The following is a 144179-nucleotide window of genomic DNA, read 5'->3' on the forward strand; positions in this document are numbered from 1 at the left end:
GAGAGTGATTGACCTTTGTGCCCTCACAGTCTGGACAAGAGAAGCCTGCACGTTGCACATTGCCTGGCCTAGGCTGATCTTTAGAAGGATGTTGTTGGACCTGGCCTTCTTTGCAGGGTCGCCCTCAAACTTTTTGTCTTCATCCCTCCTATTTCTGCTGAATTTGTTTGTGTTGGTCTTAGGACTCTCTTCACTTTACAACTGCTAACAAGTGCAAAAGTGCTTGTGCTCACTCCTTAAAACGTGGTAAAATTGGCTTTTGCCTGATCGGCATATTTAGTTTATTCAAAAGGTCCTAGTAAAGACCTGCATCATTATTGTGGCACCAACTTAAGTAGGCCCTTAAAACATAGGCCAGGTCTGCTATTGCAGCCCATATGCAGTTTTAAAATGTCAATTCAACTTGGAAATATAACCCCCCTTGCTAAGCCCAAAACTCCCTTTTCATTACATATAAGTCACCCATAAGGTAGGCCCCAAATAGCCCATAGGGCAGGGTGCATTGTAGTTAAAATGTTGGATATACAATTTTAAGTTTTACATGTCCTTTTAGTGAAAATCTCACAAATTCTTTTTTCACTACTATGAGGCCCATCTATCCCATAGGATAATATTGGCTTACCTTATAACATTTAATAAATGATACCTTATGATTGGGAGCGGCTATGAAAGTGAAGTGTGGTGTCTGAGGGAATTGTAATTTTAAATGCTACTTAGTGGTAAATGCATATTTTAGGTCACAATCCTGAAAATGCCACTTTTAGAAAGTTGGCAGTTTTTTGCCCTAACCTTTAGTGCCTGCAGCCTGTCTGTGGGTCATAAAACTAGGTGAAGTTGGCAGGTGGCTTTTGTGTATTTGTATTCCTTTCAGACAGCATCAAAATAGAGAGTCTGAGAGCTGGCAATATGGGCCACTTTTAACTTGATAGTGGGGCACAGCTGTCACCTACCACACCTGAGCTTCAAAGGCACTGGCTTGACTCACACACAAAGGACTTCACACTAGCCTATTGTTCCTCCAGACAGACTGGCACCAGGGCAGAGATTCAGGAAATTTCAGACACCTCTGTAGGGTGAATCTCCAGAAACCAGATATAAATATTAGACCTTCAGACCCAACTCTTCAGATCACTGTTGGACCTGTGGACTCTACCAGGAAGAAGGACTTCCCAGCTGTGAATTCTGCCCTGCTGCTACAGTTCTGCTGTGCTTACCAAGAACTGATTTGCTGCTCAAGGTCTGCTGTTGCTGTACCTTTACTCTTCAGCTGCTGTGAGCTGCCTATGAGCACCCAGGATTCTCAAGAATCTCTAAATGTTAGTCGGCTTATCTCATGTGCAAAGCAAGCCGTAGGGGCATAACAGGCCTCTTCGATGTCAACACAACCCCATGCATTTTAATGAAGTGCACCATAGCTCACCACCAACACCAGCCCAGTGCAACACATCTCTTCTTAGGCACTGACACATCGCAGCGTAAGTCCTCACAAGTTCCTGTCGGTCTTCCTCAGTGACAACCCAAGGCCTTGCATCACAAGCTCCCATTGATGCTTTCATCGACTCCTCCACAGCACAATGCAGCTCGACCCCAGACTTTGCCTTACAGCTCCTCAAGGCTCGACACAGAGACTCTGTATCTTAATGCCCAGACCACGAGATACTTTGGCAGGAAACTGCACTCAGTACTGTATCTGACCCGTGTTCCATCGCAGGTGGCCTGAACGTGCAACATGGACCTTGTCTACCACAGCCAGATAACTGCAGTTTGTCCCTTTTTCTTCTTAGCACCTGATTTCTCCAAAATCTTTAAAATTACATATTTTCAGTTCTACTGAGTTTATTTTTGTTGTTGTGGTGTCAAATAATATATTAAAATTTACTATATTATTCTAAATTGGTGTGGGATTTTTCTTGTGTTGTGTTTTTACTTTAATACTGTTTGTGTGCTGCATAAATACTTTCCACATTGCCTCTCAGTTAAGCCTGCATGCTTTTGTGCCAAACTACTAGAGGCTTAAGCACTGGTTAATTCAGTCACTTTAGTGGTTCACCCGATTATGTCTGTTGCTTGAAGAATGTTCAACCCCCCTTAACCAACAACCCAATTTTTCATAGATGCAAAGCACACTGTGTTTGTACAGAGCACACTTCAGCAATCACATGCAGTCTCAAGGTGTACCTGGCATGTCAAGCCATCTCACAAATAATTTCTGGAAAGTCATAAGCCAGTGATTTGTGGGTTTACACTTACAAGTTGTGTAGGTTTTTGACTTCCAACTTTTTCATAAAAATGTCTGAGCCTACATATGGAAATCTAAGCTAGTGGCAACATGCCTCGTATGCTCCACTCCTTGAATCATACATGCTCAGCAGGGGAGAGCAACACTTTTTGTCTCGTGATCTTTCTGTAATTCTCGCATATGCTAAGATCGCCACCTATAGTTTGCAAAGTTTCTTGCATGTGGATTTTCACATTAAAAACAAGACTGTTTTTAAAAAAGTTTTTGGGGAAAAACAAAACATTGTGAGCAATTCTCTGGTGCATCCAGTTCCAGCACTATCTACAGCACTCCCAAGGAAATATTGACAGTGTGGTGCAGTAAAACTAGCCCAGGTTTAAAGTAAGAAAACAGGAAGCCCTACTAGGTACGAGGTTGTGACTTGATAACTTTGGTCAGGTAACAAGAACTTTGCACGCCCATGATCATGTGTTCAAACCACAGGGCATACACTCCACAGGTGTGCATGTTGCATAAATGTGCTGTGGCACACTGAGTGACTGTCTGATTGAAACGTTTTGAAAAGTACACGATTACCCAGAGAGTGTCCTGGCTCTAAATGGACAAAGATAACTCAAACAAGAGATCGATGGAAAGTTCCCTGGAGAACAGATGAGTTTTCAACTTTTTACAAAACACGGACAAGATACTCTTCATGTGGAGGTTGGAAGGTGGAGTCGATCCCTAATGTTGAGCCAGGATTTTTCCTATCCTAGATCTCGTAAATGGACAAGGGATTATCAGTAATTTAGACCAGAGCCATAAGAGGATGGTGACAGGTTTAAACACAATTCTCAGGTGCACCGTAAGTTAAGCTAAATGAGAAAAGACCATGCAAAGGCAAAAGGAGAGACACTGAAGTGAAAAGGGGCCACTATGTTCAGACGAAACCCGCAAATAAAGAGAATTACCATAATCTAGGCCTGATAGAGCAAGTACCTAGACCAGGGAGTCTGGGACATCAGAGAAGTCTGATATATTAGAAACAACATGATGCAACTTTTTGAATTTGAACAGAGAAATATATGACAGAGTCAAAGAAAACACCCACATTGTGAATAGAGTCACAGTGGGTGCTAGTGGGAGCCAGTTTGAAAGGCCGCCAAGCTGAAGACAATATAGAGGAGGGGCTGTCCACCATGAGTACCTTGGTTTTGTATTTCAATTAAGTTCCAGCCACTTGGAAACTCAGCCACAGATGCAGCTTCACTTGGTCCAGCAGGCACAGAGGGAAAAGTTCCCAGAGACGGAGGGGTCAATGAACCTTGATTATTGCTGTATTTCAAAGCTCAAACAGCAGCCCGATGGCCCATTGCCTTCCTTGCACTAGGATCCATGACACATTGGCTACACCACTGGCTTTAGAAGTAGCAAAGGTGTGACAGTAGCAGTGTCTGCTAACACCATCTTCCCTTTGGATTGCTGACCTTAGGTGCAGAAAGCACTGGTGCAAACTCGTGCAGGGTTAAGTTTCATTAGTTTCCTCTCTGTTTCAGCTTATATTTTAGTACTGTCCTTCATGTCACAAATGTCATCAGGATGTGACAAGTTTAAGTTTATGAAAGTAAAGGAGAAAAACAAATGTAGGCAGCTGCACTTACAAACAATTTAAAAGTGTAATTGCTTGTATTTCAAAGTATTAATGAAATATTATTAATGTTGAATTTAAACATTTACATATTACATGTGTTTTACTAAAACATATTAACTAAATGTATTTAACATTTTTCCTTGTGTTAGCGAAACTTAGGCCTGCACAGATTGTATTCTGTTGAATTATTTTTTCATAACGTGAGTTTTTTTTCCAGATTTCGTTACCATGAGAAGCAAAGCCCTTTTGTAATAGACCCATTGTTTAAACGTTGAAGGATTCATTCTTTGTCCATGAGAATGAAAGACATTGCAGGAACATGGCATGAGATTGTATACATTTGTTTCAAACCTGTTTGTTTGGTTGTACACGGAAAGGAGATGTTCCCATGACACACCTGGGAAGATATGTACTTGTTTCAATTTGCTGTTTTACAATTATCCCTCATTGGTTGATGCTAACTCAGCGAAACATGAACCTTTGGTGAATCAAATTGATTTGTGTAATTTGAAATATCAATGGGCAATTGAATGCTGGTCAGCCTTGAGGAGACTTGAGCATCTTGCAGAGGGCTGCTGATGCTTACAGACGCCTTGATGATTTTGAAGTCTTGCTGATGTAGATTCCTTGAATACTGAATCCTTTGGAGAGGTATTTCCCTCTCTCACATTTGCCCTTACCCTTGAAGTACCCTTTTTAGACCTAGTGATCCTTTTATTTGCCTCTTCAGAAGACTTGTGCCTGTGCTTCTGACATGCTGATGCTTTCACTTTTTTACCCATCTTTTGCCAAACTTAGTTAGTGACGGGCAGTCCGAGAATATCTTTTTCAAATTATTTCTATTATTTTTGTACTTTTAGTATTTTTCCTGCATATGTTCCTCCCCAGACATGTATTTCCCTGATTTGGCTATTTGTAGGCTTAACCTGTGCCCAGCCAAAGATTATTGGCTCTGCAAAATCTGAATTGACTAATGATTCTAAATTCTGAGCAGCAAATAATATCTATGTCTCAGATATTCTTATTGATGTTATGTATTGTTCTTCTTGAATGCTTAGTTCTATTAATGTTGGTTCACCTGAATATATTTCTATGCCTTGGGCAGCGCTTGGTGAATATATACCTTTATAACTTGGTCTTGCGCACTCTCTTCATGATTTGACTTTGTGGTTGTAATTATTCTTTTAACTTTATTCCAAATTAGAGTTTTCCTTCCGTGGCCACATTGTTTATGGTGTCTAAATTGTTTTGGGTTTTACAGAAATTTTGTTGATGGCTCACCACATTACTTACTGGGTCCAAAGCTTGGTCAACCTCGTTGAGCATTTGATTCCTGTGAAGGATGAAAAATGCATCCACAGATCTGGTAGCAGACTGATGGTTTATTCCCAAAAGAGGGAGAACAATATTTTTGTTTAGTGTGAGGGAGTTAAGATTGATCCCATGTTATTGCCCAGTCCAAAAATTGCCCATCCAATAATTCGTCCAATGGTCTGTTCCAGATTTTGATGAAGTTCCAGCACTGTGTGGTGTGTGATAAATAAGGTTTTACGCTTGCAATGCTTTTGGTTTGATTGCTGTGAAGTCTGATGTTGCAAAGTGTTTTGCGGAGTCGTCGTTCTTGAAGGGATTGTGGCACCTTGTGCTAAAAAATGTCTGCAGTTGCTGTTGTTGATGGGCCCTGGATAACACAGTGTAGAAGACACTTGCTTAATTTATTGTCTGCAGTGTGGTACTTGTCATGAGATGTTGTTGACCATGCCAATAGTTTTTCCTTGAGTGAGTGTTAGTTGTTGGTTGGTATTCAGTGAATCCTGTGTGCACATGCAGGATCTATATCAACCAGAGTGAGGCTTCTTGGTCAAGTTTCACCGGTAGTGTAACTATGAAAGCTACAGTTGGAAGTGTAACCCATACAGCTTTCAAAGTGTTTGAATTCCTACCCATACTGTGCAGACAGGTTGTTGGTTTTTGCTCACAATATTTTGCATTAGGTGTGAGTGAGAGATAATTGCGAAGCAATTGCAGCTGCTGAGAGTAGCTAATGTGATGTCATTTTGTGCCACGTTGGTATAGGTCAGTTAGTATGAAGCCACAATGGTGTTGGTAGAGAGTATCACATTACTATTGGTTAAAAAAGCTTGCAAAAAGGACTGACGAATTGAATTTACTTCCAGATTTGATTGATAATTATTGTGGTTAATTGAATTTGAGTAAAAATTACATTTTTCAAGGCATTAAGAAGTGTGTTAGGAGGAGAAGTGTTTATTTCAGTTAGAGAGGGTGCAGAAGCATACCTGAAGGAACCCCAGCTAATCACTTGGCATCATTAAAAGGAGTTTCTGCACATATATTGTATTGTATTGTATTGTAATCGTATTTATATAGCGCTTACTACCCCTGACGAGGCGTCGAAGCGCTTTTCGATGAGTAGCACGCTACTCTGGAACCCAACAAGAATTAGTGATGGATTAGTATCGGGAAATAATGAGTACAGTTTTAGTATTTTTATGAGTTCATTTGAGCCGCGGATATGAGAGTTTGTTAGTTAGATTGACTGGAGTAATGGAGGGGTGGAGGAGGAAAGAAATCCAGAAGTGTTAATTGGTAGTATATCCTTCATTTACTCAACCCAAAGGCTTGGGATGAGTAAAGGGGGGTGGAGGAGGGAAGAGTATGTGGAAGGGTTAGGGAGAGCATAGTAGCAGGGCGAGATAAATGCGGGAGAATTTAGTAGGGTTGTGTGGGAGGTCACAGTAGTAGAGTGAGGTTTGGTGAGTTAGATGTGGAAGCAGAGGGAAGAGATTAGGCAGAGTTATTTAGGAGATTAAAGTAGTAGAACCATGGTGTAAAAAGACTGAGAAAGAGGGTGCATTAGCTTTTCCTTGTTATTGAAGATTTCATTTGAGAGTATTAGACAATTTGAGGAGAATAACGTGGGAGTCTACGCTGCCTCCAAGACCTGCACATTTTGAAGCCCAATGTATTTGGGAACTTATTGCAAGACAGAAAACAACGATGAAATTCAAGAATAGAATGCAGAAAGCTATCAAGACATTAGTGGAAGCTAGATGGGATGCGGAACAAAAAATGAAGAGAACAAACATACTAGATGAAGTGATAACGTTATCAGCTATTACAGAGGAAAGTGATGGGGGTACAAAACCTAAGACCCAATAGAAACAGACAGCAAAGGCAGAGCAAACAACGGAAGATAAGGGTACAAAGACAGTCACATATGAGAGTGATTTGGAAGATGAGTTCAAAAGTAAGCTTCGATGAATCGTCCCCCACCGTATCATTCAGTTGAGGCAGAAACTAGTGGTGAAACCGTACAGAGAGGAACTCCTGAATGTGCCAACTTCTCCAGCTGTACAAATCCCAAATCAGACAGTTCCAGGTACACCTTTTTAGTCAGTGACACAAGTGCCTGTGGTTTATCCACCCGTTCAAACTGTTAATACAGCACTGTCCATTTCAAGTCCAGTTGTAAATCAAGCAGTACCAAGCCCAGTTATGAATTAGGTAATGCCAAGTCCCAATGTAAATCAAATGGTACAGCCACCTAATGTGACTATGCCAGAGCAGAATATGAGTCAGAACCAGCATACGCCTATGTTTACGTCAGTACAGACATTGTCAAATGTTACCCCTACTGAAACAGGACAGACTTTCAGTCAAAGTACTAGAATGACAATCTCACAGAATCAGACCAATTTGATGGGTCCCAATGCACTAACATTTCCCGTGACTATAGGTCACCTTGTATGCTTTAGGTAATTCTGGAAGTAATGCCCACTCAATGAATGTTTCAGCAGGTCCGGAGGCGTCAGCTGAATCTGCTGGGATATCACTTATGGGTATTGAGCGATCAGTTCATTCAAACAACTCACAGATGGACAGATCAGCTTCTGTTGGTCCAGCTATGACCCTTACATGAACTGCAGAACCTAACCAAATGTTACATCAGGTAGGACTAGTTCTTGATTCAAGATTTCCACAGGGAACCCCACTTCCTTACATGCTACACCAGATCAGGTTTCGAGTGTACTTTGCAGAACCCAGCAAGATGTGTCCCAGAGAAATAATATCAGTTTACAAGGTCTTTCAGCACAGCAGCTGATGGTTTGATTAAACAATCTGAGCCCGCATGGTGCAACAGGTGCAACAAATGGCAACGTTAAATTAGAAGAGGCACCAGAGAGAGGCAGGACAGTGAATGTGCTTAGATTCAAATTAGGATTAAACAAATTAATTTTGGGAAAATCGGATGCAGAAAAATTGGAAACGCACACAGAAGATGAATTGAGATTCATGTGTAAGAATGTTACTCAATGTGCAGGACAGGCTTATGAAAAGTTAGCAGAATTGGCTGAGACATATGAAGTGGACTTTGAAAAACCAAAACCCCTTAACAGAAGTTATGGATTGGAGTTCAGGACCCAAGATATTATTAACATGAGATCACACGGAAGGAGACTGCACATTAAGGAATTAATTACATACATTCAGACATGGGGAGCATCAGATAAATGGGAAGGCAGATGGGCAAAAAAAAAGAGATCAGAAGAAAGCAAAACAGAATTTGTCTCTGGCAGGAGCAAATTAATCTGAGGACAATGTAAAGATGATGCCTATGAGAGAAATAACAGTTGGAGGTTATGTGCATGTACCCAGGAGTAGGAGTGGTATGCTGTCATTGTAATGATTATCCAAGATTGAGAGAGAAGCCAGTGGAATGGTACAAGCAGACTGAGAAGTTTGTCAAACTTTCAAAATGCCTGTGGGAATATTTGAATGCTTTGTTTGACATTGTGGTTCCAGCTGACTTGTGGATTGAGTGCAAAAGAGGTTTTGATTGGCCTAGCGTGGACCTCCAAGAGACACAGAAACAGGTACACTGTCTGAATAGGTGATGAAAAACTATTATAAGTTAATTAAATTCCTGAAGGACCAAGTGTCCCTGAAAGATACTGAATGGCAGAAAATTGACAGGATATCACAGGAAACCAAAGTGTCAATTCATGTTAATATGAGAGATTGCTACAAGCTTTCAAACTGCATAGCGTTACAGAGAACATACAGCCGAAGGTTATGGGTCATTTTGTGTTTAGGATTGTGCAAGAATTGAAGCCAGACATTAGTGAAATGATTCAGCAGCACTTGTTTGTTGGCAGATCAAATCTATTTATGAGATCCTGTGGTAGGCAAGGTACCGCAACAATGTAATCGAACTGAAGCAGAAAAAGTTCAACTAAAAGTTCATGGTGATGCAATCGAAGGTTACCCTGAACAGACGTCAGAGCCCACTGATGATGATAAATATGAGTGGAATGTAAGGGGTGCAACAGCAGGTTAGCAATGAGGTTCAGTCTAGCAGTAGAGGGCGTGGTTTTTGGGTAGATAAGAGTGGAAATTTGGCTGACATTCAGACATTGAAGAAGACAAATCCTTGTCATGCTTGAAGAAATTTTGGTCATTGGCGGAGAGAATGTCCTCATAATAATGTGAATAATTTGGTACAGAATGCTGGAGTTGCTCAGATTCAAGGTAATAATCAGGTTCACATTCAGAGAGTTCAAAGACCCCAAATCTCAAAAGTATAAGTATACTCAGGACAACAGATGCAGGTATCACAAAAGCTCGGATGACCCAGCAGCAGGTGAATGTTCCTCAGCAAAACATCAAATGGCAACTGCAAATGTGAATCAGATAGCACCACAACATCCCTTAATTGATTTGAGTGATGAGGAATTCTTAGAAACATTTCACAGTCATAGTTTTGTTGATGAGGATTGCATGTTAGCTGCATCCTTAGAGGTAGATCAGCGTGGTCCCTATGTAATGCCAACATTATGGGACATGATGTGTCATTCTTGGTTGACACTGGAGCTACACGATCCACTGCCAGAACCACAGAAGTGCCAAACTTGCCCCTGTCAGGAAGGAGAATTCTGGTTGTAGGAGTTGCAAATAAGCAGTTGACAAATCGTGTTACAGAACATGTTCCAGTAAAAATAGGTTAATCTAAAGATAAGCACCAATTTGTGGTTTGCAATTCAAGTCCTGTAAATCTGTTAGGATGTGACCTGTTGCGTTAGCTAAACTGTTCCATTAGCTGCACACCAAAACAAACAAATGAGGAAGATGTCCCTTGTAAAATTGTAGAATGGTACCCACATCGCTGTATCCAGTGATGGCATGCAATGATTTGCCTGAAGAATTGCAGGAGGCAGTTTTTTCTGAGGTTTGGGAATTTTCAGGAAAGGATATAGAACTCATAAAAGAAGTAGATCCATTCAAAATAACAGTGAAGCCAAATGCAGTGTATCCAAGGATACCACCTTACAATGTGACACTCACAACAATTGCAGGCATAATAGCCTTGATTGAGAGTCTGATTGAGCAAGGTGTTCTGAATGAAATGTAACTCCCCTATTTTACGATTGCGGAAGCCCAATGGAAAATACTGCATATTTGAGGATTTGAGAAAAGTGAACAAGATTGTCGTTTCATATTATCCTGTGGTACTGAATCCAGCAGTGATTTTGTTTCAGATCCCGTGTGACGCGGAGTGATTCACAGTTAGTGACTTGTGTCAGGCCTTCTTTTCCATTCCCCTTCATGAAGAAAGCCAGTTCATTTTTCCCTTTAAATGCAGCAGTCGTATTTTAACATGGTATCATACTCCACAGGGGTAAATAGAATCGCCATAAATTTTTAATCAGATTCTGAAGAAGAATTTGAAAACCCTTAAAATGCCCTATCATTCAGTCTTAGCGCAGTATATTGACAACCTTTGTTTCTGTCAAATACTCAAGAAGCTTGCAGAAGAGATGCCATAGCTCTCTTGAATCATTTAGGAGAAAATGGAAATAACGTTTCCCCAGCAAAGTTGCAGTACTGCATAAAAGAAGTCAAATATAGAGGTCACCAGTTAGAGAAAGGAGCAGGAAGGTATATCAAGAGAGAATTTCAGCAATTATGCAGATGAATCCCCCAGTTACTCAGAGGGAAGTCAGAATGTTTCTGGGAATAGTTGTCTCTGCTGCCAATGGATTCTGAATTTATCCTTTTTGTCCAAACTCTTACAGAAGCAGAAACACAAGGATGAGTCTGATCCGGTACCATTTGATGACGAATGCATGTGTGCCTTCACTGAGCTGAGAGGAAGCTTGTGCTGAGCCCCAGCTCTGGAATGCCCAATTACAACAAATGTTTTTCTTTGTTTTAACGTGAGATGGATGGATGTGCTCTCACTGTTTTGACACAGTTACATGGAAATGCAAACATGTATGTGGCATATTTTTCAGCCACACTTGACACAGTTACATGGAAATGCAAACAAGCCTGTGACTTATTTTTCAGCCACACTTGATCCTGTAACAGCAGCGTTCTCTGGTTGTCTAAGAGCAGTTGCAGCCTTAAGCACCAGCATCGAACAGTGCAACTGCATTGTTATAGGCCATTCACTAAATGTTTTTATTACTCATTCAGTGGGAATTTTGTTAACCCGCACCAAGACTCAGTACATGACCAATGCATGTTTGACCCTTTATCAGCAAGTTATGTTGGGTTCTCCAAATGTCAATATATGTTATGTATTAAATGTAGCTACTCATTTGCCAAATCCAGTTGAAAATGCAAGTGACCCTGAAGACGAGGTGGAGTATGACTGTCTTGATGTGAGTGAGCTGTGCATCAAACCAAGACCCGATGTCCAAGATGTCCCCTTGAACGTACAAGACTATGGGGGTCATTCCGCCGCCCGCCGGGCGGAGACCGCCAGAAGACCGCACCGCGGTCAAATGACCGCAGCGGTCATTCTGACTTTCCCACTGGGCGAGCGGGCGACCGCCAAAAGGCCGCCCGCCCACCCAGCGGGAAAGCCCCAGCAACGATGAAGCCGGCTCCGAATGGAGCCGGCGGAGTTGCTGGTGTGCGACGGGTGCAGTGGCACCCGTCGCGATTTTCAGTGTCTGCTAGGCAGACACTGAAAATCATTATGGGACCCTGTTAGGGGGCCCCACGACACCCGTTCCCGCCATCCTGTTCCTGGCGGTTTTTACCGCCAGGACCAGGATGGCGGGAAGGGGGTCGGAATCCCCATGGCGGTGCTGCGAGCAGCGCCGCCATGGAGGATTCTTTGGGGCAGGGGTAAACCGGCGGGAAACCGCCGGTTGCCCTTTTCTGACCGCAGCTTTACCGCCGCGGTCAGAATTGCCCATGAAGCACCGCCAGCCTGTTGGCGGTGCTTCCGCGGCACTCTGCCCTGGCGGTTTTCAACCGCCAGGGTCAGAATGACCCCCTATGTCATGTTTGTTGATGGCTTCTGTTTAAGAGAGCAGGCTATGCAGTTTGCACACTCTCAGGTGTGATGGAAGCCTCTTGGCTTCGAGGAGTCTTTTCTGCCCATGTAGCCGAATTGATTGCTCTTACTAGAGCATGTTGTGTTACTGAACAGCTGAAAGTGACCATTTTCACTGATAGCCAATACAGGTTTGGTGTTCTTCACAACTTCGGACAGTTGTGACCCCAGAGAGGCTTCTTAACCTTTTCTTATAACCTATCTGGAATGGTGACAAAGGTTATTAATTGTTGAAAACATTAGTTACCTGTACAAATTGCAGTTGTAAAATGTGCAGCTCATCAAAAGTCAAATGATTTATCCTTGGGCAATACCTGTGAAGACGAAGTAGTGAGGTATTGTGCCCTGCATTGCGCTTTCTTTAATGAGGAATGGAGCAATGGAAATGATGATGAGACGAGTCAAAATTAATTTTTGACAGCCAATGATACTTGGGAGGAAGTTAAAGGATTGCAGGGAGAAGTGACAGAGGAAGAGAAGCAAAGGTGGGTCAGAGCAGGATGTGTCCAGAGGAATGAGGATGATGTTTAGGTGTTGAGTGATGGTAAAGTAGTGTTGCCAAATAGATTATTGTTCCTGATGGCAAGGTATTAACATGGACAGGCGTATATTGGCAGAGATGTGATGATCGGAACATTCAAACAAACATGGCACAGACCCAGGTTTAGATTGGTTGCAGAAGCAATGTGTCACAGATGTGTAACATGTCAACAGATGAATATAGGGAAACACTCTGAGTCACATAGGCAGATCAGGAGGACCATTCAACAGAATGCAGCTTGATTTTATTAAATTGCCAGTGTGCAATGGGCTGAGGTATATTTTGGTGGTGGTGTGTGTCTTTTCCCATTGAATTGGGCAGAGGCTTACCCAACTCAAAGGAATGATAGCCTCAGAGTTTCAAAACTTTTAATGAGTGATTTGATATCTCAAGTTGGTTTTCTGACTTTTCTGGAATCAGACTGAGGAGCTAATTCGAGCAGTGAGATTCTTAAATTATTGTGTGCAGCATTACAGGTTGAGCAAAGATTGCATTGCAGTTACAGACCAGACGCTTTAGGACTGGTAGGGCAGACAAATGGAACACTGAAGTTTCAACTGGCAAACGTACGTGCATCTACAACACTGAAATGGGCAGATGCATTGCCTCTTGTCCTGATGAGTAAGCACACTTATCTGACAGAAAGACAGGCTTGTCACCACATGAGATCATCATGGGTTGCACTATGAGATTGCCAGCAGTGTCTGCAAATGCTCATGTGAACATTACAAATGACTTGGTGCTGAAATTATCGCCAATGACTAGCTGATGTGGTTCATTCTTTGTCTCACCGGGTTGGAGAAGCAATTATACAACTGCAACAAGAACTTTGCCATGACCCGAGTCCTTGCACATGGGTGTTGGTGAAAAGCATGTAAGAAAGACATGCTTGGAACCGCGTTGAAGTGGGCTGTACCAGGTTGTTCTAGTGACAACAACAGCTGAGAAGTGCGCTAGTCTCCCGAACTAGATCCATGCAAGCCACACACGCAAAGTTCCAAGTCCTCTTGATGAAACAGTTCCTGTTCCTGAAAGGTCGGTTACAGTGAGAGGGCCCAGATTAGCTAAGCTGTGCGGACTGAACAAGTGGCTATTGCAGAGCATGAACAGTCTGGTGAAATTCTGAGTGAGTCAACAGCAGTTGAAGGTTTCAGAAGGGTTGAGACAGAATCAGGTGACTCCTGCTAGCTCAGATCACTTTGAAACCCCATTCCTGCCAGAGAAAAGAGATGTACCCGGAGATCAGTGGTCTGAGAAAAGCCCAGAGCCTGTGATAAAAGTGCTCCCCACCATTGCTGAAGGAACTGAAAAATCAGATCAAAGTGACAGTGAAACGGAGGGTCCGATTACAAGGAGATCAAAGAAGAAAAGAGTGCCAAGTCGACGATATTCTGCTCCTGAATGGACTTATTTCACTGATGAATTGTAGAAAGAGTTTGTTGCCTTTTGTGTTAACAATTCAACTCCAGCTGAACATTTTGGAAATTGAAATTGCGCTGGAACTGAACTTTCAAATCTCGCTCCCCTTGATGAACAAAATACATTATTTGCTGGAGGTGATTGTTAGTGATTATCAGATGGTTTATTATTAGAGACATTTGAACTTTTAGTAGGAACTTTTCAATTTTGAAAATAAGAGAGACTCTTGATCAATTTTTGGGTTTTTGTTTTTGAAGAAACTGTTTTTGATTTAGCTTTGCTCAAAAAAAGAAAAGCTTGAAAGAGTTAAGTAACTGAACGCCGTCTTTGCATTTTTGATCTTATTTTATTTTGGATAAAGGAAAATAATGTGGTCTGAATCTAGACAAGCCAAGAAATCTGCTCGAAGTAAGAGGACTAAACGTAAATATGTGTGTGTAGGTTTTACAGTAGTATGTGCTATTGTGATTATTTTGATGATTGTTGGATTGAGTTTGCCTGTTAAGAATGAGATTGAGAATACTTCAGTCACAAGTGCCTCGAAATTAGAAGATTCATTCATAGGTCAGAGTCCCCTGTAGGAAGATGAGAGACTTTTATATGCTGACAGTTCTGAGGGAGATTTTACATTAAATGTATATTACAGATTGTTAGAATAATACATTAAAACCATGTAGGTTCTTGATTGCTATGTATGCACACAAATCCCTTCATCAGTGGAGGAAGGAATCACTTCTCGCAACTTGCCACTAATACATGGAATTTCATGTAGTCTGTTACTAACTCTATTGTATTGTTTGAGCAGGAGTGTTACCAATACTTCTATTCTAATTATGATTTAGTATTTTCTATTGTGCCTATCATGAAGCACTTGAGTAGCATGGCTAAAGTGAAAAACATTAACACAGTGGGAGGATTCTTTGAACCTACCCGACATTTGAAACAGTATATGCACACAAGAATAATTTGACCTACATAGCCCATTAGAAAAACAGCTCAGTGGACAGAATGAGGAAAGAAGAAGGGCAAATTGGAAAAGGGAGCTGTAGCATTAGATTGAGATAGAGAACCCGCACATGCCGCAGTAAAGAATGGTCAAGGATTCTTAGCCTTAGATTAGCAACATATAGGGAAATTATGTGAACATAGACCCAACTCAAAGACAGACACACATTTTGTAGGTACTAGTGAATGTAGACGTGTGTTTGTGTTTAAAAAACACATGGACCTTCATGTTAAATGGACAGAGTCCCACCATACCAGGTGTTTATTCTATATGTGGGAACTGCAGGAGCTATGTTGTTAATGATGATGATTTCATATTTAGGAAGAAGGCCTATTACAAGCTGCTGAAAGGCTGGTATGGAACATGTTACCAGGAGTAGTTTTTTCTGAAAATGTATCATGTCGACAACATCAATGATCCAGTCTGGGATGAGAAATCAAACTCCAGAGCTAAAAGAAGAGCGAGTCCCTCAGAGATAGTGGGAGATATTTGTGGTGCCATAATTCCATCAATGGGAGTAATCTTGAACAATTTCAAGATTAAGTAGTGATCAACAATAGTAGACAAACTATCTAGTGACACATCAGGTTCTCAGCGTTGCACCTGCACTGTTTCGCAAGGCAGTAGTCGAACCTTATTGGTTTCATGTGGCTCTGCTGGGTAACGTGACATTAAGCCAACCTCAGCATTGTCTGTGTGTGCGTTTATATGCACACAACACCAGCAGCCATTTTGAATTTGGAGTTTGCTCATTTCAAGGAAAAGGAATAATTGCCTGAACACATGCACATTCTGGGAAACAGTCACATTGTGAGAACGTGAGGAAGTCAACAGACATTTTGAATTGGGCACTATAACCATACACTGCTCTGATAAACATCAGGGCATCATCAATAGGTAATGACTGGATTACAATGACTCAGCATGTCTCTATTTGACCTGTGATACACACACAGTAATGTACTTATGAGAGAAAGTGGCCATTTCAGAGGTTACTGCTGTTCTGATACACTGCAATACACATTTCAGATTTGCATGTCAACAATCAGTTTGTGGTATGCACACAATTTATCATTGTTCTTTGTGTCAAGGCCTACAATTTGATGTGTACGCAGTTCAGCCACACTTAAGGAGTTGCTCTAATGCACTGTGACATGCACAGTAAAATTTTGTGTGTCAGCAACCTTTCTGTGAAACGCCTTTATTGGTGGACACTGGTGTGACTGTGTCAGAGCACATGAAACATGAGTTATGAAACATGCAGAGTGTCAATGCATCCCCTCCATTTCTCCAGACACCCAAGGATCAACCCATACCATGGAAAATTTTGTATAGGGCATTTAACAAGTGCATTGGTGACACTGGTGGGACTAGATATTGCCATGAGAGGGGAAATATTCTTGTTAGAGCACAACTAGGGTTACGAAGGACAATCCATTTATGAACAACTACCACCATATGAGTTAGTGGAGGATGAGGAAGATGAAGGTGAGTATCAATTAGCTGTAAGGAAGTTAAAAAAACAGGTTGATGTCCAAACTCTTTAATTGTTAATAGGCACAGTCTCTTCACTAGGGAACAATATCAGAATTAATCAATTGTTTGTTACGTTGCAGCTGTGTGTATTCTTGTGGCTGATTGTGAATTTGAGAATTTAACTTCTCAATTGGTTTGTAATCAGATTGTAGTGAGGTTTTGGGGCAAGACGTTTCAAGAAAAGTTGTTTACTATTAAGAAAAAACTGACATTAACAAAGACAACAGAGATTGTGAAAAGCATAGGATGTTCACAAAAGTTCTGCAAGAAATTGATACACAGGGAGCAGAGTGGAGTTGCCTTGGTGAAAGACAACTGGAATTACAAACAAGCGGGACTGAATAATGATAAGAAGAAAGAGCTGCAAAGTGGATTTGAATTTTTGTTTCAGATGTGGGGCCCGCCAACTATACGCCTAATGGTTGTAAAGTTAAACACTTCGCTAAAGTGTGTCAAACAACCAAAGATAAAGTGAATTTGGTATCAGATAGAGTGATCAGCCAAGGGTCTAAGGATGAACAAAGCAATGAATGAGATGTTGTGTTAGCAGTTCAGAGCTGTGAATCTAATTGTGTTAACCTTTCTGAAGATATTGTAGTTGATTAGAAGCTATTAAATCATTTCATTGATTCAGGAGCAAGAATGACAATGATAACACACAATTTATTTCATGAAAAATAGGGGGATAAACAATTGTCTCTACCTGATACAAACTCAGTGTCATATGATGAGAAAAAATTGCACTGGTAGGTTATTTTGAGAGCCATATGAGTTTCAAAGGAACGGTGATTTTTGGCACAGTGTATGTAGCAAGAAAAGGTTTGAATATTTTAGGTTGGTACCATCAAGCGTTGTTCAGCATGACATGGAGGCCAGGAAAAAAAGATCAGGTGTTGTAGTTACAGACGAGGGGCAGATACCAGCATTTCACATGCATGGTAATGTCTGGACAGAATCCTAGAAGTGTGTTTTTTCAATGACAAGTTCGGTAAGTGTAAGGGATTTAAAAATAAGATCGAATCCAAAGTGAAACAAGTCCAGTTAAACACAAACTAAGAAATTTGCAATTTAGCAAGTGGGATGATTTCCTACAAAAAATGTGTGATCATGGTATCACTGAACCAGTGGACTTCTCCTTAAGACTGTCTCCATTGGTGATAGCGGGGAGAAAAATTGTCAACTCAGAGTTTGTGTTGATTTCAGGAGTCTGAAGAAGGTGATATGTGGGGATTCTCATCCTCTCCCCTGAATTGATGACATTTAGACAATGTTTTCAGGTGCCATATTATTCAAAAAGATCTACCTGACATTTTGCGTATCATCAAGTCAAATTGGATGCTTCTTCAGAACACCTTACAGCTTTTGTTTCTCCTGGAGGTACTTTCCAAGTCAAGAGGATGCCTTTTGGATGGCATCAGCCGTTTGCCAGCATATTTTGGAAAGTATTCTTCAGGGCATCAATGGAGTTGTTACGTTCCAGGATGACATTTTAGTATCTGGAGAGAATTTTGAGGAGCACAAAAAACTGATGAATATTGTCCTGAAAAGATTGGAGAATGTATTGATTGTTGCCAATATGAACAAATGTGAATTTGGGAAGAGTATTACTAGGTACCTAGTTCATGTACTTTCAGAAAAAGGGGCAGGAACCCGGCCAGGTTTAGTTGAGGCCATCACAAAATCTCCTGTGCCGGAAAACAAGGAACAAGTTGCTTTTTTTTAGGTCTATGTGAGTTCTACGCAAAGTTTGTTAAAAACATTTCTGCAAAAATGGTCAATTTAAGAGGTCTTCTCAAGGAAAAAAAATTTGTGCAGGATGACAGATGTCAAGATGAATTTTCGTCTCCTAAAAATGACATTGTACCTGCTGAAGTATTAGCATCATGTGATACCACGAATGTATCATTGCTGTGGATGCAAGCTATGATGGGTTAGGAGTTCTCAATCTGTGGAAGGCGGGGATTGGACTGTGGGTTTAACCTCCAGAGCATTGATAGACAATGAAAATATATTCTCTGTCTTAGAGAAGGAAGTTTCAGCATGTTGCTGGGCAGTTGAATGATTTCAGTGTTTTATCTGGGGAAGGAAATTCTCGTTAAAGACAGATCACAAGCCAATAGTGAATATTTTGAGTGAAACAGTTGCCAAGAACCATATGCCCAGGATAGCTAGATTAAGTTCCCAGATCTTAGAATATAATTTCCATATTGAATACATCCCTTGGGGTAAAAATACAAGAGCTGATTATTTGTCATGTGACAAAGAGGATGAAAAATGTTTAATTGTGACTACTGATGTGTGTCAAGAGAGTGAATTTACTGAGGATGAATGGGTTACCAGTATGTCAGAGGATAAACACTTGAATATGGCCAAGCAGTATGCTAAGGAGGAGTGGTACAAGAAAAGGTTATTTCCTGTGAGGGTGCAGTCGCATTTCAAGACAGCAGATGAATTATAATTGGAGAGAAATGTGATGTTGATGCGGGGTGACAAGTTCATACCTCCTAATGGGTTAGGAGAGAGAATAATGTTGTGTGGCCATGAAGGACATTTGTGACAGACTATCACAAAGAGGAATATAAGGGCCAGTTATTGGTGGCTGAGGATGGATACGAAGATAGACACTAAGGTCAAATCATGCGTAATTTGTGACACCGGTGGTAAAGGGATGAGAACTGAATACATTCCCTTGCAAACTGGTGAGTTACCTGAGGTGTCACATAGGTGTAGATTTGCCATTGTAGTAGTAGACTACCACAGGGAGTGGTGGGAAGTTGAGTTCATCAAATTTCTAAAAAAAAAACAAATTTCTAAGGGAGAGTTGTCCAAGAGAGATTGTGTCAGATGACGGTGTCTGATTTGTTTAGAAAGAAATAAGGGGGTTTTAGAAAAGGATTCCATCAAGAATAGAAGACCTGCTGTGCATCATCCCCAGGCAAACTGAGTTGTAAAAAAATGAATTGTACTCTGGTGGAATGTGTTCAGCGGGCAGTGCAGAGCAAAGTTGATTTGTTAGAAGCAGTGGAAAGTATGTTATAGTCTCACCGTTCCTTTCCAAATGGTGTGTGGGCATGAGTCCATTTGAGGTCATGAGCAGACGAACGCCATCATGCAAGTTATGTCCTCAGTGGTTGGGAAAATTCCGTCCTAAATCTGATCATGCCCTTGCAGTGGACAACATCAGTCAACTTAAGGTGGGCATATCTCAAGTCAAATGAAAAGTGACTATGATATAGGGTCAAGAATATAACGAGTGAGATAATAGAAGGGGATTTGGTGTGCAACAAAGAGCATGTTTGTGTTATGAAAAGAAGGTCAAAATGTAGGTCTCCAGTGAGGGTGGGTGCTCTTTAGGAATGCGGTCTGCATGAATGGGCATGAATGGTGGACTAAGGGCAGAGTGGTGAGACTTAGTGAAGGAAGTCACAAGTGTCATGCTGCGTCTCTTGACCAAAGTGTTCACACGTCTCAAGAAAGTGATGAATATAACAGAACTGTGATGGAGCCTAGAAGTAAAAGTGTTATTAAGAGACCCAGAAGATTTCGTGATGGGTAGACACAACATACATATATTATTTAGTGGCAATCGCCAGTAGGTAGTTATAGTTAGGACCGTGTTTCCATAGAAAAAATGTTTTTTGACTTGCCTATATATTTGGCACAGTTTGATGAATCTTCACAAGATTTTCCAAAAAAGTGGCCCAGTGATTCTTGTTGCACACAGGAAGTTTTGGGATGATACATCAAGCAGGGGCCGAGAAAAAGGGGGCTTAAAAAAGTTGTGTTTTCCATGTTAATTCCCATAGGATCTGTCAACACTTCTACAGCCCAAAGCACTGGGTGGAATTACACACAATTTGGCAGAAAGCTAGCTGTCAGGAGGCATATTGCACTTTTTATTATTTGGTGTAAATCTGTTAAGTAGTTTAGGAGATATTTAAGGGCAAATAAATTTGTATATCTCTGGCCGCAATTAATCGTGAAATTCATTAATGTTTTCGAATACACATGCAAAAAGCAGCGTTGCAATTGACTGACCACAAACTGACTAGAAAGTTGTGACTGCCATTTTATTTCACTGAACCTGGTCCCCTGGGGTGAAAACTGAAATTGAAAGTGGCATAAGGGGTCAGGGTTGAGGTACCCTGACCCCTGGTGTGTGATATAGATGTGTTTTAGGGGTAAATTATAGCTTTAATATAATTTTGCATCACAGGTGCAATATTCACGAATTATTTGCAAAATATATGCAATTATGGAACAATTTTAAAGAAAAAACTCAGACTCATTAATACACTAATTCATTCACTCAGAGGTTCACACACCCACTCAAACACTCATGCACATACTCAGACTGACTCATAGACACACACCCACTTTCAGACCCACTCAGACACTCACGCACCCAGTCACACATCCACTGACAGAGACAGGCCCTGTGGCCCATCTGGGCAGTGCACAGTCAAAGGCCTGGCGCAGGGTTCTGTGGTTATAAGTGCTTGGCTGCAAGGCCTTTCTGCAAGGCCAGGCCTTGTGACCAAGCCCCGCCGCACACCGCCAAAGGCGGTGCGCGGCGGGGGTTGGAATAATGTATAATATTTCAAATGACTTTACATTAAAAACCATAGAAAATGTAAAGTAACTGAGTGGCTATCCAATTACGGTGAATAGAAAATTGCCCACACCTGTAGTGTGCTGAATTATTTCAAGGCCAAAACTCTATACAACGGTGACACCATGACTAAATGATGTTATTGGTAATGTCAACAATGATGTATTTTCAGATGTCATAACTTATATGCTTGCCTCCGGGCTTAAACTATTTCCATGCTATGGACTCAGACATGCATACTCAGTAACTCTATGCTGTGGTGGTGTTACTGATTTATTCATTTATTCAACAATATAATTTGAGATGTCAGCATGTCAGCAGTGATGCCATCAATGGTGTGATTAATGTCATGAGTGATGTAACATGTAAGGTCATAAGCAGTGCACTAGATGGCCACGCTATGTCCTGTGGGAGTCTTGCGACACCTCATAGGAGGATTTACTGGGTTCCGCAGGAGTACCTCTGGGACCCTCTCACGCAAGGACCAGAGGGTCTGGGTATCCTACCCCATCCCCTCATGCCTTATTTTTATTCAGACAACAAGACTAGAGGACCAGGTCCCGACTCCTAAAATGGTGGCCTCAAAATGTCTGTTGATGTTGGGGCCAGCCACTCAGATTGTTCGGTACCGCAGAACTGGTTCACAATCTCAGAAAATTATAATGCTTTCTTTTTTTAATTTGTGGTTCTGTGGGTTTACCACTGTCATCCCACTGGACCAACAGTCCAGATACCACTACAGTTTGAAACAGAATTTCTTTAAAAAATGGTAGAGTTATAGCTACTTGCGATGAGCATAACCGTTGAATTTCCGTGGTTTCTGACATTTTGACCTAACTATAACATCACTTTAGCTATTGTATTTTTCACAAAAGTCCTATGGGTTTTTAATGTAAAGCAAGATGTCCAGTGCTGTGTGTGGCGTGCGGTTGGATACCCAATTCCCATTGGTGCTCAAACCCTCCTCCCCGCGGGTACACATGGCTGACTATGGGCCTGATTACAACTTTGGAGGACGGTGTTAAACCGTCCCAAATGTGACGGATGTACCACCTACCGTATTACGAGTCCATTATATCCTATGGAACTCGTAATACGGTGGGCAGGATATTCGTCACATTTGGGACAGATTAACACCGTCCTCCAAAGTTGTAATCAGGCCCTATGTGATTTAACAATATTAAAGGCATCATTTTAAGTATGGCGGACCTACTGATTTTGCCACAGATCAACATATATAAAGCAAACCTACTGGCTTTGTCAAAAAGTCACCAATAACAACAATCAAATGTATATTTTATAGATTTGCATATTGTAATGTTGAATAAACTTGATTGTCATGAATAATTTTAATAAAGCCTTCTTAAAACAAGCCGCAACATGTCTATGAGTCTTTTTTTAACCATAAATTGCAACTGCAGAACGCACCACAAGGGCTCGCTGCACTCCAGCTGAAGAGCATACAGCTCTAGCGCAGAGTGCTTTAAAAATATGGTACGCTCTCCTGGGGTCATGAATTAAATGTCCGAGGATACTTACTAGGTTTTTCTTTAATGTTGCTCGGGGGCTGTTGCACTCATAATAAATGAGCGGATCCTGCTACTGAGTAATATTGATCTATCTATCTGTCTAACTGTCTATCTATCTATCTATTTATCTATCTTACCCAGTGGCGCTCTTCACTGAGTAGTTATAGTTAGTTACGCGTTTCTTTAGAAAAAGCATTTTTTGTTTTGCTTATACCTTTAACACTGTTTAACAAATCTTAGTAAATCTTTGCTAAAAAGGGGACCTCATCCATCTCAGTTCCTGCCTGGAAAGTTTAGGGTGATCCATCAAACTGAGGATGAGTAAAAGGGGAGTCCCAAAATGCAGTTTCCCCATTCATTTTTTCAAAGGAAAATTACCCACAGCCACAGACAAAATGGCGGAACGGAATCACACCACATTTGGCAGAAAGCAAAGTCATGGTCCAGAAAGCATACTTTTTCAGAGTTGGCTAGCTTTGGAAAAATTAACCCCTTCCCCGCCACGGACGTAATGGTTACGTCCATGGCAGCGCCCGTGTGGCAACCATGGCAGCGCCCGTGTGGCGCCATGGACGTAACCAAATTTATTTTAGGCCATTTCTGCCCCCCCCGGGGGCAGATCGGCCTATTGGTATTAGGCCGATCTGCCCCCAGGGGGGGGGCAGAAACCTCTATGCGCCAGGGCAAATCTTTTTTTTTTTTTTTTTTTAGAGATGGGGAGCGACCCTTTAGGCAAGGGTCGCTCCCCTGGGGTGCAAATTGTATTTAAACCATTTCTCCCCCCCTTGGGGGCAGAAACCACTAGGCACCAGGGATCTTTTTTTTGTGCCGTCACGCAAGGAGAGCGACCTTGTAGGCAAGGGTCGCTCCCCGGGGGGGGGGGCAAATTTATTTTAGGCCATTTCTGCCCCCCTTTTGTAGGCCATTTCGGCCTATTGGTATTAGGCCGATCTGTCCCCAGGGGGGGCATAAACCTCTAGGCGCCAGGGCAAATTGTTTTTTTGTGTTTTTTTTTTGGGTTTGTTTGTTTTTTTAGAGATGGGGAGCGACCCATTAGGCAAGGGTCGCTCCCCTGAGGGGCAAATTGTATTTAGACCATTTCTGCCCCCCTTGGGGGCAGATTGGCCGATTGTAGGTCAATCTGCCCCCAAGGGGGCAGAAACAACTAGGCACCGGGGATTTTTTTTTTGCCGCCAATGTCACGCAAGGGGAGCTACCCCATAGGCAAGGGTCGCTGGCGGGGGGGTTGGGGACAAATTTATTTTAGGCCATTTCTGCCCCCCCCGGGGCCAGCTGAGCTAGAGGCCAAAATCCACAGGTAGGCACTGTTTTCTATGAAAAAATGTGATGTGTCCACGTTGTGTTTTGGGCCATTGCCTGTCGCGTGCACTAGGCCTACCCACACAAGAGAGGTATCATTTTTATCGGGAGACTTGGGGGAATGCTAGATGGAAGGAAATTTGTGGCTCCTCTCAGATTCCAGAACTTTCTGTCACCGAAATGTGAGGAAAACATGTTTTTTTAGCCAAATTTTGAGGTTTGCAAAGGATTCTGGGTAACAGAACCAGGTCAGAGCCCCACAATTCACCCCATCTTGGATTCCCCTGGGTTTCTAGTTTTCAAAAAAGCACTGGTTTACTAGGTTTCCCCAGGTGCCGGCTGAGCTAGAGGCCAAAATCCACAGGTAGGCACTGTTTTCTATGAAAAAATGTGATGTGTCCATGTTGGGTTTTGGGCCATTTCCTGTCGCGGGCGTAAGGCCTACCCACACAAGTGAGGTATCATTTTTATCGGGAGACTAGGGGGAACGCTGGGTGGGAGGTAATTTGTGGCTCCTCTCAGATTCCAGAACTTTCTGTCACCAAAATGTGAGGAAAATGTGTTATTTTAGCCAACATTTGAGGTTTGCAAAGGATTCTGGGTAACAGAACCTGGTCAGAGCCCCACAAGTCACCCCATCTTGGATTCCCCTAGGTCTCTAGTTTTCAGAAATGCACAGGTTTGGTAGGTTTCCCTAGGTGCCAGCTGAGCTAGAGGCCAAAATCTACAGGTAGGCACTTTGCAAAAAACAGCTCTGTTTTCTTTCAAAAAAAGGGATGTGTCCATTATTGCGTTTTGGGGCATTTCCTGTCGCGGGCGCTAGGCCTACCCACACAAGTGAGGTATCATTTTTATCGGGAGACTTGGGGGAACGCTGGGTGGATGGAAATTTGTGCCTCCTCTCAGATTCCAGAACTTTCTGTCACAGAAATGTGAGGAAAATGTGTTTTTTTAGCCACATTTTGAGGTTTGCAAAGGATTCTGGGTAACAGAACCTGGTCAGAGCCCCACAAGTCACCCCATCTTGGATTCCCCTAGGTCTCTAGTTTTAAAAAATGCACAGGTTTGGTAGGTTTCCCTAGGTGCCGGCTGAGCTAGAGGCCAAAATCTACAGGTAGGCACTTTGCAAAAAACAGCTCTGTTTTCTGTAATGTGTCCACGTTGTGTTTTGGGGCATATCCTGTCGCGGGCGCTAGGTCTACCCACACAAGTGAGGTATCATTTTTATCGGGAGACTTGGGGGAACATAGAATAGCAAAACAAGTGTTATTGCCCCTTGTCTTTCTCTACATTTTTCCCTTCCAAATATAAGACAGTGTGTAAAAAAAGACGTCTATTTGAGAAATGCCCTGTAATTCCAATGCTAGTAGGGGCACCCCGGAATTCAGAGATGTGCAAAGAACCACTGCTTCTCAACACCTTATCTTGTGCCCATTTTGGAAATACAAAGGTTTTCTTGATAGCTATTTTTTACTCTTTATATTTCAGCAAATGAATTGCTGTATACCCGGTATAGAATGAAAACCCACTGCAGGGTGCAGGGCATTTATTGGCTCTGGGTACCTAGAGTTCTTGATGAACCTACAAGCCCTATATATCCTCGCAACCAGAAGAGTCCAGCAGACGTAACGGTATATTGCTTTCGAAAATCTGACATTGCAGGAAAAAGTTACAGAGTAAAACGTAGAGAAAAATTGATGTTTTTTTCACCTCAATTTCAATATTTTTCTTTTTCAGTTGTTATTTTCTGTAGGAAACCCTTGTAGGATCTACACAAATTACCCCTTGCTGAATTCAGAATTTTGTCTACCTTTCACAAATGTTGCGGTTTCTGGGATCCAGCGTTGGTTTCATGCCCATTTCTGTCACTGACTGGAAGGAGGCTGAAAGCACAAACAATCGTAAAAATGGGGTATGTCCTAGTAAAATGCCAAAATTGTGTTGAAAAATTGGGTTTTCTGATTCAAGTCTGCCTGTTCCTGAAAGCTGGGAAGCTGGTGATTTTAGCACTGCAAACCCTTTGTTGATGCCCTTTTCAGGGAAAAAACCACAAGCCTTCTTCTGCAGCCCCTTTTTCCAATTTTTTGTTAAAAAAACGAAATTTTCACTGTATTTTGGCTAATTTCTTGGCCTCCTTCTGGGGAACCCACAAAGTCTGGGTACCTCTAGAATCCCTAGGATGTTGGAAAAAAAGGACGCAAATTTGGCGTGGGTAGCTTATGTGGACAAAAAGTTATGAGGGCCTAAGCGCGAACTGCCCCCAATAGCCAAAAAAAGGCTCGGCACAGGAGGGGGAAAAGGCCTGGCAGCGAAGGGGTTAAGGTTCAAAAACCTTGTATATTTCACACCCTATAACCAACAGATCTCAAGATGAGATCTGACTGGCTGCCACCAAATCAACAAAGATGTGGCTGCAGTTATCCTAGAACTTGGGAACTCAATCACCTGTCTTGTAACAAAGTAAAACAAACAACCTAAAATAACTATTACTCGCACCATCGCTATGCTTCGCTTATGACTTCACATATTTCTTCACACATAACATGTTCTATGACAACATTGATAACATCACTGGAACATTTGAAAAGACATAATTAATAACAAAACTGCATGGCGGGGCAACAAGTTATAGTTACTTTAGGTTACGAGTTATAGTTATGTGAGATAACTCTAACTGGTGAATTTCAGTTTTTTGTTGGTTGCAAACATTGGTGGTCATTACAACCCTAGCGGATGGTGTTAAAGAGGCGGTAAGATCGCCAAAAGGCCGGCGGTAAAAAGATTGGAATTACGACCGTGGCGGAAACCGCCAACAAAGACAGCCACTTTAACACTCCGACCTCCACGGCGGTACAAACAAATAGCTTGGCGGTCACCGCCAACAGACAGGAGAAGGACAAAGTACCGCCCACAGTATCACAACCTACCAATCTGCCACCTTTTCCGGGCGGATTCACCGCGGACAAAAACACGGCGGAAACAGGACTTCGAAGGGAAAACGCTCACCTCTACACACCCCACAAGGAATCCAGACGCCATGGAACCAGAGCTGCAGATCCTGCCACCCCTTATCTTCTTGCTCCTCTACCAGGAGCATGAACGCTGGCGGCGAAGACAACGGTGAGTACTGCACCTACGACACAGGGGAGGGGGAGGGAAAAAACAGGGACACACACACGCAACACCCCCACCCCCACCCTCACCCATGACAACACACACACTAATACAGCATAATACATTATAGTTACACCCCCCAACCCCCCTGGAAGAATGCAAAGACAAAAGAAAATGAGTGTAACCATTGTAATATATTAAAATCAAGTACGCAAAAATATATATATACACTATAAACAAAATATACACCAAGCTTAGTAGTCCAGGTAGTGCTCCAATGAAGTCCGTGGAACACTGGGCCCACACGGTATGGGCAAGGCCCACACAAGATCCCCGACCATGACGGAGAGAACACTGCAGGGGCATCAGATAGCAAGAAAACAGGCACCTCAGGGGGAGGGAAAGGGGGGGCACCTCAGCCGGTTGAGTGCACGACGCCAAATCCACGAGAGGGCCACATGCCCACTGTTCCATCCTGGGGAGTGCAAAGCCACAGTCTCACAAGTCTCTACAGTGGGTGGGTTGCCCACTGTTCCATCCTGGGGAGTGCAAAGCCACAGTCTCTCAAGTCTCTACAGTGGGTGGGTTGCCCACTGTTCCATCCTGGGGAGTGCAAAGCCACAGTCTCACAAGTCTCTGCAGTGGGTGGGTTGCCCAGTGTTCCATCCTGGGGAGTGCAAAGCCACAGTCTCACAAGTCTCTGCAGTGGGTGGGTTGCCCACTGTTCCATCCTGGGGAGTGCAAAAGCCACAGTCTCTCAAGTGGATGACAGTCTCCACTGGTTCTGGAGGGGGCATGGTGCCCAGAGTGCTTCATCCTGCTAAGGACTGAGATAGTGGATGCATCTCTCCACTGGTTCTGGAGGGGGCATGGTGCCCAGAGTGCTTCATCCTGCTCGTGATGGACTCAGTAGCATCAGTGCCCTTGGCGCTCATGGGCCAGCGGTACTTGTGGCGGCGGTGCCCTGTTCAGCGGTGCTTGTGGCGGCGGTGCCCTGTTCTTCGGTGCTTGTGGCGGCGGTGCCCTGTTCAGCGATGCTTGTGGCGGCAGTGCTCTGTTCAGCGGTGCTTGTGGCGGCGGTGTCCTTTGCAGTGACTCAGTTGCTGGCGGTCCTGTCTGGCCCAGCGGGGCTGGTGCTGGCGGTCCTCTCTGGCCCAGCGGGGCTGGTGCTGGCGGTCCTCTCTGGCCCAGCGGGGCTGGTGCTGGCAGTCCTGTCTGGCCCAGCAGGGCTGGTTCTGGCGGTCCTCTCTGGCCCAGCGGGGCTGGTGCTGGCGGTCCTGTCTGGCCCAGCGGGGCTGGTGCTGGCGGTCCACTCTGGCCCAGCGGGGCTGGTGCTGGCGGTGGACTCTTGGGCAGCAGGGCAAGTGCTGGCGGTGGCCTCTTAGGCAGCAGGGCAGGTGCTGGCGGTGGCCTCTTGGGCAGCAGGACAGGTGCTGGCGGTGGGCTCTTGGGCAGCAGGGCAGGTGCTGGCCTCCTGGTCAGCAGGGCAGGTGCTGGCGGTGGGCTCTTGGGCAGCAGGGTAGGTGCTGGCGGTGGGCTCCTGGGCAGCGGGGATGATGGCGGTCTTCTCCGCCGTGCTGCTCTTCCCAGACCTGCTGACTTTCTTGTGGCCCTTTCCCACCTTGGAAGGTGTCGCAGCTGACTCCACACTCCCACCTGTACCTCTGGGAGCGGCTTTGGTGGCTGGAGTCTTCCCCCTTTCCCGCCGGGCACTGGCCAACTTTAGATGCTTCACAGGTGGGGGACTGTCCGTGCTGTGGCTCCGTGCCACACTGGCTGCCCTGGTGGCAGGTGCATTCCAGATTCCAGTGACTACAGGCACCACTGGTCCCGGAGATGTGGCTGAGGTGCTAGGTTGGGACCTGGAGATTCGGGCCCTAGGAGGCGGATAGGGTGGGGGAGGTGTAGGAAAGAGGTCAAGGTTGGACAGGAAAAGTTTTTGGGAAACACTGGGACGGGTAGCTGGAGGGGGTTTGGGAGTGGAGGAAGAGGTTGTGGTTGTAGGAGGTGCTTGTTTGGTGACTTTGGATGAAGGTGCATGCGCTGGAGGCTGTCGTGAGGTGGATGTCTGTTGGGTGGGTGTGTGCCTGCGTTTGTGTATCTTGGGAGGTGGTGTCACAGACACACTGGGAGAGGACACAGGGGAAGTGTGAATGGCAGTGGGGGTGGTGACTGCACGCGAGCGGGGTGTGGTGGCGTGTGTGCTGGTGATGGCAGTAGTGGCTGTAGATGTAGTGCATGCAGGTGTGAGTGGAGATGAGACTGGGAGGGAGGAGGGAGACGAGGAGGAGGGGGACACAGTGGAGGCAGTGGATGTTGGTGTGTCTGCATGTGTCTGATGCTTGCGTGAGTGTCTGTGGGATGTGTGGTGCTTATGTTTGCCTGAGCTTCCCTTGTGTGTTGACGTGTGTGCATGATGGTCTGAAGGTGTGCTTGGGATAGGCTGAGGTACAGGGGATTGGGTCTGGGTGGAGGAAGTTGGAGGAGGGAGGCTAGAAACAGGGACAATGGCTGCCATCAGTGCTGAGGCCAGAGTCTGAAAAGCTCGCTGAAGGGCTGCCTGACCAGAATGAATGCCCTCCAAGAATGCATTTGTTTGTTGCAACTGCCTTTCAACACCCTGGATGGCATTCAAAATGGTAGACTGCCCAACAGTGAGGGACCTGAGGAGGTCAATGGCCTCCTCACTGAGGGCAGCAGGGGTGACTGGGGCAGGGCCTGAGGTGCATGGGACGAAGGTGATGCCCACCCTCCTGGGTGAGCGGGCACGGGGCAAAGGCTGAGGGGCTGCTGGGAGGGCGGTGCTGGTAGGGGGGGTGGCGGCTGTACCTGTAGATGCGGGGGGCACAGATGTTGCCACCACCACAAGGGAGCTCCCATCAGAGGACGAGTCCGTGTCACTGGTGTCAGCTCCTGTCCCCGCCGTGGAGCTCCCCTCGCCCTCCGTCCCACTGGTGTACTCCGACTCCGTAGTCTTGCCCTCCAGGGCCATGTGGGATGCATCTCCCTCGTGCTCTGTTGCCACTGCTCCTCCGCCTGATGATGCTAATGCACACAAGAACAGGGAGACCACAAAAAGAGGGGGGACTACAGAAGAAAGACATGTTGAGTGCATGCATTACCGCTACCATTGGCGGACACAACAGACACAGAAGCCCCCTGCACTACGCCGCGCACTTGGCCTCCACTGTTCAATCCCTGGGACATGGCCTACAAGGCTATGCACGACATCTGCACACATCGATTTCACAGGAGCCTGACTAGGTGTACTTGGCACTGTACACAGGTGGGGTGGGGTGCCACATGCTCTGCCAGCACAAGGGGACCTTGCCTCCTATACTCGCCCTGGCCTAGGGAAACCCACAGCCCACCTCCCCCACCCAGACACCTCCACTGCGCGCAAAATCAGCAGAATGAGAGTGTACTCACCCCCTTGTGGCTGCTGTGATGCCCCCAAGCGCCCATCCAACTCCGGGTACACCACCGCCAGGATCCTGAATATCAGGGGGGTCATGGTGCGACGGGCACCCCTCCCACGTTGGGAGGCCATCCCCAGCTGGGCGTCCGCCGTCTTCTTGCTCCAGTGGCGAATGTCCTCCCATCTTTTACGGCAGTGGGTGCTCCGTCTGTGGTAGACCCCCAGGGTCCGGACGTCCTTGGCGATGGCACGCCAAATATCTTTTTTCTGGTGGGCGCTGACCTACATGAATTGTACAGGGGGAAAAGAAAAGTTATTACCAAATGCACCGTCACAGTCATTGTCCCCCATCCCTACCCTTGCCATGATGCACATGCACTCACCGTCATTTCATGCACGCCTCAATCTCCCCCCCATCTTTCATCCACCCCACTCCACATAGGCATAGCCCATACAGCATGCTCCCAGTGTATGTCTGGAGGACCGTAGAGTAGCGTGTACTGGGGGAGGACCCCATCCACGAGTTTCTCCAACTCCTCCGATGTGAAGGCAGGGGCCCTTTCCCCAGTCGCACGAGCCATAGTCTCTTCCAGACCGAGGTCACAGCAGCACTTGCGGTGTAGGTCCTCTCCTGTCGAAGATCAGGTATTGAGTGATTGAACAGATTGAAAATGGCGGTCACGTCCGCGGCGGTGCGTACCGTCACCACCGGCGTACATCGTCATTGGCTCCTGGGACCCAGAGGGTCCAATGCCAACCAATGCAGCATTGCGCCGCGGTCTTCGCCCGCCTACCGCGACGGTGTACAACGCCAGCGCAGTTACCTCACATCCCATTGTCCCACTTTACAGGTCAGGCAGCCGCCATTTCAGGGGCCTACATGGCTTAATTTTTAACTGCGTCACACATACCTAGGCCTAGCCTCAACACACATGCAGGCCAAATGTTGAATTATGATTCGTGTTCTGTGTAAGCTGTGGTTACGTACCTCTGAGTTGTTTGACTCTGTGCTCGTTGTTGTCCTTCATAGGCACCATCCGCTGGGACATGTGAGGAGATGGCGGCATCCCCCGGTGTACAGACCGCTGGTGGAACTTTCGACAATGGAGGAAAGACATGTGATCATCACCTACAGGCTTGACCGTGCCACAATCCAGGAACTGTGTGCACAGTTGAAACCTGATGTCAGCTATCCGCCATCCCACAGGAATCCCCCCTCAAGTGCAGGTGCTGTCAGTACTCCATTTCCTTGCACATGGGTCATTTCAAACAACAGTGGCCATAGCATCAGGGATGTCCCAGCCTATGTTTTCCAACGTGTTGTCCAGAGTGTTGTCTGCCCTGCTGAAACACATGCGGAGCTACATCGTTTTCTCTCAGATGGAGGATTTGCCTACAGTGAAAGGAGACTTCTATGCCCTGGGACATATTCCCAACATCATAGGTGCCATTGATGGGACACATGTGGCTTTGGTCCCCCCCGCAGGAGTGAACAGGTGTACAGAAACCGGAAGAGTTATCATTCCATGAATGTGCAGATGGTGTGGTTGGCAGACCAGTACATCTCCCATGTGAATGCCAAGTTCCCTGGCTCAGTGCATGACGCTTACATCCTGCGGAATAGCAGCATCCCTTATGTGATGGGTCAACTCCAGAGGCACCGTGTGTGGCTATTAGGTGAGCACCTGGAAGGAAGTCAGTGGGAATGGTTGTCTGGGTCTGGGGATATCACTCCAGGTTAGTGTGTGTCTAAGAGTTGTCCCTCGCCATTTGCAGGTGACTCTGGTTACCCCAACCTGTCATGGCTACTGACCCCAGTGAGGAATCCCAGGACAAGGGCAGAGGAACGCTACAATGAGGCCCATGGGCGAACACGGCAGATAATAGAGCGGACCTTCGGCCTCCTGAAGGACAGGTTCAGGTGCCTCCATATGACAGGTGGATCCCTATTCTACTCACCAAAGAAGATGTGCCAGATCATCGTAGCCTGCTCTATGCTTCACAATTTAGCTTTGCTACGACAGGTGCCTTTTCTGCAGGAGGATGGTCCAGATGGCGGTGTTGTTGCAGCTGTGGAGCCTGTGAACAGTGAAGATGAGGAAGCAGAAGAATAGGACATGGACAACAGGAACTCGGTGATCCTGCAATATTTCCAGTGAGACACAAGTAACAATACAAACCTGCCTACTACATGTACTTTAACACTACTACCTCTCTACTGTCTGTCGTTTTCACCCAGTGTATGGTCACTGAGTTGTCACTTTCCCTTACGATTTCACAGATGTGGGTCCCACTGTGTGACATCTGCTTTGATTCCTCATGGACTAGAGCTGTGTGACATAGGTATGTTGACATTACCATTGAAAGAGCATTTTGCCACAGTAATTGCTAATACACTATTCCAAAATCACAGACTGACTCCAGATTGTTTTGTGCTTCAAGGGTGTTTATTTAAGTGCTCAATATTGGAGGGGGTTGGAAAATGGTGAGGGGTGATGGTGGAGGAATGTCCATGGCAGAGTCCAGTCTATTAGTCTCACAGGTGCATTGCCCAAATGGGCACAGGAAGTGGAGCTGGGGCAGTTTAAGGATGGACAGGGTTACAAAGTGGGACAGAAGGATGACATTCAGGGTGGTCTCATTTCTTGGCGGGGGTCTTGGCATCGTTCTCTGTCTTTGTCCTGGATCTCAGGGACCGTTTGCGGGGTGGTTCTCCCTCTGCAGGGGGTGGGGTGCTGGTGTGGTGGTCCTGTGGCGGTGCCTCCTGTCCACTAGCGCTGGCGGAGGTGGTGGGCAGTTCATCGTCCGTGCTAGTGTCAGGGGCCCCTTGTTGTGCCACAGTGTCCCTCCTGGTGTTGAGTACTTCCTTCAGCACCCCTACGATGGTGTCCAGGGTGGAATTGATGGCTCTGAGTTCCTCCCTGAAGCCCAAATACTGTTCCTCCTGAAGGCGCTGGGTCTCGTGAAACTTGGCCAGTACCGTTGCCATCGTCTCCTGGGAGTGGTGGTAGGCTCCCATGATGGAGGAGAGGGCCTCGTGGAGTGGGGGTTCCCTGGGCCTGTCCTCCCCCTGTCGCACAGCAGCCCTCCCAGTTCCCCTGAGTTCCTGGGCCTCCGTCCCCTGGACCGTGTGCCCACTACCACTGCCCCCAGGTCCCTGTTGTTGTTGGGGTGGTGGGTTAGCCTGGGTTCCCTGTAGTGGTGGACACACTGCTGCGTGACGTGTCCTGGGGACAGAGGTATGGGCCCGCTGGGTGGGTGCTGTGCTGGTGTTTCCAGAGGGGGGAAGCTCTGTGGTGGCCTGTGACTGTGTCAGGGGAACGGACTGTCAAGAGGTCCCCGATGGGCCGGGCTGGTCATCTAGATCCAGTTGGACAGAGCTGCTGTCATCACTGTGGGCCTCTTCTGTTGGTGGTGTGGACATGTGTGGACCCTCCTGTCCGGTGACGTTGGGTAGGGGTCCTGCAGGTGTATAAAAGGATGTTTATTACATCTGTGTGTGCCATGGTGTGGAATGGGTGGGTGTCCGTGTACCCCAGTGCTTGCATTTCTGTGTAGGACCTTGTGTGAAGATGGTTTAGGGGGGTGTATGGGTATGTGCAGTGGGCATGCTTTGGTGATGGGTGTCCATGCTTTGTTGTTGCATGCAGGGCTTGGTGTTGGGATGTGTGGGTTGTGATAGTGGAACATTTGTGAGGAGTAGGAGTGATGGGGGTGAGGGTGAGGGTGGGGGTATGTGATGGCATGCAGGTAGGATGGGGGATGTAATAGTAAAGCTTTGACTTACCAGAGTCCATTCCTCCATCTACTCCTGCGAGGCCCTCAGGATACAGAATCGCCAAGACCTGCTCCTCCCATGTTGTTAGTTGTGGGGGAGGAGGTGGGGGTCCGCCGCCAGTCCGCTGAACCACAAGGTGGTGTCTTGAGACCACGGAACACACCTTCCCCCTGTAGGTCGTTCCCCCTCTTCCTGATGTCATCCCAATTTCTTGGGTGCTGTCCCACTGCGTTGACCCTGTCCACGATTCTGCGCCATAGCTCCATCTTCCTAGCTATGGAGGTGTGCTGCACCTGTGATCTGAATAGCTGTGGCTCTACCCGGACGATTTCCTCCACCATGACCCTGACCTCCTCCTCAGAGAACCTGGGGTGTCTTTGCCGTGCCATGGGGTGGTGTGGGTGATGTGTGGGGTGGTGTGTGTAGTGATAGGTGCGGTGATATTTAGTGGTATGTTGTGTGAGGTGCGTGGAAGTTCTGTGGGTGATGGTATTGTGTGCCTGTGGATGCTTGGTAGTTGTTTGTGGTGTCTCTGTCTAGCCTTCATTCGGTATTTTTGGTCATAGGGGTTTGTGGGTGATGTGGGTGTGTGTTTTATATTGTATTGGGTGTGTGGGAGTGGTGCGTGTATGTGTATCAGGTGTGTGTGTTTCGAATTGTCCAATGTGGTAGTGTTTTGTACAAGTGTGTGTATTTTGAGCGCGGCAGTGTGTACCGCCAATGGAATACCGCGGTTGAAAGACCGCCGCGTGGATTCGTGTGTCGTGATAGTGTGGGCGTATTTCTGTTGGCGTGACGGTGGAGGTTTTGTTTTCGCCAGTTTATCACTGACCTTTGGTGTGGCGGACTTGTGTGGGTGTCTCAATTTTGGCGGTTTACGTGCTGTGGATCATAATAGCTGTGGCGGAGTTCCGCGGCGGTGTGTTGGCGGTCTTCTGCACGGCAATAAGCGGCTTTTACCGCCAATGTTGTAATGAGGGCCATTATGTTTTAACTGACATTTTCACCTAACTATAATATCCCTTTAACGTTACTTTTTTCACAAAATATACATATCTATATATATAAAGCCAAAGGTTTTAGTTATACTTTTAGTTATACCTATGTTGCCCTAAGGTAACTATAACTCACACCCTCGACATGCACTGCTAATTACTCCACAAATTATGGTACTCATGACATCTTTGACAACATCATTGAAAAAGTCATTGTAACATCTGCAGTAAAATTATTGATCACATACCTGTGCATGGCAGGGGTGGGAGTTATTATTACTTTAGGGCACGACTTATAGTTACTTGAGGTAACTCTGACTATAAGTGGTGAATTTCTATGCTTTTGTATGTTTAAAATGTGAGCTTAACTACAACATCCCTGTAACCTTTGTTTTTTTCAGTGAATTTCTATGTTTTTTTTACTTTATTTCCTAACTATAACATTCCTGTAACTTTTGTTTTTTTCACTGATATATATTTAAATATTTATATTATATTTATATTTTTATATTTAAAGAAACATGTAAAATATAAACTTATAAACTCATTAACATTAATACTTCATTAATATGAGCAATACATTTTACTTTAAATGCTTTGCCAGCACATTTTAAAAATGTGACAGAAGTGACATTATTTCATTTCTGCTCTTATCTTTAAACTCATAAAGTACACATTAAACATTAGAAAACTAAGACCCAGATTAAGAGCCCCTAATGCCTCCTTGCTCCACTTTAGGGTAATTTTTGTTTACCCTAATGTGGGCCAACAAAGCTAAAATCACTGCGCCATAATTACAAAGTGGCGCTATGCATGCATTGCGCCACTTTGTAACTGCTTGCGCTATTATGCCTGCACCGAGCATAATGTATGCAAAGGGGGAGTTCTGCCATTAGGGGGGCTGAAAAAATGGCGCAAAGAAATCTAAAAGATTTCTTTGCATCATTTGTTTCAGCACTCTTAACGCCTCCTCTGAGCAAGCATTAGAAAGGGGGCACACCATTGTTTACAATTGGTCCCTATGTACTGGTCAGGGTTATCGCCAAAATGTTAGATCTAAACCTGAACAATACATCAATACCGTAAAACATGTTGACGCTATTGGCCCCTACCCTGCACACATGATGGCAGTATGGGGGTGCTAAGGGGCAAAAGGAAAGTGGCGCTGCTAAATCTGCCCCTTAATTTGTTTCAAGACACATAGGGCAACATTATGACATTGGCAGTATAAACTGCCTCCTGCCGCGGTGCCAGCCGCTGAAAGACCGTCACCGCCACTAACATCTGTCAGCCAGATTATGACCACAGCCAGACTTTCACCACAAGAAGGGCAGAAATCTTGCTGTGGCCATACTGGCGGATGGTGGTAAGGTGGCGCTGCTACCACCAACACCGCCACGCCGGTAGACCGCCCCCAGCCGTATGTTGAAATATGACACGGCCTGGTGAGGTTCTGCTGGCGGGCGCCGCTGGTAGTAGCAGCGCCCATCCTGTTCCCTGACAGAAGACCAGCTGGATGAAGGTAAGTTGGGCTTCTGACAGGGGAGTGGGGTGGGTGTGTGTGTGTGTGGCGGAGAGGGTTATGTGCATGAATGTGTGAGTGTGCGCGTGAAGGCGTCTGTGTGTGTAGTGTTGTTTGCGTGGGTGTATGCATGTGTGTGAATGTGTGTAAGAATGGAAATGTGAATGTGTGTCTGCATGTCAGTGTGAATGTGTGTACGGATGTGTGCAAGTGTTACTGGATGTATGCGAGTATCAATGCGTGTATGTCAGTGTGAGTGAGTGGGTGTCTGCGGGTGTGTGCGTGTATGGGGGTGGGGGATTGAAAGGGGGGAGCGTGGATGAAGGGGTAGTGGAGGCCGTCAGGGGAGAGTTTGAGGGGATGGGTGAACCTCCTACCAGTGACAGGGAAGGAATTCCCTGTCACTGGTAGGGCCTACCACCATGTTTTTTGTGGCAGTGCTAACACCACGAAAACCATGCCGGTAGGCTGGCTCAAAATGCCACCGGTGGCATTATAGCGGCCGCCAGGCTGGAGATTGATATCTCTGGCCCGGCTGCTGCTACCCCCATGGCGGTATTAATGGTAAATTGGCGGGTTGGCTGCAGCCAACCCTCCAATGTCATAATGTGGCGGTATGTTAGCCTGTTAGCCATAATTAGTTTGGAGTGTAAATTATACTTTAACATCAATTTTATTTCCCTAACATGTTATTTAATAAGAAAGGCATAATTGTGACCACCAGAAAATGAAAACCTTAACACATTTAATATGTGTGTCGGTGCAGCTTCCAAGGTTAATTCGTCACCTTCTGCTGACATCTGGGTCACTAAAAGCATCACTATGTTTTAGGCTCCAACAGTGGTAAGATGAGGACCCTGAGACCTAAAAAAACATAGGAATACACGGTTCTATTGAGATCCATTTATAGGACCAATATTGGTTACAGTACAAACTCTAGCACCTTGCGGTTGGCTAGTTTGGCAACGGTGGCTTCAAACTCTTTTTCAGGGGAACCACCCTTGAGAACCACCTGTGAACCGAGAGGCCATAAAGTCTGAGCCAAAGGACATGTGGGATGGGAATTATATATGCACAATTTCATGTGCCATTCATCGTCATCCTGCACTCAAACGTCCATGCAGCAGTAGCATTTGGCATAATCTAATTTTGACATTTAAAGATAATTGTTGAACTCGAAAGTCACATTCAATAGCGTTGGATAAGAGGCTGTTAAAAATAGCAGACGATTAGGCTAAAATCCCTTTCTGTGTTATCATTTTGTCAAATTACAGTCAGAGCTATCCGATTGGCAGCACATGCAGCCATTTATAGAGAAAAGGGCAAAGGCATTACAACAGAGTAAATGTCCTTATCTCTTCCAGCTGAGATACTGCATTAAAAGATGGAGAGAAACAAACATATGTTTGAAAAAATAGACAAAAGATGTATTGCTTTTTTTCTTGCTTCTGTCATACAGATGAGTTCTACAGATAACCACTGAAATTCACCAGTTATACTCATCTTAAGTAACCATAATTCGTCTACAGTTTTTAGGAAGTTTGTATCGAGTTGATGCAAATCTAGAATATGTGTTGGAAATGTAGTTATTAATTTGGAAGTGGGGGGACCTCTAGGAGCTGAACAGACACAATCTGATAAGACCAACATACAGCTTTTAGAGCATTTCTGGTCTGTTGCTGGTAGCTATGTCATTAGCAGCAGGGACTCCCCAAATGTATGATAACATCAAGCTGTACCAAGGTGGGGTGGAGTGTGGCCAACAGGAAACATAATTGGAGGTGATCTGTGCTAGCTCCAACCCACCCGGTCTCCACAAAAACCCTGTACTTATCCAATTCTTTTACATCAAACTGACAAACTTAATGCCCTGGACAGACTTCAAAAGTGCATCACAAATAGCCCAGGGTACGCGGCCATGTGAAGACAGCCTTAGAAAGGCTTGTTGTAACCGTAAGATGGTAGCACCCGTGGGAGAGAGCAGGTGAAGCGTCTATACTTGGCGAAGCTCTGTGATCCATGCACTGCTGACAGGCAGAGAAAGAAAGGGTAAGAAAGACCCAAGGCTGCTTCACACCAACTAGCATGAGGAAGAGCTATGATACATCAGAGGAGTTGAGGCGGATCTGACGAGGGCTCAGCCGGGCCAGCTCCCAAGATGGCTGATACTTCGACGGCTGTGAGGGGCGCAGCTAAAGACTAGTTGCCAGTGCACCTGGGGCACCCTAGACTCCTGTAACTGAGAAGAAGTGTGGAGGCCAGGTGTCAAAGAGGGCACCCCTGGAGAAGTCCAGCTGCCTTGGGCGGGACAGGAGGTCACTCATTTTGGCTGCGCCTCGTGAGTTACTGGATCTGCGGCAGGTCTTTCTTTCCCAGACTGCTTCCCTCTCTTGGAAAAAAAACCTCTTCCCCATCTTCAAGAGGTGTGGGGTGGTGGGTTTGAAGTAGGGAGATATATGGATTTCCATTACCTTCCCCCAGTGGGCCAGGAGTAAAAACTGGGGTGAGAGAAGGCAATCATCAGAATGAAGCTAGAATTCAATGACCGCTGGCCTCAGGGTTGCCATAGAGCAGGCCTGTAAAATCTGGATGGAGAGACACGCACCCACAGCCCACAAAATGGCAGCTAGTAAACCCAAATACTCATGTGACCCAACTCAATGACAAATGGTAAGCAAGCTGGGCTATATATAAGAGCATCGTGGTGGGGAGCTCTACTCCCTGTGTGGGGGAAGCCTGCCCCCTTCCCTTCAGTACAGCACCACTAAAGCCAAAAACAATTAGTCACTAAATCAGGAAGCCAGGCCCTTTGAGGATGAGGACAAGACAGCCACGTGAGGGGGGAGGCCCTGAGGAGATACTGGGGCTACAATGCCATAACAAGAGTGACTGCTCCCTGAAAATACACAAAAGGGACACAGCTTTGAATAGAGTGGCTGTCACCCTGAGTGGAGTAGGATAACAGCAACTTTGAAACTGGCAACCCCTGAAAGGAGAAAACAAGCTGTAGAAAATCACTATACCTGCTCTAAAAACTAAGCATTTTGAAACCAGTTCACAACGTTAGAGAGCACCAAGCATCAACACAGGGAAGAATGGATAAATACTACACATGTTTGTCATCTCCCTCAGAAGCGACCACAGTGGTGGTGGAAGGGGCAAAAGATGGGGGGCTTGGCCCTCAGCCTCCCGCAACAAAAGAAAATATTTTGGTCAATAGAATTCTCTACAGAGACCCTTAAGCATGAAATTGGGGTGGTGGGCGCTGAGATTATGTTGCTCAGATAAGATCTCACTAACTTGATCGAAAGAGTATCTGGCACAAGCTTGAAGACACCTTCAAAGAGCTCAACGACACAGTGACAACCCTGTTAGCATTCTCAGAAGAATTGGCACTGCGAGCAGAAAATGCAGAAGCCTGATCACAAAAGACTAGTCTCGGAATCATCAGTTTTCTGCTGCCAACCACCTAGTCATTACCGATGGCCTGGGATAAAGCAACAGGATGTCTGGAATGAAAAGGCAAAGTCAGAGGGCAAAACATTGTATGAGGGGAATGTACTGAAAGACATTCATAACCTGAGAGTGGTCAAGGCTGGGTATAACATTTTAATCTCTAAATTAGGTGAATTGTTGGAGTGTGACCATGTAAAACCATTTGAAATCTACCTATACAGCTTGATCCAAGGTAAAATGTACAAATGCTACGGAGTAAAATGTAATAAATAATAAATAATTTAAGACCAAAGCAATAAAAATCCAATCAGTAGAACCAGAGATGTGTAATTGTAAAGATTTAAATAAAAATAATGCTAAAAAGCACAAAGCGTCAACTGTTGCTATCTGGTCACGCTGGAAAATGACAAAGTCACAAGTTGAGGCCGGTCACTATGGTGATTGTGCCAAGTACAAGAACCTAGTTAGGCATGCTGAACAAGAGTACCTTAAATCCTGGTTGCAGAGCAATGTGGGCTCCAGGTAGAGGATGTGTTGAGGATGAGTCATGCAGTGGCAATGCCTAGGTGCAAAGCTGCAATGCAAGTTCCTGAGTCTTCTCGAGGATGCTGTCAACAAAAGACCTGTGATGCGAAGTCCTGCATCAAGATGCATCACACCTCTGCTTCGGAGGAAGCTGCGGGGCTTGCAATGTTGGGTCCCACGTCTCCATTGAAGATACCTTCAATGATGGGCTTCCAATGTGAAGGCCTGCTTCAAGGATGCATCGTGCAGCGGCGGTTCCTGGAAAGCTGCAGGCGGCAATGAAAAGTCCTGCGCCAGGGATGCGTTACGCAGCTGTCCCAATGTGGAGTTTAAGGAGATGATGCATTGTGCAGCTGTTTTGATGCAGAGTTTCAGGGAAGCAATGTGTCATTTGGTGTTGTTTCTATGGGGACCACTGTTGGACTGGGAGAGAACCTTCAGCCCCACTTCTAAGGGACCCCTACTAGGGTGGCAGCACTTGGAAGGGCAGAACTCACTGTCGGAGTCCAGGTGTATGGTTAAAGAAGGAGGAAGCATGTTATGTTCCTGAGGCTTCTTATCAGAAGGCCAGCCAACAAGCCCTTCGAGTCACTCTTGTGGTCCTGGGTTTAAGATGCATCTCCAGTCCTTATCACTCAGGAAGAAGGGCAGCAGGACAGCAGGGCGGCAGAGCAGAGCAGCAGAGTGGCAGTCCCTCTTGCACCCCAGCAGCACAACATCCCTTCTTCTGAGTCTTCCACAGGTCCAGATGTGCACTAAAGAGTCGGAGGTCTGAGGTCCAATATTTATACCTTCCCTGGGGTGCTTGGAATTTCCTGCTTCCCTGCTTGTTTGACTGGAGTCACAAAGGTCAGTGTCAAACCCTTTAGATATGAGAGTACTCAGGCAGAGCCTTTGTGATATGCAAGTGTAGTAGGTGACAGCTTCTCCCCCTCGTTGAGTCAGAGTGATCAATCCTCCCAACAACTAGCTTCCCTTTGTCTCATTGTGTGGGAGCAATACACAAAGACCAACTGCCAGCTATCCCTAGTCATGTGACCCAGGGAGAGGCTGCAGGCACCAAAGAATATTGCAACTTTCTAAAAGTGGCATTTTCAGAATTGAGACTAAAAATCTAACTTTACCATTAAAGAGGGATTTAAATTACAAATCTTTAGACACCAAACTTGACTGTCTACCTGCTCCCAATTGAAAGTTATTACTTATTAAATGTAATAAGGTAACCCAATGTTAATCTATGGAAGAGGTAGGCCTTGAGGTAGTGAAATAAATGTAGGAATTTTTGTCACTAGCAGAACATGTAGAACTTAAAAGTACATGTCCGACTTTTTAAATACACAGCACCCTGCCTTCTTGGCTTGTTAGAGCCTACCCTAAAGGTGACATATCTATTAAAGAGGAAGGCTTAGGTCTGGCATGAAATTGCTCACATAGGCTGAAACGACATGTTTAAATGTGCTATGTAAGTGGGTGGCACAATAGGTGCTGCAGGCCCACTAGTAGCATTTAATTTAAAGGCCCTGAGGACATGTGGTACCACCCTACTAGGGACTTACAAGTAGATTAAATATGCCAGTTGGGTGTCAGCCAATCCTACCATGTTTAGAGGAGAGAGCACAAGCCCTTTAACACTGTATAGCAGTGGTATAGTGCTCAGAGTCCTAAGGCCAACAAAAACGAGATCAGCAAAAATAGGGGGGGTGAATGCAAAACGTTTGGGGAAAGATCACCCTAAGGCTGACAAATATAACACCTGATATTTAAACAGTATTACATATGAATAACACATCTATGTACAATGCTTTCAAGATGATCAGTGTACTCAAACTCCACTCAACATAATACTTTTTATATAACTTTGTATCACTTAGGTATGTACCATTCTGACTGGCTGCGTGGATCATGAACCTAGTGCTTACCTGCCTGCAAACATTCTCTTAGAAATGCTTATGTACCAATCTTTTCATACATGCCCAAACCTTGCCACCACTGATATGTACCGCATTAGTCATCTAACGTTCAGTACTTAGAGGGTTTGAGATCTTACAACCCTTTTGTCAATATACCAGGTTTTTAATCCTCAGGCAACGTCCAACAGACAGATTTCAAACTTTTCTCTTTACCCCAAGGTTAGCATAAGCACTCTGGACTCTCACCATATCCACAACGTTTGCCATCCTAAATGTATCGATTACATTTTGATCCATCCATTCCCTATTTAACTTGAAATCAGGAACACACCCTCTCAAAATGTACTAATCAACTTAAAACCAGGAACGCACTCTCTCTTAAAGTTTGAATGGTGATAGTCCAGGTGAAACATCAAGCGTTGTCATATAGGCTTATAACGTGCCATCCACAAACAGTTTCCAATCAGGTTTGTTAACAAATGCCAACTGCAATTGATCTTCCAGCCACGATTGACCCTGTCAAGCAAACCATTGCTCCTGTGATGGTATATTGAAGTGTTAGTGTGTTTCATGTCATGGACGTTTAAGAATGTTTTTATTTCAGGAGAAACTGGCTGGGTACCATTGTCTGTAACTATTTCACCTGGAAACCCCTCTTTCTGAAAACATTTTGCATTAACTGAATAAGACATTTGGGTCCTGATTTATACTTTTTGGTGCAAAACTGCACCAACTCAGTTTTGCACCAAAACGTTTAGCACCGATTTGCACCATTTCTGTGCACCAGCCGGGCACTATATTTATGGAATGGTGCAAGCCGATACAAAGGGTATGCTGGTGGGAAAAAAAATGATTTTAGTTGGGTTTTGCTGGCAGTATGGAAGAAGGGGTTTGTGCACCAAAAAATGACGTTAGGCAGGTTACAGTAAAAAAAATGACTCTAACCTGCCTAGAGTCATTTTCTGACACAAAACCATCCATATCACATGACCCCTGTTTTAGAAAAGAAGAATCCCAGGATGCTTGTTTCCGGTCCAGGGAGAACCTGGCCTGGCAGTTCGGGCTGGACTGTTCCCATGAGGAACAGGGTCAAGACTGATTTGCATATGGCTGGGTTCAAACTGGGGTGGCATGGTGAGCAAAATAATGGATGGATTAAACCCAGATCTGTGACTGGGGGTGAATGTTTGATTGGTTCTGCATTCCGTCCATCCAGTTACGCTATCCCACAGCGTTTGTGTTTTGCTTAGAAAAGATTGGAGTCATGCCCACCACCCCAATGGCCAGCACAGGGGACCAGGGTCCCCTGGGCATGGTCATTGCACCCAGTGCCATGTAGGGGGCCCCATTTCAGGGCCCCCAATGGCACTTTAAAAAATACAATAAAATACTTACCTTTACTTACCTGGAATGGGGTCCCCCATCCTCCGCTGTCCCTCTGGTGTGGGTGGGGGTGTCCCTGGGGCCTGGGAAGGACAGCTGTGGGCTTTTTCCATGGTGTTCCACCATGGAAGTAGGCCCACAGGTCCCCTAACGCCTGCCCTGACCCATGCATTAAAAAATGGTGCAAAGCAAGCTTTGCACCATTTTTTTACCCCTCCTCCCTCCCGTGCACCATTTTTGCACTGGAGTATAAAAATGGCGTTAAGGCCATGGAGTCATTTTTTCCACTTCCAAAAAATTACTTTAACTCGATAAATTTGGTGCTAGACAGGTCTAGCACCAAAGTATAAATATGGAGTTCGGTTTGCACCGAATTAGGGTAAAAAAATGACGCTAATTCGGTGCAAACAGAGTATAAATATACCCCTTGGTATCAATGTTGTTCACAAAACTAAGCTCCAGTTTTGAAATACAGGGCCTCATTTACAAGCGGTCTTTGCCACTGGTGCGTCACTTTTTTTGATGCACTGGCAGAGTAGGCTGCATGGCCGTATCTACAATGCCACGCAAAGCCACTTTTCGTGGCTTTACGTGGCCTTATAGGTATGGCCCCCTTTCATGCATTACTTTCATGCATTATTTTCATGAGTGTTGCTGTGGGTGTTCCCAAGCAACACCCATGGATTCTGACGCATTCTCAGATTTACAAGGTTAAGTAAACCTGTGAACGTGTCAATTTCCTATGCCACCCAGGGTGGCACAACAGGAAGAAATAACATTATTTCTCCCCGTTTCTATCTCTTTCTATATGTGCTGCATTCTGCAGCACACACAGGAGAAAAATGCCTCTTGTTATTGTTTTAACATTAATAGGGCCAGTGGTAACCAAAGCAACCTCTGCCCAATGAATAGTAGGAGCAACTATGGGAACAACTAGAGATGGACTAGTAATTTGAGTTTTATCACTAACAATACAGGGACTACAATTTCTAACAAATTATTCAATTGCTTTATCAACACCAGGCCACCAAAAATCCTCAGGTTCTTTTTGCTTAATGACATAGCAAACCTAATGCTACCCAGGACACAACTATTTTTAATAATTCATCACTCTCTTAGCCATCTCTCCATTCATTGTCAGTCAAAGCACCATGTAAAACATCTTCCACTGGTTTATCAAACATACTTTTTCATTATCTTCACACTCCATCCATGATCACATTCCAGAGGCAATTGAGAAGGAAAATCAGTGACTATTTTGTGGCCAGGCACATATACAACACTGTAATTGTATTCATGCAGACGGTTTTGCCATTTGGCAACTCTGGAAGTGCCCTTCCCTCCACACTTGGGGCCTCATTTACAAGGCCTTTACTCCACAGTTGTGTCATTTTTTTTTTTACACAGTGGTGGCGCTAGCAGTGCTCTACACTGCTCCAGATTTACAAACTGATTCATTCGACCAAATGCGTCAGTTTGCAAACCCTTGTGTCACATTATACCTGTGCCAGGTATAATGTACGCAGGGTAGGAGTTCCCATGGGAAAAGCCATGCAGAACTGATGCAGTGAAATTTACAACATTTCACTGCGTCATTCTGAGACTTCACTGTGTCAGAATTTAACTGCCTGCTCAGAGCAGGCGTAAAAATTGATGCAGGGCTTTTCTCTATGTGGGCCTCCTCGCATTGCTGGGATAGCATCATTTTTTTTTAATGCTAGTCCAGCAATGGATGAGCTTAGCGCCAACAGATGTGTCAGAATTTCTAACGCAGCTGTGAAAACATGCGCAATAGAGCTCTGCATTGTAAATAAAGCACATCAATGGCGTTGTTAGGGGATCGTAGGGCAGCATAAGAAATCTGATGCATCAGGCTGATGCATAAGATTATTATAAATGAGGCCCTTGGTACTGTAAAGATCAGCTAAGGGGTTGTGATCAGCACAAAGGATGGATGGTACTCCCCACACATACATTCATAAATGTTGGGCCCTCCACCACAAAGCTAAAGCTTCCTTCACAATAGTAGAATAAGTGTATTCTGCACCACAAAGAGGTCTGGAAGCAAAGGAGATAACCTCTTCACATACAGTATTTCTTCTTTGCATTAACACTGCTCTCAAACCAAAATTACTTGCATCAGCAATGATTATACTAAAATCTCTGGCACTGAATAGTTTCAATGGTTTGGCATCCACAACATTCTTTTTATTTTATAACCCCTTGGGTGCCCAGAATGCAACAATAACGTCCTCAGCAGCTTCGCTCGGGTGTCGGGGACGTAACCGTTATGTCCTGCACCTGGCCCTTGGGGTAAGAGCTACCACTCCCCCGGAGGGCCTCCTACCCCTCTCCCCTGGGCAGGGATGTAAGGGGAATCGCTTCCCCTTCCACCCCTCCCCCCCCAGTGACGTCTGATGACGTCAGCACAAGATTGCGTGCTGACCTCATCATAGGTCGCCCCCAAAGCGCTGGTAGCTCAGCTTCCAGCACGATTGGAAGAGAAATGCTTGCATTTCTCTTCTGATCAGGGGGTGGGGGACGGCAGTGAGGCATCAAAGGACAGGAAAGGCCTTTCCTGTCCTTTGATGCCTTTCTGAGCATTTCTGTAGCCTGACCGTAAAACAATCGGGCTGCAGAAATGTCCACTAGACACCAGGAATGTTTGTTTACATAAAGTAAACAATGACGGGGGGCAGAAACAACTAGGCACCAGGGATTTTTTTATTTTTTACAGATGAGAGTGACCCCTTACGCAAAGGTCACTCCCCTGGGGGGCAAATTTATTTTAGGCCATTTCTGCCCCCCTTGGGGGCAGATCAGCCTATTTCTATTAAGCTGATCTGCCCCAAGGGGGGCCAGAAACCACTTATGCACCAGGGATTGGTGTGTGTGTGTGTGTTTGTGTTTTGATTGGGGGGGTAGCCACTTGGGCAAGGGTTGCTCCCCATGGGGGCACATTACTGTTGGCCATCTCTGCCCCCCCTTAGGGGCAGATCAGCTTATTTTTGTCACACCACCATCTGCCAAGCTGAGGAAGGGGCACAAAACACCAGGCAAGGCACTTCAGCCGTCCGAGGCTGCAGGTGAGGGCCTGGTGGCTACCAGCACAACCACCAGCACCGCCACCTGCACCCCGGCCAGCACCGCCAGCAGCCCCGCCGCTAGCACCGCCGCAAACACCGCCACCTGCACCGCCGCAAGCACCACTACTGTCAGCAGCAGCAGCCCCAGTGGGCAGCCGCCCGAGACTGAAGGAGAAGGGCTGGAGCCTCCCTCCAGCACTGGCAGCACCGGCACCTGCACCACAGCCAGCACCGCCACCTGCACCGCTGCTAGCACCACCGCAGGCACCGCCACCTGCACCTCTGACAGTAGCACCACTACCAGCAGCAGCAGCCCCAGTGGGCAGCCGTCTGAGGCTGCAGGAGAAGGGCTGGAGCCTCCCTCCACCACTGGCAGCACCCCCACCAGCACCGGCACTACCACCAGTTTGCAGCCGTAGCCGCCAGCGGATGGAGTCTAGCCCTGCCCCCATGGACTTTCATGCAACCTGGTCCCTGCAAATCTTGTGCCTCAGACACCCAGGTGAGGGACTGTGAACTGCCACACACCAAGTGTTGCATCACTGGGCACAAAGCCCCCTCCAGAACCAGTGGAGATATGCATCCACTCACCCCATCCTTGGCAGGATGAAGCACACTGGGCACAAGGCCCCCTCCAGAACCAGTGGAAGAAGGCATGCACTCGCCCTATCCTTCGCAGGATGAAGCACACTGGGCACAAGGCCCCCTCCAGAACCAGTGGAAGAAGGCGTCCACTCACCCTATCCTTGGCAGGATGAAGCACACTGGGCACACAGACCCCTCCAAAACCAGTGGAAGAAGGCATCCACTCACCCTATCCTTGGACGGATGAAGCACATTGGGCACACAGTCCCCTCCAGAACCAGTGGAAGAAGGCATCCACTCACCCTATCCTTGGCAGGATGAAGCACACTGGGCACAAGGCCCCCTCCAGAACCAGTGGAAGAAGGCATCCACTCACCAAATCCTTGCAAGGATGAAGCACACTGGGCACACAGACCCCTCCAAAACCAGTGGAAGAAGGCATCCACTCACCCTATCCTTGGACGGATGAAGCACATTGGGCACACAGTCCCCTCCAGAACCAGTGGAAGAAGGCATCCACTCACCCTATCCTTGGCAGGATGAAGCACACTGGGCACAGGGCCCCCTCCAGAACCAGTGGAGAAGCCATCCACTTGACAGACTCTGGCTTTGCAGTCCCCAGGACCAAGCAGTGGCCAAACCACCCACTAGAGAGACTGTGGCTTTGCAATCCCCAGGACCAAGCAGTGGGCAACCCACCCACTAGAGAGACTGTGGCTTTGCAATCCCCAGGACCAAGCAGTGGGTAACCCACCCACTAGAGAGACTATGGCTTTGCACTCCCCAGGACCAAGCAGTGGGCAAACCACCCACTAGAGAGACTGTGGCCTTGCACTCCCCAGGATTAGCAGTGGGCAGACCATCCACTAGAGAGACTGTGGCTTTGCACTCCCCAACCAAGCAATGGGCAACCCACCCAATAGAGAGACTGTGGCGTTGCACTCCCCAGGACCAAACAGTGGGCAACCCACCTACTTGAGAGACTGTGGCTTTGCACTCCCCAGGACATCGCTGTGGGCATGGAGCCCCCTCCAGGAGCAGTGGCATTATTCCATTTTCTTGATGAGGTGCCCCCCTCCTTCCCCATCCCCCTGAGGTGCCTCTGTGTGTTTTCAACCTGATGCCCCTGCAGTGTTCTCTCCGTATTGAGGCAGGAGTCAAGTGTGGGCTTGGCCCATGTGTTTTGGTTCAGTGGCACAAGGACATTTTGAGTGGACAATGTACCGCCTTATATACATATTGTATATTTTTGTAAATACTGTTTTTCAAATTATTACGTATATCTGACTATTTCTAAAATATCACAGATTTGACTCAATTCCTTTTGTCCTTGCGTTCTTCTGGGGGGTTATGGGGTGTAAATGTAATGTTGATGCATGTGTTTGTATGTATGGTGTTGTGGGTGGGGGTGGGGGTGTTGTGTGTTGCCTGTGTGTGTCACTCTCTTCCCCCCCTCCCCTGTGTACTAGGTGCAGTACTCACCGTGGTCGCCGCCACCGCATTCGTACTCCTGGTAGATGAGGAGGTAGACCAGCATGGGCAGGACCTGCAGCTTGGGCTCCATGGCGTCCTGGTTCTTCGTTGAGTGTCGAAAGGTGAGTGGTTTCCCTTCAGAGTACTGTTTCCGCTGTGCTTTTGATGGCGTTGGTACCGCCCCGGAAAAGCTGGCGGATAGGCCGGTTGTGATGGGGTGGGTGGTACATTGTCTTCCGCCTGTCTGTTGGAGGTTACCGCCACGGTGTTTGTTGCTACTGCCATGGCGGTCGGAGTGTTAAAGTGGCTGGTTGTGTTGGCGGTTTCCGCCATGGTGGTGATTCCATTTTTTTACCGCCGGCCTGTTGCCGGTATTACTGCCGCTTTAACACCAACCCCCAGGGTTGTAATGAGGACCTTAGTGACCACTGACACCTTGTATTGCCTCCAACGGCTGTTTCCCACATTCTACCTCCTCTGAACTCACAGTGTCTTGCGGGGACCATGATGAACTGCACGAAGCCAGACCCCACAGCACTACCCTGTAAACTTGGCAAAGCACATTTTCCACCAAATTGATGATCTGCTCACTCCAGGACAGTCAGTTTAACCATCATGTTTCCGCCACAGAAGCCCCCGACCAAAGGCCCAATGGACTTTGTGTTATCAACATCAGACATTCACCCTCCTTGGGGCAGATGTTCTGATGTATTTTTTGCTCCTGTTCTGGGATGCTAGGAATATTTTGGTGGTCTGGAAAAGTAAAAAAGAAACATCACCTCCACACCCAAGGAGGAACCTCCCAGGGCATCATACTTGTTAGTTTTTTGCTTTTCAAATACAGACTCCCATTTTGAGGCACATGTACAATGTCTTCAGGGGCTCCACAGTGGTGCTGGCTCCTCTGTAAGAACAGAGGTATATGCCAGGCAGGTGAGGATCTCTAATAAACATAGTGAGTAATAATCCACCATGGAGGTGGATCTTAGGACCTTTGTCCCTTTGGAGGACTGCTGGCCGTCATAACTAGAAAATGAATCCCCTTATTGCCAAAAAAGACTTTCACAGATTGTACGGACACTGCTGATCTCAAGACTAGAATATGGGATCGCCATCCTCACCAGCCACCCTGTCATCTTTACAGCCCCTTTGGATGCTAGCCGTCATAATTCTGCAAGATTGACTGCTTAAACAAGAATGTGTAAACATAGCATGACAACACATATGAACTTTTCTTGCATGGCTGCAGCACATCTATTTGTATTACGTTTACAAAATTGAAAATTAACACCCCTTACTACCTAAAAAACAAACTAAAACTATCAGACAAAGACACCTCTGCAGTGCCAAAAGCCTCCATATACCAACAATTTGCTGTAAGAGTATCTTCTCTTAAACCCAATCTTGTTTCATGTTTTGCCACTAAACTTTGAATTGACATCCTGGTAGGGATCATATAGGACCCATCATCCACATCATTTAAAAACAGTATGAAAAAGACTTATTAGAAAACACCTCCTACATGGACTCCTTTCTCTATTCTCTTCTATACTTACACGGTCCACCACTTTCCTCTAACCCCCTTAATCAGTCTTATTGTCCCCCTATCTTGGCCTGCCTCTATCATACTATCTGTTTCTGTTCTTATGCTTGTAACCTATGCCTTAACAAAATTTCTTGTACATGCAATTTTCTCCTTCCTTGAGACTGTTGTATTTTATGCACCTTAACTACCAGATGATACTAGTACTTATATCATGCCTGTAACTTGTTCTTTGGCAACATATCTTATACAACTAACTTTTCCTTACACTGTCTTTCTGACCAATCAGCGTCCTGATACGATACAAATCCACATAACATAACCAATTTGTTTACACACCTTATGATGCCCTATGGCTGTAACATATGCCTTGTGTAATGTATTATATGCATATTGTAGCCTCTTTTCTATCATTGTGTACTGTGTACCTGATTGTCATGCTCTTATTCTCTTTAGTAAAACCCACTACCATCCTTTTTGGATTATATCCAGCCTTTAGAAAAATATAAATAAATAAAATGGTGTGCTTATTTGTACCTGTTGTGCTGTATTCACACAATAATGTAGATGTCAGGTTACTAACTGCAGTCATTATATTGGCATAGGGTACAACAGCAGTAATAAAGTTAGTCCATGATTCTGAGTAGTGAGGAGTATTGAGAGGGATATTTATTAGATGCAGTAAATACCTCCCAATCTGATTTTTTTTTAGAAAACAGTGAGACATCACAAGCAGAATCGGTGTTTCCCGCATCAAAATCAGTTTTCAATATTTTCGACCATTTACTCACAGTAAATTTTACCAGCCCCTTGCTAGTGATATGTGCACAAAATTTAAAGAGTTTGTTCATTATATCATGTAGTAAAATAAATATGTGGTAACTACCTAAAACTTGGAATTCTTGATCTCTGAGCAAGTGCCCATTCTCGCTGAGACATGAATTCTCACCATGGGAGGGTCCTGGGGGAAGGTAGTCGCAGACAGTCTTCCCCAGGGAAGTTTTGTGGGACAGAGGGAGGGGGACAGGATTGGCCAGGCCTGGGGTAAGGGGGTCACATGGGAAGGGAGGTATTTTTAAAGATCCTGAAGAGGTAATGATGTCCTCTCCCGGCTCACAGCAGTACAGGGAAAGGAGCGCTTAGCCATCCACCCGCCCTGCAGCTAGCGGAGTGGGGTGTGGGTGTGATACCAGACTAGGACGGGTTGCAGGTGAGTGCGACCAGTACATGGCAGTGTGGAGAGTCAGATGAGGGCGGATCCGCCACTTGGGAGGAAGAATAAGGATTTCAGGTGAAGGAAGAGCTGGTGGGAGGTTGACTGGAACAGATGAATTAATTGGTGGATGGAGGATGTTTCGGAAAGGAAGCAATAATGATAACGGTGATGGGAGGAAGTGACTGGGTTGAAAGGCGGAAAGAATATGTAAGGCATTATGGTGAGAGATTGGTGACAGGGGCAAAGGAGAAAACACAGTTGATATGTTGAGGATTTCAATATGTTGTGTTGTTACATGTTGTTATGTTTATGGCAACCCTGTCCTAATAAATTGCCTTTTTCACTAATACTGGAGTCAGTATGATTGTCCCACGATGCTCACTTTTGCTATCCTTTCCGAATCACAAACAGGAGCGAACATGAACAGTTATAATGATGGTGGCCCAGAGCCCTTGCAGATCACCGTCCTGTGACTGCAGCCAATCACGGACCACAATTTGTGACCAGCCTAATGAATAATAATTAGGCAGGTTGTTCTGAGACCCCCCACGATTCAGTATTTTGCAAACAGACCTATTAGGTAGGTTCCCAAAATAGTATTACATTTGCAAAAGGTTAAAATTAAAGAAATAAGAGCACATCAGGCCCTCAGTTTTATACAACTACCAGAATCTTTTTGGTGTGACGAAGTGAACATGGGAACTCTAACTAGCTTTTTAAGTTGCTGCTTTAAATAAGATGCAACCTTCAGCCCAGCACCCAGGTTTAAAGGGTTTGCAACCATAAAAATTACTTTTTAAAATACTGAAAAGCCTTGCTATGAGTCAGGGGATTATTTCCAAATCGTAAAAGCGATTTTGCAACCCTTCCTTAATTGTAAAAAGGTGGGTGTGTGCATGTGGTAGCCTCATCCTATTTGTAAGCCGCACAGGTATACATCAACAGCTTATGACCGCTATTGGAGTTAGCAACTCCTAAGTTGAGGTACTAACTGATTAAGAAAGGGGAAACTATTCCATGGCGACAGCTTTCTCTTTTGGGAATTGGGTCTTGGCGTGTTGGGAATCGCAGAAGCAATCTCAGAGGGAACTCTTCCTAATATCTTCGAAATTGGAAACCACTTCCTAAAATGGCGTCTGTGTCTTTATTTGACCAGTGCTACTTAAAAAAATGGAAATATCTGCATTTGGAAATGCAAAGGCGGGAATGGAAGTGAGCTGTCCCTTACTAATCGCAGGTGTACTGCCAAATTAATTTTAATTAAGCTGGTTGCTTTGCAATCTTCGCTAATAGACAATTAGTGATGTGATCAAGGGCCAGATGTTTGAACCATTTTACAAGTCGCAAAAATGGGCCATCGGGTTGTTTGAGACCGGTTAAATCCATTTTGCAAAGTACAAAAAGGGAAAATGCAACTCTGCAACTTGTTACCGAATCCCATTTTGCTTTGCGATTCGGTATTAAGAAAGGACTTGTTTAGTGAGTCTCTTCCTAATAGCACTAGCATTTATGAATATTTTGTGACTGGAATGTGGTTGCAAAACATTCATATTTCACGGACTCTGTAGAGGAGGCAGTAACCCATTCGCAAACGGGAAGGGATCCCAAAGGGACTCCTTCCACTTTGTGAAAGAGGGTGAAAATATTTTTTAAGTGACGGCAGTACCTACTCCTAAAAAATGAAAAGAAAACTTTTTTTGTTTTCTGTTTGCAATGCATCCTGTTTTGCTTTAAGGAAAATGGGATGCTTTACACAAAAAAACTGCTTTATTTAACAAGCAGTCACAGTGATGTGATCTGCCTCGCGAATCACAAACGGTGTTAAACACACTGTAGTACATGACAGTTTGCGATTTCTTAATTGTGAATCGCAACGATTCGCAATTTGTAAATTGCAAACTGTTTTTTTTATACATCTGGCCCCTACTTGTATAAGGGTCACATCGCAAATTGCATACCCACTGGCAAACCACTCGTTGTGCAAATTGCACATCCTAGTTTGCAAATGGGTATTATTAGCACATCAGGCCTTAAGTCCCAATCATATATCCTTTCTCGCTTATTTCCCATACGATACGGTAACCAGGTAACCCGTGTGAGTGTATTCTGAACGTTGTCTAAATAAAGCCTTTTATTGAGAGGGCTTCTCTCCTAAACTAACCCTAAGTGGACCGCCTCCTCTTCTTCTACGGCAGACCCTATCAGAGACTTCAAGGAGTCCAAGGCACTCTTCAAACATTACTGACCCCATGTCCTTAAGGGATTCCTCAATCTCTCCATGAATTGTCCTCTGCAAGTGCATAGAAAAATGGTGGCCTTAGTGCTATAAAGCAGTCACAAAGCAACAACATGTTGGTAGCACATAAGATACAAAAATATAACATAATAAAATATAATATAATACAATATAATATAATATGTAATATAACATAATAAAACATATAATATATAATATCATATAATATATAATGTAATGTAATATAATAAAACATATAAACTAGCATACTTATTACAATATAATATAATATAATGTAATAATTCATATAATATAATATAATATAATATGATATAATGTAATATAATATAATGCAATATAATATATTAATTCATATAATATGATATGATATAATATAATATGATATAGAATAGAATAGAATATAGTTGAAACCATTCTTTCATTAACTTCGATTCTCTTGTGGTAACAACCATAACTTTGCCTCGCTCTACACAGAAGACTGCAGAATTGTAATACATTATCGTTAACCCGTGGCTGCGATTGCCCTGTGAGACGTTCGGTGCATATTTCCTGCATCATCTTTGATATTCAACTAAGCTAGATTGCGTTGGGAGCTCAGCACGACCCACACACGAGAGCGCGAGTTCCCGGCTGTGGGCGCATTACGCTGTGGTGTGAGGGCCTTGGCACATCACCCCTTCGAGAGAATGCCACCTGCACCTCCCAGATGTGTCATGAAGGGGTCTGCCTACTTCATGCCAAGATCCCGCATGATGCTCCACGCCACGGGCAACTGGCAGATGATAACTTTCTGTAACTGACTGAACAGGAATGTGCCCCACATAAAATATTATTATAAAATAAACACTGCCAAGAGGATCTCGCCACATTATTTCACGTGCTGCTGTTTTACAGCGAGAACTGCAGTGCATGCTAAATGGACACATGACATTTACATTATAAGTGATAATATCTGTCGGGGACTTAAATAAAATGACATTGTACGAGTGTTAAAGCGCAGCTGCACTTCGTCGACCCTCGAGAGCTGCAAACCTCTTCAGAATGCAGACCCATCCGTGAATATGCATATTATCTCCAATTATATGCATAATATGTTAATGGAAGCCATTTGCATCACTTTCAACTATCCTGGAAACATGGCCAATGTCCGACCCTCGGGGACTGCAGTTGTGAAGCGCTGAACAGAGGTGATGAACCAGTAAATGCGTTTATGATTACAACAGCGAACCCTGCTCGCTCAGCTGGTAACCACAGCAGGTCTAGCAGAGTTACAAGCAATATTAGATGGCACCAGCAGGGGGCGACAGAGGCTGTCTGCAGATGACGTCACTCAGTCATGGCTAGTCCCATCATGAAGAAGGCGCTTCACCTGTCTGTAGATGAAGGCGAAACGCCTTCTCCATCACTCACTCATGCCTTGTCCTATCAAGATGTCAAATCTTTATTTTATTCCTGTTTGCAACAGGAGTGGAGTTATGAATTTTTTTCCTCCGATTTTTTTTAAAAATAAAATTCTCACCATCATAAGAAAATACACATTCATAAATGTACGCGGCAAAGCAATTGCACTGGCGTAACCGCTATTTACTTACGATTATGTTTCAGCCCAGCAAAAGTACATGTACACATCCTCACTTTTTGTAAAATCTGCGTTACGATCTGTTTTGGGGTGAAGAAGCCCCCTTGCCTCGCAGCTCATAAGTTCGGAATTTATCGGGTGCAGTAACTAGCACCAGTGGCAAGTTCTTTTCCCAGTAATGAGGAATAAGATGCAGATTTTGGTGCTTACCACCCCCCACCCCAAATATTAATTTCTTAGTAATTACTCGGCCTTTTTGACCTGCTGAATTTGAAAGAGTGGAGGCGGTGCAGACTTAATCATACCCAGTGATTACCAGGGCATGAATGTCTGCACGGATGAGGGCTTCCTGCTTTTTCCACCTGGAGTTCTTCCTGGTGGGCTGGAACCTTTAGAGTGCCATTTTCAGGTCAGAGGGCGGTGGCTGGTACCTTTGCTGCACTCTCCAGCTCCCCCAGGTAACTAAAGCTGGCATGGATGGAGGAGTTCAAGGCAGTGGAGTAACAAAGGCTCCCGCACCACCGGCAGTGCGGAGCCCCCTCAGCACAGTTCTCCGGCCTGAGAGCTCTTCGTGAGTCCTGAGGGGGTCCCCTCCATGTACTGTGCAGGTGCAGGGGGAGCCCCTCATGTTTCGTTACGCCACTGGCTCAGAAGGGAGTTCGGGGTGTGAGAGGTGGGAAAAAAGAGACAGAGAGCGAGAATGAATATTGGGGCGAGGCTGGTTTGAAATTTTTGCCAGGGGTGGTTTTGGTTCTGGTTAGGCGTAATTTAGGTTGCACCACCATGCGTTATAAAAGGAACATTATAATGTGATCAATAATACATATATCAATCAATCAGTGATTTGTAAAGCGCGGCTACTCACCCGTTGGGTCTCAAGGCGCTGTTTGTGGGCGTGCTGCTCAATCGAAGAGCCCGGTCTTGAGGTCCTTTCCCACCTGCTTCAGTGATGCAGTCTGCCTGAGCTTGAGAGGTGGCGTGTTCCATGTCCGCGAGGTAGGAAAAGGATCTTCCTCCTGCTGTGCTTTTCTGGATCTTGGGAACAGCTGCGAGGTCGAGCTGGAAAGAACAGAGATGTCTGTTGGGTACATAGAAGGTGAGGCAGTGGTTGAGGTACGCCGGTCCTACTTTGTGTAGTGCCTTGTAGGTGTGGATCAGGAGTTTGTATGTGATGCGTTTGTTGACTGGTAGCCAGTGTAGGTTTCTGAGGTGGGAGGAGATGTTGCTATATTGTGTGTTTTGGAGATTTGGCTATATCGTGTGTTTTAACTTTACTAATGTAAAGTGGAGCATCCAAATTGTATTACTGAAGGTGCATTCACAGTAGAAGACTAGAAGTACATATATATGTGCGTTCTGTTTGACTTTGACATGCTGAGTTATAGCACACATATTTATATTCATGTATTCAGATTATGGTATTATGATGTAATTGTATATATTCACGTGTCATTTATAATACTTGCTTTAATTTATAATTGCAAGATGCACTTATAATCATTTATTTCAAATGTGAATTGAATGTTTCATTAAATTAGCATAACCAGAGAACTGAACATTTGGCTTCTCGTGTTTAACCTTCAGCGTGGAGTTTTGCTCTTGTTGTAATATTCTTTCTTTGCAGGGGCATCCATGTGAGTCTACAGTTAATGAAAGGCATATTGTGTGCTGAAGACAGTCAGGCACAGGAGGATATGGCAAGGACAGTTAGTGCTAACAAACTGAGAAAAAAGACTCCTGTTTGTGTACCAGACACCAAGAAACATTCAAGGTCGTGCTATTTTATTTGTGGAATGAGAACTTAAGGGGAGTCGCCAATTTCAACTGTGCAAGCAAGGTGGAAAACTAATGCTGCAGATGAAGTAGCTTTCCAAAGGTTCTGTAGATTTAATTAGTGTTCACCTAGTTAGCTGAGAGCAGATTCTTTTGAGGCTTAGAGGGGTACAGACCTCTCTACTGTTTATTCCTTTGTCTGGCATTATGCTATACATCACCTCTCTATCAAAACTTTTACTGAGGTTTCTGTTTTGCTGACACTTTCGTATATTTCCTGCGTATATTTCCTGCGACTTAGGGCCTGATTTAGAACTTGACGGACGGGTTACTTTGTCACAACGGTGACGGATATCCTGTCTGCTGAAATCTAAATCCCATTATATCTAATGGGATCTAGATTTTGGCGGATGGGGTATCCATCACTCAGGTGATGGAGTAACCCGTCTGCTGAGTTCTAAACCAGGCCCTTAATTAGGATTTCCCTTTAATTTAATTTAGGATACTTAGATTAATCTAGATTCTCCAATGATTAGGCAAGAGGACCGTGACTTTATACAGGTTATCAGATTCTGGGGGTCATTACGAGTCTTTTGGTGTCATGACTGCCATGTTGGCGGTGGCGGTCGTACTTCCAACAGGCTGGCGGAGAAGACCGCCAAATTATGACCACGGCGGCATTCACAACAGAAAACAGCCAATCCACCGCTGGGCCACCTGCAGCCCGGAGGAGACCATGTTCCTACCGGACAGATTACGAGGCTGCACACCGCCAAGGTTTCCGCCGGGGTCGCACCACCATGGAAACCCTGGCGGAAAATAACTCTATAAAAGGAGACATTCACCTTCAGTAAGCCATATCTGTCTGGAGCCGCCATGGAGTCTGAACTACATGTCTTCCCACTGCTGCTGCTCGCCCAACGACTTCGGAACCAGCAGCGACTACGACATCGGCAACCGTGAGTACACACACTTACTTGTCACTGTTGCACAATTCCAATATATCTGCTCACACACAACATACACATCCTGAGCGGGTGGTGATGGACACACGCACATGTACCCTCACACTGACACGCACACACACACAGCTACATACACACACGCACATACATAACACACGCACTACAGCCAACACACACATGTCAAAAACACATGCCGCCCCCATATACATAGCATCAGCACAGTTAAACACAACAACACACAGCATTACCAAATAACACAACTACACCACAGTCGCAACACCTCAAAAGCACTGTTAGGCATCTACAATACACATTTCCACCCTACAAATCATACATACAACACAACGTAACAAAACCAGAGAACAAACATATAAAATCACACATCCATACAACAAGGCAAACCCCGCAAACATACTTCACAACTGATCTGACATACCAATCACCACACACACTCACGCACACAGTTCAACCACACAAGGGCACACAACACTCCAAATAACACATGTCAACACAATCACAACACACAATACCAACACAAATCCATGTCCCCAACTCATACATGCCAATCACGCAATACAAAACCATCACTGCGGGACAAATGCAATGTACACACCCACACATGCTGGCCAGACACAAGTGGTAGCACAACCACCACACACAGAAAACTAACTCACACACAAACAAAAGTAACCAAGAACAAAACAGCCCTATGAAAAGAACGACAGGACAAAGATGTACCCTTCGAACCAACAACTAGTTGACCCAGATATATGTTAATAAATACAGAAATATATATAAAGAACTATGTGCAAACGTTAAGGAAATAGGCCAGTCCAAACACATATGTGCATCATGCACATATGGCACTTCCAAGTGCCCCACCTTGACTCCTGACTGCCATATAACCTCCACAGGTAGGGGCATCAAGGATGCAGGCAGGCATCTCAGGGATTAAAGGAGGGTGGAAGGGGTTTGGGCTTTGGCTTGGGAGGGGGATCTTTGGGCTTGGGCTTGGGAAGGGGGCTTAGGTCGAGGCTTAGGGGAGGGCTAGGAACTCTTGGGAAGGTTTGACTTGGTGGGGGAAGGGGCATAGCTACTTTCAGGAGGGCCATACGAGGACAGTCACGGCAAAAGGGTTTGGGAGTGGAGGGAAAGGGAGTGGTTGTAAGAGGTGTTTTAGTGGATGTCTTGGGTGAATGTGTTTGTGAGGTATGCTTGTATGTGCTGGGTGTCTTTTGGGTGGGTGAGTGTGGGCGTTTATGTGTCTTGGGAGGCGGGGTGGAGGTGCTGGGAGATGCCGTGGTGGATGGGTGACTGTTGTGGTGGTGACTAGGCATGGTGGATATGCTGCATGTAGGCATCTGTGGTTGTGGTGGCTTTGGATGTGGTGACTGGGGTGGATGTCTGAAGGTCTACTATTGTGCTGACTGTTGGGAGGATAGGAGTTGTGGCTGTATCGGTGAATGTTGGTGTGGTGTCTGCAGGTGTGTCCAGTGTTGTGTCTGTGAAGCTGGGGTGGCGGGGGAGTCAGTGCAGGTAGTGAGTGTTGGTGTGTATGCAGGTGGGTGTTGTTTGAGTGCATGCCGGTGTTGGGACTTGTGGTGTTTGTGTTTGTCAGCAGTACCCTTGGATGTTGAGGTGGATGCATGCTTGTCTACCTGTGTGCTTTGGCTAGGTTGGGGAAGAGAGGTTTGGGATTGGGAAGACAAAGGGTGACTGGCTGCCATCAGTGTGGAGGCCAGAGCCTGAAAGGATCTCTGTAGGTCAGCCAGTGCACCGTGAATGTCCTCCAGGAACACATTGCTCTGTTGAACTTGAGTGCCAGTCCCTGGATGGCATTCACAATTGTCGACAGACCCACAGAGATTGACCTCAGGAGGTCAATAGTCTCCTCACTGAGGGCAGCAGGGTGAGCAGGCATGGACAACTGGGTAGGGACCTACAGAGAGGGAGGTGGTAGTAAGGAGGGTGGCAGACAAAGATGGTGCTGGGGTGGTCCCAGAAGGGTCTGCCACCGCCAGGGAGTGTCCACTGGAGGAGGATTTCAAGGATGATGATCCTGTCTCCCCATGGCACTCCCCTCACCCTCTGGGCCACTGGGTCCGTAGCTATCGTTGGTATCAGCACACCGGGGCCCGTGGCCAGCAGCATCCCCACTAGCCTGTGCCCCATCTCCTTTGCCTGCTGATGCTGATGCACACAAATAGAGAGAGAGGAAGAAACAGATAGAGAGGAAGAGAGAGGGTCCTCACATTCTTCACATACACACGTCACAACATGGGCAACTGTAAGTATACATCTCCTGTCTAGGCACTCCCTTATAGAAAACATCATGTCACAACATGTTACTTCTATCCACCCCTTTATGTCATCTCTCTCACCGACATCATTATCCAAATAAGGTAGCACAACTGGAGCATTCCAACAAATCACCTGTAAATCTATGTCAGCATGTTCATCATGCCCTGGCTTAAGCTGAAATTCTGTCCTAATCCTGATTATAACTTTCCATACTCTTATCACCTTTAGGAAAAGCACTTAACTGATCACTCCATCTCATGCATGTTCTAATACAATACCTGACCTGTCCATGTCCTCAAGTAACGTCCCATGCAAGTAAAGACATCTATAATCACAGACCACACAGCACCTGTCATTCCAATCACATGCCTGGCTAAACCCTCGTACACCAATACCATAATGGATACAATCTCTGATGAAGCCACAACAAGTGGCACTCTAATACAGATGACATCTGATGTTTAGGATCCATGTCTGGAGAACAGCCATGTCACTAATTGTACCACATCACATCATACATGCACGTACAGCTACAGTGGCCTACATAGCACACATGAGACCTCCACAGACAATCAGAGAGAGCAGTGTAAGAACAACTAAACAAACGCTAGCCAAGAAAACATTATAGGGCACATTACATTCCACATGACATGCAGATACAGCTCCACGACATGACAACATGAGTGAACCAACATCACTCACACCATTGCTGACATGTGATTATCTGTACCTAAGTCCAGACAACACACATATCCCACTGTAAGACATGTACAAATGATGTACATATGGACCTACACGACTGCCATTGCACTGCCATCCTACAACAACACCTGTATCAGAAATAGTAGTACAGCTAAACCATTACATCTTGAATTATGAGCTGAGCCTATAACAATCCCCGTCGAGACTGCCCACATCAACTAGGCTAAGGGTAGCAGTGATTGTCCCACTCTATAAGATGTGCCCCCAAGTAACCATTGAGACATGATGTAGGCAGCTAATACACTATGTTATTGGTAGGCAACTGGCACATATAAAATGAACATTGCATTTAGTCAAAAGGTAGGTCAGCCAAGCCACCTACCTCCTCTACAACAAAGCCATTGAGATCAAAGTGATTTACCCACATGTCAATGGCATGAAATTGCATGGTAAAGGCAAACAGACATAATCAGACACCCAAAGTTGAAGCTGCTTCCGTTACAACCTTCACATACCCCATAGTATGAATCAGAAGGGACAATGGGGATACATCTACAAACCCATATGTACAGTCCTATACTGGCCATATCTGTTGACTGATTGAGATGCCAGCCTCACATGGAGTCAATACCTGTACCAGGACAAGAGTTAACTAGCCCCTGAACCAAATATGTCAGGCACACAGTAGCAAATACAGATAATCTACACAGGTGGGAGGGGTCTGACACCTTTGACCTACACATTCACATATGCTGATGTATGGCTCTGGAAATACTGTATGGGTAGGACGATACAGCAGCTTACATCCATATATATGGCCAAGTGGCACTGTCATTTGTGCATCTCCACATGCAATCATGGATATACCTTGACAAAGCATGTCAACGTACACATGGCCAACCCTAAAGCCAGATCTTCATCTAATAGTCAGGCATCATTAATACTAAGTATTCCCACTAGTCTACATACATGTAGCACCTACTACATTGTCACAGCTGCTAAAGTGTGACAGCAAACACCATACTCCCAGAGCCAAGTACAAGGATATAGCCATTACTTACCCCCTTATGGCTGCTGTGCTGCCCTCAAATGCCCATCCATCTCAGGGTAGACCCCTGCCAAAATGAGGGCCATTAGGGGAGTCAGGGTCCCACAGGCACCCCTCTCTTGTTGGGAGGACATCCCCAGCTGGGCCACAGCGGTCTTCCAGGCCCAGCGTCCCAGGTCCTCCCACCGCTTTCGCAATGGGTGCTCCGCCGGCTATGGATCCCCAGGGTCCGCACTTGCTTGGCGATGGCACATCAAATCCCCTTCTTCTGATGGGCATTGACCTGCATGGATGACACAGACAAAAGGAGAAAGTCATGTACACATGCACCATACCAATAGGAGTGGTCAGTACACATCAATGAAAGCAAGTAGGCATGCATACCCATCCTCTCTGCTCACACGCCTTCACATTATGCAATCTGCATGCATCTACACCCTCACAAGTTCACTTGCCCATTGCAACGTCACACACAACACCATTCACACATGTCTAGAGCACTGGACTCACCTGCTCCTCTGGTGCCCCATATAGCTGTTAAAACAGGGGTAGGACCTACTCTACTAGCTTCTCCAGCTCTTCCGGGGTGAAGGCAGGGGCCCTATCACCGGCAGGACGTGGCATGATGGCTCCCAGAGGCAGTACACAACAGCTCACATCGTGGACATCTTGCTGGCAACAGTGTCAGGAGTCAAGTGAGAAATACAGCAGAAAATGACAGTCATGGCCACCATGTAGAGAACCGTTACCGCTGGCAGTCATAGCCATTGGCCCCAGTCTGCCAAAGACAGCAATGTTAACTAATGGCAAGTTGCACGGCAGTTGCGATCGCCTACCCCCATGACGACTTCGGCCAGTGCACTTAGGTCACTTCCAACTATCCACTACAGTAGTTCAGGTGACTGCCATTTTGGGTACATCTAATCGAAGGATGTATTTATCTGTGTCTGTCAATTACTCCCCCAAAAATCTGTGTAACTGTATGTTGTGCCATCATGGTTGTGCAACATATTGTGGAATGTTTTACACAATGACGTGTTTAGGGAGTATATATGGAGAGAACTATGTAAAGCTACTCTGAGGTACATAGGCCATGGGTAGATATTGGTAGAATCCAAAACATATGTGTAGTTAGTGCAGGACAGCTAAGTCTTACACACATGTACAATAACATTTGTTTCATATGCACATTCCAATTTACATACTAGCCAATGTGCAGCAATATGGGTGAATTAGGTGTATATCTATGGCTTTACTGTATATGTAAGAAGTGTTCCGCAACCTCTACAGATGTTAGGTATCAGGTAATATTCAATGTGTTATTGATGTGTGCATACTGCATAACTCATTATATATTCTCTTCTCTAAACATAGTTATCCTGCCATGAGGAGAGTGAAACAATCACCAGTGTAACATCCACTAGTAGACCTGGAAACCATGGAGGAAAGGCATGTCATCCAGATATATCGTCTGAATCGTCATACCACCATGGATCTTTGTACATAGATTGAGCCAGATCTGATGCCAGACGTTCGCAATCCCTATGGCATACCTCCCATCGTTCAAGTCTTGCCCGTGCTACACTTCCTAGCCACAGGGTCCTTTCAGTATACTGTCGCCTTAACAGCTGGGATGTCTCAGCCCATGTTCAGTCTAGTGTTGAAGGATGTACTGTGTGCATTGTTGAAACACCTGGACAGCTACATCAGGTTTCCCCAATGAGCGGATTTGGCCTATGTGAAGGCATACTTTTAAGAGATGGGACACATTCCTCATGTGGTAGGAGCCATTGATGGCACCCACGTAGCCCTGGTCCCTCCCAGTGTCAATGAACACGTTTTTAGGAACACGAAGAACTATCACTCGTTCAACGTACAGGTGGTGTGTCTGGCAGACCAGTACATCTCACAAGTCACAGCCAAGTTTCCTGAATCTGTGCATGATTCTACCATAATACAGAACAGCACTGTCCCACATCTGATGGCATGACTACAAACTGAAAGGGCCTGGCTGGTTGGTAAGTTTGCCTTGTAGTGTGCTTGTGTGTTATGTCAACTGTCATCACAATATAGCAAGTCACAGGACCTATTTATGAGTTGTTCTACCATTGTGTTCACAGGTTACTCAGGCTATCCAAATCTTCCTTGGCTGTTTACACCAGTGAGGTACCCAGCAACATCTGGGGAACTCCTTTACAATGAGGCCCACGGGAGGTCAAGGTGTGTAATAGAACAAACATTTGGGCTCCTGAAGGCAAGATTCTGGTCCCTGGACCCATCTGGTGGAGCCCTCCTCTACTCACCCCACAAGGTATGCCAAATCATCGTTGCCTGCTGCATGCTCCACGATCTAGCACTGAGACGTCAGATACCATTGATAGCAGATGAGGGTGAAGCAGCTGGACCAGTGGCTGGAAATGCTGATATGGCAAGTGATGAAGAGCCAGAGGAAGATGAAGCAGGTGACTCTAGGTCAGATCTCATCAATCAGTACTTCCACTGACATACAGGTATGTGAAGTGGACCTTCAGAAGTGTTGAATGTGCACATTTTGAAGTAGATGGCTACCATGACACCTCCTGACTTGATTCCTCAGTGAGGAGTAATGAACTCCAATGCCTATGTGTGAGCTGTGGAAGAAGACTGATAGACTGAAATATGTACAGTAAAAAATGGTCTGCTCTATCATGTATTGTTACATCTGATCCTAATACACACTTCTGCAATGGTCTACTCAGTACTGAGGTATGTTTCTTGCAATCTCCTATCCTCTTTTCCTTCCACTCATTGAAATAGCTATTTCATGTTTAGCTCTGCAACCTATGGCTTGAGGTATTCATTGTCATTAGCCATTGGTAAATGCTGAAAGACATGAGAGGGGTACATGACAGATAGCTGATAAAATGGATATAGTTGTAGTGGGATGGAAACTTGTTTGTACTACCTTCATACAAGGAGGGTTGTGACTGCTTAGTCCTTTCCTATCACCAGTGGGGTTAGGGGAATGTGAAATGGTGTATTATGTGTCAGTTAAAGTTTGTGGCCCATGTGTGATGATTGGATCATGCCCTCTAGCTACACAGTGGGTAGCGTACTTTGTGATGACATTGGGCCAAGTTGCAGGTAAATGTATAGTGACAAAGGTGAGTAAGAATCCTACAGGTATTGGCCCTATGTTAGCGTATGGTTAAAGTACTGGGTTCCTCAGTGATGTTCTATGTGTGCTCCATGGGATATCTGATCATGTATCTATGATATGGGTATGTGAAGTGGCTGTTACCTGGTGATTTATAGGCCCAATCTGGGTGCCCCTGCTTTGTTGGTAGTTTACCATGGGCATGACTTCTCTTACCTGTATTTGTGTATTGTATGCCACCATGCCTTCCATCCAGATAGTACTCTCTGTCATGCTCTATTTTCAGATTGGAATACTGACTATACTATGGTGTGAGCCTGGATTTCAACCTCTCTGACATCTGTCCTGTGACATATCTCTTGTCATGTGTCTCCTGCTGAGGGAGCCTCCGTCTGTAACCATTACATTAGCTCATGGATGCAGGGGAGCATGACCAGACCACAGTTGGCAAACATGGCACTTGTTGCTGTATCATAAAAGACAGACATACAGTTGCTGTGTTCAATTGTGATTTATTGTGCATATCATAATACTAAAGGTAAAAATCAAAGTGCTTAAATGGAAAACTAGGGTGATGAGTTATGTCATGGTAGATGGATTCATCAGAGTAGCAGCTACACCAGTTGGTTACACAGGTCCAGTGTTCGTGACCCATGGGAAAATAAAGTCATATCTCAGAACAATCTACAGGGGTCTCAGTGGCACACAAGGGTGACATATCAGTAGAGATTCACTTCTTGGCAGTGAAATTGGTCTTGCATCTACTCCAGGCGGATGTCTGGGTGGACGTCCATGTTTGCGGGGGGTTCTTCAGCTGCAGAGGAAGGGGTGTCTGAGGCATGTGGTTCCCCTGGCAGGGCCTCCATTCTACCAGCTGGCCAAGATATAGATGGGACACGTTATGTTGCTAGTTGAAGGGGCCTAATGGTGTGTTGAGGGATCAATGAGGGTGGTATTGATGTCCCTCAGCACCCCTGCAATGGCAGCCATGGTGGCATTATGTGCCTGCCAATGCTGCATGACTTCCCGGTGGTATTCCCTCTGCAGCCTTAGATTCTCCCCTAACATGATGATTATTTGGCCCATCCTGTCATGGGAACCTTGGTATGCTCCCAGGACTTGGGAGATGGTTTCCTGGTCAGTGGTGTCCATTTAAGGCCCCATCTTCTGGCTCACAGCATCCCTCCCATGCACCCTACCCCCATGTGCCTGTGCCCCTGGCACGGTGTGCCCACACCCAGTGGTAGCAGGGCCTTCATTGTCAGGGAGGTCAAGGTTCAACTCAGCTCCCTGTACTGTGGGGCACACAATTGATTTAACAGTCCTTGGGACACAGGTTGGGGGGGGTGAATGGTTGCTTGTGATGTGGATGCATCAGGGATGGGGGGTGTTGATATAGGCAGGGTGAGGCAGGGAGTCGTTGACAGACCAGGTGTCCCAGATGGACCAGGCTGTTCGTCATTGTCCAGACACCCATGCATGTTGTCCTCACTGGGGCCTTCATCCTGAGGGGGACTGGCAGTCTCACGTATCCTCTCCATGATGGCAATGGCAGGGTTACCTGTGGATGGAGTATAACACAGAGTTCAGTTTGGAGTGTGTTTGGTTACCTCTTTGTGAGACGCAGACAATGGCTTTACATGATTCCCAGTAATGACATTGACAGATGCTGCACAGCATATCTTTGTTGTACATACTACCCTGTGACTTGATTACCATACTCCATGGTGGGAGCTGTCATACAAGTTTGGTACAGATTCCACTGCAGATGGATAATGATTTTGTCTGATATTTGACATGACTGTTCACCCCTGTTATCTAGTGAATAGTCAGGCCTGCTAGATGTCACTCATTAAAGCTGGACAAGGCACAATGGTGTCCTAGTGGGAACACAGTATGTGAGTATGCAAGGGTAATAGTCCTGTATTTAGAAGTAATGCATGTGCATCAACTCAGCCATCTTACTTTCCACCAAGGTCATTCTATTTCTGGCTTGGGATATTTGATCTGTGGCCATTAGGAATGGTCACTCAGCTGTAGTTTTATGTTGTTTTGTTTGATATTGTGAGTGTGCCATTGCATTGGTGTCATTGTCATGTACTGGTCCTCACTAGGGCAATCTAGATGGTGTAGCTAACACTTCAGTTGTACATGCATGATATGTGATGTGTTGTGCACATTCCAGGTTTTCTAAATAATGGGTTAGTGCAATCTGGGAGTAGTAGTGATATTAGCCAGCAATTGATGTGCATTGCCAAGGGCTGTGAGGGCATTTTGACTGAGTGGAGTGGTGGCATGCAGGAGAGGGGCATTAGGTGATTGGGTGGGAGGTGTAGTGAAACAATTAGTTAATTAGGGAGTATTTGGGTGGTGAGGAAGCATGCAGGACAATACAGATGTGTGACATGACTGCTGTGGGTACTTACCAGACTCCAGTCCCCCAGGTATTCCACTCAGGCCCTCAGGATGCAGTATGTCCATGACCTTCTCCTCCTATGATGTGAACTGTGGGGGAGGAGGTGGGGGCCCACCGCCAGTCTTCTGATCCGCTATCTGGTGGTGTGATGCCATTGAACACACCATCCCCTGTAGGTCATTCCACCTCTTCCTGATGTCCTCCCTTGTGTGTGGATGGCTGCCTACAGAGTTGACCCTGTCGAGTATCCTTTGCCACAACTCAATTTTCCTAGCAATCGATGTTTGTTGGACCTGTGCTCCAAACAGTTGTGGCTCTACCCTGAAAATTTCATCCACCATGACCCACAACTCGTCATCAGTGAAACGTGGGTGTTTTTGTGGGGACATAGTAGTGGTTGTGTAGACAGTGGGTGGGGGTGTTTTGAGTGCAAGGTTATACTGCTGGGAAATTAGTGAGGTGTGGGTCCTGCGTTGTGAGAGTGAGATGATTTTCACGAATTGTGTGTCCTAGTGATGTGTGTATTGTGTTAGTTGTGCTGATGTGGGGTGTGATGTGTATGTGGGCCTATAGCGTAAAGGTGCTATATCTATTATTTTCTCCTACTCTCTTGTTATCTGAATGGCGTTTTGTTGCAAAGGATTGTGGGCTGTCTAGGGGTGTGTTATATAGTGCAGTGTGTAGGTATGTCAGGTGTGTGTATGTGTGTCAGGTGTGGGGTATTCAAACTATCCAATGTGGTGTGGTGTTCTGACTGATGTGAGTTTTGACCGCGGCAGTTCACACTGCCAATAGTTTTCTGCCATAGAAGAACAGCTGTGGTGATTTGTGGCTCATAATCTGGTGGGTGGATTTGTGTAGGGCTGGCGGTGCTGGGACCGCCTCTTTCCCGGCCTCCCGTGTCCTGGGGGTCTCGGATTTGTGGTTGATTTTTGGCGGTCTTCACAGTATGACTCTTAATACGGCAGTCGGATTACCGCCAAGATGGCGGTCTTTTGGCGGCCGCCACCATGGCGGGTTTGCCAGAAGACTGCCAAAGTCGTAATGAGGCCCTCTGTTTCTTATCCTTTGTATTGCTTTAACGGAAATTCCTGTATGCCTTATGCTTTTTACGATTTATCTTCATTTGACGCTTTTCTTCACCTTCGGTGATTCTGTACTTATGTAGCATGTTTTTGAGATTCATTTACATCAGTTTGGCCCTTAATTTGTAATAAACGTTTGAACTTTATTGTCTGTCTCCTCGATTCAAGGTGTGACCAAATAGGTTACACTGTCAATTTAATTTAAGGGATGATTTTAACTCCCCTTTACTTCTCAAGAATCCTAAAATGGTCCATCAGAAGAAGAAAAATAAGAACATGGTTCCTGGGCATCATCAGATCTAGTCTGGCCCTGCACAAATCATAATTCAGAGCCCTGTGCAGAACACAAGTCTGGAGCACTAACAATACGACAACGATATGTTTTCACAACATAATTAGATAAATTGTCGGAATGTCCTATAAGGCAATCAGATAGTGTGAAGTGGCTGGCGTGACAGGTCAGCGTGTGGACCATATTTGTGGCTGTTTGTGGGCCTGTGTTATGGGCAATTGGGCCAGTTTTTTCAATTGATTTTCCTGGTATTAAACTAAACACTGTCTGCGTCAGCGCCAAATCCATGCAGTCCTCCATTTCTTGGAAAGCACTTATACCAGGGGCATAACATTAGTCCCATAGCCCCGACAGTGCGGGGGGGGGGGGCTCTAGGAGGCCCCATCAGCACAGTACACTGTCTGGGTCGAGGAGGTATAAAGTGGTGGGCCCGAGAAGGGAGGGTCCCTTCCGTGTACTTTGCAGGGGGGTCCCCTCAAGTTTCATTACGCCACTGACTAAAGTGTGTCATTGCAAATTCAAAACTGCCCCTATTAGCAAACATAGGCCAATTCTTTTTTAATAATCTAATTCACTAAGGAGGGGAATTTTATTTTGATGCCAAGGCTTATTTTCTGTCCCAGCCCAACCCTGATTAGGTAGTTTTCTATGAGTGTACAAGGTGCACTTTGAATATGTGATATCAATAAGTATTTTAATGTCTCCTTTGTGTTTTGTTCGGTTTAGTTTCTTTTTAGTCTTCATTAGTCTTTGTATGTCTATTTTTCCCCTTTTCTGCAAACTGTATTTTTTCTCAAGTAACTTATTTCTTTAGTAAAATTAATTATCTTATTGTAATGTGTGTATTGCATATGTTTCTTTTAAAGAAACTCACTAAACGATTTGTTTCTTATTACACATCTCAGAAAACAAGCATTTGCAATCCAACGCGTCCCGCGTTTGCTTGAGTTCGAGCTATTAGTGTTGTAAATTCCTAGATGGACTTTTCTTGCAACATAAATTGAAAATGAAAAAGAAAACAGCTGACATAAGCAAGCCAATGCAAAGTGCCACGGCTGCCACTATCATGAACGCGAATGACAGACACAAAAAGAAAAAGAAGTTAGCTCAGTCAAACATATTGGCAAATGCGCAATTATCTATGTAACAGGGTCGATGGCCAAGGTGGAAACAAAACTAGCTCAAAGAGGGTCAAACGTAAAGCATTTACCAATGACAACAAAGGATTTTTGAAAGGCAAGGCAATGAACGAGTGATAGTGATGGGCGTGCGGTGGGCGTGGTTAAAAGCCCACAGATAGATTACAACACGTCAGACCGTTTGCGTGCTCGACCTAAAAAATAGTTTGCAGCCACCAGAGAACCTCTAAGGCAAACTTCGGTAGATTTGAGGGTCAGCTCAACTCTGTCAAATTCTCATTCTGAGTCATAAAGCTCAAGAGAAGTTCAGAAAAAGTAGAGGAGTTTGTTCTGGGAGATCCTAAGGTTAAAAATATAAGTTCAAAGAGAGGAAGAGCTACAAAAAGGGAGTGAGTGGTGGGATATTTATGGCTAAGTGTATAACCAGGGCCACTGAAAGTATGTGATTTTACAGCTGTGAAGTTTTGCAACATAATCCGCCATCTGCTGCATAATCTACAGATTTTAACAGAAATGTTGCTAAAAATGCAGCAACGTGTTGATGTGCTACATAATGGTGTATTATGTCCCATAATTTGCCTTTTGCTTCCACATAATTTAGATAGCCCTGCTGCCTAATTTTGTCCTCCTTTTCCATATAAGTGGAATGCCCCTGTATACAACATGATAAAAACAGGAATTTGTCTTTTACCTAGATAAGACAGCACAGTGAATTTCACATCATTTCTGCAGTAGTTTAATGAGACAGCCCTGCCAAGTTTCTCAGATCCATGCGTGATGTGCTGCTCCACTCCTTTGAATTCCGGGACTTGTAGTTTTATTTATTCCATTATAAAACAGGGCTACAAGCCCCAGAATTCTTAGAGGAAAAAAGCCTGGATTGGAGCAGCACATCACGCATGGACCAGGGAAATTTGGCAGCTATGCATAGACTGCTGCTCAGTTTACTGTGTCATTTTCAAATCAGTGAAGGGAAATCCCATCCTTCCACAATTTGGTATTTGGTAGAATAAAAATCTTTAATGTAGGCAGTTGAGCAGTGGCAGCTGTTGAACAGAGCAGGAAGGGGGATGGGTGAACCACACATGCGCACACATACACTCAGACATATACATGCACACACACTCACACCCCTAAGCATTGATAAACATGCATACACCTACTATGCACAGCATACACATACATACATTAATTATTACATACACACATGCATACACACAACAACAAAAATGAAACACAACTTATCCACTGCAGCAGTGCTCTCGAGTGGCCGCTGGGAAGCTTTCTAGGTTCCTAAAGGGTTGGGGTTGTTGCCTTCTCTTATGTCAGCCACTGATAGAAGGCAACAGTCCCTACCTCGTCACAGAGTGGGATGAGATCAGTGAGAGTTGCTGACCCCTCCCGCTCTGTGACGAGCTCCATGATAGACACTCAGCTCTGGGCACTTCAGATAACTTAGTATGACTGCAATTGTGAAAGTGCCTGAGCATTATCTCTGTGTAACTATGCACGTCTATGTCTGATGGGTAATTCCTGAAAATTAAACTGCAAAAAATAAAAATAAACAAAAAATAGGTATTTCAGTATACATTTGCTTTTGTGCTTCTCCCTGCATTAAGATAACTACCACAAGCTTCATTTCTACACACTCTTTGGTGAAGGATAAATGATATTTTCTGCTTGAATTCATGAACGTCAATTGGCCAAATGCCAGGGGTAACGGAAGTGACATCACACGCCATTTGACCTTTACTTTTACTCATACACATGCACACACACACCTGCACTTTGCACATCCACACATACATAGACTGACATAAACAGGCTCTCACCTGCAAGCATGCACACACCATACATTTAAAAGTATGTTTACTTACCTCAAATACCAGTGAAGGTCATATTCCAGCTGATTGTACACCATTCTTTATTACACTAATAGTGAATAATATGTTATATATATATATATATATATATATATATATATATATATATATATATATATATATATATATAATAAAACACTTACAGAAAACAAGGAAAATGGAACTCCTAAAGGAGCTCCAACTGGCGTCTGCAAGGAATAGTGCCCCTGTGCTCCTGGTACTGATTTTGCACCTCTGAGGCCAGGGGTCGCAAAGGCAGTGCCAGGGATCGCAAGTGGCAAGGAAGGATCGCAGTTGCGACCTGTGGCGACCCCTAAATGACGTCCATGCTTGAATTCTGTACATGTGCAAAATAACCAGTACTATTAATAATCTGGTGTTTCCTCATTTTGACAATAGTATGAGCTTACCGAAACTATATTACCTTATACATGGCTTTTCATAAGCAAAAATCCGGAATCCATGTATTGATTCTGGCAGGAGAACTATTGCAGGACAATCACATAGGAAAGGATACAGAGAAAGTTATACTCAATAATTCAAGATGGCTTCCTCTTCTTTGTGGCCTGCTGGGAATCCTAGTTTGTTGCTAGCATGCTATCTAGCAGGATGACAGCTGTTCACATGCATCTTTATCCCAAACAGTGCAGTACTTCATTGGAAAGCGCTCAGCACGAGCAGATTTGGAGATTTGGAGTACTGCCTTCAGGTGCATGCAGTGCTGGCTTTACGGAGGTAAAACTGGTGTCCCCCCAACTGGTGCCAAGGACAAGGAGGCACCCTCGGGCATGCATAAGAGTAGCCTGAAAACAGCTTTGTGTGTGGTATATTTTTCAGGGTATATTACCATAACATGATAACTCTGGTGATTAATACACTGGAGGGACAATTATGTGATTTGTATACTCGTAATTTTGACTCATGATATGGCATCTTTAAGAAATTGTGATATTGGTTGATGGAGGTAAAGCCCCACGCAGGCAACAACCACAATCCTTATCAAGGTGCACCACAAAAGTCACAAAATTAACCTGTGCTTAATCCTCTGGTAGCTTAGCATAAAGCATTCAGGCTTAATTTAGAGGCAATGTGTAAAGCATCTACGCAGCACATAAACAGTACTAAAGTGGAAACACAATTAAAAAAAAATAGTTTAGAAAAATGAATTAAATTTTAATAAATAAAATGAGATGAGAATGACAAAAATTCAATCAGTAGAACAAGAGGTATGTAATTTCAAATTTAAAGGTAGATATGGTGCCTAAAAGCACTAAACGCCACACTCGGTCATCTGGTCGTGCTAGACTGGAGGAAAGTCTCGAGCTCCTGCCAACTGGAATGGGCGCAAAGAGTTCCTTTCGCAACGGAGGAGGCCACGAGCACAGAAAGAGTGTTGCAGATGGTCATCACTATAGTGTGAAGACTGGGCTGGGCAAGTGGCATGGACAGTCATTGCTGGAGCTTCTCGCTGTCAGAAGAAAACACAGGGAGACTATCTTATCAGGAGCAATAGCCCTCACATATCTGATAGGAAGTCAAGCTTCATCACTGGGCATGCTCCTCGTCAGACCGGCGCTGCAATGTCTGGCGGGCACCCCTAAAAATGGGGCTCTTAACCGGAGATCTTTTTCCCAATGTAGTTATGCCGAGTACAAATAAAACCTATAGCCACAGACAGGAGAGCAGAAAAACAGGGGATAAAATTGGCTCTAAACCAAAAACATCAAATTTATTTGGTTAGAAGTAGGCTTAGGCCAAGATTAAAAAAACGTTAAAGAGAGTGCTGGAGGAGGTAATGCTCATATGCACTCTCACATCAGTTGAATCAAAAATCCGCCAAAATCGAAATCCAATTCTAATCTATGGGATTTATATTTCGGTAGATGAGATATCCATCACCGTTGTGACGGAGCAACACGTTCGCCAAGTTTCAAGTCAGGCCCTATATCTCTATCTGTTCCCAATATAAGGTTCTCTCGTAGGGGATTTCCATGTATAGTCATAAGCACTGAATAGTTCCGCGCGCCTGCGGGGACCCCGGAGCACTGTTGTGTAGTATATTCTTAAGTGCAATCATCAGCTCCTTGACAAAAAGGTCTGTGAAAAACACTTAAGAATAACAATGCGCAGCCTATGTGAACAGCTACACAAGCCAAAATTGTTAGAAGAAAAAACAGTTGTAGTGTAAATTTCACATTTAAACCTCTATTTATTCTATAAATACATAAATAAATACATTCTCATATTTTATTTACACCTCTCATGAGAATAAAACAATGTAGGGCAGTGTAGCCCATAGGCTGCCATTATACAGAATGAAAATAGAGCTGTGCCTTTAAGAAAGTAAAGTCTTCCTGTTTCCCATCATGCACAGCAAAAGGCAGTTGCCTCAGTTCTTTTTTCCGGCTCCTGCTGACAGGACCCTGAAGCATTGAGCTCTACCTCAAGTTAGAAATGCCTTCACTTTTTGATAAATGTCCTTCTTGTGGAAGAAAGAAGGCTAAAACAGATCCACATAGGGTCTGTATAATTTGTCTTCCATCCAGCCACAAACCGGAGTCGTGTGACATTTGTAAAACCTTCTCTAGAAGAACCCTTCGTGATAGAGAGAAGATCCGACTTCAGGCGAGAGAGGACAGGAGAAAAAGTGGCCATTCCACTACAGAGCGAGGAGAAGGTCAGACTTCTACCAGGGCTCAACCTGTTTCCTCCATGACTCCTTCCAGACCTGCTGAAAAACGACATAGATCTCCGACGACGTCGAGAGCGTCGACGTCGAAGCAGGGAACGGCGCCAACATGTTCGCCGTCGAGGAGTGCTTCGCCGGCGAGAAAAAGGCATCGTTCGCCGTCGACAGCTATTTCGCCGTCGAGGCGGCGAAGACACCCGACGTCGAGAGGATCTGGGTCGCCGTCGACACGGCGAACACAGTCAACGTCAAGGAGATCCGAGTCGGGCTCGCCGTCGACACGGCGAGGGAGATCGCCGTCGAGAGAGAGTGTTCGCCGTCGGAGGCGTTCACCGTCACTGCACCGACGTCGAGGTTCGTCGTCGAGAGATTCTCAGCGGCGAGACGAGTCGACGTCTAGAGGCACTCGCCGTCACCGCAGTTCGACGTCGAGGAGTGCTTCGACGTCGAGAAGACCATCTAAGAGGCCTAGAAGGGTTTATACAACCTCGGAATCCTCGGCCTCGCTTATCCTACTTCCAGCATCGCCACAGCTCTCGCAAAGGCAGTCGCCGTTACCACAGACGCCGGTAACACCTACGGCTCCTCTTCCGGCGCCTCCTCCAGAACCTGTTCCGAGGACTCCAACGCGATCTGCAGGGCGTTCTGGTTACTCCTCGAGGCGTACATCTACCTCTAGGCACCGTCGTCAGGAATCACATCATGGACATTCTTCATCGTCCACACGAGACTACTCTCCAACCTTATCGGACTCACCATCCCCAAGAGTGTCTCCCATAGATGATGTCAACACTTTTCAGGAGGTCTTAGTAAGAGGGGCAACCAAGCTGAATATCCCGCTAGCAGCTCCGGCCCCATCGACATCAGTGATCTTTGAGACCTTGCATCAAAGGACATCTTCACGACCTTTACTTCCACTGGTTCCGGGTCTTATTGAGCCAGCAATGGACATTTTTCTCACGCCGGCTACAACAAAGTCTGCTCCTTCCAGACTCATTAAAAAGTACCGTCCACCAGAGCAAGATCCTCTATTCTTGAGGTCGGACCCAGTACCAGACTCGGTAGTTATAGTGGCAGCGAAGAAATCGCATTCGACGTCACCGTCTTCCTCTGCTCCCCCAGACAAAGAGAGCAGAAAGATCGATGCTGCAGGAAGAAAAGTATGCTCGACGGCATCCATCACCATGAAAGCAGCCAGTGCCACTGCTTTATTAGGGAGATATGATCGATCCCTCTGGGACTCTATACTGCAGTTCGCGGAGCATCTCCCTAGGGACAAAAGGGAAGATTTCCTAGAGGTCGTGAGCGAGGGAGCTATGGTTTCTAACCAGATTATAAGTGCTGCGGCGGATTCTTCAACACTATCCGCACATAACTATGCTCATGGTATAGCGCTCAGGAGACATGCATGGCTGCGGCTTACATCGCTTAAACCCGAAGCACAGCAGAGGATACAGAACCTGCCTTTCTCAGGCTCCACTTTGTTCGGCTCTCATGCCGATGATGAGATGGCCAGAATGAAGTCGGAGCTGGATACCCTGAAAGCGGTAGGCATGGAGCGACCTAAGGAACAGCGAAAAGGATTCCGCCCATATCAAAGAAGACTGTTCACCCACAGGTATCAGGCTCCACATTGGACGTCTTCACGCCCTCAGCAACAGCAACAGCAGCAGCATCAGAGGGGCTTCTCCAGAAGGTCGACAAGGGGTCGTTCAACACCTCAGACCCAGACACCTCGACACAGACGCCTGGGTATTGAATATTGTGAGACATGGTTACGCTCTCAGATTCACCAGTTCTCCACCATCTGTTCCACCCAAAACAGCCAACCACCATCTCGAAGCTCTGCAGTTAGAGGTCAATATCCTATTGCAGAAAAGAGCCATAGAACCCGTTCCCATCAGCCAACAAGGGAAGGGGATTTATTCGAGATATTTCCTTGTACCGAAAAAAGACAAACAAGAGTTTCGTCCCATCTTAGATCTGAGGACAGCAAACAAATGGATTCGCAAAGAAAAATTCAGGATGTTAGCCTTACACCAAATTTACCCACATCTACGTCAGGGTGACTGGCTATGTGCGATAGATCTTTGCGACGCTTACTTTCATATCCCAGTAACCAAGACGTCTAAGCCCTGAATCTTTGCTTCCCCTCCTCCGTTACCCACTCCGGTAGGGGGAAGTATCGCAAATCATCTGGACGAGTGGCAACGCATCACCGAAAATTCCTAAGGTTCACCGTCGGAAAACGCCATTACCAATTTGCAGTTCTACTTTCGGCCTAAAATCAGCGCCAAGAACTTTTTCCAAATGCATGGCGGTAGTAGCCGCCCACTTGAGGAAACAGCGAATATTCGTCTACCCCTATTTAGACGATTGGCTCATAAAGGCCTCCAGCTGTCTCGAGGCACAGCACCATTTCGAATGGACTCTACAACTGCTACAAAAACTTGGTCTTCAAGTCAATCTTCTGAAATCTACAGCAACACCTGTTCAGAGGTTGCATTACTTAGGGGCCATTGTAGATACCAGGCTAGGAAAGGTGTTTCCTTCGGAGGAACGACGGTTATCGATTCTCCAAAAATGCAAACAACTGCAGGAAAGACCTCAAGCCACTGCAAGAATAATAGCTTCTCTACTGGGCTCGATGGCGTCTTGTATCCATCTGGTTCCCAATGCTCGCCTCCATATGAGACCATTGCAGGAAAATCTAGAAGATCAGTGGTGTCAACTGAGGGACGATTGGGAGAACAAAGTCCTTCTTTCTCCTCACACCCTACAATCCCTGAAGTGGTGGTGCTTACCCAGCAATCTCTTGGTGGGGATTCCGTTCCAACAACGGCCTCCATCTCAAACCATCGTAACAGATGCGTCACTGCTCGGATGGGGGGCGCACATGGAACATCTTCGAGTCCAAGGCGAGTGGTCACAGAGAGAGAGTCTCTATCACATCAACCTGCTGGAACTTCGCGCAGTCCACCTTGCGCTCAAAGCCTTCCTTCCCTCTCTGAGAACGGAAACTCTCCTTCTTCAGACAGACAACGTGGCCACTATGTACTACGTGAACAAACAAGGAGGCACCAGGTCCAGAGTTTTATCCAGAGAGGCTCAGACAATCTGGCATTGGCTTCTAGCCAGGAACCTGTCGCTAGTGGCAACTCACCTGCCCGGCATCCAGAATGTTCAAGCGGATGCCCTCAGTCGGGTAATGAACGAGAACCACGAATGGGTACTACACGACGACGTCGTTCATTCCATTTTCGCACTCTGGGGTACCCCCTCTACAGACCTATTCGCAACCCCAGAAAACAAAAAATGCCAAAACTTCGCCTCCAGATATTACCATCCAGGGACACTGGGGAATGCCCTGTGGATAAGCTGGTCAGGAGCATTTCTTTACGCCTTTCCACCGCTTCCCCTGATTCCGGCGGTCCTCCAGAAGCTGTCCAATGCTCAGACCAAAATGATCCTAATTGCTCCGGAGTGGCCACGCCAGTGGTGGTTCCCAGACCTTCTTCACCGGTCACTCAAACCACACATCAGGCTACCATATCGTCCGGACCTTCTCACGAAGTTCAGAGGGCAGATATCTCATCCCAACCCCTCATCGTTGAGTTTGGCAGCATGGCTCCTGAGCTAGTGCAATATGGACACTTGAACCTACCTCAGGACTGTATGGAAATTCTGAAGGAAGCGAAACGCCCTTCCACACGATCAGCCTATGCAAGCAAGTGGAAGAGATTCTGCATTTGGTGTTTACACAACAACATTGACCCGGTTTCCTGTGGAGAACAATCTATCCTGCCATACCTGTTAAGTTTGGCAAAATCGGGCTTACAACTGTCGTCAATAAAAGTTCACTTGGCGGCGATAACGGCATACAGAAAGAGTCCTTCACAAACGTCCTTTTTTCGGATGCCGATTATTAAGGATTTCCTAGAAGGTTTAAAGAAGGTTTTTCCTCCCATTAGAAAGCCTTCTCCTCCATGGGAACTGAACGTTGTCTTATCACGTCTGATGCTGACGCCATTCGAGCCGATACACAAGGCATCGCTGCAGCATCTCACATGGAAAGCTGCTTTTCTAGTGGCAATCACTTCAGCGCGTAGGGTCAGCGAAATCCAGGCCCTTTGCGCGCAGGAACCCTACACGGTTTTTCATTCTACAAAAGTGGTAATGAGAACTCATCCAAAATTTCTACCTAAGGTAGTCTCCGACTTCCATGTGAACCAAACAATTTCATTACCGACTTTCTTTCAGAATCCAGCTACTCCTGCTGAGAGAACTCTGCACTCTCTGGATGTAAAGAGAGTATTGAAATTTTACTTGGACAGGACAAAAAGCTTACGAAAATCACAACAGTTTTTTATTAACTATGGCCCAATCAGAACAGGTTTGGGCACATCTAAACAATCTTTATCCAGGTGGATTGTTTCATGTATAATGTTATGTTATCAGTTAGCAAACAAATCCCTTGGTGGTAGGCCAAAAGCCCACTCTACCAGAGGGAAAGCAGCTACTGTAGCCTTGATGAGAAATGTCCCTTTGGCAGAAATATGCAAGGCTGCCACTTGGAGGTCGGTCCATACCTTTACTAAGCATTACTGCCTTGATACAGACGCTAGGGCAGATGCTCAGGTTGGACAGGCTTTGCTCAAGAATTTGTTTGCATGATTCATGTTTTTTCTCAGTATTCTTATATCTACTCCACCGCGGTTATGGGGATGGGCTTGCTACTCTATTCAGTGCTTATGACTATACATGGAAATCCACTACGAGAGAAGGAATGGTTTCTTACCTGTAACTCCAGTTCTCTCGTAGGGGTATTTCCATGATAGTCATAAGCAACCCTCCCTCCTCCCCGGTGGAGTTGACACAGAATATGAATATTATGGAGGTTGGTACTCCAACAAATGTTTTGTTTTTCTTCATGTCAGGTTAATAGCCTCCAAAAAAGAACTGAGGCATGATGGGAAACAGGAAGACTTTACTTTCTTAAAGGCACAGCTCTATTTTCATTCTGTATAATGGCAGCCTATGGGCTACACTGCCCTACATTGTTTTATTCTCATGAGAGGTGTAAATAAAATATGAGAATGTATTTATTTATGTATTTATAGATTAAATAGAGGTTTAAATGTGAAATTTACACTACAACTGTTTTTTCTTCTAACAATTTTGGCTTGTGTAGCTGTTCACATAGGCTGCGCATTGTTATTCTTAAGTGTTTTTCACAGACCTTTTTGTCAAGGAGCTGATGATTGCACTTAAGAATATACTACACAACAGTGCTCCGGGGTCCCCGCAGGCGCGCGGAACTATTCAGTGCTTATGACTATCATGGAAATACCCCTACGAGAGAACTGGAGTTACAGGTAAGAAACCATTCCTTATCTCTTATTAAATGTAATAAGGTAAACTCAGTGTTAGTAATCAGGAGAGATAGGTCTTGCAACAGTGAAAAACAGCTTTAGGTGTTTTTCACTACCAGGACATGTAAAACTTACGCACAAATGGCCTACTTTTTAAATACAATGCATCCTGCCCTATGAGCCTTCAGGGCCTAACTTAGGAATGACTGATAAGAGATAAAAAGGAAGGTTTAGGCCTTGCAAAAGGTTTATTTTGCCAGATGAAAATGGCAGTTTAAAACTGCACTACAAACTGCTGTGGCAGGCCTGAGACATCTTTAACCCCTTCCCCGCCACGGACGTAATGGTTACGTCCATGGCAGCGCCCGTGTGGCGCCATGGACGTAACCATTACGTCCAGGGACTGGCAGTCGGGGGAAGCGCTAGCGCTTCCCCCGAGGGCCGCCCCCCAACACCCCCAGGCCAGGGCTGAAAGGGGAATCCCTTCCCCTTTCACGCCCACCCCCCTCCGCCCCCCCCCCATGACGTCAGCGCGCGATCGCGCGCTGATTTCATGGAAACGGGGAATGACGCGCTGGAAGCCATTTGCTTCCAGCGCGTCAAGGGAGAAGGTGAGTATTTCACCTTCGTGCGGGGTGGGGGTGCTCTCAGAGAGGCATCGAGGGAAAGGAAAGGGTTTTCCTTTCCCTCGATGTCTCTTTGAGCATTCCTGCTGCCCGATCGCGATGCGATCGGGCAGCAGGAATGCCCACTAGACACCAGGGATTTCTGTATGTGTGTGTGTGTGAGTGAATATTAGTGTAGGGGAGCGACCCCTTGGGCAAGGGTCGCTCCCCTTTGGGGGCACATGCTTTTTACGTCGTTTCTGCCCCCCCTGGGGGCAGATTGGCCCTATTTTTAGGCCGATCTGCCCCCAAGGGGGGCAGAAAGCCACTAGACACCAGGGATTTTATTGTTGCTGTGTTTTTTTTGTGTTGGGGGGCGGCCCCTTGGGCAAGGGTCGCTCCCCTTTGGGGGCACATGTATTTTACGTCGTTTCTGCCCCCCCTGGGGGCAGATTGGCCCTATTTTTAGGCCGATCTGCCCCCAAGGGGGGCAGAAAGCCACTAGACACCAGGGATTTTATTGTTGATTTGTATTTTTTGTGTTGGGGGGCGGCCCCTTGGGCAAGGGTCGCTCCCCTTTGGGGGCAAATGTATTTTACGTCGTTTCTGCCCCCCCTGGGGGCAGATTGGCCCTATTTTTAGGCCGATCTGCCCCCAAGGGGGGCAGAAAGCCACTAGACACCAGGGATTTTATTGTTGATGTGTATTTTTTGTGTTGGGGGGCGGCCCCTTGGGCAAGGGTCGCCCCCAGGGGCCCTCATGTATTTTTGGGCAGTTCTGCCCCCCTTGGGGGCAGAGAGGCCTATTTTTTTTAGGCCTTTCTGCCCCCAAGGGGGGCAGAATCCCAATAGCGCCAGAAATAGTATGTATGTATGTGTGCTTTGTGTTGGGGGGTGGCCCCTTGGGCAAGGGTCGCTCCCCCCAGGGGCGCAATGTATTTATTGTCGTTTCTGCCCCCCTTGGGGGCAGATTGGCCCTATTTTTAGGCCGATCTGCCCCCAAGGGGGGCAGAAAGCCACTAGACACCAGGGATTTTATTGTTGATGTGTATTTTTTGTGTTGGGGGGCGGCCCCTTGGGCAAGGGTCGCCCCCAGGGGCCCTCATGTATTTTTGGGCAGTTCTGCCCCCCTTGGGGGCAGAGAGGCCTATTTTTTTTAGGCCTTTCTGCCCCCAAGGGGTGCAGAATCCCAATAGCGCCAGAAATAGTATGTATGTATGTGTGCTTTGTGTTGGGGGGTGGCCCCTTGGGCAAGGGTCGCTCCCCCCAGGGGCGCAATGTATTTATTGTCGTTTCTGCCCCCCTTGGGGGCAGATTGGCCCTATTTTTAGGCCGATCTGCCCCCAAGGGGGGCAGAAAGCCACTAGACACCAGGGATTTTATTGTTGATGTGTATTTTTTGTGTTGGGGGGCGGCCCCTTGGGCAAGGGTCGCCCCCAGGGGCCCTCATGTATTTTTGGGCAGTTCTGCCCCCCTTGGGGGCAGAGAGGCCTATTTTTTTTAGGCCTTTCTGCCCCCAAGGGGGGCAGAATCCCAATAGCGCCAGAAATAGTATGTATGTATGTGTGCTTTGTGTTGGGGGGTGGCCCCTTGGGCAAGGGTCGCTCCCCCCAGGGGCGCAATGTATTTATTGTCGTTTCTGCCCCCCTTGGGGGCAGATTGGCCCTATTTTTAGGCCGATCTGCCCCCAAGGGGGGCAGAAAGCCACTAGACACCAGGGATTTTATTGTTGATTTTTATTTTTTGTGTTGGGGGGTGGCCCCTTGGGCAAGGGTCGCCCCCAGGGGCCCACATGTATTTTTGGGCAGTTCTGCCCCCCTAGGGGGCAGATATGCCTATTTTTTAGGCCTTTCTGTCCCCAAGGGGGGCAGAATCCCCATAGCGCCAGGGATACTATGTATGTGTGTGTGTGCTTTGTGTGGGGGTGTGGCACCTTGGGCAAGGGTCGCCCCCCCCCAAAGGGTGCAATGTAATCTGGGTGATTTCTGCCCCCTCCCCTTGGGGGTAGATTGGCCTATTTTTTTTTTAGGCCCATCTTCCCCCAAGCAGAGAAGACTAGACACGGGAAAATGAAAAAATGGTTAGTGGCGGAGTGTTTGTCAACTGGCGAAGTATTTACTTTTATGATAATAACAGTTTTTCTCCTTTTTGTTTTAGTTCAAAGCTTTTGCTGACTTTGCTGTGGCTTGTTGCAGTTTTGGCAGTAGTTGTCCTGCGGTTTGCGTAGTTGCATGTTTTAGGTAAGTAAATAAATTTACTCCAAGTGAGTATTGTTGCAATGCATGAATGACATGTTTGTAGGTGGTGTACTGAATGCAGGATTGTGTGTGAAATTGTCCTTAGAGTTATGCACAATGATTATTGTGTTGTCTTATGTCTAATTTGCTTTTTTTTTTCTCTTTTTAGTGGGATATCGTTGGTGATTGCTGTGGCTGTGCAGAGTAGTTGCTGGTGAGTCAAGCTTTTTCAGGCAAGTGAGCAGTATAGTTTTTGAGTTTATAATTCTTAGTGATAAACCTATACTTTGTTACTTATCTTACACAGTGCTGGTTGTTGGTGGTGTATTTGTCCAGTTAATTTTAGTAGGAAGGATCATGGCCAGCCGTAGGATGACCGCTCAGCAGGTTGTTAGTGTGCTTTTTGAGTCATCTTCTGACCATGAATATGAGACTGACTCTGCATCTGAGGCAGAGGAGGAAGTGCAGGATTCTGGAAGTGAATTTTCTGTCAGAGATGAATCATCTGATGATGAAGCCACTCTCAGTGCTGATGAAGGGCCTGTTTTAGAGGAGGACAGTGATGTGCCAATGGTGCAGGAGCCAGCGGCTGAAAGGCTTCCCATTGGAAGACCTGACGCATGGGTTGCACCAAACATGGAGCAGCCACAGTTGCCTGCGTTTACTGGTTTTCCAGGGTGTCGAGTTAATACGGAAAGCTTTTTGCCCGTCAACTTTTTTGAGTTGTTTATGGACGATATATTTTTGGAAGAGATTGTTGAGCAGACTAATTTGTATGCAGAGCAGTTTTTGAGGGACAACGCTGCCAGACTTAGGCCACACTCTAGAGCTAGCCGGTGGATTCCCACAAATCTGGAAGAGTTGAAAAAGTTCTTGGGTTTAACTTTTTTGATGGGGCTGATAAGGAAGCCGTCGCTGTCTTCATATTGGTCTACTAGTCCCTTGATGGCAACTGCTATATTTCCTGCCATCATGAGTCGTAACCGGTATGAGCTTCTTCTTCGGATGTTGCATTTTGTAGATAATGCTTTAGCCTTGCCACGAGATCATCCTGATTCTGACCGTCTTTTTAAGATTAGACCTGTCCTTGATCATTTGGTAGATCGGTTTTCAGAGATCTATGTTCCAGGGAAAGAAATATCTGTAGATGAGTCTTTGGTCCTGTTCAAGGGTCGTTTGGTTTTTAGGCAGTACATTCCTAGCAAGAGGGCACGGTATGGAATTAAATTGTATATGCTGTCAGAAAGTAGTACAGGATATGTTTATAATTTCCGGGTCTACACTGGTAGGGATTCCAATATTGACCCCCCTGGTTGTCCTCCCACTTTTGGAGTTAGTGAGAAAATTGTGTGGGAACTTGGTAGACGACTGTTTAACAAAGGTCACCATTTATATGTAGATAACTTCTACACTGGAGTTCGGTTGTTCAAGGAGTTGTTCAGAGTGGACACTGTTGCTTGTGGCACAATCCGCTCTAATCGGAAAGGCTATCCAAAAGAGCTTGTCTGTAAAAAACTTGAGAAGGGACAGTGCAGTGCCTTGCGGAATGATGAGCTGCTAGCTCTGAAATTTGTAGACAAGAGGGATGTATACATGCTAAGCACCATCCATGATGAGAGTACTTCACCTGTGGCTGTTTGGGGTCAGGTTGCCGAAGTGCGCAAACCTGTGTGCATCTTAGACTATAATAAGCACATGGGTGGTGTTGATAGAGTAGATCAGAGGTTAGAACCTTACACTGCTGCTCGTAAGTCTTATGTGTGGTATAAGAAATTAGCGCTTCACTTGTTCCACTTGGCAACTTTTAATGCTTTTGTTGTGTTTAAGGATAGTTCTCCAGAGTCAAGGATGACATTTGTGAAATTTCAGGAGTCTATCATAGCTAGCCTTGTTGTGCTGGAACAGGCAAGAGTTCCTAGAGAAGCAGTGGTGGAGGATGTGGCTAGATTGAAAGATCGTCACTTTGCTGAGCACATTCCTCCCACGGCCAAAAAAAACTTTCCTGCTAAGAGATGTAGAGTCTGTGCTCGAAGAGGTATCAGGAAGGAGACTAGGATGTACTGCCCTGATTGTCCTTCAAAGCCTGGGCTGTGTGTGGGTGGCTGTTTCAGGAGCTACCACACACAGAAGAATTATTGGGAAATTCCGTGAGCGTAAACTGGTGTTTTATATTTTTATATGTTCGGTTTCACGGTTGGCATTAGTCATGTATTCAGTTAGAGCTTTTGTGTTTGTAGTTTTGTACTAATTTATGATTAGTGGTTTCTTTGTTGTTTAAAAACAAAAAAAAGGGGATGGCATGTGTAGAGTGGCGCTTGGCTGGCGGCGTGGGTGTGGTGGCGCTTGGCTGGCGGTGTGTGTGGGGTGGCGCTTGGCTGGCGGTGTGTGTGGGGTGGCGCTTGGCTGGCGGTGTGTGTGGGGTGGCGCTGGGCTGGCGGTGTGTGTGGGGTGGCGCTGGGCTGGCGGTGTGTGTGGGGTGGCGCTTGGCTGGTGGTGTGGGTGGGGTGGCGCTTGGCTGGCAGTGCCGGCCAAACGCCAGTCCACACACTCATCAGCTGGTGTGATTGCTGTATCAGGCATGTGGGCGTATGAAAGTGATGGGCCCTTGACTGGCGCTGTCTGTGGATGCGAGTCTTGTAATGTGCTGGGCCCGTGGCTGGCGGCGTGAATGGTCTAGTGCATGTCATGTATGAAAGGTGTGTGAATGGACTGTAAAGCGGTTGGTGCCTTGTCGTGGCTTTACAGCTCACGAGCTGTGAGTCATTGGTTCAGTTTTTTGGCCTTTCAGTTATTACCAGTGCATTTCACTTTTGTGAAATCTCTTGTTAATAAAATTTGATCTACTGAACCATCACTCACCCTCGTGCCAAATCCAACCAGTATGTGTGGTACAAATGACAAAACCTGCTCCGCTGTAATCAGGCGTCGCAGCACACTTGAGACACGCTAGGTGCCTCAGGTGGGACCCCGATGATGAAGCATGCCACCAACTTGGTTGGTGGGTGAGGGGTCTTCTTCACATAACCTAAGTGTGTTTCTTTTCACAATTTTAGTGTTTGGCACATCACGGACGTATGTGCACACATCAAAGTGATATATTCCAAAAATACCTGTGTTTGGGGGGGAGGGCCCACCTATGTTTTTGGTCCTGGGTGCGGCCGTCATGTAGGGAAACCTACAAAACCCAGAAACTTTTTAAAACTAGGCACCCCAAGGAGTCTAGGGAGGTGTGGCTTGTGTGGCTCCCCCAACATTTTCTTACCCAGACTCCTCTGTAAACCTCACAATTTGCATAAAAAAGCATATTTTCCTGATTTTTCTTAGTAGGATCACCGCTCCAGCACAAAATTCCTACTCCCCAGTTTTCCCCTCAGTCTCCCAAGTAAAATGACACCTCACTTATGTGGGTCCCCAAAGCAGAGTCCGTCTAAAGATGTATAAAAGAATATGCCCTTATAAACTTGCTGTGCTATCCCTTCTATCCCTTCAGGTTTTGGGCCTTATTATATTGCAGGCACCTGGGCCACCCACACAAGTGAGGTATCATTTTTATCGGGAGACTTGGGGGAACGCTGGGTGGAAGGAAATTTGTGGCTCCTATCAGATTCCAGAACTTTCTGCCACAGAAATGTGAGGAACATGTGTTTTTTTAGCCAAATTTTGAGGTTTGCAAAGGATTCTGGGTAACAGAACCTGGTCCGAGCCCCGCAAGTCACCCCTCCTTGGATTCCCCTAGGTCTCTAGTTTTCAGAAATGCACTGGTTTGGTAGGTTTCCCTAGGCGCCGGGTGAGCTACAGGACAAAATCCGCAGGTAGGCACTGTTTTCTCCCAAAATTGTGGATGTGTCCACGTTGCGCTTTGGGGTGTTTCCTGTCGCAGGCGCTAGGCCTACCCACGCAAGTGAGGTATCATTTTTATCAGGAGACTTGGGGGAACGCTGGGTGGAAGGAAATTTGTAGCTCCTCTCAGATTCCAGAACTTTCTGCCACAGAAATGTGAGGAACATGTGTTTTTTTAGCCAAATTTTGAGGTTTGCAAAGGATTCTGGGTAACAGAACCTGGTCCGAGCCCCGCAAGTCACCCCTCCTTGGATCCCCCTAGGTCTCTAGTTTTCAGAAATGCACAGGTTTGGTAGGTTTCCCTAGGTGGCGGCTGAGCTAGAGGCCAAAATCTACAGGTAGTCACTTTGCTAAAAACAGCTCTGTTTTCTGTGATATGTCCACGTTGTGTTTTGGGGCATATCCTGTCGCGGGCGCTAGGCCTACCCACACAAGTGAGGTATCATTTTTATCGGGAGACGTGGGGGAACGCTGGGTGGAAGGAAATTTGTGGCTCCTCTCAGATTCCAGAACTTTCTGCCACAGAAATGTGAGGAACATGTGTTTTTTTAGCCAAATTTTGAGGTTTGCAAAGGATTCTGGGTAACAGAACCTGGTCCGAGCCCCGCAAGTCACCCCTCCTTGGATCCCCCTAGGTCTCTAGTTTTCAGAAATGCACAGGTTTGGTAGGTTTCCCTAGGTGGCGGCTGAGCTAGAGGCCAAAATCTACAGGTAGTCACTTTGCTAAAAACAGCTCTGTTTTCTGTGATATGTCCACGTTGTGTTTTGGGGCATATCCTGTCGCGGGCGCTAGGCCTACCCACACAAGTGAGGTATCATTTTTATCGGGAGACGTGGGGGAACGCTGGGTGGAAGGAAATTCGTAGCTCCTCTCAGATTCCAGAACTTTCTGCCACAGAAATGTGAGGAACATGTGTTATTTTAGCCAAATTTTGAGGTTTGCAAAGGATTCTGGGTAACAGAACCTGGTCCGAGCCCCGCAAGTCACCCCTCCTTGGATTCCCCTAGGTCTCTAGTTTTCAGAAATGCACAAGTTTGGTAGGTTTCCCTAGGTGGCGGCTGAGCTAGAGGCCAAAATCTACAGGTAGGCACTTCGCAAAAAACACCTCTGTTTTTTTCCAAAATTTAGGATGTGTCCACGTTGCGCTTTGGGGTGTTTCCTGTCGCCGGCGCTAGGCCTACCCACGCAAGTGAGGTATCATTTTTATCGGGAGACTTGGGGGAACGCTGGGTGGAAGGAAATTTGTAGCTCCTCTCAGATTCCAGAACTTGCTGCCACAGAAATGTGAGGGACATGTGTTTTTTTAGCCAAATTTTGAGGTTTGCAAAGGATTCTGGGTAACAGAACCTGGTCCGAGCCCCGCAAGTCACCCCTCCTTGGATCCCCCTAGGTCTCTAGTTTTCAGAAATGCACAGGTTTGGTAGGTTTCCCTAGGTGGCGGCTGAGCTAGAGGCCAAAATCTACAGGTAGTCACTTTGCTAAAAACAGCTCTGTTTTCTGTGATATGTCCACGTTGTGTTTTGGGGCATATCCTGTCGCGGGCGCTAGGCCTACCCACACAAGTGAGGTATCATTTTTATCGGGAGACGTGGGGAAACGCTGGGTGGAAGGAAATTTGTGGCTCCTCTCAGATTCCAGAACTTTCTGCCACAGAAATGTGAGGAACATGTGTTTTTTTAGCCAAATTTTGAGGTTTGCAAAGGATTCTGGGTAACAGAACCTGGTCCGAGCCCCGCAAGTCACCCCTCCTTGGATCCCCCTAGGTCTCTAGTTTTCAGAAATGCACAGGTTTGGTAGGTTTCCCTAGGTGGCGGCTGAGCTAGAGGCCAAAATCTACAGGTAGTCACTTTGCTAAAAACAGCTCTGTTTTCTGTGATATGTCCACGTTGTGTTTTGGGGCATATCCTGTCGCGGGCGCTAGGCCTACCCACACAAGTGAGGTATCATTTTTATCGGGAGACGTGGGGGAACGCTGGGTGGAAGGAAATTTGTGGCTCCTCTCAGATTCCAGAACTTTCTGCCACAGAAATGTGAGGAACATGTGTTTTTTTAGCCAAATTTTGAGGTTTGCAAAGGATTCTGGGTAACAGAACCTGGTCCGAGCCCCGCAAGTCACCCCTCCTTGGATCCCCCTAGGTCTCTAGTTTTCAGAAATGCACAGGTTTGGTAGGTTTCCCTAGGTGGCGGCTGAGCTAGAGGCCAAAATCTACAGGTAGTCACTTTGCTAAAAACAGCTCTGTTTTCTGTGATATGTCCACGTTGTGTTTTGGGGCATATCCTGTCGCGGGCGCTAGGCCTACCCACACAAGTGAGGTATCATTTTTATCGGGAGACGTGGGGGAACGCTGGGTGGAAGGAAATTTGTAGCTCCTCTCAGATTCCAGAACTTTCTGCCACAGAAATGTGAGGAACATGTGTTTTTTTAGCCAAATTTTGAGGTTTGCAAAGGATTCTGGGTAACAGAACCTGGTCCGAGCCCCGCAAGTCACCCCTCCTTGGATTCCCCTAGGTCTCTAGTTTTCAGAAATGCACAGGTTTGGTAGGTTTCCCTAGGTGCCGGCTGAGCTAGAGGCCAAAATCTACAGGTAGGCACTTTGCAAAAAACACCTCTGTTTTTTTCCAAAATTTAGGATGTGTCCACGTTGCGCTTTGGGGTGTTTCCTGTCGCCGGCGATAGGCCTACCCACGCAAGTGAGGTATCATTTTTATCGGGAGACTTGGGGGAACACTGGGTGGAAGGAAATTTGTAGCTCCTCTCAGATTCCAGAACTTTCTGCCACAGAAATGTGAGGAACATGTGTTTTTTTAGCCAAATTTTGAGGTTTGCAAAGGATTCTGGGTAACAGAACCTCGTCCGAGCCACACAAGTCACCCCTCCTTGGATTCCCCTAGGTCTCTAGTTTTCAGAAATGCATAGGTTTGGTAGGTTTCCCTAGGTGGCGGCTGAGCTAGAGGCCAAAATCTACAGGTAGTCACTTTGGTAAAAACAGCTCTGTTTTCTGTGATATGTCCACGTTGTGTTTTGGGGCATATCCTGTCGCGGGCGCTAGGCCTACCCACACAAGTGAGGTATAATTTTTATCGGGAGACGTGGGGGAACGCTGGGTGGAAGGAAATTTGTGGCTCCTCTCAGATTCCAGAACTTTCTGCCACAGAAATGTGAGGAACATGTGTTTTTTTAGCCAAATTTTGAGGTTTGCAAAGGATTCTGGGTAACAGAACCTGGTCCGAGCCCCGCAAGTCACCCCTCCTTGGATCCCCCTAGGTCTCTAGTTTTCAGAAATGCACAGGTTTGGTAGGTTTCCCTAGGTGGCGGCTGAGCTAGAGGCCAAAATCTACAGGTAGTCACTTTGCTAAAAACAGCTCTGTTTTCTGTGATTTGTCCACGTTGTGTTTTGGGGCATATCCTGTCGCGGGCGCTAGGCCTACCCACACAAGTGAGGTATCATTTTTATCGGGATACGTGGGGGAACGCTAGGTGGAAGGAAATTTGTGGCTCCTCTCAGATTCCAGAACTTTCTGCCACAGAAATGTGAGGAACATGTGTTTTTTTAGCCAAATTTTGAGGTTTGCAAAGGATTCTGAGTAACCGAACCTAGTCCGAGCCACACAAGTCACCCCTCCTTGGATTCCCCTAGGTCTCTAGTTTTCGGAAATGCACAGGTTTGGTAGGTTTCCCTAGGTGGCGGCTGAGCTAGAGGCCAAAATCCACAGGTAGTCACTATGCTAAAAACAGCTCTGTTTTCTGTGATGTGTCCAGGTTGTGTTTTGGGGCATATCCTGTCGCGGGCGCTAGGCCTACCCACACAAGTGAGGTATCATTTTTATCGGGAGACGTGGGGGAATGCTGGGTGGAAGGAAATTTGTCGCTCCTCTCAGATTCCAGAACTTTCTGCCACAGAAATGTGAGGAACATGTGTTTTTTTAGCCAAATTTTGAGGTTTGCAAAGGATTCTGGGTAACAGAACCTGGTCCGAGCCACACAAGTCACCCCTCCTTGGATTCCCCTAGGTCTCTAGTTTTCAGAAATGCACAGGTTTGGTAGGTTTCCCTAGGTGCCGGCTGAGCTAGAGGCCAAAATCTACAGGTAGTCACTTTGCTAAAAACAGCTCTGTTTTCTGTGATGTGTCCACGTTGTGTTTTGGGGCATATCCTGTCGCGGGCGCTAGGCCTACCCAAACAAGGGAGGTATCATTTTTATCGGGAGACTTGGGGGAACATAGAATAGCAAAACAAGTGTTATTGCCCCTTGTCTTTCTCTACATTTATTCCTTCCAAATATAGGGGTGTGTGTAAAAAAGACATCTATTTGAGAAATTCCATGTAATTCACGTGCTACTATGGTCACCCCGGAATTCAGAGATGTGCAAATAACCACTGCTCCTCAACACCTTATCTTGTGCCCTTTTTGGAAATGCAAAGGTTTTCTTGATAGCTATTTTTTACTCCTTATATTTCAGCAAATGAATTACTGTATACCCGGTATAGAATGAAAACGCACTGCAGGGTGCAGCTCATTTATTGGCTCTGGGTTCCTCGGGTTCTTGATGAACCTACAAACCCTATATATCCCCGCAACCAGAGGAGTCCAGCAGACGTAACGGTATATTGCTTTCGATAATCTGACATTGCAGGGAAAAGTTACAGAGTAAAAAGTAGAGAAAAATTGATGTTTTTTTCACCTCAATTTCAATATTTTTCTTTTTCAGCTGTTATTTTCTGTAGGAAACCCTTGTAGGATCTACACAAATGACCCCTTGCTGAATTCAGAATTTTGTCTACTTTTCAGAAATGTTTAGGTTTCTGGGATCCAGCATTGGTTTCATGACCATTCCGGTCACTGACTGGAAGGAGGCTGAAAGCACAAAAAATTGCACAAATGGGGTATGCCCCAGTAAAATGCCAAAATTGTGTTGAAAAATTGGGTTTTCGGATTCAAGTCTGCCTGTTCCTGAAAGCTGGGAAGCTGCTGAGTTTAGCACCGCAAACCCTTTGTTGATGCCATTTTCAGGGGAAAAACCACAAGCCTTCTTCTGCAGCCCCTTTTTCCAATTTTTTTGAAAAAAACGAAATTTTCACTGTATTTTGGCCAATTTCTTGGCCTCCTTCAGGGGAACCCACAAAGTCTGGGTACCTTTAGAATCGCTAGGATGTTGGAAAAAAAGGACGCAAATTTGGCTTGGTTAGCTTATGTGGACAAAAAGTTATGAGGGCCTAAGCGCGAACTGCCACAAATAGGCAAAAAAAGGCCTGGCACAGGAGGGGGAAAAGGCCTGGCAGCGAAGTGGTTAAAAGGCTACTTTAGTTTGTGGCACAATGAGCGCTGCAGGCCTACTAGTAGCATTTAATTTACAGGCCCTGGGTACATGTAGTACCATTCAGTAGGGACCTACAAGTAATACAAGTAAATTAAATGTACCAGTCAGGTGTAAGCCAATTATACTATGATTTAGAGAGACAGCGTAAGCGCACAGAGTCCTAAAGAACAACAAAAACAAATTCAGCGGAACAGGAGGGGTAAAGGCACAAACATCAGAGTGACCTTGCAGAGAGGGCCAGGTCCAACACTGTCATGGAGGGTAAATGTTCCTACCGCAAAGCACAACATGTGACATTCAGATCACAGATTAACATTTTATGTTGATAGCTCAGTGGTTTATTGCTTTTATCACAGAGATGCTTTTGTTACTTGCACTTCGTCAGTCTAAGGTTGCTGAAAAGGGTTCCTTTGATTAGCAAAACAATAGTATTGGTATATTAACCCAATCACTGTGTTATGTTTATGGAGCAAACTTTGCGCCTGGTTTGCATCAAAACAGGGATACAAACCTGGTGCAAAGTGTTGTTTTGGGGTTTACTTTCCAGCACAAATCCTGAATTGTGTTAGGCAGCAGCCCTAACTAACACAAAGTAGCACTATGTGGTACTTTACGTCAAGGGGGCTAACCAGGGGTGGTACATGGATGTTCCCATGCACTAACCTGTGTTGTTGACACTAATCCCCATCTACTAACCTTGGTAAAAAAGAGACTGGCATTAAAAAATATGCCTCCTCAAGGTAGGCGTAAAGTTGGAGAAAATATTTATTTTCGCTATTTACAACTTTGCATGTGTGCCAATGCAGTTTTGTGGCAAAAATGTTAGTGCCGGCTGGCGTCATTCCAGAGTGCCAGCCGTGTGCAATATTAATGGAAAGGTGCAAGCCGGCGCTAAGAATAGGCTACTGGGGGAGCATGGATTTAGGTGGTAGTGTGTCATAAAATAATGCTAGGCTGGTTAGCGGCAAAGAAAATGGCCGCTAATCAGCCTTGCGTCATATTCTGATGCACTACCACCCAAAAATGACTCCTGTCTTAGTAAAGACAGGGGACCAGGGTCCCCTGGGCATGCCCATAAGAGCCTGTGCCAGGCAAGGGGCCCCATGTAAGGAGGCCCCAATGGCACTTTAAATTTTTTTTAAATACTCGCCTACACCTACCTAGGATGGGGTCCGCCACCCTCTGGGGTCCCTCTGGTGTGGGTGAGGGTGTTGCTAGGGTTTGGAGTGGGCATCTGTGGGCCCATTCCATTCTGTTTGGCCATGGAAATGGGTCCACAGGTACCCTAACGCCTGGTCTGACCCAGATGTTAAATAATTACGCTAAACAGGCTTAGTGTCATTATTTGGGTCCGCCTCCCACCTCTGTGTCATTTTTGCATGGGGGATAAATATGCCGCTAAGGGCACAGCATAGTTTTTTGGACTGGAACGAGTACCTTGCATCTCGTTGACGCAAGGTGGGTTCACGCATCCAGAAAATGAAGCAAACTCGAATATTTTGATGCTAGAGGGGTCTAGCATCAAAATATAAATATGGAGTTAAGTTTGCGCCATTTTAGAGTCAAAATTAATGACGCTAAAACAGTGCAAACCAAGTATAAATATGCTCCATAGTATTTTGGGCAGGAGAGGTACCTTTCCAGTATGAAACCTAAGCTTGGCAATACGCAAACACCCTTGCACTATCGTACAAAACTGTGCGCATTGGTGCAAGGTAGTCTAAGATATGCCAGCACAAGAAGAGAGAGTAACAGCACCATAACTTAGTAGATATGGGGCCAGATGTATGAAAAAAGCCTTTTGCGATTCGGAAATAGCGATTTTTAAGAAATCGCTATTTCTGAGTCGCAAAATGCTATGTATCATATTTGCGATTAGGTAATAGCGATTTCTTAAAAATCGCAAATGATATTACCGAATCGCCAATTGCGATACAGCCCCCATTCGCACCTATGGGCCTGTCGGCCGATATGTGCAAATTTTTTGCATTTCCCAAATTGCGAATTCCTAACTGGAATTTGCAATTTGGGAACTGCAAACTCCAGGGTGCTGGAGGCCTAAGGCCCCCTCTGCTGCACCCCAAAACAATTTTGGAAGACATGTAAGGTGCACACATGCCAAAAGGGCATGTGTGCGTTACTCGTCAATTTTAAAAATGCATTTTTAAAATTTGCACATGGTTCCCACCAAGTTCAACTTGGTGGTAATAGCGATTCCTTAATGCCCAATTCGCATTAAGGAATTGCTTCATACATGGGCTTAAGGAATCGCAACTAAGGATTCCTTATTTGCGATGCCGCATTTAGAGAGTCGCAAATTGCGACTCTCTAAATGGGGCTGCAATTTTAAGGAATCGCAATTTTAGCGATACCTTTAAATTGCGTTCAGAATGCCTTTACAACATTTTGAAAGGCTTTACTGCATTCGCAAACGGGCATTCGCACCATTTGCGAATGCAAAAAGGCTTCATACATCTGGCCCATGGTGCATATGGTGCTGTTTTGCTTTCTCATTTTCACACAACGTAATGAGACAACTTTGGTTACGGTGCATCGTAAAAATGTAATCTGGCGCTTTATTACTGCAGACCAAGCAACATATACTGCCTACAACTATGGATGACCTGTGACTTCTACACCTTGTAGTCCTCATTGTTTTGAGTAACATTTCCTATGCATTGATTTACATACTTGTATGGCTCATTGTCTCTGTATAATATGTTTGTGAGGTAAATAGCTCTGACAGTCTACATTGGGAATGAGTAGTTCTATAAAATAAATAAATGTGAGAGAGCAGCTAAGTATAAGGAGGGGTTGGGGCACTAATGGAGCGTGATGAGATGGAGAATCCGTGAAGAAGGAGGTTATGGGCGCAGGCGCCAACAAAGATCGCTTCACGGGGCGCCACTAACGCTATAGCCGGTCCTGGGTTCATGTGCCACAGAAAGTGGTAAGCAAAGCCTCCAGTCTCCCTTCCTGACATATAGAGGATAGTGCAATTTGTTTGAAAGGCCTTCGACACCAACCTTCCAATGCAACTACATACCTTCCACTTGATAAATATCACCAAAAGCAACACATTCTGCCTGCATTTGCACCTTTGCTGCTGCAATGCATTTTTAGACTATTTTTGTTCCCCCCTCTGGGACCCTTCGAGCCTAAATAAGACCAGTGCTAAAAACAATTAAAGAGAGAGCTATAGCATAAATATTAAGAAACAACATATTTTATTTAAAAAAAAAGTCACCTCTAATTTCTCCACTCAAGCATATCACTTAGTAGGTGATTGCACTAATAAAGTCGGCCTTAAATGTTGAGAACGGATGTACATAATAAAACAACTTACCTCTTAAGTTTGCCAACTCAGTGACCAAGTGTTGGTTAGATCACATTTTTCACATAATCATCAGGCGTCTAGTAACTGACATACTTTCCACACCGCCTGACAGTACAAAATATAACAGTCTAGACACCACCATCTCCATCCACCCCATCCTCACACATTCAGCCTGGGAAGATTTAATTGCTTAGAAAAAGGTTCTGCTCTCAGCCGTAACGGGAAACAATTACTCTGCTAACAGAGTTGGTTTCCGCAGCTCCACTCTGCTTTATTTCAATTAAATGCCCCTTCCTATTTTTTGGTAAATGCACTTGCTGCAGGTCCTTTGAGGCTGTATTTCAAAATCTTTCGTGAGAAATCTATTACTGCACGAAATGAATCTTGATCAAGGACTGCTTAAAAGATATCGAAACAATTACCTACAATTTCGTGGTGGGAAAGCGGCTCTTAGATAAAAACTCAAACCCTGGTTGAGGCTGAGCTAATTTCCAAAGGCACATTTCCGTGTAGCTGAGCAGTGGACCAGGTTCGGATTGCATTGGTTTTTATTGGTTTTGGTTTTTATTGGTATTGCATTAAATTTGGTGCAAGACCACCAAGTTTTGGTGGTAGGTGGAGAGCGAGGGTCCCATCCACCAGCCGACAATGCAAATGCAAGCCACCCCAGACAAACAGTCAATGTGGACTAGTTGGGGGCCTTGAGCAAGACCTACTCTCCACATGTCTGCTTCCAAAACATTGACCACGGTGATCAGCTCTAGCGCCTCGCGGAGGCATTGGAATCACAACGTGATCCTAGAAGTCATAATGGGCAATGGTACAAGAACACGGTTGTCTTTCTCTAACTATGGGCCAATACTGATGCCCCCTTTGTGGGGACAGAGCATCACTTTTTGTGATGCTGCAGCAGCACAAACTACAAAATCATATCTATGAGGCCACACAAGTCACTTTCTGTGGCTTTGAATGGCCTCATAGATATGGAGTAAAGCAATGCAGCGCAAATATCTGCGTTGCATTACCCTGCACTGGAAAGGCACTTCATGGGCGATGCGGTTGGTGTTCCCATGAAACACCCATGGGTTTTGAAGATGCTCCAGAGTTACAAAAGCACGTAAAACTGGGGATGTGCCAAAACCTTACGCCTCCCAAGGTGAGGCCTAACAGGGAGAAATATTCTTATTTCTTCTAGTATTTTCCTCTTTCTATGTGTGATGCCTCAGGAGCCCCTCTGGATTGTTTTTTTGCAGTAAGGTGCACCTTCCTGCACAAAAACAATCCTGGCGACAACACAGGCACCCTTGCACCATAGTACAATGGGGCCTGTGGTGGCTCTAGGTGGCGCAGGGGGAAAGGACAGGATATTGCATAAATATGGTAAATTTCTGCCCTTTCTTTTTGGCGTAGGGCACGACACCTACGCTAAATCCACATAAATGAGGGCATATAAGTATATATATATATATATATGTATATATATATATATATGTGTATGTGTGTGCGTGTGTGTGTGTATATATATATATATATATATATATATATATATATATATATACATATATATATATGTAAATATATATTTCCCAAGATTGCTGGGGTCCAAATCACAAGAGATTCTGAGAACAAAGACATCTTTGTTACTAATGTTCCACCATGAAGAGCAAGTTCTACCTCTTCAAAAATTGTCTTCATTCTCCTTTAGCTACTCTATTCACTGCCTCTCACACTATTAACAAAGCAATACTGTTGGAGAAGCTGGTAAAATATATGGGATTATCAGACCATGCCTGATACTTCATCTAATCTCTTCTTTCTAATTGCAGTCAAAAAGACAAGATCAAAGCATCTGAATGATCCACATGTCTGGGATCCTGTATGTATCACAAGGATCACTCTCATCTTGCATCTTATTCAATATTTAGGTATGATCCCTGGGCCAGCCTTTTGAGCCATGTCAAGTCAAATGCCAAATGTGCACAGAAGAGATGCAAAAAACATCAACACTAACATCATGTTTGGACTCTCTACTCCACTGGCTGAAGGAGAGTTTCCCTGCATGAATGGAACCAACTCTGAAAGATTCATAGTTGGAGAAAGTGAACTTGCCTCCCTACCCCTTACCTGGCCTGGTGCATTGGGCCTCCCTTCCTCAACCACCCCAAAGGAGCCTAAACAAACTGGGTATACTCTTTGACACAGATCTTTTGCTTGCTCCACAAATCAATGTAGCAGCCAGAATGACCATTCTCCACTCTCTCCTCCTGTTATTTCAAATTGAGAATCAAGCGGATTTGACAAGTGCCTTCATGTCATGTCTGGACTACAGTACCATCTTCTACATCGGCCTCACCAAAACAAGGTCACAAAGGCTTACAAAACCAAGCCACTAAATTGTGGACTATCCTCTTTAAATGAAACCATACAAAACTTGTAGTCAAAGCTTTCTACTAGCTAACAGAGAAAGCCAGGTTCACAATCAAGATTCTGAGCACCGTAGAAAAAGCCCGCTGGTGAAAATGCTTGCAGAAATTAGCTCCATGTTACACTCCAGATAGAAACCTCTTTGCCCTCCAGAAGGCAACATCTATGATGATCAGCAAAATAGCCTTTGCATTATATACTATTGCAGGTATTTGACTGTACAACAACCATGCCATCTCTTGGACTCAAGAAGTCCCAAGCTGAATTTCTTTTTCCCTTTTGTAAATTGGAGTTTTTTTGTCGATTCCAAGGTAGATCTTCAGATAATGTTACAATGAAATAATAGTAGGGAGAAACTCTTTCAAGGGTAATATTAGCCATCAAACAAGAATAATTTTTATTAATTCTTTTTTTTCTCAAGGAACAACATTTTGGTTTATAGTAATTCACATAAATCGTATTTTCGAGTTGTCTCCAGGTGAGAAATTGTAAATGGCTGCATCGTCTGCATTTAGTAAAAGTGATACCATTGGCCAATAACCTTGGACATAAAACACAGTTTCTTTGGCATGTCACTCAGGAATAAAGTGAGCAACAAGGGGCAATACACAACCATTCCACAGGCCACAGACCAATCACCACCTCCACCTTAACTGACATTATTCCTTCAAGTGTATTCTTTTGACACAACACTAGATCCTTCAATAAACATTTGCTCAACTGGTTGAGCATCTCCAACACTGATAATGCGTAAAGGCAAGTATTGTAGCCTTGGAGTCACCTGCCAAGGGCTATACTGGTTATTAAAAGCCCTGAGTCCGAGTAGGTCATAGGTGAAGGTCAATAACGAGGGAGAGGACCTTTAAAAACTACAAAAGCTAAAGGCAGAAGGGCTGTACCAGTCTTAAAATATTCCACTCACTGAGGGTAGAATGTTTTAAATTTAAAAGGAGGAAAATCAAAGACAAACATTGGAATGTTAGAGCAGAAGGCCTATATGGGCCATAAATGCACCAGAGCCGCTCCGTTGTCTTCCGTGAAGGTCTCAAGATTCCAATGTTCTAGAATGTGTTTATATTAGTTAGTTAGGACTATTGTGTTCCATAGACAAATGTGTTTTTTGTTGTGCCAATAACTTTGGCACCGTTTAACAAATTTTAACAGAATTTTCAAAACCTATGTTTTGGTCAGTTTAGCTGCTGTCCTGAAAGTTTTGGGGTGAGCCGTGAAGCTGGAGCCGAAATAAAGGGGTGGGTCCCAATACATGTCTTCTCCATTCTGTGTCTATGGGGACTTTCAATTCTTTAGGCATGCCTACAGCACGAACCGCAGAACTTAATGACACCAAATTTGGCACAAAGCTAGACTCTGTTCCACAGATCACACTTTCTTTGGTTTGGTGTAAGTCCGTTCAGTAGTTTTGGAGTAATTTAATGCCCAGAAATATAGCTATCTAGCACCACGGATTATCTACGGATTTTCACGGATTGATCTACGGATTCACGTGACACAGGGAGGATTTGATTGGATGGCAACAACCTCACGGGAATGTTGTGGCCACCATTTTATTTGATCGGGAAACGTCCCCGGGGCTGAAATCTTGGCTGAATGTAGAGGTTCCCTGACCCCAGGGGTGTTATATACTTGTGGTAAATAGGTAAAAATGGTCTTCAAGTGCCTTAAAACATATTATTTTTTACGGTTACCGAAATCCGCAGATTCATCCGCAGGGCTCAACATGGCCCCCGATGTAAATTTACGGGTGGATCAGCCAATTTTGTGAAACGTAAAAAAAAAAAAAATTATATAATTCATACACCTATTCAAACACCCAGACAAACACCCTAACAACCACTCTCACACCCAGATAGATACTGTCACACCCATGCTGACATTCTCACATACAGACTCAGAGAGAGATACTCTTACACTCACTCTCAGATTGAGGCACACACTGTCACACTCCCTCTCACACCAAGTCTGAAACTCTCACACTCACTCTCAAACCCAGTCAGACATTGTCACACGTAGTCTCCCACCCAGAGACACACTCTGACACTCACTCTCTGACCCACACAAACACTCTCACACCCAAAGAGATGTTCTTACGCTTTTTCTCACACCACTGTCACATCTCAAATACCACGTTGCACCCTTAACAGCAAAATGACTGTTGTGTGTGGTTTCCTTCAAATGCTGGGTGTGGTTCTTATGTACCAATGGATAGCTTGGAATATATTTTTTTTTCTTCAGACTCCGCGGATTTTGCAAGAAATTCATGGATTTGTCATATTTTCGAAGTGCATTAATTCCATATAAATAAATAGTACAAGCTTTTATGAGGTGTGGAATATATATCATGTTATATTATATTTTAATTTACACAGTATTACATGCAAAAAGAAATTTACAACATAAATCTGTGAATCTGCTGATCAGAATCCAAGGTAACACCTGTTCAGAGGAAAAACCATAGAGTTCTTTCACACAGCACGATGTGCGGTCATAAGCAGTGCATTATAGTTAACTCAGGTAACTATAACTGCTGAATTTCGTAGGTTTTGTATGAGTAAATTCAGAACGTAACTATAACCTGCCATTGCAGAGCCTGTGTGTTCAGTTTTAAACTGCCACTTCGACCTTGCAAAGTAAACCTTTTGCACAGCACAAACCTTCATTTTTAATACACATAAGTCATCCCGAGGGTAGGCCCGGATGTCCTCGTAGTGAAACACTCTTACATTTTGTCCCTGTAACCCTAGGGTGTTTTCAGTGAATTTCTAGGCCTTTTTTAATTCCATTTCCTAACTATAAAGTCCTTGTAAACTTTGTTTTTTTTCAGTGAATATATATAACTTTTGCACAGTTTGACGAATCTCCACAATATGTTCCAAACATTTTCTGACTAGTTTGTGCATGGCAAGTTTTGGGGTGATCAGTCAAGTGGGGGCCAAGAAAAAAGTGGATTCCCAAAATGCAAAATCCCCATGCATTTTCCATAGACTTCTTTAAAACAGGTTACAAGAAAAACTGATGAAAGGAATCACACCAGATTAGGCCGGAAGCTAGATCTGAAACTGCATATTGTGCTTTTTGTGATTTGATGCAAATCTGTTATGTAGGTTTTGAGAAATTAAGGGTCAAAAATAATTGTATATATTGGCAGTTTGGCTCACAAGAGTCTGCAGGTGTCCTGCAAGAGCACAAATTCAAAAAGTGAGCCCTGTGAGAGGTCGAGGGGCCTATTTTTCACATGAGCCTTCACACTCTTGTGGGAGCGAGAGGCCTCCACTAGAGCAAGCACTCTCTCTCCCGCAAGTCTTGCAGGCGCTCTGATTGGCTTATTATTGGAATTTTAGAAATTAAGTAGCAGCCATTACTGTTTACTGTGAAAAATTGCAGGTGTTATGGGAAAGTAGAAAAATAGATATGTAAGAGGGGCAACATAAATGCATGCTGCCCCCTAGATTTAGAAAGGAGGTCTCTAACGGACAAGTACTTTGAGAAAAATAAATGTGTAATCTTTCTAAAAAGCATTACGATCTCATGGGACTCTCCCAGGATCATGAATAGTCAAAAGGATTACATTCTTTATAAAGCCTAATAGCAGGAATGCATATTATGCCCCTTGTTATTGAGAGGAAGTGTGAAGAGATAAGTACTGTAAGAATTTGAAAATATATTTACTAGGGGGGTGTAACTATCCAAACACCCCACCCCCCGAAGCTAGACCCCTGGATTTTAAGGTGTGATTCCAGAAACACCAAATTTGAAGGGGTTCTCTCTTGCCATTTGGAAATTACGCTTATAAAGTGTAATAAGGCAATCCCAATGTTAACTTACGGGGGAGATAGGCCTTGCAATAGTGAGAACAAAATGTAAGAGTGTTTCACTACCAGGACATGTAAAAATAAAAAGTACATCTCCTACTTCTTAAATATATTGCACCCTGCCTTCTGAGCTATCTGGGCTTAACCTAGAGACAACTTATGTGAAGGTTTGGGCCTTGCAAAAGGTTTACTTTGCCAGGTCGAAGTGGCGGTTTAAAACTGCACACGCAGGATCTGCAATGGTAGGCCTGAGACATGTTAACAGGGCTACTTAAGTAGGTGGCACAATCAGTGCTGCAGGCCTCATAAGTAGCATTTAATTTACAGCCCTTGGGGACATGCAGTTCCACTTTACTAGGAACTTATACGTAAATTAAATAAGCCAGTTGGTTAAAAGCCAATTCTACCATGTTTTAAGGAGAGAACACTTTAGCACTGGTTAGCAGTAGTAAAGTGCACAGAGTCCTAAGGCCAACAAAAATGAATTCAGGAAAAAATGGGAAGAGGAAAGCAGAAAGCTTAGAGATGACATTGCAGTGAGAGCCAGGTCCAACAAAACTTATCCCCAAGTCCGTCTATCACTACAACGTTCTGTTGAAGCAACTAGAGGCGTGCAGCTCTTTAAGCAAATCCAAAATAATATAAAATAAAATATAATTAAAACAAAACAGCAAAAAATAAAAAATACACAATAAAATAAAATAAAAGTAAACAAGAATGGGCTCTATCTTGGGATAAATGCATATAAAGTGAAGGTGTACGAAGTCACAGCTTATACTTAGTTCCACATATTAAAAAATAAGTACAAGATATACAGTGCCTAAATACACAGATAATTTTATTTTAATGAATGGCTGCAATTCTGTTTTCCAAAGGGTACTGCGTTCAGATCGATATGTCACGGATTGTACAGTCATATCCATTGTATGTATTGCATTCATGTCGATAACTTTGCCTTCAAACAGAAGCAGAAAAGACCTCGGGTGTAATCCAGAGTTTCTTTGTGCAATACAGCCAATTATTCACTGGGGCTTATATAATGGGGCGCTTTCAAATTCAAAATACTCTGTAAGATAAAGCATTTAAATATATAAAAAATCGTAATTTTTCTTGCCTTGAAATTGTTGCCTATGCGCTTCCGTTTTACGAACGCAATTTGTTCTGCCAGCGTGGACAACAGCGCTTTATAATGCTCTCGCCGCGGCGGTAATGCATTCTGAGAAAAAGTTGTATAGCTATCATTAAGTATCGCTGTCCTTTTCTGCTGAAATCCACAATTACTCCACTGTATCGGCAGAAAAATACACTCCCTTCTCAGTGCGACAAGAAGGCCATTCCTTACCGCGTTTCAGTTGAGGAGTAAGGGGGCAGCGCTTTTCCCTTAAGGCGGGCATCTTTCCAAATTCCAATTTACGGCTGACTCTGTACCATGATTTTGAAGATTTATGGGCACAAAAAGATCCATTCTTCAGTATATTAGAAAGCAGCATTTATTTAAGCCACTGGAGTACTGCTACGCTGCTCTCAAGCGCACAAACCAACGCCACACTCCATCCTCTTGAAAGATCGCTTCAAAGCTGCTAGCGTTTGAAAGAGCGCTTCAAAGCTGCTAGCGCCTGCAAAATGGCGGAAGTGGCTGGCACAGCTCTCTGTGGACCTCCTGGACTGAGAATGGGAATTCAAAGATGGCTGCCCTCAGCAAGCTGCCATCAAAAGAGTGTTGAGCATCAAACAGAAATGCAAACATCTGCACTTGCTTGTAAGAATGTCCATGCTTTTCAGATAGGAGTTGCATTCTTAATCTAGCTTGCTAATGAACCAACTTGGGCCACCTACCACTAATCCAGTTTTTTGTAGAATTTATGGCTTTTAAATAGTCCTCGCCCATTCCTGAATTATGTAGACCTTCCAATTTAGCGACTGAGAGTCCCTGAAAAGGTTACGGTACAAGAAGAACAGTTGGGCTGTTGGACATTGTCAGCATAGCTGTGGAATCCCTAACTCGCCTGACATTGTTCAGGAGCTGTTGTAGTGGCTGCATATTGATTTCGTACAAGATCAGGGATTGGGTGGGCACTGACACCGCCAACAGACTATCAGAAATATAGTTGCAAGCAACATCTTTGCATAATTTCAGAGTTGTCACAGTTACGCCATTGCAGGACTAACACACTCTGAGAACATTCCCCAGTGGTCTGAAAGTGACACCTCCAGGCTATGTCTTATGTGGGAAGTCACATGTTGTTTCTACACATGATGCTAGCCGATCCAGATTATGAGAGCTCCGAATATCAGAGGCACAGAGGTGGGCTTAAGAGACCCAGATGGACTATACTGGATAGACCCCCCCTCCTTCAGACACATAGGAACATTATATGTTAGCTCAGTACTGTTAGTTCAGTACTGGTTGGAACTAGTCGTTCCCATACTGTGGTCCAGGGACCCTTGGGGATCCGCAAAGCTTCCTCCAGGAGTCCGTGACTGCTTAGAAAATTTAATAATATTAACAGTTTAGGTCCCCAGCTTTCAGTAAGGACTCAGTGGGGGGTCCCTGGATTCCAATAAAGATTCTGTGTGGGGCCACGGGCTCCAATAATGATAAAATGGGGGTCCACAGAAGTCAAAAGGTTGGGAACAACTGGCGTAAACCAAGAATCCCTGTGCATAAGTAGAAAACAGCCACACAAAAGCTATTCTGGAAATTGTACTGCGGGCTCTCTAGGGTGCCCCAATCATATAAATTGAACGAACACATCCAATAACAACTTTTTAAATTATTGGGCAGGACTACATATACATGAAGCCCAATTGACGTAAAACTTTTTCTACATCATACCCATTAGTAGTAGTATGCCTGGAAAACTGCACTCTTTGCAGGATGTCTGGTGTGTTCCTGCATGGCCTAGTGGCATTTTTAGGTCACACATTTGTCATGACCTTTTGATTTAACTAAAATCATATGTGTAATATACTTACTCAAAGGGGCTTTCAGCCAGCTCACTTCATCAATTGGTCTGTTGTTGCGTCATTCACATTCTATTTCTGCCCACTACAGAATACGCAGGGACAATGGGTCAGCCTACTTTAGCAACTGACTGGGGAACGCCATTTACCAGGGGAGACAGCTGATAGGGCAGGAGCCCTTTAAACATTTCTTCGCGCTCCCGCTGCGCGGGGAACGCCATTTACCAGGGGAGACAGCTGATAGGGCAGGAGCCCTTTAAACATTTCTTCGCGCTCCCGCTGCGCGGGGAACGCCATTTACCAGGGGAGACAGCTGATAGGGCAGGAGCCCTTTAAACATTTCTTCGCGCTCCCGCTGCGCGTGTGGCGCCCGGGCGAAGCCCGGGCCAAGGGCGGGCCCGTCTTGCGCCCGTCATCGCCAGGAGGAGACTGGGCTGGGCCATCCCCCTAAAATTATGGTCTTTTTATATTTAGTTCTGGTATAGAGGCCTCTGTTGCTAGTGGTGTAATTTTCTATTACCTCTTATTTTATAGGGGCTTCCTTTCCTTACAACATCATTTGTACTTGATAGTAGGCTTTTGGGGCTGGGCTATTTTCTTCCTATAATTGTGGTTGAAATTACTTACTTTACTAGGCCACCGGTCAGTCGACATGGGGAAGAGGAAGGCCGATGAGGTAGCAGTATCCCAATCTAGGGTTAAAAAAACCAAGAAACGTTCTGCCGGGAAAACGGAGGGATCTTCAACCACTAAATTACAGCAATTCAAAGCAATTGATTCACTGTTTGAAGAGGTTGAGGCTATATTGAGGAGTCCTTCCGTTGTTGCTCCTTCTAGACCAGATACCACTCTTTCCAAAAAGATTCCAGATCTCTTCAAGAAAAAAACCCAGTCACATAGAATAGAGGTTAAAGCTGATTTACACCCTTTTCCTCAATCCCAGGGTGTAACCCCTTTACCTCCAGAAACCTCACCACCCTTGGTGGGGATAAATGGTCATCTAGCCGAAGAAGATGCACCCCATGTGAGGTGCGCGTCCCCTCCCCCTATTACCATTCCTTGTTCAAATAGGTTTTCGGTTTTGGCTTCAAATCCTGTAAGTCCTGGTTACTTACAGACCTTATGCGAAGAAGGTTCTGTTAAAAACTCTCTGGATGCAAAGATGGGCAGTAATGAAGTTTCCCAGTTGGATATTATTTCTCTGAAATTAGATGATGTTAAAAGTCTGTTGGTAACTTTGATGAACAAAATTGCTGGACTTCAGGGTCAAAAGTCTGGTTGTAACTGTAGTGTGCCCTATAAGTCTGTCCCCTCGTCTGATCTTCTGATGGATTCCACAAAACCCAGTCCCCTCAGTATAGGTGACAAAATGACATCTTCCTCTACACACAACACCGTTAGGTGTATTAATGATAATTCCCCAACATGTGGCAGGAATGGTAGGTTTGTTTCTCAATCCATGTCTTCCGCATATGAGCGAATGTCTCAATCAGGTGTTAATAAGGGTGGATCAATTTTTGGACGGGGAGATATAGATATTTCACGTCCAAAAACTTCTCAGTTAAATCCAGGAGGAACATCCTCGGTAGTAAGCTGCTGTGTTAGTCCCCGTCCAGCCACTAATCCTGATCATATGACATTATTGCAGACGCACGTCCCTAATCAAAGGTCCAGAAGGAGGAGGGAAGTCGCGACTATCTATTTAACTAGGGTACCAAAGCTACCTCAGGGTAACAGTCGAGTGATTCACTAATTAACAAAGTGATTCACTGGATTCGTTCACAGAGGAATTGCCGCTCTGTTATCCGGTCTGATATATGTGAGGCCCACAGACATAACCAGTTAGGGTCAGAATTTGATTACATCTCGATTCTCTTCAATGATTATAGTCTAGCTAAAGATCTCCTGGCCTTTGATGCACGGACACGCACACTATGTATTGGTAGGGTATCGAATCTTAGACTTAGCAGTCAGCCGCCTGGGGCCCCGCTATCCAGAGAATGTTGTATATCCGGAATTATAGCAGCTGGGGCTATTCCCTCCCCAGTTAATTCTGTTACTTCTAAATATGAGAACCCTTCCCCCTCACTCTCTGAATTGGACTGACTGTCTGCCCCCTGTACAGTGCTTCCAAAAACAGTAAATGATGTGTGTCAATTTATAGGGATTTCGACTCCTGCCCTACCTATGAGAACAAAGTCAATATCTCCACCTCCTAAAATTAACATCATGTCCTGGAATGTAGCTGGAATCAAGCAAAAGCTGGATGACCCGGAATGGGTAAGCCTTGTAAACAAACAAGATATCTGTCTCTTCCAGGAGACATGGACTAAAGAACAGTTATCCTTACAAGGCTTTACAACCTATTTCTCTGCTGCCCAACCTGCCTCTGGTGGATTTGGAAGACAGATAGGAGGTTTAATGATTTTACTGAACAATAAGTTAGAATGTGATCACTCTGTGATAAAGTTTAACTCCTTTGATCTGCTGGGTGTGCAACTTACATTCCGTCCTGGCTTTAAAATGATAGTTCTGAATATTTATGCTAGATCTGTTCCCCGTGGGTCTGATTCAATTGTTCTTTCCCAGTTGACGGACTACATAGACGTTTTGGACCCTTCAGTTTTTCTGATTATAGCAGGTGATTTTAATTGTTCTTTTGTGTTGGACAACTCCATTAGCAATCTGACTACTGAGGAGGACGAACATTGGGGTATTCCCCAATCTAAAGAAATGGTACTTTCGCCTGTTTCCTGTGTTGCATTCCAGATGTCTTCCCTTTGCCTGAACTATGGCCTGAGAGAATGCAATGGCCGCACTAAATCTGACTCAGAGCGAGCCATTACTTTCAAGCGAGGGCTTTCCTTTAGTACTATTGATTACATTCTTTTGGACATTAGGCTATGGTCAAGTTCACTTGATATGGAAATTTTACCTCGCTTGGATAGTGATCATAATCCTTTGTGTCTTGTATTGACTAATCATGCATTTTTAAGAGTCCAGCACTTAAGGATTACTAATGTTCCATTCCCTCATTTGAACCATAGACGCTCTAGGGTCTGCTGGCCAAAGGTTGAATGTAACCCGTACTTAATTGGGGAAATTTATTCATCTTTTTTAAAACTCTTTGTAGATTATGAAGATCAAGAATCCTCGGATATTCCTATTATGGCGATCCACACTAAGATGGTCGATTCCCTTCAGGGTATCTTCTATAAGGAAACTTCCTTTAAATTGAGACCCGCTGACACCCTTCGCAGGGACTGGTATAATCAGGATTGTGCGCAAGCAAGATCCACCTTAAAAGAGGCTGTTAAAAATTCTACGCATGCGGCTATTAAAGAGGCTCGTTGTAGGTATGCTAATGCCCTGAAGCGAGCCAAAAGAGACTGGGAGAATGAGACATGGCAGAAACTGCTTGCAGCAGTCCAAAGTAAAGATGATAGCTCTTTTTGGCGGTTGTTGACCTCCAGTTCGAAAAGGGGTAAGGATGATATTGGGTTGCATATACAGCCCGAAAGATGGGTGTCCTACTTTTCTGAAATCTATGCTTTGCCTGTACAGCAAGCTCTGGAGGACCCTGCACATGTCGAGTGTTGGGCTGCTAATAAGATCTCAACTGAGAGAATTGTTTTTACCTTAGCTGAAACCACAGCTGCTATTGATTCTCTGAGGCCAGCAAAAGCCCCTGGCCCGGATAAGATTCCAGGGGATTTGTTCAAATCAGAACCTAAGATATGGGCATGGTATATCAATTTGTTGTCTAATGCCATAGCAGCTGGCAGCCCTATTCCAGAGTCTTGGCATGGTGCTGAAATAATACCGATCTATAAAAAGGGTGATACAGGGTTGCCTGTAAATTATCGACCAATTAGCCTTATTGATATCCTTCAGAAGACGTTTGCCAAACAAGTCTTAGTGAGGCTTACTGATTGGATTCAAGACCAGCAAATTTTATCTCCCTTACAGGCTGGGTTTCGGCCCAAAACTAATACTATGGACCAAGTTTTCAGGCTGTCATTACTGTTCTGGAAGTATGTCACCTTATCTAAGCAAAAACTCTATGTGGCTTTCGTAGACTTAAGATCTGCATTTGATCTTGTCCCAAGAGAGAAACTGTGGGAAGTATTGTACAAAATTGGTATCCCAGGGAACTTAGTGCATTTAATCCAAAGATTACATGAAAAAACATTTGCACAAGTAAGATGGGGCAATCAGGGGGAACTCACAGACAAAATAGACATCAAGAGAGGAGTGCGCCAGGGTTGCGTTCTTGCCCCAACGCTATTTACACTGTTCATCAATGAGGTGGTGCAAGTCGTGTCCAATTGTCAAAATGATGCCCCATCTTTGAATCACCATAAAATTCAAATTTTGTTATTTGCCGATGATTCTCTCTTGATCTCCAGAACCCCTATGGGCCTCCAGGTACTCATGGACAAGTTCAGTTCGTTTTGCGGTGACTATGGTCTGGAACTTAACCATAGCAAAAACTAAACTCATGACTTTGGGTTGTGGCCCCACTAAGAGATATTCAATATTTTACAATGGAACGCCCCTAGGTTTGGTAAGCTCTATAGATTACTTGGGGGTGAGAATTAGCAACAATCTGCATTGGGGGGCCCAAATCGACAAAAGTTTGGCTCGCCTGGTACAGTCATCTGGAGCCATTCTTCGTTTTCATAAGTCTACTTCTGAGAGAGTGATTACTCCAATTATTAAAATTTATAGAGCAAAGGCACAAAGTGCTGCGGTCTATGGGGCAGAAATTTGGGGGTCCTCAAACACTGGCAGGCTTGCAGTGGGGGAAAACAATTTCGTGAGGTCTACTTTGGCCTGCCCTCGCAGTACCCCACTGCTGCCATTGTTCTGGGACCTTGGCCTTTCACGCATCACAGATGTAGTTGCCCTACAACCTCTGCTTTTTTGGGTCCGTGTTTGGTCCACCCCTGAGTTATCTACATACAAGGAGTCTATCCAAGACATCTTGGATAGACCAAATGTACTCACCATTCCCTGGTTTAATCACATCTCTAAATGGTTTCACAAATTGGGTCTTAGTGAGCTATGGAGTCATCCAGAAAGTATAAGGAAGGAGCAGAAGAATCATTTGAAAACTGTATACTGGACTTACGTCAGGGAAAACTATCTGCTGTGCCCTACTCACGTCAGATTGACCTCACAATTTTTTGATTTTAAATGGTATCCGTCTTTTGAATCTTTTATGGATATAATTCTTGACCCATTAAGTAAGAGTTTATATATCCAGTTCAGATATGGTTGTCTGCCTCTCAAATCATATGGCAGTAAGTGGAGTGCAACTACAAGATCTGATTTATGTCCGAGCTGTACCCATAATCCAGAATCCATTGTACATTTTATGTTTTTATGTCCTGCCTATTTGATTGCGCGTCGAAAGTGGTTACGGCCAGTGTGTAGAAATATGGGGGTAAGACATTGTATTGTTGCCTTAAGAATTCTGATGAGGGAAAGTTCCCCCCCCCTTGCCCTGTGCGGTTAGTAAGTACATTACAGCTGCCTGGCATGTACGTATTAATCGCTTGGGGAAAGTTGCTGATGCGGAACTTACTTCCAAATAAGGACAACATGAAAAACTGACAATGGAATGTTTTAGTCATCAAATTTTAACCACACACCTAGACTGGAACAAAACCCCATGATTAATTTAAATGACAGTCAGTAGGAGATTAGGTGTTTGGTTTTTATGTGTTTTAAGGCCGTAAAGGATGTTCTTTTTTATTCCTCTTATTTCCTTTTTAACTTAATTTTTACTCATCTTTTATCTTTCTACCGGTGGTTGTTTTGCTTTTATGGTTGAAAGTAACCGAATAAAGCTATGTATGTACAAATATAACTGTGGGAGAAAACAATTTTGCGAGGGCTTTGATAGCGTGCCCCCGAAGTACACCACTGATCCCAATGTTTCTTGATTTGGGGCTAAACCAAGTAGCTGATTTAATTTCCCTATGACCTCTATTATATTGGATAAGGATTTGGACCACCCTGAATTGGATTTATACAAAGCATCATTGCTTGACCTGCTAAAGAGACCAAATGCAGCTATTATTCCCTGGATTAAATATGTGTCCAATTGGTTTTGTATCTTGGGGTTCGGAGATTATTGGGAGAATCCCCAAAAATTAGTGAAATCCCATAAAACTGCTTTGAAATCAGCTTACTGGTCCAATGTATGGAACAATTATATTTGTTGTAAATCTCATGGTCGATTAACTAATCTTTTTATTGATTTTAAGTGGTTTCCGCAGTATGAATCCTATTTAGATATTATACCAGATTTACAGGGCAAAGGTTTATGTGCTAGATTCCGTTTTGGGTCCTTACCAATGTTGTCTTTAACTTGCAACTGGGGGCCAATCACTACTTCAGATATATGTCCGGCTTGTGGCGGTGCCCCGGAAACAGTTGAACATTTTATGTTTTTTTTGCCCTACATATTTTATTCCACAGTCAAAATGGATTCGAAAAACCTGTTGGGAAATGGGGCTGAAAAATTGCAGTATAGCAATAAGGGTTTTAAAAAGCCATAGATCAAATTAATTAATTTTAGCAGTCAGCAAGTTTTTAGTGGCAGCATGGCATATACGTGATCACCATTTTAATCAAGGACCCATGAAGCGTGCCCAGGCAGGATTTTAGATGAATACTTTGATATCACATGTATGTATTTATTTATGTGTTTTTTAATAAAATTATTTAATTATTGTACAGATTATAAAATGAGATTACATTTTTCCTTTAATGTATGTGATGCTTTGATGGTTAATTGACCGAATAAAGCTTGATTTGATTTGAACTGACTAACTTCACTTTGAGTGATTACTTTTTGCTCTCTCACAATTAGAACATCCACACTCAAGGCAGTGCTCTTCAGTGCCAGGGTTTTTTTAAAACTTGATTATTACTTTAATGTTGCCTTTATGTTTCTATCCTGATGTGGCAGCAAGATGCTTTCTGCCAGATGCTTTTGATATCAGTACAGGACATATTCCAGCTTTATACGTTGCTGTCTCTTGCTAATGCTGTTGTAAATTCCCTTTGGAGTGGTCTTTGTGTATCTGTCTTCTGCTATTTCAGGTGCAAAAGCAGCAGGCGATGAATGGAATGCTTGAATTAATCTCATCCACTGGGAATCACTTGGGTCACATCTCAATCCACCTTTCTTTGCCAACCATGACACCTCAGTTTGGGCCCAGCCTTTTTCAAATCAGTCTTGACCCTGTTCCTCTTGGGAACAGTGTAGCCTGAACTTCAAGCCCAGGTCCTCCCTGAACCAAAACACAAGCAATCTAGGACTGGTTTTGCCCTTGTTAGTGCTCTTCAGCCAGGCATAGCTTGAGTCCAGTGGCACGGTGCACCTGGGACCTATGTCTGGGCATCACTGGCACACTTAGGCACCAAATACGAAAATAACAATGTGATGAGTAGAATGCTGAATTAATCTCAGCCACTGGCAATCGCTCGGGCCACATCCCAATCCATTGTTTTTTGCCTACCATGCCACCTCAGATTGGACCAAGCCTGATGCGGCCCGAGCGATTGCCCGTGGCTGAGATTAATTCAAGCATTTCATCCATCACCTTGTTATTGTTGCTGCTGTTATTTCACAGCATATCAGATTGTGTTCATTTGAAACTTTTCTTATTAATGTTTTTCTCTTTCTAGTATGCACAAAATAAAGACATTTAACTACACACTTGTATGTCATGCTGGTATTTACTTATAGACTACAATTATACTTGTAAACTAATTTTGTCTGCTTCTCCTGCTTGTATAGCTTTCTAATTTCCTTTCAGTGCTCTTATATGTTGTGATTATGTAGACATATAAATAATATATTAGCAATTGAAGATGTGCCATTTATTCCAATGTTGTGTTATATCTATCTATCTATCTATCTATCTATCTATCTATCTATCTATCTATCTATCTATCTATCTATCTATCTATCTATCTCTGTTTTTGCATCCCTGCCTATCGATCTATTGGTGTATCTATTGATCTAACTTTGCAACTATATTTCTCTCTCTTCACAAACCTGCCTGTCTGTCTGTCCGTCCGTCAGTCCATCTGCCTGCCCGCCCATTCGTCTATCCTTCCATCCATCTATATCTTTGCATCCCTGCCTATCAATCTAGTGGTGTATCTATCGATCTAACTTTGCAACTCTGTCTATCTTCCTTCACAGCTCAATTGCTCTAGCTATTTTACTATGCAACACTATCGATCTTTCTGTACAACCCTCTTTTCTACCTTAAAAAAGCATTAGCAAAGATAAGAGACTGGCAGCCAATGCCAGACTGGTTGGCTTTTTTAGGTCTAGTGTTAGCCTTTTGATTTGCTAAAAGTTTGTGTGTAGCATAGAAGTTATGAGGATTTTCAGCCAGGCATAATCCATTGGTCTGTTGTGCTATTCATATTTTCCTTCAGCCCACTCCTGCATGCATCATGGGGCAACGATCAAGCCACCTGTTGTGTTTGGCTCTCATTATACTAAATGAGACTTCTGGATTAGGGCAGAAGCACCACCTGTCTATGGGGAACTTAGTCCAATTCCACACCTTGTGACAACCGTCGGCCTAACCCTTTCAGTCAGCTAGCAGTAACACAACAGCACCTGAAAGTGGCGGTGATTTGTGGCAGCCGTACGCATGACATTCTGTCTTTTATTAGCATCCCAGTATTTCTAGCATATTTTTTTCTTTCTATGGCCCAAGAAATATCTGCATGGCTGAAGCCCCGTCATATCTTGCAACTACCTCAAGAGGTCCCTGGTATCCCATACACATGAAAATGAAAGTTGTAACTATTGAGGTAGAAAATGATCCACATAAACTGATGTTTTCTTGAGTACAGAGGCGCAAGCTGATATATTGGGCCGCCCGGGTAGTGCCTTTATATCTTCATGAATCTTATGGAGAAAGTAGATAGTTATTTGTCTGGGTACTGAAGCATTAAACATTGAAGTTAAGTTTCATAAATGAGATCCAGATTTCTCCCTTGTATTAATGTATTGTTGCTGGCAGCTTTTTCTAATTATTAGTCTCATCAATTTGGCAGTATGTTTATTTAACAATATGTCTTAATAGTGATAACTATATTTCTACCTTTACCAACTGGGTTGACTTTAATTATTGAATCCTCTAGTAGGGAGCTTATCAGCTTTCCTGTTTTTAAATTCAAACCTTCACCCTTCCTATACTGGTTGTACGTTTTGTTTTGTTAAGATGTCCATTTAACAATTCATGGAAAATATCAATCTTATTGCTCAGAGGTAAAATTGGGCAGAATTATGATTTATCTTTTAACCCACTTGCAATGCTGTTGCATTTTTCTATATTTAATTCCTCATACATTACTTTGTCACGTATTCTAAGATCTTCTTCTTGCATGGGATATTCAGTTTTCAACTTCTCAAGATCCTCTATATTCATACTGAATGCTCTAAAATATCAAAGTTCTAAGTCTTCCTTCTTTTTTAGCATAGCATGCCATTTTGTCAAATTGATTCTAACTTGAAACAATCAAAACAGAATGCAGCACAACAACTTAAGTACCACACAACATCACATTGCAATAATATAGCACAAAAACAAACAACAGAACACACAACTACCATATTAAAATGTCACACATTAATGACAAGACATTAATATCCCAAGTCACCTCCTCCGGAAACCTGCTTTAATAGTACACCAATGAAAGGTGTTTCTACCAAGCTCTTTCTTAACTTACTACCAACAACATGAAATACAAATCAAGAATGTTTTGTGGTCTGGCCCAATGTTGAAAATTGCCCTTTTTAAGGGTCAGACCCAAACCTTTTGCCTCTGACCTCCTATTTTTGATTGTGTGCTACATTTAGTTTTTGCCTGCTTTAGGAGTCTGGGGACTTTACCACTGCTGACCAGTGCTAAAGTGCAAGTGCTTTCTGTCTAAATTGTATTGGTGATTGGGTTATCCATGATTGGCATATCTAATTTCCTACTAAGTACCTAGTATACTGCCCAATGGGTGCCCAGGGCCTGTGAATCAAATGCTACTAGGGGGCCTGCAGCACTGATTGTGCCACCCACATGAGTAGCCCTGTAAACATGTCTCAGACCTGCAACTGCAGTGTCTGTGTGGGCAGTTTTAAAGTGTGATTTCGACCTAGCAAGTGCACCTACTTACAAGGCCCAAACCTTCCTTTTTGCTACATGTAAATCCCCCCTAAGGTAGGCCCAAGTCAACCCCATGGGCAGGCTGCAGTGTGTTTAAAAAGTATGGCATGTACTGGTGTGTTTTACATGTCCTGAGAATGAAATACTGCTAAATTTGTTTTTCACTATTGCAAGAATTATCTCTCCCATAGCTTAACATACGGATTGCCTTGAAATATCTTTTAAGTGTAATTTCCCATTAGAAGCAGATAGGAATATGACGTTTGGAGTCTCTGAACTCACAATTTAAAAATACATCTTTTGGTGAAGTTGTTTTTTGAATTGTAAGTTTGAAAATGCCACTTTTAAAAGTGGGCATTTTCTTGCTTAACCATCCTGTCCCTCTACCTGTCTGTGGAATACACGTCTGGGTCAGGATGACAGTTGGGCTCTTTGTGTACTGACTCTAGACAGTCACACAAAGGGAGCTGAGGTGTGCCCTGAGTATCCTGATGGGTCTTCCCGAGCTAGAGTGGCAGGAGGAGCTGACACCTGCACCTGAATAGGGCTGTGCCTGTCCTTACACAAAGCAGTCTTCAGTCCCCTGGAGTGTGTGTGGGGCCAGGGCAGGAAAGGCAGATCTTGCGCACTACAAAGACTTTTATTTGAAGTTTGCCTACTTCAAAAACAGAAATGGGTCTAAGTAATGGCCTTCTGCCTCACAAAGTTAGATTCCTTTGGGACTGAGGGCATGCTGTAGGAGGGACTTCCACTCTGCCTGTTGCTTTGCTGTGCTGCCGTCCTGCTTGCTGCTTCTATCATCGGAGTTAAAAGACTGGACTTTGCTTTCTACATTCTGATTCCAAAGGTTCTCCAAGGCCTTGGACTCAGCTTGCCTCCTGTTAAGAAGTCTCAGGGACATCAATGTCTTCATCTGCTAGTACTTGGGCTCTGTTGATGAGAGTCCTGACTTGCAAAGTGGTGCCAAATCCTGTTCCTGGACCCTTGGGAGTGAGTTCTGGTGTAACCAAGAAGAAACAAGAAGATCGACTTCAGAGCGACTTTGTACCCGCTGCTGCTGTACGACTCCGCGCCACTGCCTGCACCGGAACCGTGTTCCCCACTGAAAGCAATGACCGAAGCTGCAGGCCCAATGCCTCCACAGCACCTCAAAACTCCCACCACAGCTGTGCTGAGTGACATCGAACTCCGCTGCAGCACCTGCTGCCTGGTGGTGTGATCGTGACATCCCGAAGTCAATGCCTCACATCTTGACCTACTGGATTCAACCCTCCCGTGTCATAAGGAACCAACGCCTTGCCACCAACACCGCATCACTTACCCTGCAACTGTAAGGAACTGACGCCTCACCTCCCCTGCCTAGCAGTAAGGAACCAACACTGCACCAGCTCCAGCGAGCTTCATCTCCCCAACTCCGTGCCACGTCTTTGTTTCATCCTCATTTTCCAAGGTACTGAACCTGGGGTCCGTGCAACTCCATGTCCGGCCTGCACTCCCTCATGAATGGCATTGGACTGCTAGAAAGGACTCTTTCAAGACGTTGTAATAGCCCCAGTTAGGAGCTATTGTGTTTCTAAGCGCTATACTGCATTTAATCTTTAGAAATTTGTATCTTTGCTTGTGTGTGGTGGATTTTTGTCATTTCGGGCTTGTTTTACTCAGAACAATATTGGCTATTTTGTGGAGTACTTTTGTGGTGTTTTCACTGTGTTACTTTGTGTGTGGACAAATACTTTACACATTGCCTTTGCGATAAGCCTGACTGCTCCTGCCAAGCTACCAAAGGGGTGAGCAGGGTTTATCCTAGCTGTGTGGCTGCCCTACCCTGACAACAGTGAGGGTCCGTACTTGGACAGGGTGCAAACCACTGCCAACTAAAGACCCTGTTTTTAATGCCCAGAATGTATCAAACAGTGTATCTTCAAAAATACGGTATTCCCAAGCAAAATGTCATCAAACTATTAAGGCTGCATACAGCACTTGCATGGCATGCACCATTGCACTTTTGTACCCAGCATATGTTATGCTTGGGTCAAGAAGTCAAGGTTTAATGGGAAAGCTAACATAAGAGATCCATGAGGAATAATCCAATTTATCAGGAACCCTAGAACTGACAACCAAAGAAGCACAGGCTTTTGGGCCCCAACTGATGTCCTGAACTAAAGCTGGTACAGATGCCCCTACTCAACACATGGAAGGCCTGAACTCGACTGCATAGCCACAAGCACAAAATTCACGACGGACAAAGAGTCTGAGAAGTTCTATCCTATGTGTAAGTGTGATGCTATCATACAGAATTATCATATTTTTGGGGAAGTAAAAATACCATAATATTTTTGCATATATGTATGTATGTATACATGTATGTATATGGTATTTCTAGTGGGCGAACCCAGCCCAAGAGTCAGGGAGGAGCTGTACATGGTCAGAGACAAGCATAAATTCAGCAACTAATAGGGGAGGAAGCTGGGTTGTGGGTATTTAATGCATTGTGATGTAGTGTTTTTTAAAGAGGTGAGTCTTCAACTCTTTCCTAAATTCCTAAATTGCAGCACCATTGGGCAATCCTAATGGATTCAGGGATGTTGTTCCAGATCCTGGGTGCATAGATTGAAAAAGCCTGCTGTCTTGTTTTTTGTCTTTTTTACACTTCTTAGTGTGCAGTCTGATGGTGTCCTGGCTATGGATGTGTTGAGACCCATAAGAGATGCGGACTTGTTTGCAAGATAAGAGAGGGGGGGTGCTGGCTATGATGGCTTTGTAATAGATGCAGCTGGTTTTTTAGATGCTGTGAGCGAGCAAGGCAGACTAATGGAGTTCCATCAGGATGTGGGTGATCAAATTTCTCCAGGCCCTGAATGAGACGTGTTGCAGTGGGTAAGATGCCCTTAGGGGCTGCCAGTGAGGACTCTGGGAGGCCATGAAGTAAGGCATTATCACCATCCAGATGAGAGCGAACAGGGGCTTGAACAGTAGGTTCTGAAGTCACTTTCTGGAAGAAACAGTAGTATAGTGAGCAGATTACTTGAAATTGTGTTCAAAGAAATTAGGCACACATATAAAAAATGAATGTGATGAATTATTGGATCACCTGTGTTAGGTTTTGTTGTTTTAAACCCCTATCAAAAGCTGATTCTCCACCCTGTCCCTAAGCCTACAGTTCAAGGAAATAAGTGTATGGGTTGGGTCACAAAACATTTTTAATGACACTATTTCATGTCCTTTGTGGTGAGTTAGGGCAATGCTTGGGGCAAACAAATTTTACCACCTTAAAAAAGCAGGATGCTGATAATGTGCTTGTGGCAAGAGACTACTCACGTCAAAGGTGGTATAAAAGAACTGCTCCAGCTCTTCAACTATTTAAGACATGAGCCAACCCAACAATACAGTAGGAACTGTATCTTAAATTAGCATCCCATTGTTCACTCTATGTGATGTGGCTCTATGTCTCCAGCACCAGAGGATTACATTTTGCGATTTGGGCACCCCTGTGCCCTAGCAATAAGGCACTTTTTTGAGTCCTTGTGCTGTCATTTGCAGCCCTTTTTGTAGTCATTTGTAGTGACATCGCCTGCAATGCAGTACATTCTGTGCCTGCTTTATTTAAGCAACTGAGAAATTCTCAATCTTCATCCAGGCCCAAAAGCGAAAAAATGTAAAATAAAAAAAGGGACAAGCACTGACAAAGCTAATACATCTGGCCTTGGCAAATGAGCAATGTCTTTTTTATTTTTATTGTAGCAATCCTATGCAATAGGAATTAAAAGTTTAAATAAGTAGCAAACACAGAACATATTTTAAATAAGCATCCGTAATCCTGAAGCCATCTTGGTCCTCTTCAATCCATATAAAGCCACTCCCTGCCCCTTCAGATCACTCTTGCAGCTTTCTACTTTCTTCCTTTGTGACACTTTTTCGTTTTTCTCTTCCTCCGTCCTTCCCATATGTGTCTTTTGCTCGCATCAAATGCTTGAGGCAGAAGAATAAGCCCCGGCCCTCAAAAATAAGTGCCGGTGCTCAGCACCGGAAACAACAAGCACAAATTAAGCACTGCCCAGCCCCTGGAATCAGACTACCATTACCGATGGAAGGTGTAATTTACCAACTAGTCTTATGCATGAGCACCCCCCCCCCACACACCAACAGCACATGGGCTTAGTCACCTTTTGCTGGTTAGATAAACCAACCCTTGGCTAGAGTAGTGGTTTAAATACAGAGTGCAGTGGCTTGAAAGAAAGAGAGGTAGGACAACTATTAGTATTTCAGTGAGGAAGGGTATAGTATCCTGACTGCAGGACTTCTGAAGGTACCAACCTTATCAGTGCTACACTAGATGAACTTTCCATCACTGCCAGCAGAACATATAGGCACCTCCATAGATCTGGAGAAGTCGTGACAAATAAATGACATAAAAAACAACACTCTTGGAAAGAAAACAACCTGCATTTAATGTCACTCAATGCGTTCAGCAATGTATTATTAGAAGAAAATGTTCCCAGCGCGAAAGGATGAAGTATTGAAACCCAGCTGATAATGCATTTTAATGTATTTCTTTAAGTTCTGTTTTCTCCAACATAATTTACAGATTGGATCCTGGTATCAGGGTGTTTAAAAGGCTTTTCAGACTAACGACATTTACTGTTAGTTTACTAGTGCTTTTGGCATTAGCCTCAGCATGCAAAAAGGAAAATGTGAATTTAAAGACACAATTATCTCAAATGTAGGGCCATGTTTAAGAGCCCTGTGTGCCACCTTAGCGCTGCCATAGTGTCATTTTTTTGACACTAAGGTGGCGCTAAAGTGGCTTTTTCCAGACACTTTATTTACAAAGTGGCGCAATACATGCATTGCGCCACTTTATAAACCCTTGCGCACATCATGCCTGCGCCAGCAATAATGTATGGAAGGGGGCGTTCCGGAGCTAGGATGCCCGAAAAATGGCTCAGTGAAATTTAACAGATTTCATTGCTCCACTTTTGGCGTCATTTTTAACACCTGCTCAGAGCAGGTGTTAAAATGGCGCTCCAATAGACACCTATAGGCCGCCTTGCGCTTTGCTGCACTAGCGTCAAAAATGTTTACGCTAGTGTAGCAAAGCGCCACAATAGCGTAAAAAATGTTGACGCTATTGTGCTGACGACCACCATGGTGCCCGGTATTATAAATACGATGCAACAATGGTGTCATTAGATGGCGGTAAATGTGGAGCAACAGCTCTGATGCACCACTTTTTCTTAAATATGGGCCATGGTGTTTAAAAAACGAGAAGGAAAAACAGGAAAGGCGGAGCTTTCCTGGGACTGAGGAAGTGGAAAAACTGGTGGTGACACCCTGGACCAATTATTTTTAACCATCAGGAATGGTGAAAAGACTTTTTGCATTCCAGTTGCAATGACGTTTTTGCTTGTTGGAGCAACAACAGTGACGGCATTCTGCTTCTATACAGGAACGCCAGGCACTCAAGGTACTCATGGAAAACAACAACTTGGAAATTAAACCAGCTGATAAGGGTGGTAATATAGTGATTATGGAGAAGCAACAGAATATGCAGGAAGCGTACCGTCAACTAAATGACAAAAATCACTATTTGAAATTACAAAGAAATCCCATAAATGAATTGATTATAGAGTTGAATAAATATTTGAATTCATGTTATGAGGATGGCCTGTTAAATGATGATGAAAGAGTGTTCCTTAAAAATGAGAACCCCACTCTCCCCACAATATATTTTCTCCCAAAGATACACAAAAGCTTGGAAAATTCGCCAGGACGTCCAATTGTTTTGAGCTGCGGAGCACTATATGAAAACGTTTCCATTTATGTGGATCATTTTCTGGCACCGTTAGTACAAAACTTAAGCTCCGACATCAAGGATACAGGTGATTTCTTGAGGATTCTTGCAGATATTGGATGGGAAGAAGGTTACAAATTGGTCACCATTGATGTGGTATCTCTCTATACGTCTATTAACCATACAATAGGCTTGAAAGCAGTGCAATGTTTCTTACAACAACGTGACATTAGTCTATTGAAACATTCACAAATGCTATTGAAAATGATAGATCTATGTCTGAACAACAACATATTCCTATTTAATCATCAAATTTTTGCCTAGATCCGCGGGACAGCAATGGGTGTTTCCTTTTCACCAAGCTATGCCAGCCTTACTATGGGTTGGTGGGAGACACACGTAGCCTGGGGGGGATACAATGAAGAACTAGCAGAGAAGGCTGTCATCTGGGTAAGATATATATATGATCTTTTCATCATTTGGAATGGGATAGAAAAATAATTTATGCAATACTTTGAAAAAATTAATCAAAATGACATGGGCCTCCAATTCACGTACAACATGAGTGATGAGTGTGTCCAAATATTGGACATGATGGTATACGTAGACAACAATCGAATTGAGACTATCCTGTTTCGGAAGGAAACATCTCCTAACAGTATTTTGCATGGGGAAAGCTTCCATCCAATATCACTGAAAAGGAGTATACCTTATGGAGAATTTGTCAGGATGAAACGGAATTGCTCTACGGAGCAAGAAATGGAACAAACATTTATTGAGACGAGACAGAGATTTCTTCAGAGAAAATATAAATATAAGGACATCAGATCTGGAGAATTGAAAGCAAGAGCTCAAACTAGAGAGAATATATTGAACAAATCTATGAAGGCGAGACCTCAGGAAGATTCAACCATAAAATATGTAATGACATATAGTAAGGAGAGTCATCTGATTTAGAAAATTTTGAAAAAATATTGGGATGTCGTAAGGAAGGACCCTGATGTGGGTAAGCTAGTGGGTGAGAAACCAATGATCACCTATAAGAAAGTACCATCTTTACAAGATCTTTTGGTTAATAATCACTTTCAGCTTAAAAAACAACCAAACTGGCTCTCAAATTCAAAAACCTGGTTTTGGGTGTTGCAATAAATGCAAAGCATGCCGCATATGGATCAATGTGAAGGAGTTTGAGGATTCTAGTGGTAATAAGGTGACTATTAACAAAAGGATTACGTGTAACTCCAACTATGTGCTATATATAATTCAATGTATGTGTGGCTTACGTTATGTGGGCAGCACGATTTGTCCTTTGAAAAAATGCATTTTAGAACATATTAGAGCTGCTCAAAACAAGGACCAAACCTATGCCATTGCTAAACACTTAATGACTCATGATGGAGCTAAATGGACAGATATGAGATGTTTTGGAATCGCAAGTGTTGATAGCAATGAGAGAGGAGGAAATAGAGAGTTACAACTGAGACGGTTGGAGTCACGCTTTATAATACAGCTTAAAACTGAGAGTCCGAGGGGCCTCAATGGGGATGAAGAATTACATTATCATCTATAAATTTAAGAGTAGCAATGCTTGTCTTAATAGTCATCAGATAGGAATATTGATTAAGTGAATGCTTAGTGTTCTTACAGTGTTATACTAACGAGAAAGCTAGGTAGATATATGTTATAACATGATAATTTACAGAAAGAGAATAGGAAGTGCACACATTTATTTACCTAGAAGTAGGAGTATAGAAATGAGAGAAATAATCTTATGCAATAAGGAAAATATTTCCCATGTGATTGGCTTAGAAATGGACGTGATCATTATTTTGAACTTTGACATTTTCTGCACATGATTAATTTTGTATGATTTGGTAGATCTATGGTGGATGGGACCCTGTTTTTTGTTTTTTAATTTGAAAAATGTATCTAATTTCCAATAGACTACATGTCCCACAATGCATTAGTAGGGGCAATAGGAGAGACACTATAAATAAGAGACATTGAAATTAGACTAAGTTACTGTGATCAAGACCAGTAGGTCGAAACGCGTCGGTGGTGATGGATGGTGACTTATTTTGACTGCAATAAAGGAAAAAAGAAAAATATTTCCTCCTGGAGTGCAGTGGTGCAGTTTTTATCAACTGTTTGTTTTGAATTTATGGGAGGAACGGTCCATTCCTCAGATCTGCACCAGCATGAAATAGCGCGCCATAAGGAGGACCAAGTTGTATACGTATATATATATATATATATATGTATATATATATATATATATTTTTTTTATTTTTTTCACTCTAGCCGCCTCACCCTATGAAAAGACTCGAGGCACTCCGTGAGCATGTTTTGCATGCTTTCTATGACACTAGATGCAGCCCCATTGTACATTAGTATACGTCACACAGATTGACTGAGGGCCACAGAACATTTTTTGAGGTCACAACCAGTAAGATTTTACAAACATAGCAAAATGCTGATTAGCATGACGAAATGGTATTTAAAACACAAAATATTCTTCTTCAACAACGGTGTCTATGAGCAACAACATGGAACGGCGATAGGCACCTGTTTTGCTCCCAGCTATGCAAATTTTCACATGAACTAGTGGGAGGAGAAGGTGCTCAACAGCCCACCCCTGGATGTGTAGAATACACAAATAATATTTTGGCTGTGGTTCATAGATGATATTTTTGTGATTTGGAGAGTGGATAAAGAGAGTGCTCTGGAGTTTGTGAAAGAAATTAACCAAAATGATCTGAATCTAAATTTCACTAGAGATCGCAGTGAAAATAGGATTATTTGGACGTGAAAATTAAGGTGGAAAACATGAGATTAGAGACCACTGTATACACACAGCCCAAGTGAGAACAGCAGTCCCAAAAGCAGAAGAAAAACAGTCCCCTGATGAGCACTGTTAACTTTCTGCTTCACCAACTTGGATTAAGTTCCATAAAAGTAATTCAGCAGAGCAATGCTCACAATTCTGAATAATAAAATGAAAACATGACGGAATGGTGTTTAAAACACCATTTTACATTTACAACAGCATTTCACATGCTAGTAGTTTCTGCCCCATATCATTGAATGAGAGTATCCCCTTTGGGGAACTCCTTAGAGTTAGGAGAATATGTAACAACACCAAAGATTTCAAAGAAGCACAGTGATATGGTCCAGAGGTAACAAAACAGAGGCTATAAGGATGAGACCTTGGAGAAAGCATGTAGAAAGGTAGCTCTGAGAGGTCAGGAATCTATTTGGTTTGCTACACAGAGAAAAAACATACAGGAAAGACATAACATAGGTTCATAACCACATATAACATAGCACATTTGGAGGTGACAGCTGCATTAAGCAGACATTGGCATTTATTAAAAAGTGAGCCTGTGCTGGGAGAAGAACTTACTAGGTACCCACAAATAACGTTTTGGAGGAGCTGATGCTTAAGGGGTATGCTAGTGAAAAGTGACATCAGGAGGGACAAATGAACATGGTTAAGAGCAAGTGAGGGATTCAAGAAATGTGCAAAATGCAAAGCATGCAGAAATGGGGAGAGCATTACTGAAGTGGAAAAAGCAGAAGGTACCATCCACAAGATTAGAGGGCAATATACATGTAAAAGTGAATTTGTAGCATATATCCTTAAATGCAGCTGTCCAAAACTCTACATAGGGAGCACCACTCTACAGATCCACAAAAGGATTTTACAGCACCTGATGACAATAAACAAAGTGACCTAGCATACCCAATTGTGAAACAATACAAAGAGGAGATGTTAAAGATCCTAAGTACAGAGTCATTGATGGTATAAAACCAAATGTAGAGGAGGCAATAGAGAAAAGAGGTTAAGGGCATTGGAGTCAAGATCTATATTAGCCCTGGATAGTAAAGAACCCAATTGGTTAAATTGTAGTGAAGAACTACATGTGCATCTTTAATGTAAAGAAACAACCCCTAGTATTCTGTGACTTTCTGTAACTGCAGCATATTACATTAAGATACAATGTGATATACTCTTTGCCTTATAGATGAAGATGGAAAGTCATTTTGCTGTTCTTAATGTAGTTTTAACGTTTATTTTGTACAGCTGGAAGATGACTATCCGGCATTGAAAGGAGTGCAAAAGAGCGCATTATATCAATAAGCAGCACAGTTTACACAGGGAAGTGCAGCGGATGCACGAGTGTGAACTACTAGACTTTTGTGGTATAGTACTTTACACAGCTACATAAAAACAAGTGGGTTACGCCCACTTGGGCGTCACACAGACACATTTACCAGAATGACTAGTTAATCACACAGACAGATAACTGTGCAGCAGGCAATGATTTGGCCTTTGTGAGAAGAATGAATGTGTATGTGTGATTAATGCGAAGTTATAGAGATATTTGGTGTGTAACTAAGCACAGAAGAGATCGGTTAGACATTGCCCATAAATATAGACATGTATCTTATATAGACAAATGGGTAGGCGTTGTGAAAATTCTTTTGTAGTGGATTCATAGTGTTACAACCATATCAGGAGCTGGGTGCTGAACAATTTGTAGTAAGGTAGATGTTCCTGCTTAAATAATATAGCTACGCATACAGCTCTTCATTAGATTTATTTGTTTATTTGTTTCATAAAGGTATGTTTTTAAATTGAAATCATATTTGGGGTGAGCACCTGGGTAGTACTTTTTCAGTGTTGCTTTACAGTTTGCGTGATGTAAGCGATCAATGATTGGATATATCTTGTGGCAAGATGGCGAAGCTGACAGATTGAGAAAGGCATTACTGCCAAAACGCGTTCTTTTTTTCCATTGATTTAAATACCATTTTACAAAGTATGTCCTCGGAGTGCCTGAAGTCTTTTCAGAAGGTGAGAAGGCTAGAGTGAATTGAGAGGTGTAGTGGCATAGAGCCACTGGAGTCACCACTGGCGTTCAGGAAACCGACCGACAACGCTGAAGTCTAGTAGTCTATATATATAAAACTACAGAAATTCACCTAAAAAACAAAGGTTACAGGGACTTTATAGTTAGGCTCACATTTTAAACATACAAAACCATAGAAATTCACCTGTTATAGTTAGAGTTATCTCGAGTAGCTATAAGGTCACTAAGGTAACAATAACTCACGTCCCTGCCATGCACAGCTTTTTTGCCAAAAAGTTTACTGCAAATATTACATTGATATTATCAATGATGTTATCAAAGATGCCATGAGTGCCGCAGTTTGTACGGTAATTAGCAGTGCATGAGTTATAGTTAACTTAGGGCAAGAGGATATGCATGCGTGAAAAGCAACCTCTGACACGTGTTTCGATGTAATTACATCTCTTCAGAGGTTTAGCCAGGTTGCCTTGTATGGTATTTTACCAGTCCAAAGCTGTAATACTATGCCTGGAGTGGTGAAAGGCTTTGTCATTTTACAACTTGGCATGGATGACCCTGGGCCAATCCTATTCTTCACAACTTTGCTAGAAAAACAGACATTTGAGGTGTTGCTGCTGTTGCAGGGTGCTACTTACTGGAGCTGCTCTCCATCTAAACCTGGGAACTACACACAGTTCTCTCTTTTGTTTTGCATAATTTATGTGTCACTCTAATCCTGAAAGAGTGTTGTTTTGATATATATATATATATATATATATATATTTGACTGTTGCCCTGTGAGACACCTGGTAAACAAAAATGCATGCAGCTTAAAACAAAAACTTTGCCCTAACTTCGTGCATATTTGGTGCTCAGTTTCTAAACAATGTGCCTCATTTGATAAAAATGTTTTTTCATTACGAACAATACTTTGGTCTAGTCACACAAAACACGGCACGCTGCCACCACAACCTTATGCGCACACCCAGGACAGGGAAAGTAGTCCACAGCCTACTAAAAGTTCATACTTTGTGAGACTCTTCAGGTCACAGGATAGGTCCTAAACCTCTCACTGGATTAGCCTCTGTGCACACACTATATTAGATTGAAGACAGGATCAAAAACAGAAGTCAGGATATCAGATTCATATACAGTTAGACAGGGACATGCTTTATTATCATGAACACATTCCCATCCCAACAAGGACTGATTTTGTAAAACCAGAAATCTAAGGTACTAAAAACCTAAACCAAAGTGAGCAACAACTCTACAACCCTGAACTGGTGCTTGAAGTTGGGATCCTGACAAGCAAAATAAGCAACACTGAACTATGTGCTATTCAATGATTTAACCTGATTATCCTGTGCATACATTTGAATAGTTGTTCAAATACCTTATAAAGGGTTTCATCTTGAGGAATACACAAAGGTGAAAGGTGGGTTGCTTGAATTAATCTCAGTCATTGATACTTCCTAAGGGACATACTTACATCCATACCTTTTCAATTACTATGCCACTCTAGACAGAGACCGTACATATGTAATCACTGAGGTCCAACTCAAATTTGAACAGTCCAGCGCAAACTGCCAGGCCAGCCGTATCCCCTACAAATAAGACCATAAGCAACCCCAGTTCTGGCTTCAATATTCAAAAGTAGATTTACACAAATCAGAACACTCAACCATGATATTACTGGGCCCTCATGTATGAATGACCTTGTCCCAGTGGTACTTTATGACATGGCTAGGGCCCTGTCATACTCAGGTACACAAACATTGCTAAAAATTGTTTATACAAGTAATTCCCATACCAATTGGTCACAAATAGTCACTACACCAAAATAGGATAAGTGGACCAATTTGCTTTATTAAGAAGTAAGCATATCAATATATATAAAGTCGATCTATTGCCTGTGCCCAAAAATCACCAATATTTTCAATCAAATGCACTTTTTAATAATTCACTCTATAAATGTTTAATACAAGTGATTATGCTCATTAAAGTTTTAATGAAAAAAATAAAGTAAACATTTGTTTGCATGTTTCAGTCTGAAAACTATCAAAAGAAAGACTCAGGGCACGTTTAAAAAAAAAAAAAAATCAACATGTCCCTGAGTCTTTCTTTTTACATTTTTCAGCCCACAAAATTCAGTCATGACAAGGGGGCCTTGCATTCCAGCTGAAAGGCATAGAGCTTCAGCTAGGTGTGCTTGTAAAAAATATGATAAGTTCTCCTAGAGTCATGAATTTGTTTAATGTTGCTGAGAGGCTTCTGCACTCTCTGCAGCCCCCCCCACCACAAGATTAAAGGAAATGCTTGTTTTGCCCCTGCCCCTTCTAGGGAGATCACCGAGCTAAAAAACACAAAATGTAAATAGCCCTCACAGGTCATTATGGAGCCCTCCTTCAAGGAGCAGTGAACAAGATATAAGCTGCTCCTGCCGTTCTTTTATTATTTGTTTTTAATTGGTTTTTTATAATACGTTTGAGGGTGTCCAGGTTCCCTACAGGGAACACATATGTTTAATTCTAGTTGCTTATTTTACCCACAAACCGGGCCAAAGGGGTCCTGTGGCCTTATGAGGCTCAGAAGTGGGGTGGGGAGGTTACATACCTTCCTTCCTTTCATTTTATGCCAGGCCCCAGAGGAAGGGGTCCCCAGGGCTGTCATCAGGGTGCACAATTTCCCCATTTCCCTGCAAAATACTTGTAATGGACTCACACATATTACCCACATTACAAGATAATGCAAGGGAAATAGGATGCTGAATAATATTTGCGACAAACATCCAAAGCGCACAATGTAAACAATCCCTGCAGAATAGTTATGGTGTCATCAGGGGGACCCCAGGAAGGCTGCTGTCCTGGGACACATTTTACTTTGCACATGCCTCAAAAACACTATTTGCACAGGAACTGTGGCCTGATGAATATCAGGGACACCCAATAGTATAACCAAGTATAGTAAATGTGTAAGTGCAAGTCTATAAAACAAATACACCAATAACACACATTTAGAAAAAAGTAGGTGTAAGGTACACACGTTAAAATGGACACATGTCCATTCAAATGTTTAGGAAGGTAGCACAATTGAACACTCGCCATATGTGGACAATAAACCTCTAGCGTGCACACATTAAACAAATGTCTAATCTATATCAGGGGTAGAAATGTAACCCAATAGATGTTGGCATTGGCCAAGTCAATAGGAAATACTTACCATATGAAACAACACCCAATGCAATGCCACCCAAATTGGATTACATCCCACACATCCATGCATCGAACATTTCCCCATGTCATGGGTTACTCCACCTCTGGTTCCAAAGTCAGATCTTACCAACCACATCAAATGGCTCATCAATCAGGGTGAAACAGACACAACTGTAGTCATACGTCACAGAGTATTCATCAACATCAAAAAGGTAGAAAACTAATGGCAGGACCAATGTGTAGCAAAGCAAACAACTAAACCTTATTTACAACACTCCAAAAATGGAGAAAAAGGCGAATGGCCAGTCCTTTGTGAAAAGTGTGCTGAGCACACTGCTGTGCCCCACAACTGGCCTCACAAATCACTGCTACAGCAACGTCCAAATAAAGGGGCATCTAGTGGGCATTCCAGGCACCTCACTGATCACCCTTGGGTGGCATTGGGTTTTGGATGGGTGGGTTTTGTCTTGGGAAGGGTGGTCTTCACTTTGGGAGGGGTCAGCTTTATTTGGGTTTGGGTGGGGTATGGCTGGGTCCAGGGGTGAGGGGGGAGGTGTCACAGGGGAGGACTTGTATGTGGAAGGGATGGGTTGGGGTGTGGTCGGGGTCCTTTTTGCTTTGGGAAGGTGGGTTCACAGGGGTATGGGCAAGGCCAAACAGGAAACTTTCCTTGGGAAAACAGGGAGGGTATACAGGAGGGATCAGGAGTTAGGAGGTTGAGGAAGTGCTTGTGTCAACTGTGGCTTTGGGTGTTGGTTGTTCTGGTGTATGTGTATTTGAAGTATGCTTTTGTTCTGTTGGTGTCTATTGCGTGTGTAAGTGTGGGCATTTGTGTCTCCTGGTGGGTGACGTGGATGTGATGAGTAATGTAGGAGTGGTGAATGTGTCTGTGTGAATGGGGGTGGTGTCTGAAGGTACGGTGTGAGTGGTGGCTGTGTCTGTGGATGTTTGGGTGGTATCTGGGGTTATAGTGGATGTGGTGGCTGTCTCTGTGGGTGCTGGGGTGGTATCTGGCGGTGTGGTGGATGTGGTGGTGGTTGAGAGGTGACTTTTGAGTGCTTGCGTGCTTGTGTGTCTTGTATTTGTGTTTATGTGTGCTGCTTGTGGCTGTTAAGGTGTGTGTGTGCATATGTGTGAGTGTGGTTTGAACAGGTATGGTAATAGGGAAACTGGATGGGGAAGAAGAAGGTGGTGGGGGGAGGATTATGAGGGGTGAATGTGGTGTGCCATGAGGGAAGAGGCTAGAGCTTGAAAAGTTTGCTGTAGGCCAGATAGTTGCGTACCTATGAATGCCTTCCAGGTACGCAACTATCTGTTGGAGCTAGGTGCACATGGATGGAATTTAGAATGGTAGTCTGACCCATAGAGATACTACTCAGGAGGTCAATAACCTCCTCACTCAGGGCAGCAGGCATAACAGGGGCAGGGGGTGAGGTGCCTGATGCAAAGGAGAGAGCTACCCTCTTGGGGGAGCGGGACTGGCCAACTGACTGGAGAGAAACAGGGAGGGTGGAGATGGCACTGGGAGTGGCGGGCAAGGATGGAGCAGGTATAGGTACTGAGTGTTCTGCCACCACAAGGGAGTGTCCGCTCGAGGTCAACTCAGAAGTAGATGATGGGGAGCTGGTCTCCTCCATGGCACTCCACTCACCCTCTGAGCCACTGGGTCCCTCCGTGTCTGATGTTTCGTGACTGGAGGTACCGTGGCCAGCTGCTTCCCTACTGATGTTGGCCCTGTCTCCTCTGCCTACCTGTGATGATGATGAAATGAGAAATACAAATAAAGTCAATCCATGTGCCTGAACATACTTGAGCAACAGCTTTGATTACCAAACATTACTATAATGTACAGTAGCCCCTAGCCACAAGGTCCTCCAAAGTGCCTCCAACATTTTCAGCACCACATGCATGCATGCTGCTGAACTGTAAACATTTGCACACAGGAAAATCAGTATAACAGACAACTTCAATAGCATGATTGAAGCTGTCCAATCACAATACCCATGGATCAGGTAGGAGACCTTGTCACTTTGAATGGTTTGGCTCTTGTAGCATCCCTCATTAATCTGTTGGCAATGCCAAGGATATTCTCACAGATCCCACAGTAGGTCCTGCAATCAGCAAATGTCCATATGCACAATACCACATCATGATGAAATGATGGGCAAATAATCTTGCCATGTTGCACTAAGAAGTGCAGTAACCAGAAAAAGGTGGCATGGGAACACACGTCACACTGTAAAAAGTCATGAATGGTAACTTCACAATTTGTACATGGTCTAAATAGTGTAATGGAAGTTGTACCATTGTTGCTTTGCTATATAACACAACTTGCACAGAAGTGCACACTGGAGACAATCTGTTCAAAACATCTGGGATATTTGTCTACCAATATCCACAGCACAATGACTCGGCTAGGGAAATCACCTGTTTCGATTGGTACTGCTGAGAAAAACCCTCTACCATTGCATAACTAAAAGGCAATAGTCCATTGAATGCTGTGGGTCGGGGAATCTCCAATATCTAAAGTGGGCCTTTAACAGGTTTCTCAATGGGAAGGCACATCTCTGTACCTTTTTGTCATGCAAACACAGATTCCATTGGATTACTGAGTGTACACAATCACATATGATGCCATCATTTCTGCATGTCACTCTCTAATGCATGTCAACAGTCAGGTAATGAACATTCAACAATTGACACATGGAAAGAACTTTGCCACATGATTCAACATCAATGGCATGGAAATGCACATTTTGAGTAAGTACTGTAGGTCTACCTGTCATGTCCTTCATTGCTTCTGCAATTGTTCATGATACATGACATGGAGTAATGGGTTAAGGTATGTGTGACCCAACAAACAATGTTGACACACTTCTGTTGGTGGTACCACCCATCATATAAAACAATTTTCAAAGAGATTGTGGCATACACACATATGGAATCAGACATCATCTCATGAAGCAAGGTAGATCATATATGAAACAGTAGTGGAAATGCTACTACAAAAGTGCAAGGTACACATGCTAATATGTAGGCACAAATACTGATGCCAATAGTGATATTACCCAAATAATGTAAATGTACATTCTCAACTTGCTCAGTGACTGCACAAAAAGGATAATGTATGCTATGTCACAGGTATGATGGCCACCACCACATGAGAGACAGCCATGAGGCACCAGCACTCTTGTCACACTGAAGAAAAGTGTCCTGTTGGGTACAGATGCCAATATATTCTCTTGAGCAAACACATGGTTGAGTACAGTGATCTATTACCTCATGTTGTTTGACCTTGGGGCTGACACACTGAAGACAAGCAGACTGTTGGGTACAAATGACACCCACAACATGAAACATCATGAGAACATTAACCACTGGACTCAACCATATATCTGGCCAAGAGAATATATTGGCAGTGGACTGTACTCTTTTGTGTCTCTGGTCACTAGGACAAGAGGCAAGGCACATCATAATGCACCAACTACCATACCTACACAAGCAGTAACTCATCTTGTGTATCACACATTGGCCAACTCCAGTATTCATGGGGAAATGGCTGCCTCTAACACATCAGCCTGGGAATGTGACAGGTATGAATCTCCAGGGCTCACCTCCTTCTAGCTCAAGCACCCATCAAGCTCAGGGTAGGCCACTTCCAGTATGTGGGCTATCAGGGGGGTTAGGGTCCACTTTGGGAGGACAGCCCCAGATGGACCTCCGTGATCTTCTGGGCCCAGAATCTCAGGTCCTCCCACCTTTTGCAACAGTGGATGCTCTGCCGACGTTAGACCCCCAAAGCCTGCACCTTCCGGGTGATGGCTCTCCAAATGCCTTGCTTCTCAGCTGCCTCAGTAGCACAGCCCAGTTTCTGTGCACCAGCCTGGGCTGTGTCCATACTGTGAAAAAGGCTTTGACCAGCTTTGCTCTCTGCAGGCTGAGTATACAGAACCTACATGAACAGCAAATTTCCATCCCTTCCATGCATGACAGTACATCCTGTGGCCATTCTTAATGTGAGTTCAGGGTTGTGTGGCACTCTGAAGGGCTCAGTGAGTTTTACATTGGTCTCATACCATAGTTTGCCAAGGCCTGATCTGGGTTGAGTGATTTGTGGGACATTACACATTGCTAACAACATCCTCATCTGACTCAAACACTATACATACACAGCTCATGCTGCAATGCAAATACATTTACTGTGTTATTTACCATCATCAGATCAACACATATATCATTGTTTGGCTGTAAGGTTTACTTGCATAGATATATGAATGCAACATAAGGAGGATCTAGGGCTTATCACACAACACAATGGTCATTTGAATTACTCAGAGTACAGGGCTCCACAATCCACAATTTAACCATCCTATGTATGGACCACAGATTGTGGCAACAGGCACCCAAATATCTCACTGGGAGTCAAAGGCACATTTTAGCCTGTGAGGAAGGAAAGGATGCTTTTGTAAATAGTCAAATATGTATGTGAGATCGTTACCTGTTCTTCTGGTGAGCCATAGAGCTGACCATACAGCGGAAGGACCGCATCAACAGGTTTCTCTAGACCCTCTGGAGAGAAGGCAGGGGCTCTTTCACCTGCTTGGCCTGGCATGATTGCTCCCAGAAGCGGCACACAGCAGCTGAAGTAGTGAAGATATTGATAGCACAGTGTCAGGAGGCAAGTGAGTTATTTTCCAAACCGATGGGTGCATTTACGCCACGTATGTGGTCATCACAGTAGAAGGGCAAAGCCATTAGGCTGCGACCATTACAGTCGACAACATTAGCCTATGGCTGTGTCTGACACGGCTGAAACCGCCCACTGCTCGGTCGACTTTCACCAGCAGTGGGAGGTTCCTAAAGTCCAATGAACAAGGTCAGGCCTCTGCTGTTTTAGCAGTTGAAACTAAGGTTTTGGTGACTCTTAAATGTGTCACAACATCTATTAATGCGTAGTAACATCTCAACAGATGTACAGCTCCCTTGATATGTAGATTGTCCTACATAATCATCAGTGTAGTGTGCAGCTGGTCACAGATGCCTTATAACCATGGTGCACTGTACACCTTCGGTGACTGTATTTTGGGCGGTCGGAACATACTTTACAATATCAAGGGGCACAAGAGGAGCAGATAGGTATGTTATATGCAAATATATGTTCCAAACACATGTCTAGACAACCATGGGGATAATAGCTGAACCTTGAGTAGAAGATAGTATTGATGTGTAATGGGTGTAATGTATTTGCAGTCAGTAATGTTTTGTCACATGACTTTGTTCATACTCATCAGATATGTTGGTCTGGACATAGTGGCTAATGCTCCAACTCATTTAATTCCACAAATAGGTACCCTGGTAGAGGGAGGATGCAACAACCTCTAGTCTACCGTACATTTTCAGAACTCCAGACCTGGAAGTCTGTGATGTAATAAAGCAGTTCCATTTGAATAGGCTAACAATCTAAGATCTTTGTCATCAGATGGAGCCAGATCTCATGCCTTAAAACTATAATCCAACATATATATTACCTATTGGGAGACGCATGGCAGTGTTACACTTCCTGGCCCCAGCATCATTTCAATATACAGGGGGTAATTATGACCCCGGCGGCCGGAGGAACACTGGCGGTAATACCACCAACAGGCTGGCGGTGTTCTGCCAGCGTATTCTGACTGTGGCGCATTCGCCACGGTCATACCGCCGGTCTCACCAGTATAACGCCAGGCTTCAGCCGGGCGGTCATAATCCGCCAGGGCAGTGCTGCCAGCAGCACTGTCCTGGGGATTATAAATCCTCAACCGCCAGCCTGTCCATGGCGGTGAACACTGCATGTTTTGGGAACTGAGACAAACTTTCTGTGTCAGAAGGGAAATTACTGAGGAATGGTAGGTTGATACCACCTAAAGTCCTTAGAAGTAGGCTACACTTGTTATGCCATGAAGGTCACTTAGGAGTTGTAAAGACTAAATTAAGAATGAAACACTCATATTGGTGGCCGGGCTTGGATGAGGATATTGAGAGTGTGGTGAGAGAATGTGTGCCATGTAATGAAGCAGATAAAACCAAAGTTACATTCAAACCTCCTTTTTGTCCTGTCAATTCGCCAAACATGCCATGAAAGAAGAAAGGTATTGACATCATGGGTCCTATAAAGAGAGCAGAGACACAGAAATGTATAATTGTCATAATTGATCACTTCTTTAAATGGCCAGAAGTTGAAATTGTTTCTAAAGCAGATCCAGAAAGAATAGTAAACTGTCTGGACAAAGTTCTACTAAGGGAAGGATTACAACAATTATCAGCGACAATGGGCCACAATGTATGTTGGATGCGTTTAGAGCATTTGTGATTCAGAATGGTATGACACATAAAACTAATTTAGTGTATCACCCTGCAGGCAATAGAGCAGTGGAAAGGTTTAACAGGGTGATAAAAGGGACTATACAATTTGCTGCAAAGGCAGGGGAAAATTGGGAAAGTGAAGTGATTGCATGGTATGGGCATATAGAATTACCCCTAGTAGCACAACAGGACCTGCCAGGAAGAGTGGCGATTTCCAAAGATAACTTGGATGACAAGTTCAAGGAAAATAGACTGGACAACCGATGCAGCGAAAGCCAGGCTGGCCAAGGAACAAGAAGTGCATAAAGCATATTATGATGATACAAACCACTGCAAACTTATTACCGTCAAAGTAGGTAGTTGAATGAGAGTGAAAAAAACAGGATTGACCACCAAAGGAGAAAACAGGTTTTCCAATCCCCTGGAAGTGAAAAGGGTGTTTTGTAATTCACTTCTTTTGAGTGATGGTAAAGTCTGCTATATGAGCTGCATAGCTTTATATGAGGGGGATAAATGTGGGATTGATCCAAAAGTCAAATCTAAATATGACTGGTTGACCCAAGAAATTCAAGACATGGAAAAGGAAACTCCTGGTATATGGGACAGAGAAGGAGCATCTTTGCAAAGTGACACAAATGTATCAACTCACAACTCTCGGGATTCTCTTAATTCACAAGTTAAAACAGGAACTAGCCATCATAACAATGTAGTGAAAAGGAATCTAGAGAGAAGTTCGGAAGATTTGCAAGGAACGTGATACAACCAAATCGATTGCATGATTACCTTTGTAAATAGTTTAGTAGAACCTACTTACAGAGGAAATATACTGTATAACTGCACGATATTTTATTCATTTTTAAGGTATCTTTATGTGTGCTTATTAGCAAATGTCTTTAGTTAATTGAAATTGCATGTATAAGAGGAGAGACGTGTTTTGTTGTAGTGTATTGTACTAGTGAGCTCTTGGTTCAAGACCTGATGACAGAACGCTAGGTTCATGTCCTCAGGGGGTTCATGTCGTCAAGGAGAACCTGTTGAACGCAAATTCTATGACAGTTGCGGGAACGGTGCTGCTGATTGGATAGCTGCTGATTGCTGTGCCAACAATAAATCTTATTGAAATTCACTTATGTCATGAGACTTTACTACATACTGGGTCTGCTAATGCAAAACCTTCACTTTGCTGGGCATTTTAAGTCTGCTAAAGCCAGACCTCTGCACCCAGTACACTTACCTGTAAACCTGATTGAAGTTTCGCAGAAACCAAAAGACAGGATGTGCATGGGGTTGACTTCCTTTTTATTTCCAAAGAGGGAGGGTGAAATCGGCCAAATTGGAGGGATGGGAAGCTACTGCGCTAACTTTTTAACTTGGGAGTTTCCATAGGAAGGCTAAAAGCTCATTGAGTAAATGCTGTGGCGAGGAGGTAATGTCCAAACACCACCCTGCCGACGGCAGGATAAGCAAAAATTACATTTGTAGAGTGACATAGAGTGTGTAGCCTGTTTAAGGGATGAGTCTAGACCTTGTTGTTTTTTTAAGGGTTTAGAGAGGTTGTCAAGGGATGCTTGGCCTAAGGGAACCGACTGTTCTCAGTGAGTAAGGACTGGTACTAGGACATGCCAACCAACATTTGGAAAGCAGAACGAGCAAGGGACATTACCCATTTTCCCCATTGACTTAGATTGAAGTGGGGAGAATTTCAAGAGGGAAAAGCCAAATTACAGGCATTTTTTGGCTTTAGACATCGGGACTGAGAAGATAATGCACTTCAGGCGAACAATCACCACTCAGCCCCAACAACTTCAAATCGCGGAAAAAAAGGAGTTTATTGCTACTGTAAATGAGTTTCTCGCTTTTGGTGTGTGGGCATAAAGGATAATCATTGCAGGAGCGAGTCATAATGTAGGGTCGTAATGAAAAAGGCAACTGTTCCATCATAAAAGCTCGAGTGGATTCCCGCGCGCCGGAAATTAGCTGCGTAAAGTGAGGCTCATTAAACTACAGTACAGTAGCCCTGCTGTCAGGCCTCAAATCTGAAAGCAAAACAAATGCGGCGTGAAATGATTCGCTTCAGCGGCATCTTCCGTCCATTGTAGACATTGCTATATTTGAAAGGATCAATTATGTTATTGACTCGCTACAGCTGCAGCTCTTCCCATGTGTTTTCGGGAGGACGGTGGGGTGGGAAGTTCATCTGCTCACAGGTTTAATGTATTTTAATGTATATTTGTTCACTGTGCAGGAGAGCGTGGTGCCTGCGCTGCGAGAGCTCATAAAAGATCCGCTTTACCGCCTGAAACAGATTTTACCAATATTTTTTGCAAAGCGACGTTTGGCAGGTTCGAGCAGGCTTCACACGTTCAACCGCCCCCACATAAAGGCCCATATTTATACTTTTTTAGCTCCGCATTTGCGCCGCTTTTTGACGCAAAAACGGTGCAAACTTGCAAAATACACTTGTATTTTGCAAGTTTGCGCCGCTTTTGTGTAAAAAAAATTACGCAAATACGGGGCTAAAAAAGTATAAAAATGGGTCCTATTATATTATAAATGCATTTAGGGCCATATTTATACTTTTTGACGCAAAACTGCGCCCGCGCAGTTTTGCGTCAAAAATATTACCGCCGGCTAAAGCCATTTTGGTGCGCCGTGCGTGCGTCAAATTTATACTTTGACGCATGGCGGCGCAAACCACAGGTGGGAGTAATTATTTTTTACGCACACCGCAGCATCAAGTCGTAAAGCAAAACAACATTAACGCGGCGGCAATGACTGTGGGTCGATTTACGACCTTGCAAACCGGATATGCGTCGTTTTTTGACGCAATAGCGTCAAAAAACCCCAAAACACTACCATTTCACCAGAGGAGAGCCAAAACGGATCCCAGATGCCACTACAGACCCCAGGAAGATGACAACAGACCAGGAACCAGCCAGGAGGACCCACACAAGAACCAGGACACTTATAAGAAGAAAAGAAAGTTTTGCTTCAGTGCAGAGGAGCAGGAAATTCTGGTTAAGGAGGTGACGGAACATCAGCACCAACTGTTTGTCACCTCAAAGTTGCCAATCAGTAGAAGAGAGGCTATATGGCAACAAATTGTCGACAAGATTAACAGAATGGCTGAAGTACGCAGAACAGTCATCGAGTGCAAGAAACGCTGGCATTACTGCAAGTGAAGGACCAAGGAAAAGATGGCCAGGAACAGGAAGGCAGCACTGCAGACTGGAGGTGGGAGTCCAGCACATCAGGAGGCCCTGGACCACATGGAGGAGATGGTCGCAGCCGTCATCCCTGAGGAGATCGTCACAGGGATCCAAGGACAGGACAGCGCAGACTACCAGGAGACAACGCACATGCAGGGTAAGTCGCATGGGTAATTAAAATGCACTAATGTCAACTACAACCGGGGTGGGGATACCGACTACAAATTGCATGCAAGTCATCATATACATGTAGTGGCATGGGTAAAGGGGGATGGCATGGGGGCATGGCCTGCACAAACAGAAGCTGGGGCACACCATTACATTACACCAACAACAGTCCCATGGGGGCATGCTGCCATGCCAACGATGGAGCAAAGGGAAATTCACGCCAGGAGGGAAGGCCACAACGTCAAACTGACATCCCAGCACACATCAGCCACCATACCCCCTACATTAACTAGGGCCCTCTTAACAACCTCTAGCCATACCGACAACTGGAATGTAACTGCGACAACAGTTGCCACTACCACTTCCGCTCTGTGTGCAGCTCAAGTAACCAATGGCAGTAACCTCCCCATGGATCAAACACACCTAAATTAGGGGGTTGAGGATGACAACTTCAACAATCCCCTGAAACAAGACAAAGGCCCCAGTACTGTCAAATGTCAATGCCCATAGTTGTTGCAAACATCAGCCAATGTAAACAACAATAGGAGCTACACATCACTAAGGACATACCGATGCTGCATATGTCAGGGTCCATCCTGTGCCTGGGTCACAATGTAACATACCAAATGTCATACTGCTCAGACAACAGCATTGAGGGGGGCCACATGTAACTGGTCACTGAAATACACCTGCACAGTCAGACACTGCTACGATAATCAGGGCAATCCAATGTACCACACATTCCCCAACATCAGCAGTACACATTACCAATACCAACATCCATATCGTGTCATAACATTGCTATGCATAGGATATGCCACATGTCAAATATCTTTAAGTGGATGTGAAAGATCAGAGACTGGGGCAGGTCCAGATTGTTAAGTATGCTGCCAGTGCCATCACAGCACCCACAGCCAGTGAAAGGTCTCACCATGAGAATGGATGTAGACGGAGGCTTGAGTAGAACAAGAAGGTGGCAATTCTCTATTTGGCCAAAACCAACACCTAGAAGAGATGATGCCGACAAGTCTGATAACTCAATAACATACATGTGACATGCAGGTGGGCCATAGGCCTGGGAGAATGCCCATCTGAAAGACTGGAGCAATGAACACGAAACAAGATCACAATGTGAATTTATCACAAGGCAGGCATGTCACATCACTCATGCCACAACACAGACACACTAATTGTACCCTGTTTCATTGCAGAGGAAAATGGATCTCCTGCGGATATGCCTGTCCCAGATTACCCTGATGACATGGATGACGAGCTGATAAACATTCCCCAGGAGACTATCCAAAAGGTCCTTGAAACCCTCCAGACCCCACCTTCAGTCACAAGGAGGAGCACAGAACAAGCAGCCATCGCAGAGGATCCACCCCAATTGTAAGACCTGCCAGCTCCAATACAGCTGAGGACTCAGACGACACTGGCACCAGCTTTGAGGGAACTGTAGTTGGAGTACAGCGGGAGCTGGCCAAGTTGGTGCGGGTGGGGATGCAAACTATGGCAGCCAGCCTTGAGGGGGTGCGTTCGTGCATGATGTCATCTGCAGATCAGGCAGCAGCTATGCAAGCCCTAACATCTATCTTACAGGAACTGCAAAAAACCCAGAAGGAAATCAGCACAGCTGTAATACAGTTGACCCAACACCTACAACAGCAATCCTGTCAACGCGTGCACAAATGCAACATTGAACCCCTCAGGGCCGACCTGGCTGCCTACCATTGTGATGTGGCTGCTATTCTCAAAAACCAGCAGATCCTCCTTGCTGCAGTACTGCCCTTAAGACCTTCACAGGGAGCAGCGACCGGGATGTCGGACTCCATGTCTTCTAACACTGAGGTGTGTTTTGCCCCTTCACAATCACCAACAACAAGGACAGAGGAGGCAACACACACATCAGAAAAAGAAGACATGGAACAGATCACATTCACAAGGAAAAGTACCCAGAAGCACTAGTCCCTGCCACATGGCCAACTATTACCAAGGTCCTGCGCTTTGTAACATGCCATTCTTGCAACAACTCTACTTAATGACTGTTCTGCTGACCACTGTATATATTGTCAGCCTGCCCAGTGATTGTCTCTCTCCTACTCATTGGCAAATCCTGTCCCTCTGCACTGTCTGAAACATCAACCCCAGCATGTCAAAAGCATTTCCGTAACCCCTTCTGTACGATCACAATGTAAGATGTCACTATAATGGACTCACAATCATGGACAATGTACAGATAGCACTACAGCACTTTTCAATAAATAGCACTTACACAACAAATCTGTCTCTGGGTAATGTGACACATCAACTGTCCAGTAGGTAACTGAAATGTGCCTCCTGTCAAATTACGTAGCTTGTCAATACAACTGTCCTGATATTATGTAGTCAGATAAATCTGCACAGTGCCCATGATTGCATCATACTCTGCCCATCCTGAGGGACATATCTGATGAAGTGAGAAACCATACACCATCATGCTGTGTTGGACAGAAGAATGCTTCCTCAGGGGATAACTAAGTCATCAAATAGTGGCCGCAAAATGTTGTCACCATGCAATACTAACACATATAACAGTGCACACTAATCTAAGCAAACACTACAAAAAGTGCATAAATGAAGGTGTCTGAGTTTACATACAAATAGGTAATCATGCTGAACTGTGTCACAAATGACATATGAGAGTCATGAAGACAATAATACAAGAGTGCCTACGAGAACTCATCTTATAATGGTGTCCTTGATCATCACACTGCAGTCAGACCTAAAACTGTTCCCCCAATACCAAGTCTGGAAGCACTGTTTGTGACGTAGAAAACACACTTATCAACAGAAACACATTGTCATCCATATTAACTGTGATTGGTGGTTGCAACGAAGGGTGAAAACTTTGCAAGGTAGCTCTGGGGTAGCTGCCAATCGTACAGCTCAGTTGGGATTTGTTTGTAGCATAGGACACAAATGTAATAGTACAAAATTCATGTACACTGATTCCAAACCCAGGATCAAGTACCATTTAACACATACTGTTAAGGGTTAACCAAATATTTATTAAATGCTAATCACAGAAGAGGAAACTGAGGGAAACATCTTATCTACCCTAATCTACCCTGACAACTCATTACCCACAACTGTCCCTAACTAACCTAAGCTACACTTACTTATCACATGTAACGAAACGTTCTAAACATCCACCCCCCTACCCCCTTATGAGACGGGACACATGGAGGACAACACATACTAACCTAAACACATACTATCCTAAACAAATATGTTTTTTTTTGTATTTTTTTATTTATTTTTGTTGTTTTTTTTCTGTTTTTTTTTATTAAACACACAAGAACCCCAACATAGCCACACACTTAATAAGTAAAAATAGAAAGAATGAGGACCCCCCACCCACTAACACTAACTAAACTAACAGCCTATACTAATCTAACACTAAGCCCCCTAAGCCCACTAACTATAAGAACAAGGAAAGAGGAGGGAGAGGAGGGAATCATGTCCATTTCCAGGTCCTCTTGATTGACTTCACTCGCCGGTTAATGTGGCGCACATCCCGGCTCAGGTGGCTTAACTTGCGCAGCACACGGTCCATCTTCCGTTCCATGTTGTGGAAGGCTACAGGGTCAACAGATGGAGCTGGGGCAGTCTGGGTACCGGTGGAGGAGGTCTGTGTGTTTGTGGAGCCAAGGCCAGTGGGCTGTCCTGCACCTGTACCAATGCTGGGGCCTGGAAGTCCAGCAGATGTAGGCACAACAGTCCCAGCTGTGGGTGGGGCCACCTGGCTTGAAGTGGTGGTTGTGCTGGTGGTGGCTGTGGTGGGCAAAGTAGGGCCACCCTGTGGGAAGGCCCTCCATGCCCCAGAGGCCCGTTCATGGTGATATCGACGGGCCATCCTCCTGAACCCCGACTCCACCAGCAGGATGTGCTGGTATCTCATGGCCCGTGCTGGAATTCACGGACCTGGTCTGGAGTCATGTTTGCAGCTGTGAAGACAAATGCAAATATTCTACATTAGTAACGGCATTGTGTGAAATGGCACAAGAAGTTAATCAGACATTACATCTACTGTACTTGTAACAGCTCATATCACAATACAGATCATTGAATGTCCCTGAGGAAGTACATGGCAGGCCAGCCTACAAAGGTCACATCACCCATAGCACATCCATAACCTACAAGATGGGTAACAACTGGCTTTGACTTGCCATCTGAGTTCTGCAGGTTATCAGCTAACAATCATGCTGCATATCCTCCGCCAAGACCTGGGCTACAAATGTCAGTGTACGGAATGCAAAACTAAAGCCACATGGTCTGCAAGTTGTAACTGGACTTGCCAGTATAGCACCAAGTGCCAAACCTGAGTGTGTATACTATGTTCCAACCAAACAGTCACTTATTCACATGTGTGTGTAACATACTGGTAGCATCAGTACTAGGTACCCCATTCACAAACCCATGCCTGTGTTTGAGGGTGGGGGGTGGATAAACAACTATCAATTTCCAACAACATGTACACCGAGGAGTGTATAGAAAACTCCACACATGTTTGGCTCTACACACACACCACAGGTAAGGTCTATCAACAATGAGGAGTCAGCAAACCCTAGACCAATCATAGGGCCACACATGTCAGGAAATGCAGAACTTGGTACACAACATATACTTCTAGTAAGGCTTGACTTACATCAGATACAGAGTTGCAAGAACACCCATGATCATGATTAGCATGCACACCTAGGCCATTGCACTCAAGTTCCACATACTTGTAGCACTACATGTGGAAGTACATGCTGCAAGGAGGTTCTACCTACAGTTTAATAAGTACCTTGGTAAATAGGGAAGCAGAAGTCTATTGGAAAGCAATTTGCTGTACCAATCTTGGAGAATGTGGGTCTGACAGGCTGACTAAATCTGAGCTGACTTCCAGTGCGACTCTTGTTGATACAAGTGTCATCCACATGACTCACCCCAGTACTCACTGTGGGGCCTACAGGAATGGCCTA

This window comes from Pleurodeles waltl, chromosome 1_2, assembly GCF_031143425.1.
Source record: "Pleurodeles waltl isolate 20211129_DDA chromosome 1_2, aPleWal1.hap1.20221129, whole genome shotgun sequence".
NCBI classification, from domain to species: Eukaryota; Metazoa; Chordata; class Amphibia; order Caudata; family Salamandridae; genus Pleurodeles; species Pleurodeles waltl.